The sequence below is a fragment of the Diceros bicornis genome, chromosome 10 (assembly GCF_020826845.1).
Source record: "Diceros bicornis minor isolate mBicDic1 chromosome 10, mDicBic1.mat.cur, whole genome shotgun sequence".
Classification (NCBI taxonomy): domain Eukaryota; kingdom Metazoa; phylum Chordata; class Mammalia; order Perissodactyla; family Rhinocerotidae; genus Diceros; species Diceros bicornis.
Window position 1 is genome coordinate 61,177,907 of NC_080749.1, and position 144,179 is coordinate 61,322,085.

Below are 144,179 nucleotides of genomic sequence, written 5' to 3' on the forward strand. Positions count from 1 at the left end.
GCTTGGTAATAATTACAAATATAGAAATAGCAGAAATTATACAAAAGTTTAGCAACATTTTAATTTTAAATGCAAGTATTTCAGGGGAAGAGTTTAGAATCTGCTTGGAGAGATTTTCTTGCAGTCTTTGATATTAAATAGTTAGAGATTGCCAAACAGCCTACAAATGCTAATTGTCTTATAATTTTAAAACAGAAAATTGCGTCAACTGATCTTTATTTCAAAGCTGCTTATTCTAAGTGTGTCTGAATCTGATAAACCCACGAGCCCCAACTTAACCCGACCTAAATGAAACAACCTTTTCTCTCTTCTCATATCAGCGGACAACGAGGCTCAGCTGCAGGGAGTATTAGAGAAGCTTGCCCAATCTCCAGGCCAGCTGGAAGGCCAGGCTCCCCTGCTCTTCCGCCAAATAGACACTGGCGCTGAGTCACCCCAGGGCAGAGGTTTAACATGGTTTGAATGAAGCTTGGATTTTGAAGTATCCATCCCTCTAGGTTGATGTCACTGGGAGTCAAGACTCCTCTTTCATTAACTGGCCTCTCACATAGATGGCAGTGGTGACAGAAAACAGTCAACCGCTGAAACAGTTGGTTCTTTTTTATTATTTGTAATTTTGTCTATTTGCATGAGTGCCTGGCAGCATATGGCCTGATGAATTAAAAAAAACAAAACCCCATAAACTCTCCTCTACTGGTTAGAGCCTCCAGCTCATGGCATTAGCAGGGCCTAGTGCTGCCCCACCTGCCACTTGTCTGGAGGGTGGGGGCATAAACTGATGACCTACTGGGTTTCCACAGCCAAATAGTGCTCGGCTAATGCCGTGATTTAATTCCTAACAGTACTGTCAGAAATGGCTAGAAGTGGCAACACCCACTGTTTCAATAGTAAATCTGATTGGCAAGCTACCCGCTCTCTGTCCTACCTAATATTCCGTGCTAATGATGCCCTATCGGGCCAATGGGAATAGAGAGGAGCAGAAATGCTTCTAATCCAATGCACACAGGTCTGTTTTGAGTAGAAATGCATTGGGATGTACACTCATGTCATCATTCCCCACTAAAGGAGACTAGCAGCAAACCAGGGAGAGAAACAAACATCTCTGCAATGCATCCATTTACTTTCTTATATACTTGGTCTTTTCAAAGTCAAAAATTTAATGGTTCTTGGATTTTGGTTTCTCTAAATTGGCCATTTTCTTTAACCATAAAGTTGGAGAAAAGGAATTTATTTTATGATTTATTTTGAGAACTGAACCTTTTGCTGCCTGAAACAAAGAAATTACAATTATTTGGATTCATATTTCACAGCTGAACCAAATCACAAACCTTTTTCTCTCCTTAATTTTGTGTTTATTTATGATTATACAATGTCAAACTGTACAACATAGAAACAATGTACAGCCTTTCATTAATTTAATGAATTGGTATGAAAGTCAAAAATAAGTCATTTTGGCATTCAAAGTCAGTCTACTAACCCATTTTGATGTAGTTTAGAAAGGTTTTAGTTTTTCTGTATTTTAAGATTGCTAAATATGTTTGTACTAAAGACATATAGTCAGAACTGCCAGCAATCAAATGAGGAAATAATTTGGGGGTAAAAGCTTCTGCGGTTTTATGAAGTGAGGGATTTTCTTGATGAGCCACAGTGAGCGTTGTGAGATTGAGCATGGACAGGACAGTGTACAACACAGAACACAAATCCCTGCTAAATGCCAGGCATTGCTATATCACTAAATCCTGAGACTATCTGTGTGAGATATTTTATGCTTATTATATTATGGTCAGCAACCAGTAGGGCAAGGGCACTGACCAATCAGAATGGTGATGCTGGAGGAGAATCCCAGACACCTCCCTGCTTGGTTCCTAGATTTGAGGGAGGTCCAGAGGGTCCTGGCGTGGATGGGACATGGGAATTGGTAGGATTTGGTCAGCAGCTATTTACCCATGTATGGAAATCCTTCAACTATTTATTAACCAGTATGGCAATACCTCTGTGTGCTGGCCGAACATTGGTCCCAGAGGTAGGTGCTATTTTACAGATGAAGACATTGTGGCTTACAGAGGTTAATTAACTTGTTCAAAATCACACAGCTAATAGGAGGCAGAGCCAGAATTCATATTCATATCTGTCTCACTCTAACGACTGAGCTCTTTCTTCTATGCCCTGTCCCAACCATAATGCTTCCTGGAAATTTTGCACTCCAGAGTTGAGTCCTATTTTGTTGAGATTCCGTCTGAGTAATGTGGATAAAGACATCAGACATACCCTAGCAAGTGATGAAGTTTGACTCAGAGCAGAGAAAGTCTATTTCAAACTCAACTGACTCTGACATTAGAGTGGTACATGTTCCTACATGTAATTGATGCTTAACACTTTGTTGAATTAAAATAAAACCTTTACTGTATTTTTATAGAGAGAGGTGTGTGGGATATATACCAGCCATCTTTCTAGATAAGATGCAATTCTAGGTAAGAGCAAGATATTAAACTATTTAAAAAATACTGTTATTTGTTTCCAGTTGAAGAAATTTAGTCTAAATCGAACTGAACTGAGTGAGTTTTACTTCAATTCAAAATGAAAATAAATAACTAAAGCTTAAATTATAAAGAACAGTTTAAGGTTTAAAATTTTCATGTATAGAAGTGAAATTTGTCCTGAGCAGTATTGTGTATTATGTGCTACATCGTAGCCTATCTCTTCCTCAGAAAATGAATAGATTTTGCAAAAAAATTGCAAATTTATTAGATGTTAAGCTCTGTCCCTTCTTATGGGAATGAAGGAAAGACTATAGATACATTCAAACATATAACCAAATTCTATTTAGAAAAATAGGAACATTGATTTTACTAGATAAAATGTAGCTACAAATAGTCCTTAATATATGAACAAATTTTGTTCCAAGTGTTTATTGGTAATTCAGTATTCTAGAGTTTTATACGCAAATTTCCACATATAAAACTGAAATGGCAGTATGTCCTCAGTCAGACTAGTGAAATTTATTTTACCTATAATGTATCTCAGCTAGATAGAACTAATTAACGTTTTAGGCTCTACTTTCCATGTATTATATTGTTAATGAAGGAAAAACAATCTGAGTTCCAAATTCATTTCCTAGAACATACTTGCATTTGGACCTCCAGTCTTGACATAAAGCAAACAAACCAAAAAACCTATAGTTTAGATCATATCCTCCCATATTTCTCAGGAATGAGACAGAAGTTCAAGGAAGGGGCTGATGGATGAAGTTGTTTGCTTAGATTTGCAGTGTGATTCTAGGAAAACACTTTGAAGAACATTGTAAACCTAAGTGTTCCAAATTCCTACTATCAGTGTGGATTGTGGCACTTAGAATTTAAGAGTTGGATAGAACTTTAGAGATCAGCAAGTTAGGCATACCCTCCTAATCTGAATAAACTGAATGACAACTCTTTCTCCCTCTCACCATCTAATTCACAAACACAGGTTAGGGCCAAAAGGTATTCAAAGGCCCCATGCCAAGACATGTTTATCTTCCATTACAACCTTCCTTTCATTAAAGCATCCATTCTGTTACCAGGGTCTATTCATTGTGCAAATATTTCTTAAATTTCTATCCCGTGCACAGTACAATCCTAGTTGATGGGTAAATAGAGAAATAAATAGGATGTGCTTTCTGCCCTTGAGAAGATTGTCTTCTAGGAAAGAAAAGATATACACAAATAAGTCAAATAGCAATTCAAGAGCTTAATCAAGAAAGTAAAAACATGCTTGCAAAATAAATAGTTCAGACTAGAGGTGCCATGAGTTCAGAAGAAGGAAAGAGCACTGTGGTGGAATCGAGATAGGTCGATTCATGGAAGGGCTGGACAGCTAAGGCTGGAACTTAAAGTATTTGTTTGAGTGGATGAAAATAGAAGCAAAGCACGGAGCATGAGAAAAAAAGGACTCAATACCAATTGGTGATTTATTAGAAAGGGTTAATGAGAGAGAAGACAGAGTCCTGGTTTTATGCTTGATGCCTATGTTAAGCCATAATCGTCCACTAACAAGCTGTGTAGGAGCAGTGACAACCTGGTGTGGTGGAATGGCCCTGGACTTGGTAGGGGCAGGGGAGGCTGTCAGGAGACAGAGGTTCATCTCTGCTACACATCAGAAATATGGTTTTGGATGAGAAGCTAGACTTTTCCTGTCTAATGTGTCTTCTAATGTGAAATGAGGGGTTTGAGTTTGATGGTCTTTAAAGTCCCATCCAGCTCAGAGCTTCAAAGTGCTTTGACCCATTTTGATGAAAAGGGAGTAGTGGGATAGTTGCAGAACAAAGAGGTGAAAGGAGTATCCGGAAAGGAGTTCTGGAGAGGACCAGAAGGCAGTAGGAGTGATGGGCAGCCTACAGAGATGTGGTGAGCTAAGGAGAGGACGAGTGAGTCAAGAGGGGCATTGCTGTGGTTTGAAATGGCATCTGGGACTGGCCCTGAGACTTTCTATCACTACCTTAGACCCTCTTCTGTTAAGCATCCCTGTTCACTAACTGCTCTTTCTTCTCTCTCCTGCACTTCCTTCCCTGTCATCACCACCCCACCCCCTGAACCCAAACAGTAGAAAGCGGAGCACAGAGGAAATAGTTCTCTGCTTCTTTTGTTGTGGCAGCCCATGAAGCTCATGCTTCGTGGCCTTTTTGATTTGCATGTTTTGAATTGCCACTGATGGTGGCAACTGCAACTCTGCTCCTTTGGTTTGCATGTCCAAGGCCAATGGCCTGAGGACTACATCCTTTGGACCTGCCCAGACACACCTAGAGACAACATTTTCGAGTGTCTCCAGCTCTGTGTGGGATAGAGGAAAGGTTAGTTAGGAGGGGGGACCAAAAAGAGACCCAGTGAATGCAACTCTAGGGGTCCCAAGGGAAAAGGACTGCAGTTATCAAAGGAGCAATAGCAGGTACAAGCTGGAGAGTCATTACCAAAGCATTTCTTTATTTGCCAAATGCAGCCTTATGTGGTGCTTCCAGCAACACCTATTTATCAACTGCCTACGTATGCTAGACTCTCTCATGGATGCTATAATTTTCTATTAGATATGTCATTATAATAAATGAAAATAAAGTGGATATAGTTTCTTCAAAAGTATTAGTATTTTATAATCTATTTATGCTTCATGTGTTAGCACTTAGAACATTCACCATTGTGAAAATCTGTTAACATCTATATATTTTCTGGCTTGGGCTATATTATTGAAAGCACCTTGATACATTTGATTAACATTTTTCTTTAGTCTTTAACTAAAATACTTCCTAAGAAGTATTACATCAAAATGCTTGCCACTTATTTTTGTTCTGTGAGAGAAATGCCTCCTGACATTAAAAATCATTTTGTTAATAACTCAGTCTCATCCCTTGTCAGAGTCCTCTATACACTCCATCAGTATAGAACTAGCTACAGTTTCTAGAACATGCTGGACTATTTTGTACCTCTGGGTCTTGGCATATGCTGGGCCCCCAGCTGGGCATGCATTTCCTTGCATGGAAAATGCCCATGTAATACTCTTTACAACAGTTAAAAAATCTTTGATCAATTCTTCCACCCCAGTCAGAGTGCCCATTTCCCCGTGTGGGACCCAATGTGTTCTGTATAAACTCCTATTATCCTAACTCTCACATGGTATTCACAGTTATTTGCTCAGTTTTCTTTTCCCAACTAGATTTTATGAATCCATTGAGGGCAGGGACTATGTCTTATATGTGGTTATACACTCAGGGCACAAAGAAGAGAAGCTCAATAGATGTCTAATAAATTAGATGAGTGAATAAATGGGAGAATGGATGAATAACAAGCAAATGACATATGCATGCAGACCTTCAACTCCTAGAAGCACATTGTGCCCATATTGTGAGGAAAGCAAAGAAATATAAGATGGATCCTTTCCTGCAGGTACTGATAAGATGCAATAGCAATGCATTCCAAGGGATGCATATAATGGTTTCTGGATACTATATCTTAAAGGAAGAAGGCTTCCCTTTCTCAAAACTACAGTGTGTTGTAAAAATCTTTGTAAGTTAGAAGAAATATTTTTAGAAAGCAGAACTCTGTAGTTAAAATCTAGCAGTCAAAATGCTTCACTGCTCCATGTGTGGATCTACGGAAAGTCTTTAGCTGCCTGATGTGATGCTGTCGACTTCTCAGTTTTAGTATTTGGAGGCTGACCTGAACTTGGCATGCTCTATATTAGATTGCTCAACCTGTCTGCTCCACAGAAACTCAACCCGCTAACCACTGCCTGCTGCTTTCTCTTTTCGTGTTAGCATACACCCAAAGCCACCGTCAGATGTCATGGAGATGAGACTTCACAAGGTAAGCGAAAGAAAAAAACAGGAACAAATGCTTTTCAAAACAGAATTTGGTGAAGGCACTGGCCCAAGAATGGTAGGAAGCACCCGCTTGCAGAGGGCCCTGTTTGGGGTGTGGAAGGGAAGTACAACCCTGGTTGATGTGGAATCATAGATGATGTGAGCGAAATGAGACAGGGCCTGGGTTCCCAAGGGCCCTCTCTGAGAAGGAAGCAGCGTATGCCATGTAGACAAGAGGAAATGCTTTATTTTTTGAGAGAAGGTTATCAGGATTTTAAAAGCTAAATGATGGCCGGAATATATGACTGAATTTTTATGGATTCCTTGGTTTTTAGAAGACTTGTCCTCTTCATGTTTCATTCTTTTTGTTTGTTTGTTTCATTCTAAAAGTCTATCTTTAAGCCCCAAATGCAAATTAAAACTTAATTAAATGAATAATTCCATAAAGATAGAAGACTGTTGCACAGCAGGCATTTTCTTTCCCCCTCCATCAGGAATTTTATACTTGGGGTAGAATTAATATCATGTCTAAGATTTTCCTTAGTCTCCTTTTGGCAAATATAGAGTACGTGGCTATTTTAAATGGGTGCTTCATAATCATCTAAAAATACTGTAAGTTTCAATGTTTGAAATATTTTTTTCCTACGAGGTAAATATTAGATTACTAAGGACTCCTTAAGCCTCTTTTTTTTTTTCCTCCACAGCAGCAAATGTTTCCTTTTTTTTTTATTATTGATGTTTTAATAGTTTACAACGTGAAATTTTGGGTTGTACATTTTTGTTTGTCCATCACCATATATATGTCTCCCTTCACCCCTTGTGCCCACCCCCTACCCCCATTGCCCCTAGTAACCACAATACAGTTTCCTCTGTCCATGTGTTGGTTTATATTCCACATATGAGCGAGATCATACAGTGTTTGTCTTTCTCTTTCTGGCTTATTTCACTTAACATAATACCCTCCAGGCCCATCCATGTTGTTGCAAATGGGATGATTTTGTCGTTTTTATGGCTGAGTAGTATTCCATTGTATATATATACCACATCTTCTTGATCCAATCATCAGTCGAGGGACACTTGGGTTGCTTCCACTTCTTGGCAGTAGTGAATAATGCTGCGAGGAACATAGGGGTGCATAAGCCTCTTTGGATTGTTGATTTCAGGTTTGTTGGATAGATTCCCAGTAGTGAGATAGCTGGATCATAGGTTATTTCTATTTTTAATTCTTTGAGGAATCTCCATACCGTTTTCCATAGAGGCTGCACCAGTTTGCATTCCCAACAGCTGCGTATGAGGGTTCCTGTTTCTCCACATCCTCTCCAACATTTGTTGGTTTTTGTCTTGGTGATTATAGCCATTCTACCAGGCATGAGGTGATATCTTAGTGTTGTTTTGATTTGCATTTCCCTGATGATTAGTGATATTGAACATCTTTTCATGTGCCTATTGGCCAGCTCTATATCTTCTTTGGAGAAGTGTCTGTTCATTTCCTCTGCCCATTTTTTGATCAGGTTGTTTGTTTTTTTGTTGTTCAGTTGTATGAGTTCTTTATATATTATGGAGATTAGCCCCTTGTCAGATATATGTTTTGCAAATATTTTCTCCCAGCTGGTGGGTTGTCTGTTCATCCTGATTCTGGTTTCATTTGTCTTGTGGAAGCTCTTTAATCTCATAAAGTCCCACTTGCTTAAGCCTCTTTTTTAATGAAAATGCAACATAGGCTTGATAGATATTGGTGGTTCCCGTTCTTCAAGGATTTGCCTCCCATTGACCTTCAGGCCTTTTGTGCTTTTTCCAGCCTGCTCAGATTTTTCTCTTCTTCCTCCCTCACAGAATGTAAGACGTTATGAATTAAGATACATCAATTAAGAAATGAAACCAGAGGTTTCGAGAAAAGATTAGACAATGATGATTAAAACAAGTTTCTTTTAACTTTGACTTTTACACATTTTACACATTTTTATTGATATAAATTATTTTATTGTAATTATAGTTGAGGGCCAGCATTTTGGTATATATAAAAGATCATTTCTTTCCGACCTAGAAAATTATATCTCATGTTGATACATGTTGGGCCTTTTAGCAACATACCCTGTCCAATATCATTGTGCTATATTTGTGCCAATTTGAAGTCTCCAGTTCTGGCTCTGGCAACTATTATTCCAGAGGCCTCTGGACCTGAAATTACACCAGAATTTCTTTTTTTTTTCCCTCAACGTGAGATGATTTTTTTTCATTGTGAATCTGTCCTATTTCTCACTGGTGGATCTAGTTTCTTGACTGACATGATAAGCTAACAAGAATATTTTGCATTTGTATACCTTGTATATACAAATATTTTATTCTTCTAATTCATTTTTAGGTTATGGGTAGATTTTATAGAATAGTGCACTCAAATGGCTGACAAGCAGCTATATAGACTCTGGAGTCCGATTGCCTACATTTAAATTCTGAAACCACTGCTAACTAGTTAAGTGACCTTAGGCAAGTTACTTACCAGCTATCTGCCTTAGTTTTCTGATCTGTAAAATAGTGGCTTCTACCACATTGGGTTATTAAATGAGATAATTCATGTAAAGTGTTTAGAACATTGCACATCACGTAGTAAGTACTACTTACGTTTTTGTTAAATAAATGAAAATAAGTAAATGCTCAACCTCTCCCTAGTAGTTAGGAAAACAACTTAAAAATAACAGTTAGAGGGGCCGGCCCGGTGGCGCAAGCGGTTAAGTGCGCGCGCTCCGCTGCGGCGGCCGGGGGTTCGCTGGTTCGGATCCCGGGCGCGCACCGACGCGCTGCTTGGTAAGCCATGCTGTGGCGGCGTCCCATATAAAGTGGAGGAAGATAGGCACCGATGTTAGCCCAGGGCCGTCTTCCTCAGCAAAAAAGGAGGAGGATTGGCGGATGTTAGCTCAGGGCTGATCTCCTCACAAAAAAAAAAAAAAAAAAAAATAACAGTTAGATATCATTTTACATCCATCAAATTATTAAGAATTAGAAACTAATAGGACCTGGTATCGAGGAATAGGACATTCATAGACGCTTGTAGAAATGTGAATTGTGATAGCCTTTTTGGAGGCCAATCTAGTAATATCTGTGGACATTTATTGTGGCATTTTTCTAAAGTGCCTACCGAGCCCTACATCAGCCAGGCCCTGGGCAGGATGTCCGTTGACCCCTTTGCCTGCTTCTCTCCTCCTGCTCTTCTCACATCAGCCACAATGGCATCGCCATTCCTTCTCAATCGCTGAGCATGCTCTGTCTTCAGAACCTTGGCGCTTGTTATTCCTCTGACTAGGCTGCTCCTCTCTTAACACTCCTCATGGCTTCCTCCCTCAAGTCATTCAGGTTTCTGGTTAAATATCTCCCTAGAGTGGTTTTCCCTGACCACCTCATTTAAAGTAATAAGTAATTTCCTCTAACTTTCTGTCTCCTATTTAACTTCATAAAAATATAACATTATGTTACATAATGTTATTGCCTATCCCCTCCGCTAGAATGGATGTTCTGTGAGGGTGGGGACTTTGTTTTGTTCAGTGCTGTATTCCTAGAGTTGAATGGGCACTAGAGGGCATTTAATAAAGACTTGTTGCCTGAATGAATTGTTTGTAGTAGCAAATGAACAAACAAATAAACAAAGGGAATACCCATCAGGAAAAGAATAGTTGGATTGTGATATATCAATAACATGAAATATTATACTGAGAAGAATGAATTAGATCTATATTGTTGAAGGGTTTCTAAAATATCTTATTAAGGGAGAAATGCAGATGCAGAAAAGTGTATATAATAGGGCCCCAAGCAATGATCAAACCTTCTCTTTCTTTCTCTGTTTCTCTCTTTCTCTCCCTTTCTGTCTTTGTTTCATCTGCCTACCTACCTACCTACCTACCTACCTACAAGTGATTTCATGAGAAGGGGTACAGAAAGATATTCACCAGGTTGTAAGGGAAGAGTGTGCACGGTGATTGTTGAGCAGGATGAGGAAAAGGGAGCTAGAGGGCTAAAAGTTTGTTGAAAGGAAAATAAAATGATTGCCGGTGTGGAGATGCAGCTTCACTTGCTTCTGCTAGATACACTTCAAGCAACTTCAGTCAAACCTTTTCCACCCCACCCTCACTCCTGGTGGCTGATTCATCCCAGTTAATTACTTTCCTTTGGAATTCAAAATTGGTGCTCTGGTAGAGGTTCTAGGCAGTTCACTCAAGTTTTGCCTTTGCCAACCACTTGGAATCTCTTTGCATTCCCTGAAAAAATGTTTGTCTTTTATTAGTGCTGTGGCGTCGATTCCAACTCCTAGCAACCTTGTGTACAGCAGAGCAGAACCCTGTCTTTTTGCGCCATCCTCTCACCTTCCGGTGCTATATCAGACAATGCTCTACTGACATTTCATGGCCAATTTTTCACAAGTGGGTGGCCAGGTCATTCCTCCTCGTCTGTCTTAGTCTGGAAGCTCTGCTAAAACCTGTCCACCATGAGCGATCCTGCTGGTTTTTAAAATAGTGGTGGCATAGCTTTCAGTATCACAGCAACACACAGATGCCACAATATAAGAACCGACAGATGGGTGGAGTGGTTCCCTGACCAGTTAACAAACCCAGGTTGCAGGGGTGAGAACACCAAATCTTAACCACTAGACCACCAGGGCTGGCCATTTGTCTTTTACTGTGTACTTTACTCTTGTTTTTCATGCAATGAGTCCTTGACACTCTTATAGCTGTTACCTATTACTTTTGGAGGGGTTCTGAGGAAACGCTATAAAATTGATTCTTGACTGCTTAGACTTTTGTGGTTCACTAGGGCTCATAAAACTCCTGAGCCAGGGAAGTGTACCTGGGAGGATGACAACACTGATTTAACTGTAATGTGCGTCACAAACATAAAGAGAACTCTATGGAGCCCCCGATAGAAATTCTGGGAAACAATATTGAGTTAGAAATGGCAAACATTCTGAAAATAAAGCAGCATTGTCTTAGAAATGCAAAAAGGCAGAGGCAAAATATATGGTTTGAATCATTAACAATACAATGAATGGCCGGAAAACCCATATTTTAGGGTAAGAATATGTCTCCTTTATCATGGCTTTCGGACATCTGAATTTTTATATTCATTAGTCTGGTTGTCTTTTCTAGCAGCTCCAAGGATAGGCTTGTGTACCATTTTCATTGACATTGGAGGGCAATTCTCGGGCACCCTTCTCTCTTCACTTTAAATAGAATAATTTAGGAACACTAGTCCTAAACTTGTGCTCCCTGAAGGCAAGATAAAGATTTCATAGTGATTGATTTTAGGAGATACAAATGGTTTTGCTACAATATAAGTGTATACTACTTCTATTTACAGGATTTCTAGCTTATTACTGTTGTAAAGATGAACATCAATGGTATAACTCAGGGAGAACATTAAAAATTATTCAAGTACAATCAGAAACTGGATCAACAGATACCATAAGCCATTTTGGACATTTTTAAATTAGTTAAAAAATTATTTTTCTGAGAAGCGGAAAAGATGTTTAAACCCTGAAGTTGGGGAAAAAGAAATGCTAAGAGTATTTTTCCAAGATTTAGGTTTTCTTTAAGCAGTTTCCTCCATCAATGTATTTATAAAACCAAACTCTTTCCTTTTCACTAAAAATATGTACATAACATGAAGAGGAGAAGGAGGGGTGGTGATTGGAATTACTAACACAGTGTAAGAAATTGGAATTTCTAACACACACGCTTAATAATCACCAAATAGCAACAAATTGCAGAGGTTGGTAATTGTTTTCTGTCACTATAAATGCTGGGCTTTGCGGATCACTTGTTTAGGACAGGAGTCTTTTGATTATGTAAACTGGCAGCGCTCAAAAGAAATACATAAAGAAAGAAAGAAATGCAAATACCCTTTTAACTATCCTTTTTTTTTAAGTAATGTTGAAGGAAATCACAACATAAAGAGCAGTAGGTCAGACAACTGCTCCTCCTTCCTGTGGTCTCACGATTGACCTTTCACCTTCTGTTCCTTTAGGTTAACTCCTCTGAAAAATGAGTTTTTTTTTGGGGGGGGAGCTTTGCAGTATTCTTTTCAAAATTAATGGGCTAGACTTCTTGAATAATAAAACCACACTGAAAGTCCGTGCTATTTGAATCATGGAGGAAGTTTGCGTCTGGTGCTAAGCTGAGCAGCGTACTTTCGGTGTTAACATGCAACAGTCCAGTCGTGTTCTGGTAAAAGTCAGTACAGATATTAGACATCAGCTCAATAACTCTTGACAAGACAGGTGTCTACAGAGAGAACCCTCCAGTACCCTTGGGTTTTGCTTAACTGTAAAGCCTAACATCTTTACCCTTTTTAACCTCTTGAAAGCTAAAACAATTAAATAATGTACTTCAATCTTATTAGTAGAGAAAATAGTAGAGAAAATTAGTAGGAGAAAATGTATTGACTAACTACAATGGCCTTTCATCCTGGACACCTAGAGTGACCCTAGAGAATCTTCAGAGTAATTGAAATAAAAGCCTTAGCGGGCTCTTCCCTGTATTATAAATGTGTCTGCCAAGCAGTATGCTCAGAAGGTTATTAATGGACAGCTGGTTAAGATAACGTTTTTTATAAATGTCGTTGACCTACCTGCTCCATATTCGCAGTCTCTCTCTAAGATTTATAAGTTTCTGTTCTGATATTAAAAATACATGAATATAATTCATTCCTAGTAAAGCATCATCAAAGAATAAACAGTGTTTTTCTTTTTAACTGTACATATGTACTGATGATATCTGCTACTTTATCAATAAGAGGAAGTACTGAGAGAGAAACAGGTTTAAAAATAACTTCATTTGGAGAGCTTCCTAAATGTTTTCATACGACTCAGATATAAAAATGATCACAAAACTAAAAAAAATAAGAAAAACAGGCGTGTTACTGGAAACATAATGAATATGCAAGTGTTTTTACAAGAGACTATGGCAACCTTTGAAATAAGCATTTCAAAAATTCATAACTAACATCTATTATGTGTAGTAAAACTTTTAATATTTTATTTTGTGACCCACACATTATTTATGTACGAAATTTGAATAAATGTTTAATTTCTGACCATCTCTTAATCCCATTCTCTTTCATATTCTCTCTCTATACCCACACACACATCTTTGTTTTTGTTACCAAAAGCAAACATGGAATATTTCTATGGAAATTAAAAGATTGAGGTCCATATAAAATTTAAGATAACGACAGCTATAAGCACTAAATTTTATTCAGACTATGCAAAAAAGTACTCCTAAGAAATGAAAAAATAATTGATTAGACAGGCTAATGTAACATGATTATAGAACACATGAATACAAATTATATACACTTTATTACTCATAAACTGTGACTTTTTTTGTGTGTGTGAGGAAGATCAGCCCTGAGCTAACATCCATGCCAATCCTCCTCTTTTTGCTGAGGAAGACTGGGCTAACATCTGTGCCTATCTTCCTCCACTTTATATGGGACACCACCACAGCATGGCCTGACAAGAGGTGTGTCAGTGCGTGCCTGGGATCCGAACCCCGGGCCACCAGCAGCAGAGCGTGCTACACTTAACCACTACGCCATGGGGCTGGCCCCTCATAAACTGTGATTTTGATGAAGAATTTCTTCAATGAATAATTTGATTTAGAAATGAAGAGAAATATTTTTCCATTAGTGGCATCTACATGAGTAAAGCCATTCCAAAGCCTCTGGTTCCCTAAGCACTAACACAGACCTCACTGTAGATGTATCTTGGGCCTTGTCCAAGGAACTTCATAACTCGAATATCAGCACTGTAAGTCGGCTTCATCTAGAATAGCAAGGAGTCACAAATACTCGGAACAGAGCTTCTGTAGGTCTCAGCATAATGCTGTATCCTCTGGTTGCAAATTATACCTTAATTTACTTTTGTTTACTTTTGATTAGACAGGATGTTTATGAGATTCATGTAGAATAAGCCCTGGCTCTAGGCCAAGTGGGAAGTTCATAATCTTAAGTTTCACTCTCTAGTGCCTTTTCCCACAACTTTTATGTGCTGCTCAGTAACTGACAACCACAAGTTTATATTTGTTTTTGTTTGTTTTTCTGAAAACTATCTTTCAAGTAAATATGTTAAAAATTGGAACTGATTGTCTGGTTGTTGCTTTAAACAGTATTACAACATAGTTATTTGGTAAGGTTTATTTTTTGCTAACCGACTTGCTTATTGTTGAATGGACACGGCTTCCAAGCTGTTAAGCATTACATATTTTCTTGCCCTGAGTCTTCCAGGTCCTGTATAGTTAGCCAAGAGGTAGGCAAGGGTGTTTTGGCTCCAAAAGGGAGAATAGTCTTTCTTTCATGGAAATGCAAACACTTTAGGAGGCTAGAGGGAAACGCATGGAGATAAGATTGTACAGGAAGAGGGAAGAGAAAGAAAAGGGGAGAACATAGGAGCATGCAAATTCAAAATTTAAGCTGAGAAGGAAAAACTCGGAAACTGAAAAGGAGCAGCCAGCAAAGTGAGAGGAGGAAGAATCTTAGAAGAAAAAAAAAGAGAGTTGTGAAAGAATGGAGCCATCTGTAGTGTCAAATGTTGCAGCAGGTCAAGTAACAAGGGGACAGAAGAGTGCTCGGGGAGGCTGGGGACGGAGATTTCATGGTGGGCTTTGGGAGAGCTATGTTAGAAGGCTGACTGGCTGAGAGGAATGGGAAGTGGAGCCAGAGAGCACAAACAACACTTACAGAAATATTTGATAACGGGCAGGAGGAAGCAGAGTGAATAGTTTGAGCCGCAAAGAAGATTGAAGGAAGAGATGCATTTGATTTTTTGGTTTTTGGAAACAAAACTCCATTTCTGATATAAATATAAGGATATAAATATAAAAAGTTTCTGTAGTATTTGAAAGTTTCAGGACTATAGCTTTAGTATAACAAAATAGAAATAAATAAAGGGACAAAGTTAATTTAAATAGTCACTTGAAATAATTTACATTAGGTTTAAACACAAAATTTACTTATTTTTGAACTCTAAGCTTAATTTAGGATACACTGACGTATGTCTCTTAAATATCAACCAAAATGACAATCTTCACATTTTCCTTTCTGTGAATACTTTATATTCTCTATTCTATTGATGACACATGCCAAATATAATGCTGTTAGTTTAACATTAAGTTGGAATGCATTATATCTTCAGAATATGCTAGCATATTTCTTAGAAATATAAGAAATATTTTCACAATAGTAGAGAGTTTTGAATGGAACTTTAAAAAATAATAACATTGGGAAAAAAACAAAAGGCAACTTTTGTAAATTAAGATCAATAATAATCATGTTAAATGCTATGGACTAATGAATAAGAACAAGTGAAAAAAGACAATAATTAAGTTGCAAACTATCTTAAATGGACCTATATTCTTACTGGTTCAGCCTGTAGTGAATAAAACCATGATGAGATGCTTCAAACTTGATATTAGTTGGATTTAAACAGCTTAAGAAAATCGAAAAGTTTGTCATGATCCTCTTCATCCTGAACTTCTAAATGTTGGTGTTCCTTAAGACAGTATCCTAGGTCCCCTTCTCTTTTCTGACTAATCTCTCCGTGGGTGATTTCACTCATTCCCAGAGTTTAAAGTACCGTCTATACACTGATGACTACCAAATTTATGTCTCTAGAAATACCACTTGTGTAAGCTCGTATCTATTTCCTTCTCCTTCTTTTCCTTCTCCTCCTCATCCTCCTACTTCTTCTGCTCCTTTTTCTTCTAACAGCTTAATCAAGGAATAATTGACATACTATAAACCACTCATATTTAAAATGTACAATTTGGTAGGTTTTGAGATATGTATTCACCCATCACCACAACCAAAATGGTGAACATAGTGATCAGCCCAAAAGTTTCCTCATGCCTTTTCTAATTCTTCCCATTCCCTCTCTCTGTTAGTCCCCAGGCAACCAAAAATCTGTTTTCTGTCACTATGCAGTAGTTTATGTATTCTAGAATTTTATATAAATGGAATGATTTGATATAATGAATGGAATGTTCCTGTAGTAGTTAAAAAGTTTCAGGGCTATAGCTTTAAGATGACAAAATACAAATAAACAAACAAGGTTAATTTAAACAACCATTTGAAATAATTTTTCAATCTCTTTTTGTCTGGCATTTTTTCACTCATCCTAATTAGTCTGTGATCCATCCACGTTGTTGCATTTATCAATAGTTCATTCCTTTGTATTATGGAGCAGTAGTATTCCATTGTAGTGGTATTCCATTGTATGAATATACCACATCCATTTATCCATTCATCTGCTGATGGGCATTTGAGTTGTTTCCAAGTTTTGGCTATTACAAGTAAAACTGCTATAGACGAGGAAAAGAAATCCTCTACTCTCTCTAGGTCCTTCTGGCTGGCCTAAGAATTAAATTGACGTGAGACAGAATAACAGGAGAAAATAAAACAAGGCTTTATAACATGGATACATGGGAGAAACCCAGGAAACTGAGTGACTTGCCAAAATGGCGGAGGCTCTCATCTTAAATAGCATTTCAGCTAAAGACAAAGGAGAGTGTTGGGGGTAGTGGTTTGGAACTTCAAAGAGGAGGAAGGCAATTCACATGGAAGTGGAAAAGCAAATGTTTGGTAAACAGAACTTTGATAAGAATGGGCTTAGCAAGGACCATCCCAGTCTATCAAGACCCAGAGTTATCCATGGTGATGGCCTGTCCTGGGTCCTGGGGACAGGCCTTTTATCTTAAATTTTTTTTAGGCAGTTAGTTAGGGGGGAGGTCAAATTTTCTTTCAGAGTCTTTTGTTCTTCAAAATAATCAAGGTAAAGAGACATATTTTGAGGTGGCCAATTCTGATCCCCCACACCGCTATGAACATTTGCATAAGCCTTTGTTGGAACATATGTTTTAGTTTATCTCAAGTAAATACCTAGGAATGGAATGACTGGATCATATGGTAGGCTGACATTTAAATTTTTAGGAAGCTGCCAAACTGTTTTCCTAATGTGGTTGTACCATTATTATTCCCACCACCAGTGTATGAGAGCTCTAGTTATTCCTCATCTTTGTCAACACTTGGCATGGTCAGTATTTTAATTTTAATTCTAATACTGTGTACTGTTATCTCACTGTAGTTTTAATTTGCACATCCCTAATAACACATGATGTTGAGTGTCTTTTCTGTGCTTATTTGCTATATGTATATCATTTTTGGTGAAGTATCTGTTCAAATCTTTTTCCCATTTTTAAATTGAGTTCTTTGTTTTCTTATTATTGAGTTTTGAGAATATATACATATATATATTTTTTCTAGATACAAGTCCTTTAGCAGATATATGGCTTGCGAATATTTTCTCCCAGTCTATGGCTTATCTTTTCTTTCTCTCAATAGTGTCTTTCAAAGAGCAGATGTCTTCAATTTTGATAAAGTACAGTCGACTGATCTGTTTTCTATATCATGCTTTTGGTGTCATATCTAGAAAATATTTGCCTAAACCAGTCACAACAATTTTCTCCTACATTTTCTTCAGAACCACTGTTTGAAAGACTATCTTTTCTCAATTGAAGTGTCTTTTCACCTTTGTCAAAAAACAAGTTGTCTATATATGTGTAGGTCTCTTTCTGGACTATTCTGTTCTATTGATCTATTTGTGTATTTTCATGACAATACCACATTGCTTTCATTAATGTAGCTTATATCCGTCTTAAAATCAGGTAGCATTACTCTTCCAAATTTGTTTTAAAGTTGTTTTGGCTATTCTAGGTCTTTGCATTTCCATATGAATTTTAGAATGAGCTCAGTGAAGCTCTGTTTATTTTTCGATTACTTTTCAGTTTCTTTCTTCTTCTTCTTCTTCTTCTTTTTTTTTTTTTGTGAGGAAGATTAGCCCTGAGCTAACATCTGATGCCAATCCTCTTTTTTGCTGAGGAAGATTGGCCCTGGGCTAACATCCGTGCTGATCTTCCTCTACTTTATATGGGATGCCGCCACCACATAGCTTGGTGAGTGCTGTGTTGGTTCACACCCAGAATCTGAACCTATGAACCCTAGGCCACTGAAAGGAGTGTGCGAACTTAGCTGCTATGCCACCGGGCCGGCCTCCCGTGTTTGATTTTCATAATTCCTATTGAGACATCTTTAAGTTCACCAAATCTTTTCTTCTGCAATGACTAATCTGTTGTTCATACAATTCAGTGTATTTTCCATCTCAGACATTGTAGTTTTCACCTCCAGAAGATTTATTTTATCTTCTTTATATCCTTTATGTCTCTTTTGAGGTTTTTTTTGAGGAAGATTGGCCCTGTACTAACATTTGTTGCCAATCTTCCTGTTTTTTTTTTTCTCCCCAAACCCCCAGTGCATAGCTGTGTATCATAGTTGTAGAGTTGTAGCTCTTCTATATGGGATGCTGCCTCAGCATGGCTTGATGAGCAGTGAGTAGGTCCACGCCCAGGATCTGCACTGGCAAACCTTGGGCCACCAAGGCAGAATGCATGAACTTAACCACTAGGCCACCAAGCTGGCCCCTCTTTTTGAGCTTTTGAAAATATGGAAAACAATTATATAATAACTGCTTTAATATTCTTGATGGCTAATTCTAACATCTGTGTCATTTCTGGGTAGGTTTCAGTTGATTGATTTTGATTCATTTTTTTCTTTAAAATGGATCATATTTTCTTGCTGCTTTGCATGTCTGGTAATTTTTTATTTGATGCTGGGCATTGTAAATTTTCTCTTGTTCATGCTGGATATTTTTTACTCCTATGAATGTGTTCGATCTTTGCTCTCGGATGCAGTTAAGTTACTTGGAAACAATTTGATCCTTTCAGGTCTTCTTTAAAGATTTATTAGTTGGGATAAGCACAGTGTTTAGTCTAGGACAATTACCATTACTGAAGCAAGACCATTCTGATTATGTAGATAGGGAAATGAAGTTCAAAAAGATTATATTATTCCCTCAAAGTCACAAAACTAACATTTGCCTTCATAGCATGAGCTTTTAACTACTCAGTCCTACTGCCAGACAACCTGGAGTTCATGAAGTCTTTTCCAAATATTCACAAGGAACCTTTAGGAAAATACAGGGACTGTGAAGGACCGGAGATGTTTCCGAAGGATCAGATTGTACTCTGTATGTTCAAAAGTACTGTTCGCATTCTCCCAAGAGGCTCTCACATTAAGAATAGTGTCCTCATATATAAAAATTCTCAAGATTCTCTGATTTGCCAAATCTTAAGTACCTAATATTAGCTGTCTGATGACCTATCTCGCTCTCTTGTGATATTTAGAATTGCTAAAAGCACAGCTTTTCAACTAACATCAGCCATTTCCTTGATTTTTTTGTTTGTTTACGCTATGTGGTTACCTGTCTGTTGGAATGTGGGTTCAGAGATTAACCCTCTAAAACTGTTGAAAAATGCATACACTTTCAATATCTGAAATTCTATGTAGACATTGGTTCATCGAAGTTTATGATCTAAGTTCTTGGCCCTTTCCTCCTTTCAGTAGATACTACATTGCACTGACTAGATCGGAGGTAACTAGAGTTTAATCCTCATTCGCACTGAGATAACTCGTTGCCCAAGGGAGCTTTCAGCCATTTATCATTGGGCAGGTTGATCTCACTGCCACGTTGAGGTTTCTGTCTATGCAATATAAGAATATAGTTTCCACCTTCTCTCCTTCCTTCCCTATCACCTTGTCTGTCAAGTTCTGGCACAACTAGCCAGGCACTAACTTAGTGCTAGAAATATAGTAGTAAACTAAGTGATAAAAATAGGTGCTTGTGGCATTCATATTCTAGAAGGAAGATAAATATTAAACAAAACAAATAAGGAAATTAGAGAGTGTTATACGCTATGGAGAAGAATACAGCAGGAAAGGAGAATTAGAGAGCCAGGAGTGGTTTGGAGTGGGAAGGGCAACAATTGTAAATAGAGTAACCAGGGAAGGTCTTGCTGGAAAGGCGACATGAGCTAAGATGTGAAAGAGGTAAGGGAGGGATCCATGCGGTATCTGGGTCAAGAGCTTTCCGGGTAGAGGGAACAGTAAGTGCTCTGAGGTAGGAGCATGCCAGGAATAGTCTAGATACAGCAAGGATGTCAGAGAGGCTGGAGTGGAGTGAGCAAGGGGAAAGTACTATAAAGTGAAATTTAAGAAAAAGTACAGACTAGCAGATTGTGTAGGGCTTTATACAGTGTTGTTGGTACTTTGGCTTTTATTCTTTGAAATAAGAGGCTGTTGGAAAGGTTTCACCAGTACAGTGATATGATCTGACAAATCTGAAAAGATCATTTTGGCTTCTGTGTTGAAAATAGACTGTAGGGGTAAAGGTTGAAGTAGTGAGAACACTTTAGAGGCTATTTTAGCAATCCTGGCAGGATGAAGGTGGCTTGAACCATGGAAGTGACAGTGAAAGTAGTGGAAAATAGTGAGATTCTGGATGTATTTTGACACTGGAGCTGACAGGATTTGCACCAGACTGGATATGGGTATGAGAGAAAGAGAAAAGTCAAGAATGACTCCAAGATTTTTTGTTCTGATCAACTAGAAAGGTGGATTTGCCATTAACAGAGACGGGAAGACAGAAGAGCAGCTTCTCAAGGGGAGGGTCAGGAGTCTGGGCGTGTTAAAGTGGAGGTATTTCCCTTTGGATGTTTACTAGGTATCAAGCAGGCAGTTTTTAAATCTGAATTTGAGATCAAGGGTGGGATCCTGCCTGAATAGATGGTATTGAGAGCTGTGAGACTGAATGAGATCACTAAAATTAAAAAAAAATATCAGTAGAAAAGAGAAAGTGTCCAAGATCTGAGCTCTGGGGTATCCCAATAATGAGACGTCATAGAAATAGCAGTCAGTGAATGAGAAGAAAATTAGTGTGGACGTGAAAGCAAAGCGAAGAAAAGAGGAAGAGTTGATCACCTTTGTAAAATTCTACTCATAGAATAAATGAGATGAAACTGAACATTCACGTGTGCATATGGCCATGTGGAGGTGTTTGGTGGTCTTAGAAACAGCAGTTTTGGTACAACAGTTGGGGCCAAAGCTTGAGTGGAGTCAGTTTAAGAGAAAATGGCAAGAATATGAATACAGGCCTTTTCATTTTAAACAATAGTGTCATTTAGAAGGTTCTTATTCAGACAATGAAGGATAAAACCCATGCAGATAGCTCTTCTCTGGAGTATTTTGGTCCACCCGTCACTTGAAAGCACATTTGGGGCTCTCTTTCTATCTAGTCAATACGTGTGACATCAGTGCTGATTAGCAATTTTGTTCTTGGAGAAATTCCTACTTTCCCCAAACTGCAGAGCTTACTTTCAGTTTTCAGTAGCCATCCATTCTTGCTCAAACAGAAGAAATGCCTATTTATGCTTTATAGAAAAGTGTATGCCAAATAAAAGAATTAGAATATCCATGTATTTCCACAGTAGTGTTATTTGTCTGTCCTTCTTTTGTGGATAGAACTTCTCTTCAGAACTGAAAATGTCCTTAGTAAATGACAAATTAATACCAAATGTTTTCCACTAAAAAGAGAAAATTTGGTGCATGTGTGTTCCACAAGTTTATGTGTGAGAGAGAAAGTTATTCATTTTTCATGTGAGTGAAAAAGTTTGTGAGAAAGAGAAAAAGATTGGTTGAAAATTAATTCTCAAATATTTCCTTTGTGTGTATATGTTTACATTTGTTTATTTTGAAATAATATCAAACTCATTGAAAAGTTACGAGTCCAATACAAAGAACTTTTCTTTCCTGGGAGTAAGTTGACACCATGTTGCCACATCACCCCCCAGTACTTTAGTGTGTATTTCCTATAAACAAGGACATTCTCCTGCATTACCACAGTACAACCATCAAAGTCAGGAAATTAACATTGATGCATTACTACCATTTAATCCACAAATCCTATTCATGTTTCAGTAATTGTCTCAAAAAAGTCCTTTAAAACAAAAAGATACAATCTAGGATCATGTGATGCATTTAGATGCCACGATTCTTGAAACTTTCCATCTGGAATAGTTCCTTACAGTTTCCTTGATTTTTGTGACCTAGACACTGGTCAGCTATTTTGTAGACTATTCCTCGACTTGAGTATGTTTGATGTTTCCTTGATATTAGATTCAGATTATGCAATTTTGGCATGAATATCACAGAAGGCATGCTATGCTTTTTTTGTACCCTATTAGGATATTGTGCGGCCCACTACTTTATCTCATTACTGGTGATGTAACTTTGATCACGTGGTTAAGTTTGTGCTTGTCAGGTTTCTCCAATGTAAAGTTACTCATTTGCCCTTCGTAATTTAATCACTACTTACGTGGTGATAATTTGAAACTATGCAGATGTCTCATTCCTTATCAAACTCTCTCTCCCCCTAGTTTTAGCATGTTTCTTGACCGAATTATTACAATGATGGTTGACAAATGGTGATTTTCTAATTCCATCATTCATTCTGTATTTGTTAGTTGCAGTCTACTGTTAAAAAAACAACTTCTCCTCATTTATTTATTCATTTTTATCAGTATGGTTTCCGATTTTATTCAATGAGTTATAATTTGCTAACATTATTGCTTATTTTGATGCTCATTTTGTCCCAGATTTGTCCAGTGGGAGCCCATTCATGCTGACTTCTTTTTTTTTTTTTTTTGGTATGTCTCTTTCATTTATTGAGCATTTTCCTACTTTCTGGCACAAGAAGGCTCATCTTGTACTTTCCTGCCCTGGCCCTGGAATTAGCTATTTTTCCAAGCATCCCTGCTTCCTTTTATGAAGGATGGTATTCAGAAACTAAGATCTGGATGTTGGACGTGTTTATTGCTACTGGAGTGTCAATGCTCCTAGGTTCTCCCAGTAGATAGTGCTAGGGAATATATGCATATATTCATTTATACCTATTTGTATTTTTATATCTGTCAATGAGTATTGAACACCATGAGTTTACACTGATACTTCAATCTAATCCAACACCATGAAGTTCATTCTAGTATTCTCCCTTTCCATATGGAAATCTTCTGGATAGTGAGAAACCTGCCTTTCATTATCTTAGGTATACACACCTGTGTGTAAAAACTTGAAACTCCATGGCTGGCTCCTGCTGCCCCCTAAGCAATACCTTCTTAATCTTGCTCAGGCTTCAGCTATGCTCTGAGCTGGCCATCACCACCTCTCCCTCCACACAGTCAACCTCCTAACCCCATTTGGGCTTTAACACCACAATACTGTGCATCACGCTGAGCCAATATAGTCCTGTCACCTTCTTATTGACCCCTACCTCACTAGGAAGGACGGAGGCAAAGAGAGAAAGATGATTTTCTTTATATGTAGAATATATTCCATGAGCTTTTAATGAACTGTTAACTTCAATAATTCTCCATGTTCTCCTTTAATATATGAGGATGGCAAGTTTAGGAAGCATATGTAATCTTGTCAAATCATACGATTACATTCTTCATAGTAAATTCAGTAAATGTAATCTAATACAGATACATTTATTCATTCCCAGCTTCAAAGTCTTTTTTCAATTAACTTTGTGAAATACTTGTGTTTTCGTGTTTATGAGAGAATAAACACTTTGGTCTTTACTCTATCTCATCAGTCTAGGGTTTCATTCATTTTTCTGATGCTTTTGCATAGTTGGGCTGTTGGAAAGCCGTAGGAGTTTCTACATAAAGAGTATTATCTGAGGAGATGGTAACACTTCCCTCAATGTCAGTAATTGTGGAAAAAGTGCAACTGCTCCCCCCAATTCAGTCAAAGAAGGTTAATATCTTTGTCCGTTGATAAGTCAAAGGGAAGATCTGGGGATCAGTGGCATTTTGAATATGAACACTTATTCTTTATAATTCCTTCTTTCTTATTCTTCCCAAGCTATTTGCCTTTAATCTATTTAATCCATTTGCCTTTTTAAAATTCTGGCATATGTTAATTTCACACATAATACAAAAATGAGTCATTTAGCTTACTAGAGAATTTTTTTAAAGATAGGGATATAATTTTAAACATTTTTAACTGAGTTTATAATTTTGTTTAATTTATGTCATTGTATATGGTATATATATAATATACATTCTATGAATCTCTACGCTGCTTGATGAAAAATAAACATAAAAAAATGTGAAGAAATAGTTTAAATTATGACTTTAAAAGAGTGAGAGAGTTTGGGAGAAACTAGAAGAAGCCAGAGAAGGGCGGACCTGAGGACGGTATCTGGGTGAGTGTAAAGAGGAAGAAAGGCAGTAAGGAGAAAGAGAAGTGGCTGCAAGTGGTCAGGGATGGAGGAAGGAAGCCAGATTAGGGTAGAAACAGGGCTATCAACGGAAGAGAGAACCTCAAAAAGCTGCAGTTGGTGACCAGTGTAGACTGCCATATGGTGACTTGCTGCCTTTGGAAGTTAGGCGAGGGTTGGAGGCCAATGAGAATGCAAATTCAGTTGAATAGTATGGAGAAAAGCCACATTCTAGGAGATGAGGTCAAAGTGGGAAAAATAAAGATTAAAGCTAGTCCAGGTACTCTGCAAGTTTCAGGTGACAAAATGCCACTTCCTACAGGCAGCCTCACCTGAGCCCAAGGCTGGCAGTTGATTCCTTAGCACCTTGCACTCTTCCTGCAACATCACTTACTAGACTTTTACTGTATTTATTATTTAATTCTGATTTCCCTGTAAGTATACAGCAAGGACCACATCTTTACTCATAAAGCACCTAGCACAGTTCTTGGCATACAGCAGGTGCTCAGTAAATAAATTTTATCATGAAAGCAATAGGAGATGAGAGAGCAACATTCAACTACAATGGAATAACCCAGAAAAAGACTTGGTTAACTTTCCTGCTAAGATCCTCAAGATAAGATAAAAAGAGAATGAATTGAAAAAAATTTCCAAATCAAGCAATAAAATTAAACAAATAAAAACTGAGACACTAATGCCCAAATGTTCAGGTTATAGTAAAAGTTAAAATGGAGCAGTATAGAGAAATGACTAAGACTGAGCACTGGGAAATCAGATAACATGGGCTTAAATTCAGGCTACACCTACTAGATCTCTGATCTTGTGGTGTAACTTGTGTAAACCTCAGTTTCCTCATCTTTAAATGAAGATTATAATAATCTAATGACAAGGTTGTCATTAGGTTTAGACTTGTCCAAAACCTGCATACATAGTAAATGCTCAACAAACATTAAGTATTATGCCTACCTCAATTCTCTATTCTCTGTTCTTTATTTGGTTTAAAATGATTGAATTAAAAAAATATTCCAGATGATCTTGATAGCTAGTATACAAAAGTTTTCAGGTTTTGGACATCTTAGTAAAAGAGTTGTGAGCTCCTAGAGGAAAAGAAGACTGTCTTGTCCTCCAGTTTATCTCCTGTGTCTGAGATACAACAGCGCACAACGTATGGAATTTTGTCACTAAATAGACAATAAATATATGAAAATATTCATCCTGACTTTACTTCTTGTCTTTCTTTTGTAAGTGTACTTTCATACGTAGAAAAATTAAACCAGAATGCAAAAGAGTGCAGTCCCCAGTGAAAAACTGAGATAACTATGAAATTAAAAGTTTTAAGGACTTAAAACCAAAGTACTGAAATAAGCCAGTTACGAGGCAGTGGGTAAACCTGCACTATCGACACTGCTTGCCAACTCCAGACCTGGTCTATTAGATAATCATAGCGCAATTACCCTATCTACCATCTAACCCTCACGGTCTCTGTTAATTATTATAGATAGCTCAGGTGTCATTTTTAAAAATTGAAAACCAAATTGATTTTGTTTTTCTGCACTGCCACCACCAAAAAGCAGTGTGCATGCCTTTCATTACTAAGAACTGTGTATATGATTTACACATAAAGCTATCATAGACTTATCATTCTAGACAGTGTGCCCGGGGATAATGTGAAAATTATGCTCTTTTGTGTAACTGGGAAGGTCTCCAAGATGAGTGCTATTTCTTGGAGCAGCAGAATTCTTTTCTCACATGAGCTACATGACAGAGGAGTGTTACACAGTTCACCCATGGATGCTGGCAGCCAAGTGACACCCAAACAGAGTTCCGATTCTGCATTATGTAATTGGAAATCCCTGCAGTGCGATAACTTTTCAATGTGCACAATGATCTAAATTAATGTCGCACTTCTACTCGGGGAGACCTAGCCTGCCAATGATTTCACTTTTTTTTTTCCTCTAGGTGACAGATACAATTTATCTTAGAGAATATTGTAATGGATGTTTTTGTGTGCCTGTTTTCTGAAATGAAAATGTGTTTTGTGCCATTGTTTTTGTTTTTCTGCTTAATACTTTGAGATGTGTGAGCTTATACATTTCAGTGCTATTTGTGTGCGTGCATGTGTGTGTTTCTGCATTCATTCAGTTGCTATGAGGTACTGATGCACTGATGTATTGATGTTTACTTAGTGGCCAAAATACGGGAGATTTTATCTATCAGACAGCAGCTAGTCTTCTGGCAGATTCCAAAGGTAACGGCATCAGTTATTTTAGAATTGGGACTACTGGATCTGTTGCCTCTCTCTTCCTTTCCTGGATGTGTTTGACTTTCTGCTTGTGTTCAAAGGTAGTACTGCTCTTTGATCTAGTTTCCCATAAATGATTGTTTACCTATGCCATCTTCATAATAAAAATGTATTTCAATAGAAATTATTTATTTTGGTTCATTTTCAGTCTTGTGTGTTTTGTAGTAATACTAGACAGGAGCTTTCACCTAGGGGGAGATGATACTGATTATTTAGAAATTGGCCTTTGATTGTTCCCTCATTGAATTCAAACCCTTTACTCACCATTAACCTTTACTTCGATTCTCTAGAACATGTCAAAAGGAAAATTTTACATGAAAAATGTGCCTGGGCAATGAAAGAAGAAAATATAGGTTTTATGGAAAACCAAGCTCTTCTATTAGTTGCAAATATCTCCGGCTCAACTGCCCTAATCTAAGCTTCCACATTGTGTTTCTTGAATTCCAGCAACAGCCTCCTAACCAGTTTCTTCACAGCTACTCTGACTCATCTAAACTGTTCTTCACACAGAATTCTCATTGGATCATGTCAACCTCTTCCACTCCTCAAAACCAACCGCATACCCAGGCTTAAAATTCTTCAGTGGTTTTCCTTTGTTCTTAGGATAAGAAAACAAACTCTTATCACAGCTTGCAGGGCTCAGCTCACCCTCCAGCCTCGTCTCATTCATTCCATGCTTCTGAGCTCTGAGCTCCAATCTTACTTACCTTCCTTCAAGCCCTTAAAGGGGCCAAGTTTCTCCCTACCCACACATAGATCCTTGTACTTGGAACACGGTAGCTCACACTTTTTATCCTGTTAACTCCACTCTTTCTTCTGATAGCAACTCAGTTATCACTATCTCAGGGAAGATTTCCCTCACCAACATAATTTGTTCATTTTCTTTTAATATTACACTCCCATAGCACTGGGTCTTCTTTATAGCACCTTTTACAGTTCCAATTTTACATTCATTTTGTATAATGATTTTGATTAATGTTTATCTTCCTTACGACATGAAGGCAGAGACTGTATTTATTTTTTTGCTCAACTATGTGTCCCACAACCATATACAGTGCCTGGGATGTGATAAGGGTTCTATGAATACTTTTTCTTTTTAAAGGAATAAAGGAAACCACATGGCAAGAATTTGGAATAAATCTTTACTAAGTCTCTTGTGATTGTGTAAGACTAGAAAATATGGCCATTAAGCTGTTAAAATGATTTAAAGCTTTTTTTGCTGAGATGATTTTGGTTATCAAGTTCACCAGCTGCTTTTGAAGGCAGGGATCACCCAGATTTCATCTGAACAGACTCTACAGGGCAAGCTCCCTGACTCATGAAGGAAGATGAATCTGGGTTGGATTCTAATCTCCTTGGTGTTTACGAATAGAGTTTGAGAAGTGGCCAGCATGTCTGAAATGTCCACGCGATGAAATATATAATCATATTGTAACAACAAATACTTATTGATTTCTTACTATGTGTCAGACAGTGAGCTAATCTCTGAACTTGTAAGTCATTTATATTCACGAGTCTTTTGAGGCACTGGTAGCTTCATTGTCTGCTTTTCATAAGTGAAGAAACTGAAACATGTTAAGCAACTTACCCGAGATCACAGAGTTAGTAGGTGGATCTGAGAGGTTTGTAGGATTCTAGAACCCAGCTCTTATACTGACTTATTAAAAATAACATTATTAACACCTTTCTGTTTTGTCTAGCAGGTAGGAGATGAACATTTCCTGTTTTGACTAATAAGTAGGAGTAGGAGATGAACATTTATCTTTAAGAATAAGTGAAGAGTTTTTGCTCTCCCGAAATATAAATATCATCTGTACTGTATTTTAAAAACATAATGAAATAAAAATTAAAATGATAACCTATCTTATTCTTTCTACTTTAAAAATTTTTGGGGTTATTTGAATCTGTATACTAGAATCTTAATACTGTCCTTGGTGTTCAGCTATTATTAATAATATGATACCTTATATTTATATATTGTTTTACAGTTTATTAGGTACTTTTTTTTTTTACATATTGAATTTAATACTCCCCAAAACCCCATAAGATAGGAATACCTTCTCCATTTTAAAGATATGAAGGCAAGAATTAGAGCTCTCCAGCATGCAGTGGATGGCTAGGTCAGGGTAGACCCCAGATCTTCTGACCTCGAGACTAGCACATGGGCTTTGCTATCACAGGGCCTCCCAGTTACCCAAAAATTACGGACAATCTGCTTCTGGGGTACATATCTCCATAGACAGGGTCTGAGCGCTATTCAATGTATGCTGAAATCTTTTGTTGCATTGTGTTCTGTTTTGTTTGATCTCTATTGTGAAATTTAAGTAAAATTCATTAAACCTGGTTTGTTGTATGGAAAAGAGAAAAACTAAAGTTTTTTTTTTCTTTTTTTGGATTAAAGAAATTCACCTGTCAAGCTATATACACACATATATATTTACTTTGTATATACTTTATACATAAGCATTAGTAATTATTTTACAAGACTGCAAAAGAAGTATGATTAGCAACATTTTCTTCACAGCTCATTAGTAACAATTTCTAGTAAAAAATGGTCTCAAACCATTTTTGCTATTTTCTTATTGTTAGCTGCTGAGAATAACAATAAATACGAAACATTTAAATAGGTGGTAAAACAATTAAAATGGCGTTTTAACGATGTCATATTATTAAGGCACAAATGATGGCATTTTTAATGCAATAATTATTGTCTTTAATTTTTTGAAAGTCCATTTCAAATTTCAAATTTGGGTCTATTTTCTAAAAGCTTTCTTTTGAATCTTGCTCTGTTTACACCAAACCATTAAAACTTTCTTCAGTGTCACATTAGCACAGGAAATGAGTAACGACAGAGTAGCCTACCTGACCTCAAGACCTCCACAGTTTTTACTTTGAAGGGCGCAGAGCCAGTGTGCATTGAAATTCTGCAGCAGATACCAAAGTGTAGTGGAAATAAAATCAGAAAAGACTTCTACAAGGTTGTATTTTTTTTCTTATTTGAATAGCCCAAAGTATAATATGATTTAGATTTCCCATCAAGTTTTGACTCTTTTCCGTAGTATGTTATATTGATATACTACCACATTGCCTCCGATCGTGGCTAAGAAGATGGGAATTTTATGGGTAGGTAGAAGTAAGATAAAGAAATAATTCAATATTTTTTCATTCAGCATCCCTAGATATAAACTGATAAGGTCAGCCAGGAGTTGAACCAGTAGTTACAATTGGTTATCTAAAATCAAAATCACAGAACACAATCTTCTTAAGTTCTGAGTTGAAAGCTCAAATGTTGCAATCAATATTTTTGCTTCATTTTGCAAAATACAGTAGTTCTTTTTTTAACAGTTTTGACCTTTATAAAGAAATTTCAGTCGAGACCCAGATAACAGCATGTTGTTGGACTCCTCCCTCAGTGTAGCAGTAAACTTTGTTAAGTATTATACGCCTCACTTTTCACAATTGTGGAAAGCCCTTTGCTATTTGGGGAAGGAGAAAACCCAGACGCTGAGAAGACACATGGTATGTAATAGCAGTGAACATGAGCTCAGAAGACCTGGGATAGAGTCTTAGCCCTGCTGCCTACTAGCCTTGAAACAGGTTCTTTACTCCCTAAAGTGACAGGGAAGTACAGCTAATGATCCCTGCCCTACCTAATTCCCAGAGTTAGGATGTAGCCACGAGGTTCTGTAAGTGATAGTTCTGTGAAACTTTATGCCAGTGCCAGACGGTATCTCCATCATTTTTATCCTTTACACAAGGACTGACAAATTAACAATTCTTTGACCTTGTTTCCTAATATCAGAGTGGATGATTCCCCAGTCACAAAGCGCATGGCTCAGGAGGTGTAGATCTGGAAGAACGAGGTAACTGCACGTAAGTTTGGTCAGATCAGCAAGGTTGTTACGGTATTTGTGTACTTCGTTAGTTGCCTTTGTTTTTATTCTCAACTCTTTGTAGTGCTTTAAATGGCAGGGCTTTTGAGAACGAGCATCCCAAATACATCACTGAAGGTCAAGGTTAAGTGTTATACAGGATGGTGGTGATTAGTTGTTGGCCATGGCTGACTTCTTCATCATCTCTCTCAGGAACTGTCAAGACTATTTATGATTATGCTCATCACCAGGCATGGATACCCAAAAGCCCTGTGGTGGTCTGATTCTTTGAGTTAGAAAACATATAAGCCAATATCATTGAGGTGTGGTAGTGGTGGTGGAATAAACCAATAACAAGAGACATCTAACTTTGGTGCGTTTTTGCTCTTAAAGCTTGCTTGGCATCTGTGGGAGATCAAGATTTGGCCACTCTGAAATATATCTCTTTACCTTGATTGTTTTCTCTGAGGGACATTTAACCTCCCCCACTAACTGCCTAAAGAATTTGACACGGTGGCTCCTTCCTGGAACAGATCTATCATGATGGCTGTAAAGATAATGTAGGATAAATGTTACAATAGGAAAGGCACCAACAAGCCCATCTTATCGGAAGATCTGTCTCTCTGGCCACATTTTCTGGATGGCCCTGCGGAGGAGTTGCCAGACAATCATTTACATTTATAAGGGAAATCTCCATTTGTAAAGGTACCTCCCTCTCTGTTTTGGGAAGAGGGGGGGATGGCCTCATTTCTAGAGGCTTATCAATGTAGAAGCCTTAAATCTGCATAATAACCTTACTCTTGTTTACTGTGCTTTAGTGATAATCTCCTGTAAGTGACTCCCCCCACCCCCAACATCCTCCTTTGTTGTTGGCTGAACACGGTATTTAAGACGAGAATTTCTGCTATTGTGTTGAGAAACGCAGTGTCCCTGCTTTCTCCCATGTATACATGTTATTAAACTTGTTATTATTTTCTCCTGCTAACCTGTCTTGTTAATTATTTGGCCAGCCATAAGAACCTTAAGGAAAAGGGCAGAGGGAGATCCTCCCTCTTCCCCCGACACATCATAGCTAAGAATATGCGTGGTCGAGCTCGCACTCTCTACCTACTCCACGCAGGGATCAAGACTCCTTTATTTCTTTTTTTAAGATTGACATAATTTTTGAGTAGATGATATTTTCAAATATCAGAAAGTATACAAATACACACGGAAAGTCCTCCTTGCTTCTCTGCCCACGTGCTTAATTTACACACAATCTTTCCTATCATGGCCACAAACAAGGTAACCCTGCCATAGGTTTCTTGTGTATATTTACACAGATACTTTTGAATAGCTGTAACCCAATATAAATATATATTATTTATCTTTCTTAAAAAAACACATAAGTGTCTTAAAATAACATACATGGTTTGGCACCTTGATCATTTTTACTTAATAACTTAAGTTTTCTTTTTTGACAATACTTCCCCATGTGATTGTATGTATGAGATTATCGCTTTGAAATGTTGGTTCTTAGGATATACTTCTGTAACTTTCTATAGTTTTCCTCAATGAGCTGGGGAAAAGCAAGGTAATGGATTCTTCCAGAAGTTGAGCAAAAAAGTGAAAAGAGATAGATGTTGTTACATTTACGTTTTGAGGATGGGCTCCCAGTGCATGCTGTTTGAACCTCTTGGGCGTCCTTTAAAGGTCTTTCCTGTTTTCTGAAGAAAATGATGTGCATGACTATATTTATCTCTTTTAGCTCATCACAATCTTGGTGTGATAACCTGACATTTAAAGAAAATCACACAGATCTAGTCAAATTTGCTTTTGAGATATATATAAACACAGTCCTGGGCAAAACTGGTGTTCATCATAGAGCTTAAATACACAGGCATTGCCTGCCTTTCTGTTTTCTGTAAGTATGTGTTTTTTGGAAGAAATCATAAGGTTTTTCTGGGTTCATTAGTCCTAAGGTATCCAGCATATTAGCACATGTTTTCAGCAAAGTTTAGCACAGTTTCCTTTCTTTAAGGACAAAAAATAAAAGTTTAATCACAATTTATAAAATTCAGAATTTATAATCCTAACATTAAAAGTATATTATATATAGAATCGTTTAATACATCTTAAATATTTATCCACTAAAAAAAATCACATACTGGTCATGAATACTGTTTCAGATGGTTTTTAGTTATGTAAATTATTTCTTTCCTGACTGTGTAATTACATGATGGACTGGTTTCTAGAGTATCATATACTTAATGTGAGTTTCTAAAAATGCTTTAATCATATAATTGCTAGTTTATCAAGTAGAAAATATAGGTCTGAGAACACTATCATTATGTCATTATTCTCCACAAAAGACTGTGAAACACACTAAAGAGGCCATTATGAGGCAAATAACAGTTTTCTGTGATGTCTAAATTTGCAAGGATTAAAAAAAAAAAAGGATAGCAAAGAAAATACCTAAAGGTAAAGAGTTTAAAATCTAACCAGGCAATTTATCTTGTCTCCGTGAAAAATCAGTCCAGACAAAGGAAGTAAACAGATAAGACTCTTAACAGTGAAACTAGTGGATTATCTAACTCAATGAGTGACAGTAATATTTAATAATTGATTCACTAAATTCCACATAGAAAGCCTAAAAGGAACTGAAATAAACCCAAGACTTACTATTTGCATCAGAATCTAGTTGCACTGATCTCGTGCTTGTTGTTATTGAGTGTCCCATGTCCAAGTCTGGTTTCAATAGATAATGAATCATAGTCCCTTGGTTTGGAGCCAGTGGGATCCAGGGCATATAATCTGGAATGGCTATGAGGTTAAATTCAAATCTAGTTTTACGGAACTCAAAGATTAAAAAAAAAGTTTTTGACTCAGTAGGTATCCTGGGTCAGAAAATCTGTTTTCAGCGAAGTCTAGGAAAGTCCAAGGTAAAACTGCTCCATCTGTGGGTCTAGTGTGAGAAGACAAGACTCCTAAAAACTCTCTCTCAAGATGTTTGTTATACACATACGCACACTATATATATACATATATACACATATATATTTTTCCCTACTCCCCCATTTAAAATGGTTACAGCTATAGTTCTGAGCAGAAGGAGGAAAACCAAAGTCAGAAGTTAGATTTATAGATAAATGGGAAGGATTGAGGTATTTCTATGCTGTAGCCTCAAGAGTAGATAATTATTTATTCTGTTGTTGTTTATTCTGCTATTGAATCTAGTTCATGATTAACATATCCAGATGATTTGTATTTTCATGCAATAAAAGTATTTTTTCTCCCACAAAGTAGTGATTTTTTAAAAAAAATTAGGCTGTTAAATCGCCATTACACTTTGCTATTTAAGCTTTTGATTTCCCTTCACCTGTTAAAAAGGAACTAAAACTAATATTCCAAGAAAATGATGAGTTTTTGAAAGATTTTAGTTTGCTGAAATGATTGAAAATGGATTCATTTCTGATTATACAGTTATCTCAAGAAAACCTGAGACTTGTTGGAGGTCTGTTAGTTCGTGCCTTCTCTGGCTTCCACTGGGAGCAGTGTAGAGTAGTGCTTAAGAGTCTGAGTTAATGGGTCAGAATGTGTGGGTTTGAATCCTGGCTCTGCCACTTACCTCTCTGTGACTTTGACTGACTGACTTAGCCTCTCTGTACTTCAATTTCCCCATTTGTAAAATGGAGATGGTCATACTAAGCACCTCATTGAAGATTAAAGTCCATTATGTGTGCAAAGTGCTTAGAACTCAGTGGGGCATGCGGTCCACACTCATTAAATGTTAGTTCTTGGTTTACTTCCCAATAATCCTTCCTGTTCTCTGGGCTTGTGGCTCTTCCTTCTTCCTCCTATTCCTTCTTCCCAAGTCTATGATTGCCCCTTTCATCCAAATAGTTAGTACTTAAAATATAGCTAGACTTTGTTCAAAAAGTGCCGCTTAATAGTTGGGCAATCTTGACAAAGTTCCTTAATTCCTGAGCCTAATTTTTCTCATTTGTAGGAACCTGTTTTCTTGTAAGAATCAAATGACATACTAAATGTGAAAATACTTTAAAAGCTGCAAATTATTTGAGAGTCTAGTTTGAAGTGCGAGCTATAGAAAGGCAAAAATCATGTCCTTGTTTGTTTCTTTTTTTGAGCAGATTTTTTCCATTTGAATAGATCTTTATTTTAGAAAACTAGAGAGTACAGAAAAGGAGACAGAAGAAAAAATTTATATTTCTTCCACCCAAAGATAAATATTGTCAACTTTTTGATGTAATTCTTTCTATTTATTTTCCATGCATTTTATTATACTGTAGAAATGTAATTTGGTATTTATCGTGTCTTAATTTAATTTTTGCATATTGCTAGCATACTAACATTAAAATGTAATTGGAGCCATTATTCTTTAAGTCACTATTGTCAATCTTTTTTTATATATTATATACACATGCAAATACAGGTACAGTTTTTTTTCCTGCTTGATATGTGTGTTTTGTTTGTCTTGCAGTGTAATATATGCAGAGCCTTTATTTTGCGCTTTTGGATGGTGAAGAGTTTTATTCTTAGGTGCTAAAAACTCTCATAAGAACAGGCATCTTTAGCTTTAATTCTATCACCAAATCAGGTACCTTTTACTCAGCTGCATTATAAATAATTAAAATATTCTGCCGTTAGGTATATTTGTCTTTATGCCTTAATTGTAGTAAAATTGGATCGAAAATAGTTATGAAAATTTGAGTTTGAGGGAGGGAAGTTGACAAAACCCTCAGCTTTAAGAATGCAGAAATCTGAAACTCTCATGGGCTAACATAATCTGAAACCAATAGTCAATAAAGCTAATTTATAGATTGATATTGATTTTGCATCTGCAGATGATCAAAATGGGTGTAAATACACATACGTTGAAATAATTTTGTTAAATCATAGTTTTTTACAGCATTTACAGTTATTTAAGGACAATTTTTTTTTAACCATAAGTTGTGGTGTAATTTTTGCCAAACACTTTGCTCTGTTACTAACTAACCATATAATACTATATGAGAACTTAGAAAGAGCAAAAGAAAAATAGAAGACAGGCAATGTTTGAGTAAAGATGCAAAAGAAAAAAAACTTAGAAAAGCAGAATAATAGACAGTTAAAAAACAAAACAAAACCAAAGCCCACGCACAGTTCAAAAGAGATGCTCAGGTAAAAGCTATAAGATGCTCAGCTATAAGACTAGATTTGAGGCAAACAGCATCCATGGAGATGCACATTGGCAAAGGTGAATCAGACCTTAAATTTGGATAGTTCAGCTGAACTTACTTTCAATATATTTAATTTTTTTATTCGAGAAGTATTTATTGTGTCTACTATGTGCCAGAACATCTGCTAAGGCACTGGGATTTAAAAAGAAGAGAATTGATAAAGTCTCTGCCCTCCAGATCACAGTGTAATGCTGAAGACAGATACACACACAGATAATTAAAATGCAACATGGCAAAAGCAGTGATGGTGTTAGGTACAGGCTTTTACGACATCCAGGAGAAAGAAAGTGAGGTAGGGTGGGGGTGTACAGTTTCAGGGAAGGATTCCTGGGAGGTGACATTGAATTGTATGACTATGAGGAGTTAGGCATAGTGGAGGGTGCAAGACATATAAAGCGAGCTCTGGACATGACAAACTGCCTCGTGTGCTAGTTCTCTAGTGTTGATGCAAAATCTGTGAGGTGGGAAGACTGGATAGGTAGGCAGGGGCTAGACTGTGGAAGAGCATGGAAGCTGTGTGAAGACACTGGGACTTTAATCTGAAGGGGAAGGGGGAATTCATTTGGGAGTTTTAAACCCTCAACTTACATTTTAGATAGGTTATCCTGCTATCTCTGTGGATGATGGAGTTCAGGAAAATGATACAAAAAGCAGAGATATTCTATGACATTCCAGACTTTCCTCACAGAAGATCTTCAGAAAATTAAGGGAAAAGTCTACAAGTAGCTCTGTGGTTTTTGTGTGATAATTTTGCTCTTCTCTGTAGACAGAGAAGCTTATAGGGGGATAATACAATAGATGGATTACTGGGAAAGAAAAACAATGTGACTTTCCTCCCAGTCTCCACTTGCAATCAGGGAAAAATGGAAGCTATGCTCCTTGAAGACCGTACGGGGGAAAACTGCTAACAGTTACCGCTAGAGAATGGCGTTTTTAGAAGTAAAATTTTGATTTGGGGAACTTATTTAGAGGTCACTAATTTAATCAATTTGGCAATCCAGTTTTTACGTTTTATCACAAATCATTTATGTTTCTAATATCCATATTGAAGAACTACAAAGGATAAATGTATGGACTGGTAAAACAAAGACAGAAGAGTCTAAGAAAATAAATAATTTTTTTCACTGATCATAAAGGATTATAAGCTATCTGACAGCCAAAAAAATTAAGTAATTGCATGAAAGCAAGTGTGAATCTTGTTAATAGTATGAATCTTGTTAATAGTGAACAATGTTTTTCATTATGAGCAAACCAATATATAGAGAGCCATAAATCAGATGAGATAAACATCTTCGAAAATTCTGCAACTTTCTCGTTCCCATTTCAATGGCAGTCTTAAAACATTCTCTAACTCTCTCATTCTCTCTCTCTCTCACTCCTCTGGCATGCTGGAACAAAAAGCCTCCACATGTGTTGGAGAAGATATTTTGTCAGTGCTTGGGAACCGGCTTTACAAAAGAGAGGAATGACTAGGGAGAAACAGTTATTTAACCTCATAGATAAAGCTCTACCACTAGTGTCCATTGGGGATTAGTGATGGTGATGAAAATTGTTTTATTGACTATCTTAGTAACTGTTAGAGTAAAGAAGGCTGAGTGAAATATTCAAATTTATATACGAAACAGCCTTTTCTGGCAAGTGAAATCTCAGAAAGAAGAAGAAACTGCAGACTCAGAGTGAGCAGAAAATGGCAGTAACTTTGATATAGACAAAGGTAAGGCAGTCTCTATGGAAAATAGTTAGAACTCTATTTCTGAACTAATGGACATCGTGTAAATGACTTTTTCTTTTTTTTATAATTTTATTTATTTATTTTTTCCCTCAAAGCCCCAGTAGATAGTTGTATGTCATAGCTGCACATCCTTCTAGTTGCTGTATGTGGGACACGGCCTCAGCATGGCCAGAGAAGCGGTGCATCGGTGCGCGCCCAGGATCTAACCCAGGCCGCCAGCAGCGGAGCGCGCGCTTAACCACTAAGCCACGGGGCCAGCCCTGTAGATGACTTTTTTATTTTTGTCAACATCAGCTCGACATTCTTTCATGACCAAGTAGGAAATCATAGAAATTATCAGAAAGCTCTTTGAAACCAACCAAAGTATTGTTATAAAGTTATTTTTTAAATGGAGTTTTGAAACCTGTGTTATTAGCTATTATTTTGGATTTTTATACCAAGAAAGCCAATGAATTGCTGAGAATGGGGGGTCATCTATAGCTCCAAGCAGGAAGCTTGAATCCATATAAGGAAGTTAGCACAAGTTTGGAGCCGAGGTGGTCCAAGTTGAAATTATAAATACATTGCTGAAACTTATAGATAAACTTAAAGTGATAGATTCTGGTTGGCCTCTTTAAGGAATCTAGGACAACAAAACTTTTCTGTACAAGGGACATAGGCACCTTATTAGAGTTTGAGCAAGTTACTTAAACTAAGTTAGAATCTCCATTTTTTGTAAAACCAAAATAATGAATAGTGCCTACCTCATAGGGTGAAGATTTAATAAAATAATACATGTAAAGCTGAGTTTAGTGGCTTGTATTTAACACAGTGTTTAGCACATAGTAAGCACTTTATAGAATGGTAGCTGCCATTATTATTTTTACATTATTCTTATGTAATGTATCCCTGTGCAATTGTCTGAGACAGGAGCCTGAGCTAAATGGGCCACAGGTCTGATTTAATAAACCATTTCTTAGGTACAATCTTGTATGAGTCAGGGTAGACTAACTGCCATAATGAAATTACCCCCAAATCTTGGTGGCTTCATACAGCAAGGGTTTATTGCTCCAATTATAGCCCAATGTGGATTGACAGGGTCTGAATGGTGCAGGAGCTCTATTTCATGTAGTTATTTCAGGACATGATTCCTTTTGTTTAGTGGCTCCACCATGCCCAAGGGCTATGGAGTCTTCTCCTGGATCCTTGGCATTGAACCAGCTGATGCAGGAAGAGAGAAAAATAGGGGGTTTTATGAGCCAACCCTAGATGCCACAGTTCATCATCCACAATACATGGTGCGCTCTAACTGTAACGGAGGCTGGGAAATGTAGTCTAGCTGCGGGCTCAGAGGAAAAGGAAATATCTGCCCCAGATCTCTTCATGAGCTTCTGTCTGCATGTCAACCAGGATAGAAAGTGGCAATAAATTCCTACACCACGCTCAGAATATAAAACAAAGTGTTAATGGACTGTATTAGGTGATCACTGTTTCTAACCACTAATCCTCGCTATCAATAATAATAACATTTAATAAACTTCTCAATTTACAAAATGCAGTCATTGACCTTAGATAGGTAGGGGGGCGCATAGTGAAAACAGCATGGTCTTTGAGAGAAGACAGGCTTGGATTTAACTTGTGGCTCCCACCTTACTACCTATGTCAGCTGAGCCTGGTTAGTTAGCTCTTTATGCCTCAATTTTTCATCTGAAAAGTGAAATAAAGCACCATTTCCTTGAAAATTATGACGGATAAATGAATTATAATAGGTAAAGCATCTAGCTTAGTAGCTACTTTTTTTTTTAATAGTGATTATCATTCCACTGATGTATTTAACACTTTTGAGAGATATTATTAGCCCCAGGAAACATGAACAATGTTGACGTAGTGTAAAAGAACTTCAAAAGCAAGCACCTAAAATATATACAGAAATACATCTAACAGTGGCTTACTTAAAAAAAACTACAAGCCAAATCCAAACTAAAGAAAAGAAAATCCTCAAAAATTTCAAATATTTACCCACCATTTTTAATTCTGTGTTGCATACTCCTTCCAGATTGTAAATTAAGCTGTCTCCCCCCACTTAGACATATTTTCTATCTCTTGGGAGTGGAATGCATAGTGTGATTCTTTGTGGCTCAAGTACAAGTCAAACTGAACAGAGTTCTAAGATATCAAAACTGACTAACTGGAAACTCCAAGCTACCCTTAGCCGGTAACTCAACGCGAATGTGTAGCTCATAGCCTTTCAAGGACTATGACTTGGTACCACTATGGAAATATCCTTATTTCTGGGGAGGCAGTATCTTTAACGCCCCACGACTCTTAGTCTGGTTGGTGAGAGTTCTTTTAGGAATCACAGTTGTAAACACATACTTAATTTATTTTACACCTTGTTTTACACTTTTTTCTGCAAGCATTTTAAGTTATATTCACACCTGTTAGTGAACTAATGCCTGTATATCTTCTCATGCTTACCCTTGTATTTATTTCATATACATTTTTCTCACCCCCTTCTAACTTGGCTTCACACCTTTTTTTATACTAGAGTTCATTAGTTTTACTTCCTTTCTACTCTGCCTGTATCACTGTTTGCTTATGCCCAGTGAAACAGCCTACTCTGCCAAAAAGCAAAGCGGATAATGATAACGTTTTTATTTGAAATCATTGCTGGGTATTCTATACTATTAGAGAATAGTAAAGATAAGAAAAAGCTCATTTCTGGCAAGATCTCAGCTTTAAAAAAAAACAAACCCAGGCGTCAGTTTGCCCAATAAAAGTTTCAAATTGTCAAATTTACGTTTTAAATCTTTTTTGTCTATCACAGACAATGAGGCCTATTTATCAAACCCACAGATATGCGCATCCAACTTGGTGCATGCCTGTCAAAAATCAAATGATCTTTTCAAGCTGATCTTAGTCTTTTGAAATTTTGTTCTTTAATAAAAATTTATTTCCTTCAGTCTCCTTTATTTGAATACTATGTTTCATTAGACTATGTACTTTTATCTGGCAGAAACAAGTTTATCCAGCCAAAATATTAAATTAAACTGATGCACTTTGAAAATGAGTTAAAGGGACCAAAGAAAATATATGCTGTATTTCTAAACCAAATGCCTAAACTTTGAGAGTTAGGGTTATTTATTAAAACTTTATTCTTACTACACAAGCACAGGAAACTTCAACCTGTATATATTTAAGCAACTAGGGCTAACATTAAAAATACTTACCAACCAATATATTACAGGAAACAACTAATCATTACAGATGCATATTATTTTGCTGTATGCTGTTCTGGTGCATATGATTAGATCTCTGTCAACACCAAAAAGCAGCAATATTTTGCCAGCAGGTTATTGTATTTCCATGTTATCAAACTATAGCTTAACATTATTTTCAATAAAATGACTAATTTTATAAATAAAATCTTATTCTAATTTTTCATTGTAAACAATACAAGCTGCTTCAGCAAAAATTATTGCCACATCTACTATTGGCTGAAATAATTAGTGGAAATTATTCTAGAGTGGTATAATTAACAAGACCATTATTGGAGAAGTAATCATAATTTGAGATGCTACATAGATCTGGTGCAGGGATGTTTTCAAAGTATGAGATATGACTAAAATATACTGACTCATAGCATTCATTTATAATTATACCTAGAAAACACTTTGATCCTCAAGACTTTATACTTTCAGATTATTACAAATTGTTTAGAACTCAGATACCACAATTACATAAGTATTGCATGTATAATGTGTGTATTGGATTGAATATTATATTTTATATAATATTCTAATAACTATATATAATTATACTATAGGATTTATATATAAATGTATAACATTATATTACAGATGTTGTATAAATCTATTATACATGTTATGATTATATAATTATAATGTTACATAATTATAATATATAAACAACTATTATATATAGTTATATGGTTTTATAACATATATGTAATTTGATTGAATATTATATATTATCTCACTGTCTTAAAAGAGAGATAAGGAAGCAGTGTAGAATAACTAATGGAATCAACTCCACATGTTTTCAATCTTAGGTCTACCCCTTACTAACTACAACTCAGGGTACTTTACTTACTTTCCATAAATCTTAGTTTTTTCAACTTTAAATGGGGAAAAATAACATCCTCTTAGAATTTATGTGAGAATGAAATAAGGGAGCGTATACAAAGTACTTATTGGGGTAGCTGGCAATTAGAAAGCATAAACTGAATGGTAGATAGAAGAAAAAAGCAAAGGAAGGAAAGTTCACAAAGTAAGAAGAAGCTTTGTAAGTGTTAATATACTCACTTATGTTGTTCCAATTGTAGTGATCACATTGAACTACTTTATAATATATAACTGAGTTTCAAAAACAAAGCATGGATTAAAAAATTCTAAAACAAGAAAAAATAATTTGATGTTCTCAAACAAGCAGTGGGTTGGTTATTTCTTGAATAGCTCATGGTAGTGAAACTTACGAGAATGAAAATGACCAATATGAGGGAAGATTTGCGAACGCATCAATTTTAGTATGTGGTTTGTGATTACAGAATCTTACAGAATACTTTGTGTGGTGGGAAAATGCTTATTTAAAATGACTCTTCAATTTTAAAAAGTTCATATCAGGGTCAAGACTAGTGAATGTAACATGAGAAGGGTGATGTTTAAACCCAAGCCACAAGTCAAAGTTCCCCAAATATTATTTGCTGAGACCCTTTCTCAGAATTCTCCATGTGGCTTGCCTCAATTCTACAGTCAGTACTCCCACCAGAAATGCTCATGGAGATTCTCCAAAATAAGCATTACTATGAAAAAATTTCTGCTTGCTTTGCTTCTCAAACTTGGAAGTCAGTTAGCATTTCTGTTTCACAACCAGATGTTTAAGGAAGGAAAATAGTTTTCAGGAATCTTAGCAAATACTCCAAGCATAAAACAACACTTACTATTTCTGTTTTATTAAGGATTAATAGTTGTGCAAACAGAAAACAAATAAAAAGAATAATTTCTATCATATTTCTCAAAAGAAGATTTTAATTTGGTAGACTTAGGGAAGGGGAAGAAAAAAATGGATATAGCAGTGTTCATATTTATTGATTTAGATATCTGGATTATCTAGAATATCATATTATCTAAATATGCTGTATTTACGTAATTATTTTGTCAAAGGAATTCAAAATACTTTATATAAATTTAAACCTCTATGTTTACATCTGAGTGCCAAACAGTTTGATTTTTTAGCATGGCTGTAAATAACATTCTGATACCGTTTTGCATAAAGTTTTCAAAACATTGGAGTAACCCAAGCTCTTACTTGCCCTGCCCTTTAAGGGAGGTATTGTCAACTCTTGTGTGGTTGGAAAGTTAGAACACAGCTGAGGTTAGTGGCATGTCTCAACATTCGTAAAGGCAGTGGCATAACCATGTCAGAAATAAAAAAGATACAGAAGGTAGATCCCCAATCCCATAAAGTTTAAAATCATGTTGATATAATGAGTCAATCAGCAGGTAAACCTTACAATACTGAGTGGAGAGTGGAGGATCCTTTATATGAACAGCTATAAATCTTGTGTTTTGGAGACAAGGTAGGAAATAAATTTTCTGTGGGAATCAAAGAAGCACGGGTAAAACAGCAAATACTTCTATCCTTACCTGCATTTATTGGCACACGTCCGCCAGCATATATTTTGCCTTCATTCTCAAAAGATATTTTTGCTAGAAATAGAATTCTGGGTTGGAAGGTTTTTTTTCTTTCAATCTATTAAGGATGTCTCTGTGTTCTAGCCCCATTATTTCTGATGTCAGCAGTCATTTGAATTATTGTTGCCCTATGTGAAATATATCATTTTTATTTGACTTCTGTCAGCATTTCTCTCTTTCTATTTTGTTTTTAGCAGCTTATGATGATGGATGTGTGGATTTGGGGGATATTTATTCTGTTTTTGGTTTGCTGAGCTTGAATTTGTATATTTATGTTCTTTTTACCAAATTTGGGGAAATTCTGGCCATTATTTCTTCCAATATTGTTTTCTGTTACATTCTCTCTTCTATTTTTCTGGGACTCCAGTTACACCCATGTTGTAGCTTTTGATAATATCCCGCAAATTTTTGTTATTTCCAATAGTTTTTCTCTCTGTTCTTCAGATTGGATTATTTATATTGATCTATCTTCAAGTTCATTGACTCTTCTGTCCTTTCAGTTCTGCTTTTAACCTCATTCAATAAATTTTTAAATTTCAGGTATTGCATTTTCAAGTCTAGAATTTCCATTTGATTCTGTTATAGTTTCTATTTCTCTGCTGAGATTTTGTATCTTTTTATTTATTGTACACATATTTTCTTACCTGTCCTATAATTGTAATGGCTGCTTTAAAATCCTTGTTTGCTAATTCCAACTTCTGTGTCAGCTCAGGGTTTGCCTCAGTTGAATGCCTTTTTCTCTTGAGAATAGCTCATATTTTCCTGTTTCTTTTCATGTCAAGTAATTTTAGATTGTATCCTCATAATTGTGAATGATATATCGTAGAGTCTCTGGTTTATGTTGTTTATCTGAATAATATTGAATTTTATAAAATTGTTCAGCAGGCAATTAGCTTGGCAGAACTCACATTACAATTCTTTCTCTCCAGAGTGGGCAGCAGCTCAAATTTAACTTCAGTTAGTCTAGCCTTAGCTGAGCTGCTTGTTGTTGCCCTACACAAGTTAGGGGGCCAGACCTAAGATTTGAGCTTCCCCTATCAATCCCTCCCCATTTTTCAGTGGTTGTAGTTGTTCCAAAGTTTGTCCTCTGGTTTTTAAAGTCATAAGACTATGGCTTTCTCTCTAAGTTCTAGCCATCTCATGTATATGCCCCGCATAGCAGCCTGCACTCAGGTTAAAAAAAAAAAAAAACTGTTATAAAAACAATAGAAAACACATCATGCCGTTCCCTTCATCTAAGTATTGAATCCCCTCTAATATCATGCTGCTTTTGTTCATTCTCCAGTGCCTTCAGGTAGTTTTATTTTACATTTTATTCAGATTTTTATAGTTTTACCTATGGAAGGGTTTTTCTGAGAGGAGCTTATGGGCCATGACAGGAAATAGAATGTTCACAGTAATACATATCCTGTATTTCTCAGAGTATACTAGATAAAGGGTTAAAATAGAGTCATAGTTCTAAAGTAAAAATTTCTAGCCACACCCTTACCCACAGTGGGAATTTTAGCCCTCCTCAATTTTCTCCCAAATTATTTGGAAGTCTCCAAGGGATGTTTCATTTATTCTTCATAAATAGCGTCTGCCATTTCTTTTCTCCTTCTCTGGTTTGCTATATCTCTTACCCTTTCTGAGAATTTTGGCCCAATGTAAGTTAGAGGAAACAGTCGCCACAAGAGACTACCCTCACTTCTGACACCATCTGCAAGTTCAGGGGGTTCCCTCAGGTTTGATAAGTCACTAGAAGGACACAGAACTCACTGAAAACTATTGTACTCATTGTTACAGTTCATTATAGGGAACAGATATAGATTAAAATCAGCCAAAGGAAGATGCGCATAGGGCAGAATCTAGGAGAAGCACCAAACGCAGAACTTCTATTGTCCTCTCCCTGTGGAGTCAAGATGCCTTACTCTCCTGCCATCAATGTTTGTCAATATACATAGAGTATTGCCAACAAGAAAAGCCCACCTGAGCCTCGGTATTCAGAGTTTCTGTTGGGGGCTCCATTATGTAGGCATGATTGATTGTCGATGCAGTTGATCTCAATCTCTAGTCTCCAACCCACCTGGGCGTGACCTAAAGTCCCCTCTCTAGACTAAGTTGTTGGTCTTTCTAACATGGTCAGCCCACCTTAAATACTAATGGCTGTGGCTCTTTCCCACCATAAATCACATTATTAGACCATCCAGCATGACCTGAGACCCCAAGGTAAACAAAGACACTCCTATCAGGAGAGACTGCCACCCAGAAGCTAAGATTACCTACCAAAGGCCAGTCCTTCCTTCTCTTTGGGCAAGGCAAAATTCTTTACTTCACATACGTTCTTGTTGTTATTAATGTCAGTTAAATGCATTAGGATAACTGTTGATACCAATCAATTTCTCAAAGACATTAAAGGCACTGAGTTCTTGTCACTGCAGAAACTATTGGTACTGATGGAGTTCAGACTTTATCTTCTTGATATCCCATGGAGATTTCTGAGAAGCAATTCTCTTTATTTTTTTACCTGCTTTCTGATTATTCACCTCTTATGTGAATTCATGTCCCCAGGGCAGAGGGCAATCTCTGTGGCAGAAACTATGGCCCTTCCTCACTGCCACATTTTGTTTCCTCTGTTGGAGATGCTCTTCCTACTTGTTTTTGCCTTGTTAACGCCTATTTCCCTTTCAAGATTCAGATCAGAGGTCATTTCCTGGAGGAAAGCGTCCCTAACTGCCCCAGTGTGGGTGAGATGCCTCTCCTAGTGCTCTCACGGCACACTCAGCTTGCCTCTAACCCCCATGAGAAGTACGATGAGATGATACATTGTAACCTTGCAGACACTCCTCTAGACTAGGAATTTCTTAGGGCAGAAATGGGTCTTATTTATCTTTGTATCTCTGGCACCTTACATGACACATGGCACAACGTGTAAGGGATCAGCAAATGACTACTGAATGAATGCTATACTCAGACACTTCTCCCTTCTGAAACTGACCTGCTGTTCTTGAACAAAACATTTACAGCTCTATCTCTTCTCTCTGTTTACTGAGAGGCTTCTCAGTCCCTCAGGGTAGGAGGGCGGGTTCCTTAAGGTCCCTAGTTATGCCCAGTCAGGCTTGAATCCTGGAATGAGCACAGTTTAATCTCAACCTGGGACGTGTTCATTGACCAGAACTTACACCAACATTGCACATCAGAAGATAAACAACTGCATCTGGGCCTCTGTGGGGACAGTTCATTTTCCTCGCAGAGTAACCTGGCCCCTCTGATTCGAGGATAGTCTCAAAATATAGTGGTGTTATGCATCTCATGGTGGTATGAGGTTCAAAATTATCACGATATGAACATCCATGTATAAATCATAGTTGTTTATTTATAGGTGAATGGAGAAATAATATATAATAATCCTGATATTGTTTAGTTACCTTGGAATTCTGTTGTAATTAAAAATAAAGCAGGATGCATGTTTCTTCATTTAATTTAAAATGAATAAGAGTGGAAGAACTTTTTTGAATAAAATTCTATGTCCTTTCAAACATAATGTAGTATAAATAATAATAAAACAAGTTCTATGGGTCCTGATGATCACTTCACTCCAGAGGTAAAAGAGAACATATGTCTCTATGGTGTGGCAAGCAAGGCGCCAAGGAGTACTTTTAGGTGTCAACCTTGCACTCTCGCTAGCCTGAGTAAGCGTCTCCTTAAATTTTGTGCACAGTGCACCTCGCCTGCCTGACCCTATTCCTGGCCCTGAATATGTCCTGGTTCTATCACTTATGAAGTGTGTGACCTTGGAAGTGTAAGTTACTCTCTCTAAACCTCAGTTTCCTCATAAAGAAGTAATGACAACTTGAGAATTTTAATTTGATGACAGTGTGCAGGGTGGTGGGAATATAAAAATAGCCAATGAACAAGTTTTAAAGAATCATAAAGTTATAGAATAGTAAAGGGTAAACTAACCTGAGAAATTTATTTTAATTCTTTCATTTTACTGAGGAGGAATTTGCTCAGGAAGATACAGTGACGTATCCAAGGCCATTAATCTATTTTGGGCAGAAACAATGCTGGAGATGTCTCCAGGATTTTATTCAGCATTCTTTCCACTCTACCCCACTTAGTAGACAGCATAGTGAACTAGGTTGGAGACTCTGGGAATGCAGAGGAAACAAATGGATTCAGGAAAGTTTGTGGAGGAAGAATTGATTAATGACCAGTCAAGCGATGGCTTGGAAGTCCTAAAAGATGTCTACAATTTAGGTCACTGATAACTAAGAGAATAATGCCATCCACTGAAACAAGCAAAGGACGTTGGTAAGAGAGATGGTGAGTTGGCAACAGAGTGGAGTAGAAAAAACATACTTAAGCTAGGATGTGAAGGATTTAGATAATATGTGAGGCAGAATTTTTCGTGAAGGAAGCCTGCTAGGGGTTTTGTAATAGGATATTTAGGCAAACAGAAAATCTTTCTATGATGGTCTTTGAAAATAGGGTAGTTTTCTGGGATGGCTTAAGTGTAGCACTGCTTGGAAGCAAGAAGTTGTAGTCAATAATTTCTCAAAGTGCATCTGAAGCCTGTGATTCTTTGAAGTTCTTAGATTTAGTGCACTTGGCTTATAAAATGGATGTTGGATATGGGACATAAAAATATGAAGGATTTGAAATGACCTTTTAAATGAGAGGGGAGTCAGCTATGCTGTATCAAAGGGGTTACTGAGGTGTAACCTTTCCAGCTTCTGCAAACTTAGTGCTTTTAAAGCCCCAAGAATCTGAAACTTCATCCAGGCACTAACCATATGCAGCCAGCATGTCTGCCCAAGGCAGTTACAGAGAAGCAAGACAGCTTATCAAGAAGCAGCATCTGCACCAGAGAACTAGGAAGGCTCTTGAGCTGAGTTTTCATCACCAAAAGAGGGAAGAGGAGCCTGACCAAGTTGTTGTCTCAACAGTTTCCTGCTGAGGATGACTCTATAAACTAAAGAAGTCACATTTAACATCTTTTTAGTTTTCTCGCTCAACTGGTAAATAGTCATGCTTTCATCATTGTTGGTTTTCTTCAAGCATAACTGTGGACTCAAAAGAATTTTAAGAAAAAAGGATTTTAAGGAAAATACTGTAATTCAGCCTATATTATTGTGAGAGAAATCAGAGTGACCAAAAACGACCTTTCAAAATCCTGCTTTGAACTCTTCTTAGGCTGGGACCCAGAAAAGCTATTTCTACTGTAGGAATATGTGAGTCTTGGTGATCTAGACCAAATAAATTTGCTATATTTCAGTGGAGTAGTTTATTTACAGCATCTTGATGAGAGAGAATGTGGAGGCTACTAGTCCATTTAACTGTAAGAATGGGTACTACTCATGAAGACAGAATGTGTTCGAAGCTATGGTATTTTCTTTTTGGTGCGTGGATTTTATTTCAATGACTATTATAGAGTAGTCAGAAGGACATGGGATAGAAATTATTAGCATTATTAACTTAGGCAAACTAGAGAAAAATTGGTAGTAATTATTTCTGTAGACATGTGGCAGTGTGATCCTCGTAAAGCCTGCATTGAAATTGGCCATTTGGGGATGGTGACTGCTCTCAATATCCATCTGTTTGGATAGAATGGAAAGAGTCTACAGTGATGAAGTTTTGTACACTGTATTTTGGGGCCATAGAGGAAGGTGGTGCTGAAATGATGAAGACATAGAGTGTATTCATATGCCTAGTGTTTGGATAAGAGGCATCCTCTCCAGCTTTGAAGGGACTGAAGAGGCATGCAGAGTATTTTGGTACCTGGAAGGTTTTGCAGCTTTGTGAGCAGTAGGAAGCAGAAATTTTGGTGTACAGAAGTCTCTAAGCCAAATGGTGGTATGCTGCGAATGAATTAGAACTATTCTTCATTTTCCTTGTAGCATTAATTAGGTAATATTCGTGTTCTATAGTCTACGCCCATTTCTTGGAGAAATGTGGGATCAAACTCTTGATGAAAAGTTATGCAGTTTAATTTTTGTCACAACCATGCTTTTAGCAGTGTTTTTAAAAAGAAATGTATTTATTATTTATTCATTCATCATGTATTTTCAGCTGGATTCTAGAGTATAAATGAGGAACAGTGAGAGATGAAGACAGAGTGATAGGGTAAATTATGATGGACCCTCATGTGAATGTAAATTATGATGGACCTTCATGTGACGACAATGAAGCTGGATTTTTTTTTTTGTAAGACATCAGGGAAAACTTGAAGGATCAAGAAAAGCGTCCAGAGCAAACGTGAAACAGTAGAGGTTGGTTAGCTCATACAGCCTTCTGGTTATATCTGGATAGTGTTTCAACTGTAACATCCAGCAAGAGTGATGCTGGGTTAGAATACAAGCTATTTTGCACCTACTGTGTCATACCTGGTGCACTACACATATTTACATTTATTGCATAGCCCCCTGTAGATATTAGTGTTTGCAACTCTTGATCTGGAAGTTTGTCTTCAAACACCGTAGAGAAACAGTATATCTTTACATTACGTGTACATCACCAGGTCTGACCAACCTGTAAATTCAAACAAAGTCTCATTAATGCTAATTCTAAATAATTATGGTTCTTTTTTTTCTTTTTTGTGAGGAGATCAGCCCTGTGCTAACATCTGCCAATCCTCCTCCTTTTTTTTTTTTTTTTTTTTTGCTGAGGAAGACCGGCCCTGGGCTAACATCCGTGCCCATCTTCCTCCACTTTGTATGGGACGCCACCACACCATGGCTAGCCAAGCGGTGCCTCGGTGCGTGCCCGGGATCCGAACTGGTGAACCCCGGGCCACCGCAGCAGAGTGCGCGCACTTAACTGCTTGCGCCACCGGGTCGGCCCCTATGGTTCTTATACATATATGACTATTGGACTTAAGCACCACTTATTTCTTCAAATCTCCAGGGATGTCTCATATATGCAAGAGAAAAAAAATCCACTTATATTTTCACCACGCTGCCAGCCAGTCGTTTGAGGAAGGTGTCACATCACAACCACTGCTGTTGATGCCTTTCTGGGAAAGTAGCTTCTCTGCCACTCCATTGGCCTCAAAGGTGGCTACTACTGCTTGGCCACTGCTCTGCAGGCCGCACCAAATGTTGCCATTCTCTTTCAGTCCAGGGATGGGGATGTTCCTTTTTCCATATTAGTTTCAAACTTTTATTCAGGTGCCAAAGCCCGTAATTTCAGAGTTTTACTGGAAAATAGCAGCTTTAGCTCTATATCTAATTTTTCTTCCTTATGTGTTGCAAAAGCCATCCTTAGAAGTGTTTGGCAGAATGACACAGGGCATCACATTATTCATCATTTTTTCTCTTATTTCCCTGCGTTCTTCAATCCCCATCTCCCACATACCTCATATTTCCTCCTCTCAGTAAAAAGTACAAAAGCTCTAATGCATTTCAACTGGTCCAAATAGGCTCTCCATTTGGAAGATGACCTTCAGTCCCTCAAACAGATAAGGGAACCCAATTTGGGATTAGCAGGACACAGTACTAGATTAATATTACCTAGTGTAGGTAACCAACTGCATTTATTTTCATGTTTTTATAGTTCGAATGTATACGCATAATCACATCAATATAAACATACTCACAAGCAGGGTCTTTGTGAAACCTCTGTTTTTAAAAGTTGGGACTGTTCTTTATCTACTCTAGCAAATTCTACCTAAATGCTCCTCTCTTGCCGGCTATGGTTTACTGAATCCACTATAGTTAAGCCAATCTATGTTTATTTCTTTGCATCTCTTCTATATGAGAGTTAAAGAACATATATTAGTCTTGCCTTCTGATGCCTTTTCACATCTTCTCCAAACATGTCACCGTCCTTCAAAACTCAATTCAGGACTCCTGTCTATGAATCTTTTCCTGCTGAATCATGTCTTGTTTTAGCCACTGCCATCACATTAGTTCATCACTTTTTGAAAGATTTTTTATGGAGCACTGCTTTCTTGAAAGATATTAATAAGTGTTCTTTTGGAAAGATAGGAAAAGAAATTTGTGGTCAACTAAATTTGGGTAATTCTGCTCACTATATCTACCTTTCTCAGTGCATCTGAATATATTAAAGGCTCTAAAAAGTTTTTCAATAAAGAAACTAATTTAATTTTGTATCAAATCTTACTTTTGTTTTGTTTTGTTTTGTGAGGAAGATCAGCCCTGAGCTAACATCCATGCCAATCCTCCTCTTTTTGCTGAGGAAGACTGGCCCTGAGCTAACATCTATTGCCAATCCTCCTCTTTTTTTTTTATCCCCTTTTCTCCCCAAAGCCCCAGTAGATAGTTGTACGTTGTAGTTCCACATCCCTCTAGTTGCTGTATGTGGGACGCCGCCTCAGCATGGCCAGACAATTGGTGCTTTGGTGCGCACCCAGGATCCAAACCCTGGGCCACCAGTAGCAGAGCGTGCACACTTAACTGCTAAGCCAGGGGGCCGGCCCTGTATCCAATCTTATTAATGTGTATGCTCTAATATTTATGTTACATTTGTTACATATTGCAGCTTAGTTAAACTGTAAATTTCTTAGGAATAAATATGTAACCTCTATTTCTGTCATAACTCTCCTTGGTACCTGATTCAATACTGTGTATAGTTTAGCTAAACTTGCTTATTATTTACTAGACACCATTATTTATTAGGTCCTGGAAGTTCAAAAACGAATAACTTTAGTAAAGATTTGTAGAATAACAAGTACCTTTCAATGAACAGTGTGTTGCTGATATTTAGCATTTATTGAATTACGAGCACCTTGGAATTCGATTTCCAATTCTAAGTGCAACAGTTTACTCTCTATTTCTCTGTCTCCTTTTAGGAATCTGTTAATCTTTTTTTTCCTGTTGTTATTATGCAACTATAAAAAGACTTTTAATGGTATTTGAAAACCAAAGTAAAATTACCAAAATATTACACAGGGACTTATAATTTTGTTTTCAGTTTTACTCTGATTATGAAAAAGCAAAAACATAAACATAGGGCATAAATATACTTCATTTATTCTTTGGAATCTAATTTATTCTTAAATTAGAAATGGTACATTTCTAACAGGAAGGATCAAGGATTATGAAATAGTCAAATAAGGTTTTAAAACAGTGTTCCTAGAAATCTGATATCCCAGAAGCAAGAAGCAATAGGAGATACAGATAATGGCAGGAAGAGGTGAATGAAATATTTTATTACATTGCTGGTAAGAATGCAGGGGTGCTATTGTGGTAATTGAAGGAGTTTGGGCTCGTTGGATGGTGCACATTAGTGCAAATTAGTGCTAATTTCTAATACTCAGAAGATTAGTAGCTTTTTGACCCAGGAGGTAGACATTCAGAGTTCAAAGGGCCCCCCTCTTACTCCAGAATTTGCAGTAGTGTTCTGCTACACAGGATTGTAATCCATTTGGAGCCAAAGGAATTATGGCCAGAAAAGGAATAGCTCTCGGTTAATTTTGTAAGTCAGCGAACATTTGTTGGATCCCTATTTGATGTCATGAATGTGTTGGGCTCAGCGGTCGTCATGGTTGTTGTGGTGGTAGTTAAAAATAGACAGCATCTTCTGAAGAGAATATAATCTTTTGGGAGAGATGGAAAGCTTAATGATATATGGAAAGCTTACAAGTATAACATGATAAAAATATGTAAAAAATGTTACTATTACATGGTGGAGGAAAACACAACAAAACTTTGAAAAAGATCTTGAGAAGTAACTAGTTTTGTTTCAATTTATTTAGGAGGATAAAGAGCTCTTAGACAAAATGTTAAGATACACAAAACAGAAACAAAATAAATAAAATAGTTCAAGGAGGTGTAAGAAAACAAATATTAGGGTTAAAATCTTGGCAAGTGAATGCACGTGTTATGCCACTGAGAAAAAGTTGAAGACACTGCTTCTGTAGTTAGATAAGGTTCTTCTCATAAAATATGAACTTTGACCTTTTGATGAAGCAGAACCTTTCCACATTCTATGGAATAATACTGATCTTTGGCATCAGCCTTGGAGGAAAAAATCATGGTGGTGTTGAGAGACCACTTGCTATGGTGTGGTTTCCATGGCAAATCACGAGGTGTATCAAGATTCTTACAACCCACCAACTTCTACACACTTCTGCTAATACACCAAGAAGAAAATGATACCACTAAGAAAAATATCTAAAATATATTTCTTATAAATTTTAATTCTAAGGTGGAAACTGAACAGTTTGGGTTTACAGATAGAATTAAAGCAAAAATCTCTTCTTGCATTTGAAAGTCAAAGAGTTTGGAACAGAAAGGAGAATAAGAGAAGTGAAACATTGACTTCACAAATAACATTGAAGAACATAATTTTTTTTGATACCATTGCCCATGATGAAAAACACATGGGTCTGTCAAAAGGCGGAAACATCTTATTACGGCATGCGGGTCTGTCAAGATAACCTCAGATTGGAGAAGAGAATTTAAACTAAAATTTGAGTTTTGGCATAAGAAAAGCAAAAGGAGGAAAGGTGCCAAGTGTTTCTTAGGAGAAATGATCAGAAACTATTATCAGAGCCTCAGATATCTATGTTCCAATTCCCAGACTATAATTGTTTTACCAAAATAAGAAAAAGATTTCAGAAGAATGTTACTACCTGACTGTCCTCAAGGACTGTTCCTGCTTGCAACTCCTGCTGCTGCCAGGTGTGGATCCCATTGTTTACGGATACTAAAATGGGCCTGACACGAATGGGCCTCTCTATGCCCTTTTTGCGGGGTCTAACTTAGACTTCTGCCCATGTCTTCTGGAAACATGATGAAGTTAGTTTCATTTCTTAGCCCCATGTCTACCTTATCCCAGCATCTTCCCTTTCTCAAGTAGCTTAGGTTTTGGCAAGTGGGATGCTGAATTGCTCTTATGTTTATGATTCTAACATATTAGGTAGATATGTCTTCTAATAAAACTTTAAGCAGGTCCTTAACTACTAAGATTATACCTGTGTTTTTCTGTCTTGTGTTAAAAACATGAATATGATTAATTTAAAACTGAGACTAATAGATGTTTCTGTCTTTAGAGATAGTCCCCAGTAAGCTGCTGGTGACGAATCATTGGGAACAATGTAAAGATGTTTCTTGGCCTTCCCTAGCAGGTGAGGAAAGAAGTCCTTTGATCTGTGAAGAAAAGAGTGTAGGAGCTGGTGGTGAGGGTGGAGGAGGAGGAGAGAAGAGGAGGGAGAATTGTCTCCCTTCATTAACCTCCGTCCCGCCCCCCCCGCCCCCGACCACCACCACCTTAGAGCTGACCACATGTCCAGTGTCTGGATCTGTTCTTGCACCCGCTACCAAAGCCGAAAGCTCCTTTGGTCTGCCAGTTCATCTCGTTTCCATCCCATAGAATTGTAGTTTTCCAAAGGAACTGCTGGTTTGTTGAGATCAGATGTGTCTTTTTAATTAAAAGTGGTAAATTGGGGAAGATCTGTTGAATGTTCTGTGGATTCATAAAGACATTTGTGATACATATACTGTAACCCAGAAACAAGAGACAACACTAATTTGTATATTTGTGTATTCATCATCGCTAATGTCAAAATGTATGTAGAAACAAATAGTTAACTAAAATAAATTATTTTATTAACATTTTAAATAATTTTAAAATTCAGAGTTTACTAGAGGGGCCAATGTAATAAAATGGAAAGCACTTTAGCCTTTTCATATTTCTCTAATTAAAAGTATTTTGCAGATACTCAGAACACAAAATGTTTTAAAGATTAAATCCATATTTTCTCTATAAGAAATGGCTATGGAAGATGCTTTGAAATTGTGTGTGTATGTGTTTTTATAATGGCTTGGGTTAGAGTATGCTAATGGCAATATTTCCATTTATTCTATCTGATATTTGGTTTTAATATTTACTCTTTATTCACTTTCTCTTGCCGAGACAGAGAGACATAGATGAATCTACCGATTATTATGGAAATGTGAAAAGACTTTCTTTTCTAGCTGAGACTTCCGATTTCTAGAAATCAAAGGTGTTAATTCCATATATTAACTTTGAAGGAGAGCAGCTAAAAAGGTTAGTCTTTAAACCCAAGATTTATGTGCAAAAGATTACTAAATCGAATGTATCAGTGAGCATATATGTCACTCAAAAAAAGCAAGTGAAACCTGATTGTCTAATCAAGAGAGACAATGTTATCAGAGATGTGGCAAAATAATACAATTGTTGGTTTTGTTGTGGAGTCATAGTCGCTGTATAGAGACAGAAGAAAATTTGAAGCAATGCTTCTCAAACTTGAATGGGCATACCAAGCAGCAGGGAATCTTATTAAAATGCAAATTCTGCTTCACTAGAGCTGGGTGGGCCTTAGATTCTACATTTCTAACAAGCTCCTTGCTCCTTGGACCACACTTCATAACGCAGATGAGGAATTAGAGTAAGGTTCATGATTCCACTTCAGTTTTCTTTACCTCCCTTCTCTCCAGCAGTTGGCCTACCTTCTAATCTAGGCAGGCCAGAGTTAATTGTGATATTAAAAGGGTAAGCCGCAAGATGGTATCTATAAAACTTTGCTGAAGGTAAGTCAACTAAAAAGAAGTTGCATGCTCTTCACATATTAGTTTGCCAAGATTGCTCATGGGCTGCAGCAGAAATAATAAGATCATTGGTAATACATGTACTACATGAGTGTTTTTTTAGCTTTATGTGGTTTTGTTGATAGTTTTGTTGATAGGTAGGAAAATTGGGGTTTTCCACCAAACTATATGTTTATTATCATTAATATGTCTCAGTAATTTGGAAACAAGGAAAATTATTACTTGGACTGAAAAAAAAAATAAAGTACATAGGATATAAATAAATGATTCAACACCACTGTATGATTTCTTTCTGGCCTATCAAATTCTTCTGGTAGTTAGGTAGCTTATTTTGTCCCACAAATGTGTCAGTTCCTTGATAGCAAGGATTGTGACTCGTACCCTCTCTGTGGGCTCTGGAGTGTCCAGTGCAGTTCTGGGCACACAGTGCCCAGTGCAGCTCTCTGGACACCTTGACCATGTTTAGCCTTTTCTGCTCTTAACTCTGTTTTCCTCTGCTTTATTTTGCAGACAGGATGCCTGAGTATGAGGCCTGCCTTGCCCTGCTCCGAGAGCTGCAGTTCAGGGTACACGTGTGGCTTTGGCTTTCGCTTCCTGAGGCTCATTTGTTTTGAGGTGATTCTGTCCTCTTTACCTTTGCAGAGAGCCTTGTCTATCATTTGAAAAGGAGCCTGATAAGAACTGTTGTAGAATTCTCTGGGAACAAATTATGTCACTTTTAGCATAGTAACATTTGCCAAATAATTTGTTGAAGTTCAAGAATGAGTTTATTATACTATTCTCTTTTTCGTGCACCTTTGAAAATTTCATAACCCAAATCTAAAAGAAATAGGGAATCAAACGGGAAAATACTATTTACAAGGTCAAGCATATGTAAGAATAGAGAAACTAAAATGGATACAAAGACATACATGTATCTATTAATCAGTTAAGGCATATGTGTGTAATTTGATAGAATTATGAGTTCAAAATCTGACAAAAGGATTTATTTGAATAATTATTTATTCGTAGAAACTAAAAAGGGTCAAGTTTTTAGAAACTTATCACTATGCTGATCCATTTAAGTAGGTTAAAAATGGTCAAATGTGAGGGGATATTTTTAAAGGCTACAGTGCCTAATGAAATTTCTCTGCTAATTATCAGGATAGAGAACAAGGCTTCAAGGTAAGTCATTATATGGGCCTGTTGTTTTGGCAGCATTGACGTACTGACTTGATCTGTCATCTCAAATCTTGGTCACAAAGAAGGACGTGAGAGTCTGGTTTGATTAATGTGAATCTAATACTACTGTTAGCAAAAAACTCAATGTAAGTTGGGTTGGTCAGTCATGCACTTGCTTGAGCAACAAATACTAACTATGGGCATATTTTGTACAAGACACTATTCTAAGGACTACAGGAGAATCAAGATATGTTAGGTTTGTTCTTTTTTCCTATATCTTATAGTTTAGTTGAGAAGATTTGACTCGTGTGTTTAATGATTACACAAAGAGACTGGAATCAGTTCCACCAGCGAGGTATAAATGAAGGTCTAATGAAGTTAGGAGGTCGTCAAAAGTACTTTTGCCTGGAAGGATGCCCCATCGATGATAAGTCAATAGATGTACCTTAGTATTAAAAAGACTTCCTAGTATGTCAGTGTGAAAAATATTATTTTCTGACTTGAAAATATCTTACCCTTTAGGCTTTACTTATCTAGCTAGATATTAATAAACATAAGTAGGTCAAAACTGTGATTTAACATTTTAGTACCAGTTGTAGGTTATAAACTGTTGAATATACAAGTAAAGTTACAGACCAGGATGTACAGTATGATTCAGATTTTAGAATAATTCATGCGTATATTCACGTATATCTATATATGTCTATCTAGATTGGGAAATTTTGACCAAGACACACACCACACTTTGAGTCATTAAATCTAGGGGATGGTATTGGATGGGTGGAATGGGAAGAAAATTTTACTTCTTAGGTGAGCTTTGGGAGATTTTTACTTATTTTTCTTTTTTATTATTTTCCAAATTAAAAAGTTATAATTTCAGTTCCAATGTAGAAAAGATCTTTGAAAAGGATCTAGTCCACGTCTCTGTCTTTTGGCAAGCTAATAAAATCATGTGTGGGGCCTTTTCTTATCTTTGGTTTTAAATTTTCCTTTCATTTAAACAAAGCACTACAGTATGATTGCAAATTGTTGCTTATATAACAAAACTGGAAGGAAAATACACCAAAATTAGAAGTGTGATTGTATAAGACTGAAGAGATTATAGGTGATCTGTTTTCTTTCCCTTGCATTCCAAATTTTCCATAATGTGATTTTTTAAAAAATGTTTTGATTATTATTAATTAAAGAATAAAATAAAAAGTTATCTAAAATACATTGGCTTACGTAATAACATGCATGTGCATTTCAAGACTATTACAGGATTAAGTTTACAATACATTTCAAGACCATTGTAAGAATAAGCTTACAATTAGGTATGTCTTATTTCTAGAGTACAAATCAATGAAACGTGATTTATACATTATATCATATACAAGTAATTAACAAGTTAATGATGGCCAGCTTCAAGGACACTAATTCTTCTGAGTAAACATTGCATTCACATTAAAACCATAACACATGAAAGGAGGACATTTCATAAACATCTGCTAAAAGTGTCAAGATGTTTGGTTATTTTTTCCCTAAAAGTCAGTGGTAGAAGTAGGGTTGTAACATTGTCAGATCTCAGCATATTTATTAAGAATCATTCATCATGCGTTTTTCACGTCTAGCTACCTGACAGTTGCACATCATGGAAAAGTCAAGGGCCCTGGTTTTAGACCCAGGTCCACCACATACGTACTAGATGGATCATCGTTTTTAGCACATCACTTAAGCTCTGTCTGCATCAGTTTGCTCAAGTATTAAAAAAAAAGATTCTTTCCCTGGTAGAAATATATCTGCTATATTTTTGTCTAAGAAACTTCATGTTTCTCACTGAGTGAGTGGGTAGGGACAGCTGGGGTTCTTAGAATGAGGAAATGGTTGAAGGGGAGAAACTAATATTAATCAGATGTCTTCTCTACGTCAATAGAGCTGGCTTCCGGAGCATGTAACCAGTGCTGTCACACAGGGCTGCACATTTAGTAGGGTCCTGTGCTTGGTTTAAGGTACTAACGTTACTATTCTAAAATTCTTAGTAATTTTATCTTTGATTTTGTGATTTTTAAGTGAAGTCAGATAACCCCGAGGTAGTTCTTGGCTGCCAGCTCCCATGCCCCCTGGCTCCCTGGGTCCTGACTGGCCTCCTGACCTGCTAGTGACAGTGGCGGCCCTTCTCCCTTGGCAGGGGCCTGGGCGCAGGCGCAAGGAGGGTCTCACCTGCCCCGCAGTGTCTAGGAGCCTTGCCAGGGTACGTCGCACTGGGTATGAGGAGGATGAGCATTTTCCATATTCCCCATCCAGGTACCTAGTGTGCCCCATCTGCCTTGGGTTGGGGTGTTAGGCTTGTAGGAGGGGAAGATGCCTAGCTTAACACCCCCACCCCCAACTGGGGCTGGCCTGTGGGTTGGGTGGCTGACAAGAGGGGACACCTGGCATCTGACGAGCTGTCCGTGTGAAGGTGCTAACACGCTCATGGACCGGCAAGGCCTGGGGCGCTGTGAGCAGCTGAGCAAGTATTCCAGAGAGCAAGGGAATGCAACACTAAATAGCAGATTAAAAAAAACGAAACACCAGTTAGCAAATAGCAAATAATAAATCCAAAGAAAATTTTGAGTGAGAGACTGTGAAAGCAAGGTAAAGGCTTTATATGCATTTTAGGGTCTGTATTGACACTGTTTACCTGCTTCTTGAACCATGGACCCCACATTTTCATTTTGCACTGGGCCCTGCAAATTATTTAGCCGGTTCTGTGTGTCAAGATGTGCATTAGGTTGCTGGAAAGATTGGATGAAGTGAGGTGTAGTAAGCACGTAGCAAAGGATCTGTTGTGTGGTAGGTCTTCAATACGTAGAGAGATTAGGAAGTAAATTGTTGGCCCTCAAAATATAAAAAGATTAGGAAGGAAATTCTGGAAGAGATAAATAATCCTACCAGAATCATGAGTGAAGAATCCTTCCATCTTGCTTTCCCTATCTTCAGAATGGGTGGCTATTTCTAGGGTGTGGTTTGTTCCTTTAATATTAGGGATTTTTTTTCTTAAGGACTCATTCACCCAGGTTTTTTTTTTTTTTTTTTTTTTTTTGAGGAAGATCAGCCCGGAGCTAACATCCATGCCAGTCCTCCTCTTTTTGCTGAGGAAGACTGGCCCTGGGCTAACATCTGTGCCTATCTTCCTCCACTCTATATGGGACACCACCACAGCATGGCCTGACAAGCGGTGCCTTGGTGCGCACCGGGGATCCGAACCCGAGCCGCCAGCAGCGGAGCGTGGACGCTTAACCGCTACGCCACGGGTCTGGCCCCTCATTCACCAAGTTTTTGATATTATTTAGAAAGTGTTTTAGCAATACAAGAGGCCATTTCTAAGAGCAGTCTGAGAGAGGATGAGAGGTTGAACAAATCATTTGCAGTGCCCCATCCATCTAGTCCCCTGGGCAGTATTTTGATACAGGTTAAAAGGTAGCCCAAGGAATGTTAGAGCTGGAAGGTCCCACAGAGAGCCTTTACCTCAGCTCCTCCTCTCCCAGGTTGATTTCTTCTTGTTCTCTGTGTGTGTGTTTGAACTTCATAATAGAGAATGGCAAGAGCAGTATGAACTTGTGAAAGGTTATAGGCTTTCAGCAGGAGAAAAAAAAATCTTAGCCTTTGGGAGGGGAAAATGCCCTGTCTGTTTTTGTGTCTTAAGAATATTAGCTTAACTAAAAGGGGTTTACATAGCTTCTTTTTTTTTTTTTTTTTATAATTTTATTTATTTATTTTTCCCCCAAAGCCCCAGTAGATAGTTGTATGTCATAGCTGCACATCCTTCTAGTTGTTGTATGTGGGACGCGGCCTCAGCATGGCGGGAGAAGTGGTGCGTTGGTGCGCACCCGGGATCCGAACCTGGGCCGCCAGTAGCGGAGCGTGCACACTTAACCGCTAAGCCATGGGGCCGGCCCACATAGCTTCTTGAGAAACATTTTTCAGAAAATTAAGCCTCTGTTTTCTCTTATCTCGTTTTTACCCACTAACCCATGAGCAGTAAAACTCAGAAATCTTCTAAAGACTATGGCCAATAAAATAATTCATCAATATAATATGTTTGGTCTGGGGAAATCTATTTTTATCCATTACGTGGTACATGGAGTGCACTGTACTTTCTTCCAAGTAACTTTTGGAAGATATCTGGCAAAATAATTCAATATGACTAGCAGTTATTTTCTGGAGACTGGTATTGTTTTGACATGGAGAGTATTGAAAACATATGGTCTTTCATGTGTCTTGCCTTGTGCTTTTCTTGAAAATGTTTATATTTGCTTGTGGTAAAATGCATTAAGTTTCATAATCCTGAACAACCTTCTGGTACACAGATTCACTTTCAAGCAGTGCAACTGGGGAAACAGAAGTTTTTACCAAAAGATGAGATTTTCTTGTGTAGCTATGCATTTTGTACAACACAGGTGCCAATTTTTACTTTTTTTCCTAATGTTTAAATTCCAAAGCAACTGCTAGGATAAATTATCTTTATGCTGCCTCCCCAATAGCTCATATCCTTCAAGAATCAATATAAGTTTGGCCAGAATTTGTCAGCCCGAAAGTAATGGCAAAGTCTGTGCTCATTTAACCTCACAATGTGGTTTCTATAGTGTTCATTGACTCTTGTCATCATGACGAGGAACATTTCTTGTGCATATGATGGAATGAGATGGATCAATTGAAAGATTTTCCTTGATACAAGATGACTATAAAAAGTACATTTTGTATACATACACCATGATAAACCTATTAGGCATTATTGCTAACACTTAATTCCTTTATGTACAGAATCAGCAATCTATCTTTCTCCTTAACATTTGCCATATTTAAACCAAGGAAGTAAGAGGTAGTTTTGGCTGTGCTCATCAACAATGGAAAGCCAAAACAAATTTTGAAGACATCTAAATGTACATATTTAAAAAAGATCATTTTAGGTATATTGAAATCTAATCTCAATTAGAGATTGCATGCTAGTTGGTTAAGCTTTATATTTTGATTTATTTTATTTTATGCGTTATAATTTAATAGACTATACATCATCTTTTTAAGCCATATGCATGCTTCTACTTTCTTGATTTTTGTTTCAGCTGATGACAAGTTCAGCCAAAAATGTTGGTTGGTGCTAAACTGATGACAAACTTTATACCAAACTAGATTTTTGAGGCCCAATTACGAGATTGGAAAATACCTTACTGTATTCAGTGTTGAAAGTCTGCAACTTTTCTTTTCAAAGCCCATTATAGTATTTATACAACAAAATATCCCAGTTATGTTTTAACTTCTCAATTTATTAGAATGTGTCTCTTTTAAGAGAACTTCAGCAGATGAAAGAAAGATTTGGAGAGACAGTCCCTGCCCCCAAATTTATGGCAACACCAATTAAAATATCAGTGTAATTATAATGCCCAAATGTTCATTTTATAATGAATGTGGTTTTCCAAAGCACACAAATTTCCAGTACTTTGGGCCAACTTTCAAAGAAAAATTATTTAATCTTTATTTGAGGTATTAGTTAAAGAAAAGCAAAACAGCTTGACTCTAAGCACTTTGGAATTCATTCAAGATTTAAACTGTTGAAAGTGATTCAATCTGTTCACTGTCTTGGGTTTTTCAGAGATTATCCACCTGTAGTAAATGGAAAAACCAGGAAAGACTGTATTGTTAGAACATTTTCCAGTTGGGCCATTAAGTGCTTTCTGAAGATATCTTCTCTGAAAATGATGGGCATAACATGCACTGTTCGTTCTGTTTGTTTTGAGAAGATAATAATAGCAACAAAGAAGCAATCATCTTAAAGATCTACAAACATGCCCATACGGAGAGCACATGGGTTCTCAAGGTTAAGGCACTTTGAAAGGGATTTAGACTTTATGGAAGTTACATGGGCATCGGGATGGCAGACTCAGGCCCATACTTATTAGTGTGATTAAACCATTCTTACACGGGCTCTCACTAGAATAGAAACAAGTCATCCAGAACCTGACTGAAGTGAGGTAATGAATATGATAAGCCTTAGAGACAACAGAAATCAGGGTGCCTCCAAATGGTTTAGTTTGATTAGTGAATTAAAATTAGGGGCTCTGATCTTGAAGGGAGTATTTTCAGATGCTACTCCAAAAACTCTGGCAAGTACTGTCTAACCCTGGACAAAGAGGCTGAGAGTAATTCTGATTATCCAGTTTCAGTGTGAACATTTTATTCAAGGAAGAGCTATTAAAACTCATCAAAAGTACATGCTATAAAGTTGTCAGAAATAATATGCCTCTGTCTTGTAAATTCTTGATATTCTGGATGTACTTTTTATTATGATCTTAATTGCCTGAAATCTAGTTGGCATGCTTTGTAATCTCTCCAAGGGGTCCTTGCCCATCTCGAGTCAATAAAATGTTTTATGTTTTGAACATATTTCTTTTTTAGCAGTCAGATTCAGCCAGTGGAGCAGGTTTCTGAGTCTGGTATTGAATGGGTTTAGCTCGGAGCTTTGGAGATTGGGAATATTTTTGAAGTGACAGCCACAAAGAACGGAATACATTCTAAAGTCAGTCAAAATTTAACTAATTTAGGTCAAATATTTCAAAATATATTTTCAATCCCTCAAGTTTAAAATTATAATAATTATTATAAAAAATATGGTTGAAAAATATCTTTTTTTCCTTACTACAAACCACTTTTCGGGATATCAAGATAATCAGAATTCACTCGAAAAACAATCAATGTATCTTTTGAGGAAAAGCATTTCTGATGGTTTTATTTTGTTTTATTTAGAGCTGTTCCAGCTGAATCTAGATATGTGCGTGGAAGCTGGAGACTGGGCCCCATAGCCTGTGCTCCCCTCCCTCTAAAAAGGTTTGGTCAAGAACTATAACTGAGCCACAAAGACAGATTATATACCCTAATTTGAGGCACTTTTGAGTTTTGTTTTGGAGAAACTTTGTACCATTGCCTCTTGCTTCAATGAGGGAATTTGACAAACACAGCAAAATCCAAGTAGATGCTGGTGTCTTTTGAAGATCTAGTAGGACTGAGCATAAGAATCAGCTAAAAAATGTCCTCTGTGATTTTCTCGGTTGGTTAGAAATTCTTCAAAATCATATCCTGTTCTTAGGAAGCAATCTCTAGGCTTACCCTAATGAAAAGCCTTGGAAAATTGCCTTAACCTGATGGCTCCATTTCATCAGTCTTTCTGGAACCTGGTACTGGGGGAAATTAACAAAAATCAAGGTCTGTGAAGGCAGATGAGACTCTTTTATTCACCCCAAACATATAATTTAGAGGAGTGTAAAAAAAGAGTGGAATATTAACACAATACATATTGCAGAATCCGTTTCTACAGACTGTTATAAATTGTCAGACCTGGAAAGTTCTCAGAGCTAAAGGTCATTTAGTCCAGTCCATTCACCTTCTTTTCTTCTGTGTTAAGTAAACTGAGGATTGGGCTGATTCAATGACACAGTTGCCAAGACTTATTTATGTGACAAGATGCAGAGGTAAGTGGGTACATGGCAACCTGAGACTTAAATTCCTCTTTCTCTGCCTAATGGTCATTTGTCTTCTAAAGGGTGTTTCTTTCTAGAGGGCATTTCCCTATAAAAAGGCATGCCCATCACCAACCAATATTGCATACACTTGACACATGACATCTCATGAATCCCTAAATCAACAAGCAAAATATTTATGCAACTTATTACATTTTAACCTTCTTTTCAACTTGCAATAAAGTTTTCTTTCTCACTTAGAGAACAATTTTTATTTTGATTGCAGTATAGATGAAAACTATTCATCAAGTGATTTTACTTCCATATGAGATGTTCATCTCATTCTAAGGCACTAAGTCACTGCTGAATTGAACGTTCCAATCTTAACAACGAATCAGTGCTCTCATTGGCTTCTTTTATTTCCAGCTCTCAGGTTAAATATTTGGGGAAGAGAGTTGGAAATGGATAATTTTTTTTTTACAAGAGAGACACGTTGAGATATAAATGCTGATACTTAGCTAGGCTTACTCACTAGCCAATTTTCTCTTTTGTCTGCATATCATCGACTTTTGCAAGAAGTTGAAAGTACAAATGTTAAATTTATTATGCTGGGAGTCTGCTGCATCTCTAAATTAATGAACCTAGTATAAGATCTTTTGACAGAATCCTTTTAATTTCAGGCAGTACTACACAATACATCATCTCTCTTTATCTACCTATCTATCTATCTATCTATCCATCCATCCATCCATCCATCCATCCATCCATCCATCCAACCATCCATCCATCCATCCATCCATCCATCCATCCATCCATCCATCCATCCATCCATCCAACCATCCATCCATCCATCCATCCATCCATCCATCCATCCATCCATCCATCCAACCATCCATCCATCCATCCATCCATCCATCCATCCATCCATCCATCCATCCATCCAACCATCCATCCATCCATCCACTCATCCATCCATCCATCCATCCATCCATCCATCCATTCATCCAGGCATCAAGACTTACCTGACTCACCAGTCTTCTCTATCAAGTGATAGATCCTGAGATCAGTAGACATTACTGGAGATAAGTGTACCAGTCATCTACCTAGAAACAGAGCTAAACAATCAACATGCCAAAAGGGAGAGGCCACCTGGGTGTTTAAGAGCGGACATATTGTGTCCCTGGGCCTTTTGGTCCATAACTCTGCATTCAGTGACTGTGTTGAATCCAGAATCACCAAAAGATTGGCTTAGTTATCACTGTATTTCTCATTGTTTTTGAGCAGCATTCATATCGCTTGTTTTCTTTCCACACTCTTTAGTTATTTTTCCCATTCTCATGGCTTCCATGAGCATTTACATGTAGCCAATTCTCAACTCAAATACAAAATAGCTTTTATTAAGCAGTCACTGTGCATTACACATTTCCTCAGTTAGACTTCTCCAGGAAAGTAGGATCCGATATTATCTTCATATTGTAGATGAGGAATCTGAGCTCTATTTGATTCCAAAGCCCATGCTTTTAATGGCGGTGGTCAATTGACTTTTAGGAATGGCTCCCCCTCTAGATGTATTTCTCCACCAGCATGTTTAGCCGGCAGCGCAAACTCAGCATGCCCCAAAGCAGGTGATAATCTTTTGTGGGAAAATCAGCAACAACTCCAGGCTTCACTCACTTCTATTTCTACTAGTGGAACCACCTTTCTACCCTGGTCTGAGATCTCAGTGTCATTTTCAATTGCTTGTCTCTTTCTCCATCTCTTCTTCCAATTAAATAACTTGCCTGATTCTATCTCTGTAGTACCTCTGACATGTGTCTTTTTCTTTCCATTGCCACTTATGCCAACGAACTCCAACCCTGTTTATCTCTTACTTGAATGATGAATTGGCTATCTAATTGTTTTTTCCACCTCTATATTCCCCGTGCAATTAATTTTATTTTTCTTTTCTAGATTAAGCTTCTTATAGCACACTTCCAATCAGCCACATTTCAAAGCTTTGTCATTTGCTGCCAAATGAAGAACAAAGGCTTAGGGCTGATGGTCACTGTCTTCTGATCTTCCTTTATGGTGGAGGTCAAAAAACTCAAATATCTACAGGCATCCGATACCTAAGAAATATCTAAAGCAAGGTTTAAGAAAACCTTTTATCTTTACTACAAAACCACAACAAGAGCAACAATAATAATAAAAAGCCAGCCTAGTCATAACAATAAATGGCAACTGACATTTGCAGAGGCATTAGGAAGTGCTAGGAACTGTGGCCGTCAACAGAGTTTGTGCCCTGTGCAGAGGTCCACTTCTGCTCATCTCCACTGGTTACTGATATGCGGGAATGCAGGCCCAGAACTTTAGACTTAAGATTTTTCAGGAGAAGCCAAACTTTTTTTTTTTTTTTGCTGAGGAAGTTTGGCTCTGACCTAACATCTGTTGCCAATCTTCCTCTTTTTGCTTGAGGACGATTTGCCTTGAGCTAACATCTGTGCCAATCTTCCTCTATTTTGTATGTGGGTCACCGCCACAGCATGGCCACCCATGAGTGGTGTAGGTCTATGCCTGGGAACAGAACCCAGGCTGCCGAAGTGGATTGCACCGAACTTAACCACTAGGCCCCAAACAGTTAGATTTCTATGTGTAGTCTCCCAATATTTGACTACAGGTAGCTAGTATTTGAATTTTATTGAATAAAATTCAAATAAAACTAACTTTCTCTCTCTCTCTCTCTCCGTAGTTAGAAAAGAAAACAAAATACTGACCAGGACAAACAAATCATAAGGTGGTTAAATTTAGCTTACGGTCTGAAACTGTACTCCCTCTGTATTGCAGTACGTTTCTCTCACTCTGTTACATAGACTTTATGTTCCATGCCCCACCTTTCTCCTGTCATGACCTCCATGGTCTTGCCTCTCTGCCTTTGTTCTTATAGTTCTTACCCCCAGGAAAGCCTTCTTTACAGCCAGTCTATTGAAATCTTACTTATCGTTGCAGTCTAGGTCAAATTCTATGTCCTCCGTAAAGCTCCTCCTGATCTTCTCAGTCAGGTGTATTACTTTCTCACAAACTTCGAGTCATCTCTTTTGTGGTCCATTCCTTATCTCTGCCTTGCACTTGAGCTATTTATACTTACATGCTCCGACTTGACTATAACATACATGAGGTAAGACCATCTCTGGAAGCCCACAGTCTTTGCAAATAGCACCTAAGTATAGCTGAAGCTCAATAAATCTGATTTTGAATTTGCCAAGAGATGAGAAGAAGAGTCTCTGTATTTGGGTATTTTTGTTTCAATTTAGAAATGGCAGCCCATCTGCTTCTTAGCTAAAGAAAGCAGGTCCAGGGCCGGCCCCGTGGCTTAGCGGTTAAGTGCGTGCGCTCCCCTACTGGCGGCCTGGTTTCGGATCCCAGGTACACACCGACGCACCGCTTCTCCGGCCATGCTGAGGCCGCGTCCTCACATACAGCAACTAGAAGGATGTGCAGTTATGACATACAACTATTCACTGGGGCTTTGGGGGGAAAAATAAATAAGTAAAATTATAAAAAAAAAAAAAAAGAAAGTAGGTCCATCCAATCCTCTTCGTCCTCCCATAGTCTGGATACCATTTCTACCCTGCCTGTAAGAACTCACTTTTGTGGCATGGAGTGTGACATGGAGTCTGCTTACTTTAAGGAGGAAGAGCATCATTAAGGAGGAAGATCATCTGGTATATGGAAAGTTGATCCTAGCCAGGATGATGCTCCTATTCCTTTCTCAATAAAAAGACAGATTTGCTCATTCTTGGTCTCATTTAGAGCTCTTTTAATTCCTCTTTCAGTCACCATGTAGTTTCACTCAATCTTCTTAGTCAGTGTTCTGAAGCTGAACTTTCTCTGCTACACCACATGGAGTTCTGAACTACTTCTACTGATCAGATAACAGGTCATCAGGCAGGCTGCCACATAGCAAATAAATGACCACAGAGCACACTGTGAACTTAGCCGTGCATATTTAAGAGCACTCAACCTGAGCACATTCTGATTGATGAATGATAAATGCTTTGACATACCTTTACCACCAAATTGCAATTTGAAAATAAACCTGCCACAATAGTTAGACTCTCAACTTTCAGATGTAGAAAAACCTTTGTAGAAAGCAGTACTCCATTATAATACTGATGCTTAGAAGTATCCTAAATCTTGTGCTACCAACTAACCAGGTTGGGTGTTTTAATTAATAGTTGAAGAAACTTTACCCAAGACAGGAAATGCCTTAAACTATATTTTAGTTTAAGCAGAGTTGTAGTTCTGTTTATGTCACGCATAATCAACATCAAGGGACTATGAAAAATATTCAGTGTTATAATAATCATTGACAGATTCAAGGAAATCTAAAAGAAAAATACCCGTTTCCTAACCACCTAACACATAATCATTAATTTGATTTCTTGTTTCCTTCCAATATTTCTCCAAATTTGCAAATACTGTTTACTTAGTGTTAAACATACTTTATGAAAACTTTTGCAGAACTGCTATTTTGTTTAGTTAAATGTTTCCTAACCTAACAAAAATGGTTCCCAAATATTCCAGTAAATTGTTGCATCTTTCAATGGAAAGTGATCTAGAGATATAATAGGACCTAAATATGTATATTCTGAGGTATTTAGTTTTTCAAGGAATCAAGAAAAAAATCAAAATCATAAAGCAACAATGATGTCACCAATCATAAATATAGGCTCTCAACTCAATAGTTGACTATTTGCCAATGCCAGAAACATTCTGAGATAAGTATGCAAGATAGAGATTCAAATAGGAACTGAAGAAATATTGCAAGACGGATCCTGGCCAGTATTCACCTTTAAATAGGTTTAACTTGTATTTATGAAAAATTTGACAGTGGCGCCTATCTGTCAGTCCTGAGTCACGTGTGGTCCAGGGGGTTTCCTGAGTGAATACTAGGAAGTCTCTGAAGTGGAGAGGCTGACAGGGCCATCTTCCTAGCTTGTTAGCTTTTAATATATTGCCCAGTATTACAGTTTTATGTATTCAGTTAAGTAGGTGTATGGATTATATTTTTAATAAAAAAAATTAAGCCTCACAAAATGGACAAGTGGCTTGAAAAGATTTCAGGAAAGAAGCAGAGGGTTGAAGATGATATAAGCCAAGCAAATTTTAACAAATATAAAAATTCCTTTGCATAATTAGTGAATGATAAGGAGAAATAAGTCTCATGATTTATTTTGATATATTATTAAAATGTTTTTCATTCTCAATAATTCCTTTCTCCACTGTTTTTAAAGGCTACCCCTTCCCCTTGAACTTCAGTGTGATGTGAGGCGGAGCAGAGTGTCTGCCCTTGCGGCCGGGAGCAGTGAGGCTGTGAGCAGTGAGCCTGGGGACCTGAGAGCCCCTGTGGATGGGATGCGGCAGCTTGTGCTAGGAACTCCAGAAACTGAGGGGACTAGTGGAGCCAACGTGGATGGATTTTAGCTGGGGATTCAATGGATGCTCCTCTTTGCTAACCCTTCTCTCTTCCTTTGGTACTTTATAACTCCCCACCCCCAGCTCCAATGAAGAAAGAACAGAGGGAGGAAGTGAGAGAAACCATGGATTGACTGACAGAAATGTCAGCCACTTTGTGGAACTGGGGGCTTAAAAGAGAAATTACAGTAATTTTTGGAAAAATAAAGACTTTATTTTTTTTTGCACATCTGAGTTGGTAGCCTGAAAATGACACCAGGTTCGTTATACAGAAAGCAGTTTCAACTCCCCTTTGTTTATCTTCCTGTTTCTAGACCAGTGGTCCCCAAACTTGTCTACACATTGGTATCACCTGAGGAGTTTAAAAAACTACCAGTGCCTGTGTCCCAACCCCAGAGATTGTCATTTAAGTTGATCTGGAGTGTGGCCTGTGCTTTGCAATTTTAAAAAGATCCTAGGTGATCGTCACGTGCAGACATTGGCTTACTCTTCTGCAAGAACACTTTGATTTAGGAAGGTGTTCATGGGTTCTTAAAGTTCAGATTGCTGAAAGTGTTATAGTACTCGGTGCCTCTCCTCTTACAGCACACACCACTCTACAGTCTAGTTCTCCATTCACTTGGCTGCGTCCCCCACAGGACTGGAAGCTGCATGAGGGCAGGGGGCTTGCCTTTTCGCTCAGCATGACCTTCTAGCGTCTAGCACAGTACAGGGCATGTAGAAGATACAGATTAATTATTTATTGCATGAGTGAAGGAATGACATATAGGTCTTTACCCCCTTTCCTACTCATTCTACCCCACTCCCAGCTCCTCTTGAATTAGAAAGCACTCTGGCTGAGAACAGATGAGTGTTGAAACATGGGTCCAGGAGCAGCCATGTGAGGAAGCATGCACATGTGCTCCTCAGCTGAACTTCTTCACATCAACAATTGTGAGATTATGGCCCAGTGCCTAGTCTGTTGTCCTAGTCTTCTTAAAGTTCTGGGAAGAGAACATGTCTGCCTTTTCATTTCTGGAATTAGTCAAGACCATGCTATGTAGAGTGAATAATTAGCTACATATTTATGAATGGTTTTTGTTAGGTTGGCTCAAAATTATGGGTTTTTGTTTTTGTATTCTATGTATTGATCACCCATTATATTTTATTGACATTTTCTACACCTTTAAAGTATATATTCTTTGTTCAGTTGCCAAGAATTTGGTTGATCACAATAGCGAATTTTAATTTTAAGCTAAAATCACTAAGTTCAAAGCATAATATACCTAAAGCTGTGCTTTTCTATAACATTTAAATCTAAATGTAGGTAGTAATAATTAGAAGATTAATGAATTTCAAAGTCTTTCTTCTTGAGTCTTTTTTAAAACCATTTTGTGCCATACATTTTCTTTCCAATTGTACCTACAAATGGAAACACACATCATATTTTAAAATTTGATGTTGGACTTTATTCTACTCTCCCTGATTAATACTCATCATTGGGAACACGGAGCACATGGAGTGTGCAGCACCTCATGATCTGCAAAATAAAGGTGATTGGCAAAAAGAAAAAGAAAGCATGTAGGCTTCTCTAGTTTTTTTTTGTTTTTTAGATAAATCTGTTTGCTATTTCTGCTATCTCATTGAGTTCCCCAAACACTTGGTGAGTCTTTGAAGGCGTCAGCAAGGGCGTCCGTTGGCTACTAAGCCGCAGTTACCATAGCAGATTTTGTAAAATGTGAAACTCTTCTATTCTGTAAAATTTTATCTTTTGACGTTTACTGACAAAGACAAAGTGATGACATGCAGAGTGACTCTCATAAGATACCAAGTACAACAAGGAAAGTCTGCAAAAGCAAATAATCCACCCACCACTAATCTTTTAAAAGGAGCTACCATCTTTTCTGGACCCCAGATGCCTGGAACTGGACTGATAATAATTCTTGGTTCGGGACCCACTATCATCATTTGAATAAGCATGGCCCTCTTTTATTTATTTGTTTTAATAATATAAAGATGCCCATGAGCCTACAACCTAACCCAAGAACTAGAATATTACATTTGTCTTAAATTTATCTATACACTCTTTTCCAACCTTCTCCTCTCCCTTCAGAGGTAAACAATATCCCATATTTTGTATTTATTATTCCTTTTAAAAATAGTTTTATCACATATATGCAAACAAAAGATATGCATATATCTACAGAATACATTGTTTGGTTTTGTTTAGTTTTGCTTCTTTTCATTCAACATTGTTACCAAGATTCATCCATGTCATTGTATCTGTAATTCATTTTTTACTGTTTTATAATACATGGTGAACATATGCCATGATTTATCCATTTTCCTGTGAGTGGGCATTTGGAATTTTCAAAGCCCTTGCTATTTTGGACTGTGGTCTAGGAGCTCTCTTATGTCAGTCCCTGGTGCACACGTACAAATATTTACCTTGCATATGTACCTTGGAAGGCCACTGCTGGCCATAGAATATATGAATGTTCAAACCTACAAGATTTTACAACTTTACAGATTATTTTCATAAAACCGGTGAGACAGTTGAGCTCTCTAACACTTGGTATTGTCAGGCTTCTTCATTTTTCCCATAAATTTTGAAAAATGATATTGCATTGTGATCTAATATGCATTGTCAAGATTTTCCATGAGATCGATCAACTTCATCTATTTATTGACCAAATGTATTTCTTTTTTTTTCTGTTCTTGCTGCAGAAGATTTACCCTGAGCTAACATCTTCCTCTTTTTGCTTGAGGAAGATTCGCCCTGAGCTAACATCTGTGCCAGTCTTCCTCTGTTTTTATGTGGATCACTGCCACAGCATGGCTGCCCACGAGTGGTGTAGGTCTGTGCCTGGAAACCAAACCCAGCCCCAGAAGCAAAGCATGCTGAACTTAACCACTAGGCCATGGGGCTGGCCCCCCAAAGTGTTTCTTTTGTATGAAATACTTATTCCTGTCTTTTCTACATTTTTCTATTGTTTTTTTCTTATTGATCTATATGACTTTTTCTATATTCTTGATACTATCACCTTCAGTTATATGTGTTGCAAGTATCTTCTCCCGTTTTGTGCCTGGTCTTGTCATTTTCTTTTAAATGTCTTTTAATATGATCAAATGTATGAATATCTTTATGAATTAAGCCACTTTATACACAAACATACACACATGTGAAAAGGTGGTATTTGACTATATATATATATATATATATAGCTAGCCCTGGTGGTCTAGTGGTTAAGATTCAGTGCTCTCACCACAGCACCCCAGGTTCATTTCCCAGTCAGGGAACCACCCTACCCACCTGTCAGTTGTCATACTGTGGTGGCTGTGTTACTGTGATGCTGAAAGCTCTGCCACCAGTATTTCAAATACCAGCAGGGTCACCCATGGTGGACAGGTTTCAGTGGAGCTTCCAGACTAAGACAGACTAGGAAGAACGACCTGACCACTCACTTCCAAAAACACTGGCCATGAAAACCCCATGAATAGCATCAGAGCATTGTCTGATGTATGTAGAAGGTGAGGGGATGGTGCAAAGAAGCCAGGCAGAGTTCTGTTCTGCTGTGCACAGGGTTGCTAGGAGTCAGAATCTATTCCACAACACTAACAACAGCAAAATATATATATATGTGTGTGTGTATGTGTATATATAGTTCCACATATTATTTTCATGATTCCAAAAACAAATTATTTGTGGAACAGGAGACCAATTTTTTTTTTTTTTGGTGAGGAAGATTGGCCCTGAGCTAACACCTGTTGTCAATCTTCCTCTAGGAAGATTAGCTCTGAGCTAACATCCGTGCCCATCTTCCTCTATTTTGTATGTGGGACACCACCACAGTATGGCTTGACGAGCAGTGCATTGGTCTGCACCCAGGATTCAAACCTGTGAACCCCGGGCCACTGAAGCAGAGTGCACGAACTTAACCACTACACCACCGGGCCAGCCCCCAAATTTTTATACATTTTGATTACAAGTTATTTTCTGAATTGAGAATTGCTAGAAGAAAAATTGCATCTAAGTGTTGAATAAATAGTGTGTTCTGCATTTATTATGTGCAAAACTCCAATTTAAAGAATCAACTGATACTTTTCAATTTACCCCAGGCCAAAAAGTTATACATTATACCTAATGAGACTGTGTATTCTCTCTAGAGAAGGTATGTCTTGATATCTATTTCATATATTTATTTATAGGCAGATAACTAATGGTGACTCTAAATTGTAAGAGACCACTACATAATACCTTCTGAGTCATGAAATAAATGTCATGACATAAAATCATGGCTAAGTCTTATTGAATATTTGCTACTAACTGGGCAGTATTCTAAGCACCTCATAGGCATTAATACATATAGTTCTCACAACCACCCTACGAGGTAGGCACTGCTACTACCATTTACACATGATAAAACTGTGACAGAGGTCAAGGCACTTGCCCTAACTCTCCTGGAAACCAGTTGAGCTAGAATCTGAGCTCAAACTGTTAGGACACTTGTGAAAACAAAAGGGAGTGCTTCTTCAGAATACCCTGGGACAGGTGTAAACCTGCAGGGAATCAGGCCAATGGATATGTGGCCACCTAGCCATGCAACATAGAGAACGCAACATCTCCCAAGGCTTTTTACCACTTCGGAAATAGTGGATGTAGTCTGTTTCTTATGGGTCTTCACATCCTTTGATATGTGGAAATTTATAGCTAGTCACTTTCCATTTAGCCTTGAGCAGTCATTCACACATTTAGGCATCAACACAGAGCAAGACCAAGTGCGTGGAGCCTCGCCAAAGTGGGCCTCAAAATTTCCTTGCTCTGAGTTCTCCACGATGGCCTGGATCTCAGCCAGAGAAGACTCTGTGCTAAACATGTATGTGTCAAAAGAATTGCTTGTCACATTGTGCTTTCCTTTAGATAGAGACAAATATTACATATTCAAGCCTTTGCTCAGTATAAGCAGAAGGAAAGAAAAATGGGGTTTTTGAAACAGCTCAAAAGTGAGAGAGCAGTGAAGCTGAGATTATGAAACTTCCAAGTTCTTATTTGGCTTTTCTGCTGATTTATGATCACACAAATTGCTGCTTAAAAAAAAAAGTCTGTGATGGGGTACAAATCAACATCAGTCTTCTTAAAGCACCCTGAAAAGCATAATGTGTTGTATAAATGGCCATCATTTACTACTACTTTTGTATAAAGATAAATTAATATGTTTCCTCCTTTTGTCTAACTTATTTAGTTGGGTTCATTTTAAGGCCAAGTGTTGTATTTATATTTTTATTTTTTGTATATTTTATTTTTTGTATCCTAAAGTCTTTCTGGCTGGGGAGAAACTGCCCCTTCTAGGGTTAGCCAATTTTTAGAGATAGCAAAGGGCCCAGCCAGAGCATGCCTTTGATACGCAAACCCACCAATCTAGAGCCACACCTGCTCTACCTGGCTCATCCACCCAGGGAGCAATAGTCCTCTGCCTTAATCATCCCACGGCCAGGTACCAGGCAACTGGAGAACTATCCCCACGGCCCAGAGCCTGCTGAGATTATTCAAAATAGCCAGTCCTAAACTCTTTACCTGCCTGGCTTGTTTCCCACAGAAACCCCAATAAAGATGGATGCCTAAGCTGTGCCCTGGCTCTTCTGAGCCAGGCCCATCATGAGATGGGTCTCATGACCACCCTGGTGGTTTTCCACTTGGCCCTGCATGGTGTGCCCTGCCGTACCTCCTGTCTCTAGGACCCGTGAGTATAATAAACTTTGTTCTCCTGAGTCTCTCCTCTGTCTCCTCTTGTGGCCGCCCCTGACTGACCATCTCATAAAACAATACAAAACAGGCCAGAAATTTGAAAACGGAAAAACTTAAAAATCAAGTGAAAGAGGGGAATCAATGGAATATTCTGTGGGTGGGGAGTCACTCTCCAACAATCAGCAGCAGAATGTCCTTCTCAGACATTTGCTCATCAGATTGTCAACAGCTAAACCTGCCCCGAACTCCCAACTCCTCGTCTGGGTGAACACCTCACTCTATTGTCAGTGGATGAAGAATGACAACAGTGTGCAGGAGAGAGAGAGAAGAGTATTGCATCAAAGTAACTTTTCTACTAGGATTAGTCCTGATTCAAGTGCCATTCATTTACAGAGAAGCACTACAATTGAAAAGGAAAACTTGAAAATTTTCTTCTATTTAATAGGTTTCTTATTGTGCTTTTTGATTAAGTGCTTTTTTTGATTGAACAGTATTAACCTCATTAAATAAAGCATCTACACATATGAGAAAAATCTGATCATTATCTTCTAATGAGCTATGAGTGATTCTTTAGCATTCCCTTATTGGCTTGATGCAGAAGCCAGTACATTTGGCTTAACACTGGACTTCATTTCTTTTAGCCATGTCCAGAAACAGAAGCTCTTAAATGAGCCGCAGTTATTAATCACGGAGATCTCAGGCTCCTACACATAACAGGTGCTTACTAAGTGTTTGTTGAAGGAACAATAGAGGGAGTCATAGATTATTTTTAGACTATGATACGTGATCCTTATTTTATCATAACATTTTTCTGAATATTGACATACTTGAAATTCAAATGGGAAAAGAATCTGGCTTCTCCATTGTAGAATGACAGTTATGGGTCGAGTTTATCTTAAAGCTACTTTTTACTTAATGGTTGAGTTTTATTAATAAGTAATGTATTTTTAACCTGTTATCAATAACATTAAAGAAATAATTTGCAGAGAAATACACCTACCCCTATATTTTCAGTTCAAATGGAGCTTTGGCAACTCAGGATGGTATTCCAAAACTTTCGTGTTGGTTGTAAGTTACAAATTTATTTGATTCTTCACTTGAGGTATTCAAGAAATTTTTTAGAGACTCTCCTGGTTGTTTTTTTGTTTGTTTTTTGACTATTTTTTTTGTATATAATTCAAATGAAATTCTGTTTAATAAAGGCATGTTTTGGAATTTTAAGAGCTATGCAAGTCAAGTAAAAAGCCACATTTTTTAGCCCCAGGAGATCACTATAAAACTCAGACTTAAAATTAATTTCTAAAAACACACAAAAGAAAAGATAGAACTCCCTATGGCTTATGTCAGCTGTCAAAAAACAGTGATATATTGCTCTTCTCCACTAAGTTGCTTCACCACCAGCAGGTTTTAGTTAACATTATTATGATAGTGAATGACCCTAAAGAGGGCTCCCTTGTTCATTTAAGGCTCCTTCCTAATAACCTACAGCTGTGTGAACACCATCAGCTGTGGGAGTTTCTGATGGGCACATTAAAAGTGTTGGTATGTCATTCCATATGGTTCTTATGGGCTTCCTTTGAAGACTCATAATATTCCATCAGTCCAGCTGGCAATGGCCAATTCCTCAGCTGGGCTAATGACTTGAAAACCTACTCACCAGTCTTTAATTGTTTCTCATTGTTGCTACAAAAAAAGCCAGGAGCTCTTTGTTTGCAGTGGGTGAAAAATGAAAAGGCACTCAGTTCAAATTGAAGCAGCTGAGGTTCTGAACTGGACAATCTCCTCAAACCTCAGTAAACTTTTGTTTTTATGCACTGAAGTCCACTTGGTTGTGGGGATACAGAGTAACTTGGAGGAGAAATTGTTATAGCTTTGATTGCATGAAAATGTAATCACATATTTGCAAAAGAGGCCCCAAATGCAGCATTAGGCACAAGTTTACGAAGGGATCTTATTTTGTTGGCTTGTAATGGAGGTATTTAACTTTCAAACTTGTTTTCTGAAGAAAAGCAATGAACATAAAGAGGTAATGGCAGTTTTACTGTAAAACTTTAATTTAGAAAGAATTAGTGGGATCATTATGTCTTTTATTAGGGAAAACAAAGGCATTACTGAAAAATAGCAGAAAAATCTACAAACTACATATAAAATTAAACAGAACTTAAAGTGAAAAGGAAGTAAATATATAAAGCCTAATTCTGTAACGAGGTTCAAGTTTTATTTTTTTAGTCTTTTATTTTGGTATAAATCTTAATTTAGAGCCTGTCTTATAGAGCCTTAGCAATTTATTGCTTACATAGTTAGAGGAAAATAATGTGTTGTCATCGTCATTGAATTTTAGACAGTTGTCTTTTTTTTTTAATTGGAAAATCGTTTTGTTTTAAGAAGCTTGGTAGAAAGGAGACAGTTTTTAGGGAAGATAGTTTAGAATGATTGCCTTTGTATTTTCAGGCTTTTCTTAGCTATAAAAATTTATTTAATTTCTCTGTTTCTGTTTACCTGCTTTCATAGAAGGCAGAAAAACTCCAAATTAACCCTAGGATATGAGGAATGTCTTTATAAATAGGTATAAATACTTACCTGATATTTCTAAGGCCTGTACAAGTGATGCTGAAACAAAAATGCATAATAATGATTATTCCTATTTCATTAGATGTTAGTGTCTGTGAAATATTCCTAAATCTTCAAAATCAATTAAGGCATATTTTTTATAGAAGCTCAAAGCTAAAGACTATAAAGAACATTAGTGGAACTTCATTTACCCAAAATTAATGGGCCTTGATGCAGTTGGAATGCCAAGAAAAAGGGTATCATTGTATAATCCTCAACTCTTTAATGATACAGCCACTTTTTTTAAATGCTCTCTTTGCATTTCTGAGGGTTCCCTTATATTGTGGTAGCCATTTAGTATTATTATCTCTTAACTGCTTTATCTGTTTTTGTGAGGAAGATCAGCCCTGTGCTAACATCTGCCAATCCTTCTCTTTTTTTGCTGAGGAAGACTGGCCCTGGGTTAACATCCATGCCCATCTTTCTCTACTTTATATGGGACGCCGCCACAGCATGGCTTGCCAAGCAGTGCATCTGTGCGCACCCAGGATCCGAACCGGCAAACCCCAGTGTGCACCCAGGATCCGAACCAGCAAACCCCGGGCCGCCGCAGTGGAGCGCGTGCACTTAACCGCTTGCGCCACCAGGCCGGCCCCTCTTACTGCTTTATCTTTCCTCATATATTTCATGTCTTCATCAAGGATAGGAAGGATACATACTTTCTTAAGAAACTTTCCTATTATACCTTGCCAATAAATCTCAATAATTGGCCCCTCAAATCTTTTCTTACTTGGTATAAGAAACGTAGTAATTGTTCTTTAAAATCCTCCCTTCAAGTTGGAAAGCAGGTGAGAAGAAGGTCCTTTATTCACTTATTAAACTGTTTTCTACAATGTGTGGACTTAGTTAAGATACATCTTAGACTGGGGCTGGCCTGGCGGCATAGTGGTTAAGTTCACGTGCTGGCTTCAGCGGCCGGGGGTTTGTGTGTTCGGATCCCTGGTGTGAACATACACACGGCTCATCAAGCCATGCTGTGGAGGCATCCCATATATAAAATAGAGGAAGATGGGCATGGATGTTAGCTCAGGGCCCATCTTCCTCAGGCAAAAAGAGGAAGATTGGCAACAGATGTTAGCTCAGGGCCAATCTTCCTCACCAAAAAAATAAATAAAATAAAATACATCTTAGAAAGCAGGATGAAACAAAGTGCCAGACTCAGGATAGAAGAGTAAACATTTGAAATTTGATAATTAAGAGGGTTTATTAAATATTGGCAAACAAGTACTTAAGTGTAAAACGTAGAGATCATAACACAGTAAGTCATCTCGTCTCTTAAATTCTTCAACCAGGATTTAGTTATCAAGGCTTTTTGTGGTTTTCTTTCACACAACATTGAAAAAGAATAGAAAGATAAGAAAAAGCACAAGATGAAAATTAGAAAGATGTCCAGCACAATAATTTTACGTTTTTTAATATGATGGTATTGGGTCTGCTTTATCTACAGTTGGAATAAAGTTATGGTAAAGTCAATGACCACTCCCTCCCACCCAGATGCTCCCTAACACCTTCTAATGGAGGACATTCATTAGATGTAAGGGAGCATCTTGCTTACTTAGATACACATTAATCAGTGAGTTTGGTTATTAAAATGAGGCCCTCTGGGAAAACTGGGGAGATGAAGAATTGGAAAACTATTTCACAATAAAAAATAAACAGAAGTGGCCCGGCCGGTGGCATAGTGGTTAAGTTTAGCACACTCCGCTTTGGCGGCCCAGGTTTGGATCTCAGGCCCCAACCTACGCCATTCATCAAGCCATGCTGTGGTGGCGTCCCACATACAAAATGGAGGAAAATGGGCACAGATGTTAGCTCAGAGCCACTCTTCCTCAACCAAAAAGAGGAAGATTGGTAACAGGTGTTAGTTCAGGGCCAATCTTCCTCACTAAAAAAAAAAAAAAAAAAAATAAGCGGGAATTTTGGGAGTGCAAGGAAGCTGGAAATTCTGTCATTAAAAAAATGATGGAAAGTGCTAGAACAACTGGACATCCATGTGCAAAAAAATGAATCTAGACACAGCCCTTACGCCCCTCACAACAATTATTTCAAAATGGATCCTAGATCTAAATGTAAAATGCAAAACTATAAAATTCCTAGAAGATAACATTGGAGAAAATCTAAATGACCTTGGGTGTGGCAATGACTTTTTAGATACAACACCAAAGGCACCATCCATGAAATAAATAATTGATAAATTGGGCTTCATTAAAATTAAAAACATCTCTTCTGCGAAAGATAATGTCAAGAGAATGAGAAGACAAACCACAGACTGGAAGAAAATATTTGCAAAAGATATAGCTAATAAAGGACTATTAGCCAAAATATACAAAGAACTCTTAAAACTTAACAAGAAGAAAACAAACAACCCAATTGAAAAATGGGCCAAAGATCTGAACAGACATCTCACCAAAGAAGATATACAGATGGCAAATAAGCAAATGAAAAAATGCTCCACATCATATGTCATCAGAGAATTGCTAATTAAAACAACGAGATACCGCTATATACCTATCAGAATGGCCAAAGCCCAAAACACTGATGACACAAAATCCTGGGGAGGATATGAAGCAACAGGAACTCCCATTTGTTGCTGGTGGGATGCAAAATGGTACAGCCACTTTGGAGGACAGTTTGACAGATTTTTATAAAACTAAACACTCTTGCCATATGATCTAGCAATTGTGCTTCTCGGTATTTACCTTAATGAACTAAAACATGTCCACACAAAAGCCTGTACGGGGATGTTTATAAGAGCTTTATTCATAATGGCCTGGAAGCAACCAAGATGCCCTGCAGAGGGGGAATGGATAAATAAACTGTGGTGAATCCAGACAATGGCATATTCCTCAGCACTAAAAAGAACTGAGCCATTAAGCCAGGAAGAGACATGGAGGAACCTTAAATGCATATTACTAAGTGAAGGAAGCCAATCTGAAAAGACTACATATTGTATGATTCCAACGATATAACATTCTGGAGAAGATAAAACTATGGAGAACATAGAAAGATCAGTGATTGCCAAGGGTTAGGGGGAGGGAGGCATGAATAACAGGCAGAGTACAGAGGATTTTTAGGGAAGTGAAACTATTCTGTGTGATACTACAATGGTGGATACACGTCATTACACATTTGCCAAAACCCATAGAATGCACAACACCAAGAGTGAGCCCTCACGTAAACTACGGGTTTTGGGTAAATAATGGCATGTCAGTGTAGGTTCACGGATTTTAACAAACACACCTCTGTGGTGCTGGATGTTTATAGAGAGAGAGGTTGTGCGTGTGTGGGAGCAGGAGGTATACGAGGACTCTGTATACTTTCTGCTCAAGTTTTGCTGTGAAACTAAAACTGTGCTGAAGACTAAGTGCATTTACACGGCTGAGGACATTTAAAGACCAGAACTGATATTTTATCTCAGGACACCTGTTACACTGTGAGCTGCTGCACATCTCCGTCTAGTGCCACAGACTTCTCTGAAGGCTGCTCTGTGTGTCCTCGGGTTGGTGGTAATTTGGGGGAGTAAAGAGCTCGGGATGGTGGCAGCAGTGAAGCATGGAAAGGGCTGGCAAGAAGAATCAGGGCATGGCGAGAGAACCTGTCAGAGAAGCAGCTGCCAGGTGGATGGTTCAGGAGTGAATTCCCAGAAAGATACTAAGGAAGGTAATGGCTGGAGATTGCACTGGGGGTGGGATGATAGTTGGTAGAAAAGCTGACATCTGCTTCCATACCTGCACAAAGGAGCTATTTTATTTTTTTATTTCTTTCTTTATTTTTTTTAGACATCAAAGATCTTAGTTTATTCATTCTCTAAATGTAAAAGACCATTATTACCCACATTAAGAAGTCAATACACTATTACAACAATATTACTACATGATTAAGTATTACAAAGGAGCTATTTTACTTTGAATTTTGTAATGCTTCTTTTTGGGTAGGTAGGGGATAACATACTGAAGGAACCAGTGTTAGACATGTAATAAAGTTGTAAGTGAATGGAGAGAAAATGAGGCAAATGACACAAGGTGGATAAGGATAAAGGTGTTAAATATAAATATTTCATCAATTTTCCATTGTTTTGAAAGCACCATAGCAATTTTATAAGGACATAAAAATGAGCAGATTTTAAGTTAATGCTTATGATATGTAAAGAAATAAAGAATATTGAAGGAAATAGAAAGTTGTTTTTTTTTTTTTTAATGCTAAACTACAACATAAGGAAATCTCATAGTTCAGTCAACTAGAAGGGAGATACAATAGTGTCCAGGCATTTCTTAATTGGAAATTTCTTTTTCTCAGCCCAAAAAGAAACTTTCCATCCATTCTAGCATCTGCTTACTGTGGTATAAGAATTTCTCCAATTTAACAAGTAGGTATGACAATTGTGACATCTGGGAATTTTTATAAGGACACACAAAAAAGAGTTGAGCTGGCTGGTAACCAATTTCATAAGTTTTTCACAGATTCCTTATATACACACAGGATTAAATTAGCTGATCACATGGCCCTTTCAAACCTCTTTTTTAAAAAGAAGATTTGAATTGATGTAATATTGCAATTGTACTTTTTTTTTTTTTTTCAACCCATTTAGCATGAGAAGAGCAGAAAGAGGTTTGTCCAATTGCAGGGTTTAAGGAGATGTGACTTCTAGGTCTGTTTATCGGGCTAATCCCCTGTGACATTTGCAAAGTGGCCTTATTTCTCTCTGATTCAATTTGTCCCCTCGTAAAAATGCAAATTTAAATAGCTGCCTATTCCGAATACACTGGAAGGCTGAGGAAGAATATATACAGGAAATATAGTTGCTATGGTCTGAATGTTTGTGTGCCCCCATATTCCTTTGTTGAAATCCTAATGCCCAATATTATTGTATTAGTAGGTGGGGCCTTTGAGAGTTGCTTAAACCGTGAGGGTGGAGCCCTCATGAATGGGATTAGTGCCTTATGAAAGTGGCTCCAGAGAGACCCCTAGGCCTTCCTCCGCGAGGGGACAGCATGGGAAGGCACAGGCTATGAATCAGGAGGCAGGCTTTTACCAGAACACAACCATGCTACACCTTGATCTTGGACTTCCCAGGTTCCAGAACTGTGAGAAATAAATTTCTGTGGTTTATAAGTTACCCAGTCTGTGGTATTTTGTTATAGCAGCCTGAACAGACTAAGACAACAGTCTATGAATGCAAAAGAAGACCATTGCAGTTGAGACTTCCCCATCTCTCCTGCTTACTTTGGAAACTCTGGATTCCGAAGCTTTGTCATTTCCTTCTTTCATGATCTTAAATAGTTTAGAGATTCTGAATACAGCTTGAATATGTAAATATTTCTTTCCATCTTTTAAAAACTTTTTTTCATATTTATGTTAATTTATTAAATTATTTTTGGTTTGTCTTTATGCCTATTCAATGACTCCGGTATTTCATCATGCTTTTCAATAAGTGTGAGACATCCAGTGAAGCAAAACTTTTTGTGCAATTATCTCTCTATTGTTCACATTTGGAAATCGAAAAAGTGAAAGTGTGCAACAACAATTGGTATTCTTCCCTGAACCCAAACAGATATTCCTTGCCCCTCTGACTCTAATGTATACTCCAATTCTACTTTTCTTTGAAATGATTTTCTGTGGTCTCACAGTACAGGTCATCCCAATGTGGTCATCAGGGGCAGCTGGCTCCAGGGTGAGCTGAGGGTTCTGTGTTCCTGGCCTGTCAACAAATCTTCAGATCATGACAAGAACTCATGAGCCTTCCGGTGTGTAATGTTTTCTTGGTCTCATGTAGATCACTCAGAGTCATTCTGTGTAAAAGGGGCCTTTTCTGTCCACATTTTCTTCTTTTGATTCAATTGGAATTCTGTGAGCTATGGGAATGAGGTGACATATGGGAGAGGCAGAGAAATTGAGGCATTCTCATGCAAACTTGCTTAATGTAATATAGGGTGAATAATAGTTGGGAATTAATATTTCTTTTAATTACTAGGCCAAAGTACAAGTTTTCTTTCACATATCCACCAAGAAGCAAAGAATATGAGAGACTTTTAGCTCTTAAGTGATCCTCCATATTTTGTGGACTTGCTAGAATCTTGTATTTGCTATTCTATTACCTATATCTACATCTGTACCTATAGTGTTAAGGATATTAACAGAGTCAAAAATGGAGAAAGAAAAAACACATATGTTTACCACAAAATATATGAAGAGATGCTCAACCTAAATTTAAGAAAACAAAGACCACAATGAGAAACCATTTTACACACAGTAGACTGGAAAAAATTAAGCAGTCTAATAACACCAGGTATTGATGTGGATGTGAATCAACTGGTTTCCCCTTTCATTGTCGGTAGGAATATCAATGGGTTCAACTACTTTAGAAAATAATTTGGCAGTATCTTATATATGAATTAGAGCATTTGTATACCATTTGACTCAGCAATTCCACTCCCTTATGTATATGCAGTCATGTGTACAAGAGACATGAATGTGTGTTTACAATAGTCTCACACTGGAAACAACCCAATTACGGCCCCTGAATGAATCAATGATAGTGTCGTAAACCAAGGATAATGATTCTGCACAACTGATTGCATCCAAAATAAAAGACTAAGTAAACGAAGAAGGACCAAGAGCATCTAATACAGGACCTAACACACACAATGTATATAATCATTTATTGAATAGATGAATGATACAAATCATGCATTTGGGGGTATTATGTGACTCGTTAGGTATTGATGAATGTTTAAGTAGCTTTTCCTTACTTGAGACAACAAATATTGACTAAGAGCACCTTTACCAAATATTTTCTCATCACTTAATGATTTTGTATTATATTCATCTGTATTTTGCTTTGTAAATGGTACTAAAAAAATTTTCACATTGCCGATTTTGTAACTAGAAGCAGCTTTGAAACTTCTGGAGAGCAAGGACCACATTTGCAGTTTCCTTTTTCCCTTCTTGCAGAACTATAGGAGTGGACAATTGGTAACTGCTTATGACTTAATGGTGAAACAAAAACCCACTTAAATTTTCCTCTTTTAAAAAAAATCGATTTTTAAAAGAACAAATCATGGTCAAAAGCCGAATCTTTTAACCAAGCTAAGTGCTCTGCGACTTCAGGTAGATACTTTTAAAGAAAAGTTTAAAAAATATATATATAGTGAAGTTGTGGCAATTAACTTTGTATGTAGGAATATGTTTGGGATAAATACAAGGAAATTTTTACGTGGTAATTCTAAGACAATGAAATTCTTAGCACACAAGACATCAACGATAGAAAAACATTGTATATCCGATAATCATCCAATTAAAAACATGCTGAACAATGTGCTATGCTCATTATTTTGCTAAGAAAAATGGAATCCAGAAAGCTGTTGATATTTCAGTTCTAAGAGGTTATTTTTGTTGTTGTTTAATCAAATACTAATCAGGAGAGATGCACTTTATAACAGGAGAACCAACTTATCTGACATCAAAACTATTCAGGCAGTTAGATGGTGATTATTAGTACTATGTTAGCCTATTTCCAATTAAACTGAACGTCCTGTTGTTATAGGGGTTACAAGAGGCACAAATTTAAAGAGAAAAAGAAAATGTGGTTTCTACCCTTTTCCTTCCACCCACTACATCACCAATTTAAACCTTCTAATATGCTAATTGGTTCATATGTATCAGATGAGAATTTTTTGATAGAAAGCAACAGAAATCCCATACCAGAATAACTCCACCAAAAAGGAAGTTTCTTGTTTCATTAATCGAGCGCTCTATATCTGATACGACCAGGATTTATTGCTGGTTCTGCTTCCTCTGGGTTGCCTCCATTTTAAGGAAGGCTTTTTAGCAGTGCTTACACATCTCCACAACAGGAGAGAGAGATTTTCTCCTTCAAGAGTAGAGCAAAACTTGGTTCTCATAGGCTAATATTGAGCCACGCACCCATCCCTGAATCGATCACTGTGTCCAGGGAAACAGAATTAGTTTAGACGTGAGATACACGCCTACCTCTACAGACATGAGAGTGATGAGTCACTTGTCTCTGAACACGTAGGTTGCATCTAGGAAGGACTGATACCTGGACAAAATTTAGAGTACTGTTACTAAGAGTAATTCTATGCTAAATGGTCCAAATATCTACTATATTATACCTTTCAAGGCAGTTCCACGTTTTCTTATAATGTCTTCAATAATTATGGGCTATATATTTTCTTTGCATAGAGGTGTGAGGGATACCTGGCAAGATAGAACAATTTTTTGTTTCTTGGTTGGTGAAAGAAGCTGCAAGCCACTTTTCTGCTAGGTAACTACAAGGGGTCAATTTGGAGCAGATTTCCTTAATTCTGAGAGGAGTTTTTTTGAAGGTCTCTTCGTCTTATGCAAATGGAAGAAGTAGGAACCCACTGACTTGGGAAAAGTAAGTATCAGGATATTTTGTGGCTTGATAAAGTTTTCTCCATGTATCTTTTGCTATGCAGGCTTGGAGAAAAGTGGCGTAAATAAACATTGTCAAAGACTTCTAAAAGGAAATAGAATCTCCCTATTCCATTTGAAACCACCTTATCAGAACATCAGATAGATTGAGATGATTTCAAATAAGTTCACCCGGGTCCCCAAAGGAGCATTCACCCTAAGGGAAGGCAAATATTTGACTAGTGCATTGTAGGATATCATGCAGGAAGAGTCATTCTATAACAGTCTGTGGCTAGAAGACCTCCCTGTTAAAACAGGCACACTGTGGGAATAGTGGCCTAGACTGAAAGGGTAAAAGGAGGTCAGTATCTTTGGAAGCCTATGTGTGGTACACCTCTACAGCTTGTGCTGCACCATCGGGAAGGCTGAAAAGGCTCAAATGAATGCACTGAACTAGATCAGCTAAGTGCGTGAATGTGTACGGCAGTCCAGCAGATATGACGGGTGAATGTTGGGGCTAGTATGAAACCGCTCAGACAGCCTGAGTGCCTTCCTTCTCTTCCTCCTTCTTTAGTCTTATTCTTTCCCTCTTTCCCTGCCTCCTTCCCTTCCTGTGTTAATTCTCCTGCTGAAGATAATAACTGAGAAACAGAGATGACCCTTTTGGACTGTGTAAGTGTCCAAGGTTCTTGACAACTTGGTTAAAGGAAGAGCTTTCAAGAGGTAGCCATTGGATGTCTTTTTAAGTTAGTCCTGTGGGGAATTGAATGATTAATTTGAATATTAAAAAGATTTATGATCTTAATTATACCTCAAGCTGGTGATGCAGGCCACATTGATTTTAATTAAAAAAAAATAGCCCAAAACTTAAAGAGTCGTTCCTAAGAATTCTGCTTCTCCTTCTCCTGCTTTCTAGCCTCCAAACCTGATCAGGCACAAAATTATCTTTAAAATAAATTGTTCCCACACCATCAAATATGGGCTTGGATGGTAATAATATCTCTAAAGAAAGAATGAAACAATTGGAAGAGGGGAGGGGTTGTGGGTCAGCAGAGAAACATGAGGGCAAGAGAGTCAAGCATTGGCACTTCCCCTCCTGTAGAGGGAATCCTGGCTCAGGGGCCTGTCAGACATCTTGGCAGGAATATCTCAGTTCTCAGTCAAGTTGCCTTAGCCAGATGCCATTGAATAATCAAATCGAATAATTAACTTCCTTCGTTTTCAAATTCCATGTTCCTGAAGCAAACTTCTAATTATATTTTGGCCTCCTCACAGGGAAAGAATTCACTGAATAAAGTATATATTCAACTGGAATCATTGGTTGCAGAAGATGGCAACAATAGACTGATCTTTGAAAACATCAATTTCAAAATTGATAGAAAAAAATACATTGGAAAATGTAAAAATAAATGAAGACAATATCATTGTCAATTCAAACTAAAATGGATGATTGAAGGATGTCAGCTTTCTCATAAAGACAGCAAAGACAGCAGAAAGTTTGTGTTTGACTTCTATTCTTTTCTGAGAGACCTACTATGTGAGATGCTGGGAATACAACAATGAACAAGATAGTCATGTTTTCTGCCTTTGTCGGGCAAAGTTCTACTGGAGGAAAATTGATTATGTAATGGTAGTTAAATAATTAATTATAATTTTTAGTAACAGAGGTGAGAATGAGAAATAAAAAGTGCTCTTAAAACATGGAGTGAGGTGCCTGCCTTAGTCTGAGGGGTCAGGGAAGGCTTCCTCAGGGAAATAACATGTGACCTGGGATATGAGGTCTGAGGGAAGAGGAGGATTAATAGTGGCAGAGGACTGAGGAGAAGATTTCTGGATTCTATCAGTCAAAGTTCTTGGTTACAAATAATAGAAGCCAACTGACTACCAGATTAAAAAACAAATTATTGAAAAAATCCTGGGCATATCACAGGATCAATTGGGAGACTGGGAAATAGGATTAGAGAATGAGAAAGAAACAAAAAAATCTAAGACAATGGCATGGAAAGTACAGTCTAGAACACACCAGAGTAATTGTTTTCTTGGGATGTTGTAATTGGTGCTGTGCCCACTTGTTATCTGTGTTGAGCTGTAAGTAATCTTTTACTGTCACTGTGTCCTTCTTTCACCTCCGTATGTCTCCAAGTCCTAGCGGGAACATCTGATTGATCAAGGGTGGTAACCGTTCTCTAAGATGACTGCTACTGATGATTGCCGCTTGGTGTTCACGCCCTTGTGTAATCCCCTCTCAATATAGCAGAAGTGATGGTATGTAACTTCTGAAGCCAGATTATAAAAGACATTGTCACTCTGCCTTGCTCTCTCTTGGATTGCTTGCTTTAGGGGAAACCAGCTGCCATGTTGTGAGGACACTGCAGCCTTTTGGAGAAGTCTATCTGATGAGAAACTGAGGCCTTCTGCCAACAACCACCACCAATTTGTCAGCCATGTGAGTGAACCATTTTGGAAGTGGATTCTCCAGCCACAGTCAAGCCATCAGATGATGTCTTAATGGCTCATGAGAGGCTGAACCAGAATGGCTCGGCTAAGCTGCTCTTGAATTCCCATCCCACAGAAACTGTGTGAGATAATAAATGTTTATTTTTGTTTTAAGTTGCTAAGTTTTAGGGTGATGTGTTATGCAGAAATAGATAACTAATATACATGCCTAATTTCTATCTACCAGGAAAAGAGGTCCCCTCATTTTACAGGCGAGGAAATTAACTCAGAGAGATTAAAAACTGGTCTTTAAATTTTTTCAAAATCACTTAGGAAGCACTTGTATGGCTCTAAGATGTACCAGCCACTGTTCTAAATAATTTACAAATATTAACTCATCTAATCCTCCTAGCAGCTCCCTGAGGTAGGAACTATTAGCACTTATTATGGACTGAATTGTGTCCCTCCTCCAAATCAATATGTTCACGCCCTAACCCCCAATGTGACTGTATTTGGAAGTGGGGCCTTTATAAAGGTCATTAAGGTTAAATGAGGTCATAAGTGTGGCGGCCCTAATCCAATATGATTGATAGCCTTATAAGAAGAGGAAGAGACACCAGGGATGTACATGCACAGAGAAAAAGCCATCTGCAAGCCAAGGAGAGAGGCCTCAGGAGAAACCAAACCTGCTGATCTTGGACTTCCAATCTACAGAATGTGAGAAAATAGCTTTCTGTTGCATAAGCCAGCCAGTCTGTGGTGTTTTGTTATGGCAGTCCTAGCTGACTAATACTAGCCAACACCATAGGTCTGTGAGCATCAGACTATTCTGATTGCTGCTTTGACTCTGCTGTCCATTACGGTAATCACCCCTCACTTTGCCTTTGGTGGTTGAGGTTGTAGATAAAGAAACTAAAGAACAGAAAAGTTAAGTAACTTATCCAGTGTTACACAGCTGGTAAGTGGTAAATTGGGATTTGATTCTCAAAAAGAATCCACTATGCTGCATCTAAATAAATCTAGATAAGAAGATTTTAACGGTTATACTTTCCTCATGAACTTCGTATCCTATACATATCTTTTAATTGAAATTATTGACATAGCTTCTAAATGGGCTCAATAAGTAATTTTAAAAATTATTTCAGTCTCCACTAGAACAGATTAACTGAAGGATCTATTCTGAATTTCCTCAACTATTAAAAAAATTTCCCTTTAGACTAAACATTTGCCTGGCATGCATTGAATTTTAGGTAATCTCTAGCACTGTGTCCTTCTCTTTCACTCTCTCAAGTTTCCAAATGCCAGAAAGAGCATCTGATTGGCTGAGCCTTGGTCATGGACCCAACTCCTATCAGCCAGCTAAATGCAGTTAACTTCCTTGGCTGTATGGCGGAAAACTCTCATGTAGTAACTTGGGTGGAGAAAGAATCCCCCGTGCAAGGATTTACCCTTTTGTGTTAATGTAACCCAAGTGTGGCCCAAGAGCCTCAGCCCTTGTCTTGTACTGAGACCCTCAGCATTCACTTCTTCCTCAAAACACATTCAATTTTATAATACATTCATGAGAAATTAACATTTTACTAAAACTATTCTGCACAGAGTAGGATTCCCGTTGTACACAGCCCAGCAGAACCTTAATACAATTCTCCATTAGATAGTTTGGATTTTATTCTCAAAATTCCACTAGCCTCAACTGTCATTTTTTCCCTTCCCTCACACAGACCCTAATAATCCCCTATGCTGTCTTGATCATTTCGGTTCTACTCAAACTCCACTTGGTAAAACAAATGGCGTATTTTCAGCGGAGCAGCAACTGTCACAAACCCTACTGCCTATAGGTAACTCTGGTGTGGGATGGGGCTTTGCGTAAGGCAAGAGGGAGGAAGGAAACTGTTGATGAACTTGAAGCTGCCTGCCTCGCTTTAAAGACACTCAAATTCAAAGAAAAACAAACATCCAAACAAACAAAACCAAGAACACCTGTGCTACCTAAACAAACGATTTCTGTGGGCTTGTTCAGTTGGTTTGCTGCTCTCTTTTCAGTGTCCCTCACTTTACCCTAAGTGACTTTGCAAAATATTCATCCAAATAATACAAAGCTCTTTCCCAGCAGGAATTCTAGGCTAAGAAAATGGTGGTGTATAATGACTTGTAGACATGGTCAAAGAGAGAGTTGGATAAATCTTTCCCCAGTGATCTCAGGGCTGGTAGGTAGGAAAACTGGCTAATTTATACCGAAATCACAACAGTTAAATTTTCAGCCCAAATCTGAAAACCAACTGTCTATTTTATAATTACAGTAACAGCCGGCATCCTTATTCTGTGCTTATTTTGCCATGCGGTATTAGGGAGACAATTTGGTTTTCTACTCTAGGACAATGTCTGAGGTTCTGACCCAGTCCCAGCTGATGGAGAGGCTTAAATTAAAAGTAGAGCTATAGATGCTGATTGGTAGGGACTTGGCATTTTGGCAATTTTCTTCTTTTGCTAATTATTACATTGCCCTTGTTTGAGTCACTTCTGGGCCAAAATATATCTATTTCACATATATGTGAAACAGAGCAATCAAATCTTAGTGGGAAAGGGTCCAAATTAGCTTGTTCTATTTTTTTCTGAAGTCTTAGATTTTCAGTCAGGGATTTAGCAGCATCTCTGTGTGGTATTTTCAGAGCTGTAACTGAACAGAGTAGTAATGCACTTAAAGGTAAACATTGATGATGTGTAATGAACAATCTGCTAAATGTTAATACAATTTATCCTTTTTAAAATTTATAAACATGACATATTGCATGCACTTAGTGCTAATCTATTTTAGACATTCATTTGGTTTGACCTATGACCATAATATATTATGTTCCTTGAGATATTTATCTTGTCATTTGGAAACAAGATTACAATTAATGCGACACACATGACTTTAAATTACTACCTCAACTAGAGATGTGTGAGTAATGAATTAGCCACAGCTTTGAACCCTCTGCTTATAATTTAAATTACCAGACTTGAGCTGATGCTTCATTGTAATCCATTAAAGAAGTCACAGAATCAAAGAACCACATATTGTTTTTGATGATGACCTATTGATGATATTTTTCCATTTAATTTACCCTCTAGGCTAACGCATCCAAATTCAGGTAATATAAACAATCACAAGAGAGAGCATTTATATGTGTAGGTTAATACTGGAATAAAATCATAGCCAGACTTCATCTAAACTAGATGTACAAAAACATTATCCTTTTTTGCTGCATTCCACTTTTCAGGAGAAAAATAAATATGATATTGGAAAAAGTGAGCTCATACCATGGACTTAGTCCACAAGGCATTTTTTCAGGAGAGAGCCCCATAAGAAAAAGTCTAATTCGTTATATTTTCCACATCTCCTTCTCGGCATTGACTTTGCCAGACTATAAGTTCTGGAAAGGCACAGAATACAAACATACTAAATATTTGTTGAATGATGTCTGTAGTAATAAATGAGAACCATTTATCATGAATAATGGCAGATTAAATTTTTCTCACTATCCTCCGTTTGCTATGACTAGATGAATACATTGTTCATTTATTAAGCTGTTACTGTATGCTAGGCAGTATACTAAAGTATATTTTAGGTACAAACTCATATTTTGTATATTAACATATACATTTATAATATATATTGTATTTACTTACATTTAACATATACTTAGTATATATTATATATATATATGTATATAATTTAATACAGATAAAAGCTCTCTCTAACAAAATAATAAGGTTCTTAGGAGCAGAGATGGTTTTAAACCTCTTTAGTGCTTTCCCCCATGTGCCTGGCAAAATGCTATCATATAATTGTCACTCAATAAAGACTTCTTGGATGAAAATTAAGATGTTCTTTTGTGACTTCACATTTTATAGTGCTCTAGAAAGCAAATGGTCCCAAAGGGCTGATAGAACTACAAATCACCCAAACCAAGGCAAAAACAGCAGTAATCTGAGAAGCAGAGCTTTCTCTCTAATGTATTAAAATGCCATAGATTTACTAGATTCAACCCATCAACAAGTTAAATGCATACTGTTAGGCTGCAGTGGGGGATAAATATACTTCTACACATTTATAGTCTAATTGAAGAGCCCAGAGTGGTATATATGAACACAAGAACTATTAAATGCTGACTCATATGACACCATCTAGAACATAAATTAAGAGAAAAAGGCATTAGAAAGGGAATAAAATGGTGGAGTAGTTCCCTAACTATGTAGGCCTTTGAGTCAGACAGATGGGCACGAATCTTGACTCTGTTACTTTTTTGCTGTCTCTTGAGGCAAGTTACTTAATGGCTCTGAGCTTTTTGTGTCTCTAAAATGGAGTGCTACCTCCCTATAGAGTTGTGACAATTAAATAAGGTCATATATGTTAAACCCTTAGAACATTGCCTTATACAAGATAAACAAGCATTTGGAGTAGTCAAAAAAAAGGCTTCAAGATGAAGTGATACTTTAGCTAGACCTTGAAAGGTTAGGCTTTGGGTAAGAGAGGGAAGGATCAAGGAGAGTACAGGCAGAAGAAAAGTATAAGCAGGAGAAGGCAGGAATGAGAACTGAGAGTATGAGCAAGAGTGAGAGATCCCTTTAGAACAGAGTGGAAGAAACTGGCAGCAGGGGAAAATTAAATTCGTTCAGTAAAATGGGTTCAGAGAGTGGGTATCCTTGCTAGCATGCGAGAGGTATTTAGAATGGAAATGACATACGGATGGAAAGTTGTCAATTGCTCCATTCTCTGTCTGTAGCACCCTGAACATAAGTTGTAGATGGCATATTCTTGTAGCTGAAAACCGCTTTATATTTGCTTTTTCTCCCAGCACTTGGCATATTGTCTTATATATTATGGGCAATAAATATGTTGTTTTTATATCAATTAATGAGTTTGCATGCTGATAATCCTTTACTTTGCTTTTTGTTGCACAGGTCTGATGTAAGTATATGTATAGCTATCCTTCTATAAAAGAAGAAAAGTATATTTGTATTAAAGATGACCAATGAGTGCTTAGGAATCTTAGAGTTAAAGTTCTATGGAATTATAATATGAATGGGATTCTATATAAATTATATATTTATAAACGTTGTCCTCCATTGTGGTGCTTAATTCTTTGGTATCACTTAGAGTGTGTTGTCTTAAGGAAGTGCTCCAAAATGTCAGGTCTTATTAATAAAATTAATTATAATGCATATTGATTAAGAATATCTACATTAAAACTTTTTTCCAAGTTTTAAAATAAGAAAATTTACATTTTTTGGCAATTTAAATTTCAGTTTATTGAACTTATTGTAAAGTTTAATAAATTAAGGCCATCAGTCAGTAACTTGACCTATAGAATGACTCAATAGGACACATTGTGAAAAAAGAAAATAGCACATTTTCCAAAATACAGACAATTTTAAGTAAAATTAATTTATTAGCTATTTGCGAGGTAGCTTGGTTCTCCCATGCGCAAAGAGCTGGGACTAATCCATTTTTATTGAACTTGACTATTGTACTCTAAGGAAAATGGCTTTGAAAAAATAAATTGTTATTCTCTGTCCTTTAGAAATAGCTATTTGAGGAATTTATAGGATTTTCCTAGATGTCTGATTGAAGCTGTCTGATTCTTATGTAGATTTTCTCCAACATACAACATTTGGTTTGCAGAATGGTGGCTCACAGGAAAATGGCTGCCTAAAAGAGGCAGAAGTATAATTATGATATCATTAGAAATATTTAAATATAAATAACATTCTATATTTGTCCTTGTCACTTGTCTGGGTTTTGACAGGGGGAGCCAGCTTTGATGGGATTCCTGTGGCCCCATAGATTTTTATCCTGTTATCCAATTTTCCGCTGCACTGCTCTCCTTCTGTCAAACTGACTGCCAGCCAGCCTTACATTTTCCCGAGAGGAGGAGCAAAGCTTTGTATTATAGAGGACAGAAGAAGAAGAAAAAACTGATTTTTTCCCTCCAAGTGCTATACTCTCTCTTGCTAATGGAAAATTCCATTGTCTGACGGGTTGAGGGGATGGGGAGTAAGGAACAGGGAAGACCTCACGTTTTCATTCAATGGTGCACGATAATGTTGCAAAGGAGGCTCAAATGGCACGCTGAGCGGCATACAGATCAGCAGACAGTTTTCCAGGATGCACGGAGTCACAAGAGTGGCTGAAATGCTGCCAAAACTGGTTTGTGCTGAGCATTCCCTAGCATTTTAAATATTGGCTTGCTGTCATGTAAAATGAAAGGATACTTACCAACCATGGCGTAAGGGAAAAGAAAAGGAGCATTTTCTTTCCATGTGAAGATGTCGCAGTGGATGCTGTTTTATTTGGGGGTTTTCCGTTGACGTTGGCTCATGGTTCAGAGCTTAGAGCAGAGATCAGACAGGTAACAAAAATAAGTGAATTTGACAGAGGGTTAAACAGTAGGGAAGAGCGAGAAGTGGGGTGAAGTGGCAAGCTCAGGCCCCATCTAAAGGACTTCAAAATGCCAGATGGCAAAAACTAAACCAAACTGAAACTTACTCTTCAGGCCACACATATTTTTAAGCTGAATGTGGCCCGTGGTCTTTTGGATGCAATCTCTGCATTAGAGAAAGAGTGGTCCTGTGGGCCTGCAGAGGAACCAGTGATATAGGAAGGAACCAAAAGGGCAGGTTTTTATAACTATGGTCACTTATTGGTAAGATAAAGACCTTATTGTGTCTCAGGAACTGTAATATGTCCTTATTTATATCATTTAAGGCTTTTAATAATCTTTAAAAAATTGATTCATTGCATGTATAAAAAGCCATAAAGTTCAGCAAGTATTTTTCTTCTTATTTACGTTATAAGTAAACCCCGAGAGTTTCTCTTAGAATCTCAGGATTATATTGAGCATTGTATGAGTCAATTTCTATACCTGTAAGTAAAAATGCATTATAAGAAATTGAAAATGTTGAGCTGTATAAGAAAGTCTGCTGTCAGCTATTAAAATTTAAAGTTCCATTCTGAATTTGGTAAAATGTCTTACTGAACAGAATATGATTTTCTCATAAGGGCAAGAGTACTTTAGATACTGAGAACAAATGTGAAAGAAATTTATCCCTCTTACTTTTGCGGGGAGTCTGTGCTTTAAAATAGAGGTTGTACAACCTTATGGATTAGGGATTTTTCTTTTTACCCTTGGTTACATAGCAAATGAAAAAGATTAATCTACCTTCTGACATCAAAAGGGGGTTGTGATGGCTATCAAAGTTCTGGGCTTTGGGGATTTGCTTAATAAAGCTTGACTGAATGGATTTGCCACTTTAATATAGAAGTCAGATCATTTCAAGTCATTGTATCCTGTTCGTGGATACACATACAGTATTTTCAAATATATTTTGAAACACTTTTGAGTCCATTCAATCAAATTAAATTCTTAATTTATAATAATTTGGAGTCTTTGATGGGTTCAATGTGTATGAACTGATGTTTTGAAAAGAGTTAAACACCCGAAACCCCACCTGATTTGCCTTTTGACTCACATTGACGTGTCTAGCCAATCATGTACCACTTTTTCCCTTTGTCTCAAGAGGCCTGAGTATGAGACAAATAAGAAAAAGGCGGTAGTGGTTAATAACAGTATTTTAGTGTCCACATTAGCTTTTAACAAAGCTAAAATCAGGTAAGTTAGTACATCTGTAGTGGAAGAAGCTGTACATCCAACTATTGAAAAAAATTGTACTTTTGTTGCTATCAAATCTATATGATAATTTTAGCTCCTGAAACTCTTAGTATGAAATTAAATAAATACACAAATGTTCTACTCTCTTTCCTTATAAAGTATTTTCCTCATTGACTATCTATGGTTCATTAAAAACTATAACACATTAACCAGGTGAAAAAGACTAATTAAATAGTATAATTTTGAGTAGTTAGCCAGATTGAATTACCTGGTTACCTACTCAAGATTGTACCAAAAGCTTGTGGACAAATAGAGACCAAAAAAAAAAAAAAAAAAAAAGCTGTAAGTTTCAACTTACATTTTTATGTCTCTTTTAAGGAGCAGAAGAACCATATACCAGTATTTTCTGACTTCATTCTCGGGGGCAAACTAACCCTGGGTTTTACCATTTATTAGCGAATCAAGGCTGTAATACATGAACTCAACTGTGCAGTGTCAGGGTCTCTTGAGGTGGATTTTCCTGCTCTTCACTAGAATGAATTTCAAACTGGAAATAAAAAATCATGAGAAACTACTTCCATGTATATATGTGTATTTTCTTAAATAGAGTCGAGGCCATGGAAGATCTCCCTTAAGATTCCTGGCTTCCTGTTCGTGTCCTGCTTGTATCATTACACTCTTCGTCTGCACCATTTTTCAACTCATGGCTTCCACTAGCATTTTCATGGTATCTTTTTTGCTGGCCCATATCGAGGACATTGCTTCTGTTGTTCCAATAACAGTAGTATGAAATATAGTTTGTGGTTGCTTTTTGGGCTAAAAGAAACTCATTACAGCTTCCTGTTTCTCCACGTGTTGCCAAAAATGTTATTGTTGGTCAGGTCTGGAGATATCTTCTGAATCTGTGACTATTTTTTAGATTTTCATGTCAGCACATTTTGTAAATGCAGCACAATTTGTTGCAAGAGTTGGACTTAATCAAGGCTTTCTATCTCTACGAGAGACAGACAGAAAAACAAACAAATCAACCCTTTGGAGTGAGCAATTCTTACAGATTTCTAAGAAAATTCCATGTGTGCCGTTCTTTTTATGTACTAAGGAATATAAGACGATGGAACATTTAGCCTTTCTAAATGTTAAAATCCTAAATGAATCAATCACAAATTGTAAACAAAAAAAATAGAAAATATTTAGCGAAAGAGTCTAGTTCTCTAAAGCCTTGCTGCTCAAAATGTGACCAAGCAGCTACAGCATCATCTGGATGTCTGAAATGCCGAACCTTAGGCCTTACTCCAGACCGTCTACATCAGAATCTGCACATTAACACGAAGGTTTGTGTACACATTCGAGTCCCAGGAGCACACAGTTGACTTCTATGCAGTCAACACAATAATTTCAAACTCGTCACCAGATGATGTTTTTATAAAGCATTGAGGTTTACAGAGGCAAACTGCTTTGTAAATACAGCCTGAATTATTTCTGTTTCAATCTGCAACACAAGTAAATTAACCTTTCCAATATGGCCAATTTAATTTTTAATTGCTATTGTAAGCTTAAAGATAGATAAGCTTAGAACAGAAAATACAAAACTAAATTGAACCCCAAAGGTCACATTTGAAAAACCAAAATACCTAAAAACATGCTGTAAAATGTACATGTGTGTTTAAATGTAGGAATCTTCAAAATCATGTACTTTTTTTATTATTTGAGGGATTGACAGGATAGTTGCTTTTGACTTATTTGAGTGTAAAAATGCCACTGGGGAAGGAAAGACACGTTTCTCTCCTCTCAAAATTTAAAACTGGCTGAATGAATTAAACTCAAACTTAGGAAAATAATTCACCTTCAGGCTGGGCCTTTCTCATCACAGTGGCAACCAGAGTTCAAGAGTGACTTGAGTGGCGTTTATGAACACCTGTAATCATAGGTTTTAATAAGGGACATTTTCCCCTTTAGCATTCAAAATTGATCAGTATGTCTGGGAATTGATGGTAAAAGTGATCACTGATATTTGCTCTATTATTTGGATGCTTACTGATCTGATGGTAGAGAAACGTTTTCTTGGATGTTCTCATTTTTTTGCCTCTTTCCTCTGAACTTTCTTCCTTCTCTCTCTTTCTCTCTCTCAGTTAAGTATTTCAGTGCCTATTATGTGCGCGGTTTTGTTTCAGACAATAAAAAGATCTAAAAGAAATAGGAGACATGACTCTCATCTTCCAGAATCTTCCAAGTTCCTGATATTTTCCTGAGATAAAACACCATCTTGACATATCCAACCTTAGGGTTTTTCTTGCTGTCATTATACATTCAGGACCAGTTACTTCTATTTTTTACGCTAGTTTCTTTGTTTTCCTTCCACATCACTCCTGTTTCTTTGTGAGTAGATCAGTTACTATGGAAACATCACTCTTTTGGGTGTGGTGACCACCGCAATTTATAGATGATTCTTAAAGTTTAGGTACACGAAACCAAGATCACACAACACCCTTTTCTTTCCAGACATACTTTACTTTGAGATATTATCATATTATAAAACAGCTTTTACTTGGTGCAATGCGTTGGAAATTTTAATTTAGACATAATTACCAAAAAAATTATTTTAACCACAAACATATTTGTATTAAGCAAAAATTCTATTATTTTTTAACATTTTGCAAAAATTAGCAAAATATAGTGGAAAGGCATGCCGATTTGGTCCTAAAATAGAGGAGTAGCTTCCAACTCTATAGCAAAATGTACTGAACTTCATCAGCTTTGAAAAAGAAATCAAGACAAATGAATATAAATCATTTAAAAACTACTTTTTGAAGTCTTATTTTCAGATCTGTGGTAGGTTGCCTATAGAGTGAAGGGGGAGAATCTTTTTTCTTTTACCTCATGTCACAGAGTGAATGGTTCCAATTTAGTTTCCAAAGGTGGGGCCCAAGAGTTAATTGACAATAGACAGATTAACAGGAGAAAAGTTTACTATGTGGGAGTATTTAGTAGTGAGTAACCAGCAGAATAGCCAGAGGTAGGGGTTTATATATCAGCTTAACAAAAGGGAAGGGGGGTTGGGGTTTCAATGTGAAAGTATTGAAGGTTCTGTTGGACAGTCTCCTTCCTGGAAGGAGGCTGGAGTTTGCCCAGCAGAGAGTTAATGGCAGCGATATTTTTGGGAGGCTCTACTTTCATCAGATAAGGAAAGCTCAGATAAGATTTCTTTCTGCTGATCCCTTCAATGGCTTTTCCAAACTTTCTCATGGCACTGGTGTTTAAAAAGCTGTGTTTTGCATTTGTAATATGTATTAATCCTGATTCTATTCAAATAAACGTAGGAAATGTGTGTTAGTGTATGCTTAGAAATTATGTCTCAGTCTTAAAAAAAGGAATTTGAGATGTAGCCTCTATGCTCTACTAAGAAACATGAGAACTGATTAGCCTCTTTGTTAAAATTATGGCATAGTTATATGTCATATAACCATTGACTCAATGTGCCACATTCTTCACTTCATAAAAGATGCTTTAAAAAAGGAAGTTTAAGGAATAACGAGGGAATCATATGAACACAAATGATAAAACAGGCAATGGTGGAAGAATTTGTGTTTGGCTTCCATTTACCGGCTCCAAGGTCCCCTGGATTTTCTGATTGCTCCTCTGGCTCAGTGTTATCCTCTTGGGACTTTGATTTCTGGCTTCTTTCCCTGGTCCCTTACTGTTTGCCAGTCCATCTTTCTTCCATTAGACTGTAGCTCCTCAAGGGAAAGGAGTGGGCACTACTCATCTTTTCTCCCCATAGCTAGTGCCAGGTACATTCTAAGTGGACCACATCTTGAACCAAATATTTGAGGAACCAAATTTTTATTTGTCCTGCCAGAAATCACAAGTGATGGAAAAGTTTAGAGATTGTGGATACTTTGGATCCTGAAATCACTCCTCTTGGATGATTAATTCTCTGCTTATGCCTGTAACCTAGAGGGTGGGCAGAGGATATTCCTCTCTCTTATTTGTTCTTTTCATGTACACGGATGTATTACACCAGGAGGAGAAGCTACACCATGAAGCTACCTGCCATATTGGCAGGGATCCAGGGACACTGGGGAAGCTGTGGCTATTGTAGCATTTTTTTCTCCAGCTAGCTTCCCCGTGGAATAACTACTGTTAATATATATATATAAAAAATACTATTACAACTGGAATTACTAACTACTGCAAGCATTCACCATTTATAGAATGCCAAGCCCTGTGTGTGACGTCTTGCATATATTTCTTTATTTCTTCCAAGAGCCCTGAAAAGGGACGATATTATTTCCACTTTACAGTTGAGAAAACTGAAGCTCAGAAAAGCTAAATCATTTGACCAACTTGACACAGCTCAGTAGAAAAGCATTCCAAAGCCGGTTGCCTCAACACACAGTTGAGGAGCATGACCTCTCTTGCTAGCAGCACAGTGGTTAGATTATTCTACTGTCAATAGAGAATCGTACAGTGGAGGACACAGAGTCAGAACTCATAAAATGTTTTGATTGGTTGTTTTATGTCAGCCTCTGGAGTACACGTGGTTGGGGACCCATAAAACGAAGGAGAACGGGCCCCATGTATAAGCTTCATCATTATTATTTTTTAATTTTTTACCATACTTAATTGCTTTATAAGGTCACATCTTTGGGAGAGTGAGTTGAGTTAGCTATAATTTTACCTTTTGCATTGAGATTAGCTCTCTAAAAATGTTCAATGATTAGAGAGTAGTGTAACTTGGGGGACTTCAAATAATCTAGGTAAAATCAAAGTAATACATAGACATAGCTATAAGTATATCTATTTACAGTTCTCCTGATGAAGAACGTATTCAACCACCCCGAAAAATAAAAGTGTTAAATAATTAAAATAAGGCATATAAAAAGAGTTATTCCAATGACTATTTTCCTTTGAAGGTATATGTCTTTGTCAGCATGGCTTTCCTACTTTTTTTTTTACAATATATATTTGCGTTTGGAAAATTTGAGACCGTTATCTGCAAGGAGGAGATAGTGAAAACCTTCAGAATGCGTTCCACTGTTATTTGTGCCCCAGGCTGGTCAGTGCCCTGTGGTGACAGGAACAGCTGAGGGGACTCGCAACCTCCCTCGTGGCTCAACCTCGTGGCTCAACCTCAGCATGGAAGCAGCCTGAATGGAGGGCTAGGGACTCTGGGGCTGGGCTCAGGCACAGATGTCGTGCGCTGCAGAAAGCCCCTAAACAACTTCTGTCCTTTAATAGAAACACCTAGATCCAAAACAGGATTTTGTTGACATTTTCTTTGAATAAAAATATCACCTTCAGTCAGGCAACATACAATATTTCCATTAAGATATGTACCTTTAAAGTAACCCATTTTATCTAGGAGTTGCTTAAATTGTATATTTCTAGATTAGTTTTAATGTAAATAAGTTGACAGTAGAGTGAAGAGAATCCTAAAACCAGTCCAATATTTGAAAAGTGAAAGAAAATTGGACCAATTTGGAAGTAGTTTGTGAAATTTTTATGTTTAAGAAAAACAGATCGTGTCAGTTCCAAATACGTATTTCTTTTTATTTGCTCAAGTTTTTATGACTTAGTCAATAACCATTTCCATGATTTGTGACTAGTTTTTCAAAAAGAATACATGTATTTTTAAAACTGAGTGATATGTTGTAAGATTACAAAGAAACATTTTTATTCTCTTCTCCTTTTTTGATATCCATCCCTGGTTCTTTACCATATTTTCTAATAGTAGCTACTACCCATGTAACTGGCATGTTTATAATATGCATCAATTTAATTCTCCAGGATCCTGTATCTACAAATTTTCTGAGTTAAAATTAAACCCTTCCTTCCTACTTTCTTTTAAAGTAAAGGTACTTTTCTTACAGGATTAAAATCCTGCAAAAAACTCAAGTGGTTTCCCTTGATGGGAAATGAAGACCACAGTTTTCATCTCAAACTGTTATCAGGCTCATGGAGGCACACCAACTTATCCTTGTTCTCTGATCAGCGGGTCACTAGAAAGAGGGAGGGGGCGTGTGCTCGGCTTCCTCTCAGCTCCTCCTCTAACACACGCTCGCTCTACAAGCCTGGCCACAGGGCCGGGAGCTGGCCTCTCAACTGAGAGTGACAGAAAGTCCTTTGTCCCCAAATATGAGCCATATGCTTTTAATTTCACTATGACTGCTTCATTCTCTGGGGTCTAGAGAGTTTTCTTAGGTTCCAAGAGTCCCTTTTTAAAAAAATGCAAATTGTCTTGAGATGGCTTAATTATTATTACCTCTTTAATAGGATAGAGTTGACAGTAACAGAGAGTAAAATGGTCCTTAGAACAGACATAGTGGGTGGGGAGGAACCTGAAGGGTGGGAAGGTGGCAAAGAGTGGAGACTGATTCTAATAATTCTACGTTGTATGTCAGTCAGCACTTTCTATGCAGAATATTGATTCCATTTATAACATAGGGTTTAACTGTTGGGGCATATGGAGGAGAGTCCCTTTATAATTGAAAATATCTTGGAAATAATTTTATAAAAATCTTCTGACATGGAACTGATGTTATAGGTACATAGGTTATACCGCTTACAATAATAATATGGGGCCACCAACTAGGAACACTGTAGACTTAAGAGGATATTGTAGTTTATACATGCCTCAATTTGGGGGTTTCATGGGCCTGTTGACTGTTGTCCTGCCCTTGTGTCAGAACCAGACATGGTTCTGAATTACCTGCTTAATTCAGTCTGAAGAAGGATTAAGCGGGTACCTTTCTTTTACCACCTTCACATCCCCCACCCCACTTTAGGGAACTCTATATGTCTTGAGACTACTATCAAAAATATATTATTCATTACATCTACATGTATGGATTCTTGAGACTCAAAAAATTCCTAGCAATAAAAGGTATATATTTTTTTCTTTTTGAAAGCCCTTGATGTATTGTCACAGCTTAGGTTCCTCAGAGTTTGAAGGCACAAGGTTTATTAGGAATTAACACCTGTGGGAGAGAGGGGGCGAAGGCAAGATTGGGTAGAGGAAGAAGTCAAACTTCGAAGCAGACTTGGTAAAGACTTGGCCAACCCAGGGGGCACCTCTGGAGAGAGCATTGCCTCTCAAGGCCTTGGGCCAAAATGGCTGGGCTTTTGTGCCCCTGCCTGGCTCAGTCACAGGGAGCAGGCTGGCCCAGATAGGGTGAGGCCGTGAGCAAGATGCCGCCCTGCAACTAAGCAGATGCTGAAGGAGCTGCCTGCTGGAGGCTGCCTGCTGACTGCAATCCATGCGGCTGCACAGGGGGATGAGGGCAGTGCATCTCTGCGTCTTCCATAAATCTTCGTTTTCGTAATGCCATATTCACTACTCGATATTTCCCCAAGTGGTTGAACATTAACATTGTGCGTTTCTTTATCATTTTACTGTTTTGGATTATTTCCCCAAAGTGTTATAGCTTATAACTGCTACCACATGAGTGTTGCATTAAGATTAAGAGTAAGGATTTGGTTCAAATTCTCTGCCTCCGCCACTTACTAGCAGTTTAACCCAAGGTGGATTTCTTAACCTCTCTAAATTTCAGCCTCCCCATTTGTGAGTTGTTGGGTGATTAAATGAGGAATGCATGCAAATTCATTGGCTTAGGATCTGACATATTGTTTGTGCCCAGTGTTAGTTACCATTAATAATAATTTTTTTGTCCTTATTATTCTCTACTCTCCACTTGGTCCAGGATGTAGAGCCTGAGAAATTTTCCAAATGCACTGGTAGATATTAGAAGAAACCAACTACCCAATATATCTGCTTATTAGGCATTATGGTAGCAGAACAAAAACTAAGTTAAAATAATTAAATAAGTGCAAGGCAAGGGGTAAGAGAAAACACCATCTGCCAGCTCTCCGTGTGTCATTTAGGAGCGAGTTGGAAGATAATGAAGGCCATTGCATTCTGGTCATGGATGGGTCCTTCTGCTTGGCTGGTGTTATCGCCTTTCTCTGAATAAAAATAGCCCATGCATCCTTTACCACAGCTCAGTAAACACAGATTATGTGAATAAAAATAAAAGGATGCACAACAAAATCTTTGGGGAGATTTGCTGCAATTTATTTGTTTCCTAGTGTACCCATGAATTTCAGTACAATCAACAGTTTAATCTGAACAGCAAGTCATTTGTTTTTTGGCTGTTTATAGTCAGTTTTACACTATTTTCCTAACAGGACTGGTCATATGAAACACTCATCAGAGCCACGAAACAATCTTCAAATTTAAAGTAGTGTGGTGGATTGAGGGCAGCACTGCCCATGTCACCAACAAAGGATCAAATTTGGATTTGGCCACCTACGACCTGTGAGGATATTGGGTATACCTGAAGCCTTGACTTCTCTTCAACCAAATGGTGATGCTAATCAACCTTGCAATGTCTAAATGAGATCATGTGAAAGATGAGTAAAAAGTTCTTTTAAAAATTCTTTGTAAATCTTAGTTTATCATGATTAAAAATAGCAAGTTACTTTTGAAGGATAGTTTCACATTGTTATTTTGAGAGTAAACTGACTACCAGGTCCCAGCTGTGTGAAATGACTTAAATTTGGGGAGTTTACTTGGGGAAATTACTTAAATTTTGGTGCCTCAGTTTTCTTATCTGTAACATGGGGATAATAATATACTGACCTCATAAAGTTCTTGTGAGGATGCAATGAGATAGTCTAGGTGAAACACTCCGAGTACAGAGCCTGGCACAGAGTGATTATTCGGCTGCTATTGTTGTGATTTTAATATGAAAGCAAATAGGAGTCATTTCTTTGTGTTTTGCTTTGAGCAATTCTGGAATGGTTTACTAAAATTTTCATTTTAATTCTGGAGTTATATAGTGACACCTACTAATGTTTAGCTAGTATTCTGGAGAGATTGCAATAACAAAAAAAGAACAGAAGATAGGAAAGTGTCCCTTGAAAAGAGGAGAGTAGGAGAATAGTTCTAGGTTTTGTTTTTACAGAAATCTCTATCATCAAACTGGTTTTAATTTTTAAAAAAGCACAGACTGAAGAGGCATATAGTCTAATGCAGAGAAAAACGCACGGGTGTGGAGGTCTAGAGCACGAAGTTAGAGTCCCCCCTTTGTCACAAACAACTGCCTATGGACATGGAATAAAAAATGTAGCATTGCTGGCCCCAAAAGAGACGAGCGGACAAAATCAGTGCTCCTCAAACTTGACCGCACATTAGAATCACCAGGAGTGCTTTTGAAAGATAATATATCTGGCTCCATCAGGTCCAGCTCAGATCGATTGAATTATCATCTCTCTGGGGAAGAATCAGTCTCCAAGATCACCAGGTGTTGGGGATACACAGTGAGGCCCCCGGACCACCCGATTGGGTGATGACCAGGTTCTCTTCCAACCCTGAAATCTCTGTACCTCTCCCTTCACTGCGGTTCACGTGTGTAACGAGTGCTTCCGAAAATGAAAGCGGATATAGAGCCGTGGCTAGAGAAGGTTAAGAAATTTGATTTAAGCTATTCGCTTCTGAAAAAAAGCAAGTTATTTTCTGACCTTCACTGTAAACCATAAACCTCTCTCCTTACGAGAGAGGTGATAACTCTACTTCAACTGTATAGGCTATATGTTGGACTCAGCCAACCCATTTTCAATCTACCTCCCTTCTTATGAGAAAAGTTCTACCCTCATAGAAGCTTGCTTCTGATACAGGCAAAATACTTAGCGCATCATTTAAAAGTCACACATAAGGCCTCACCTCTGCATATGGGCAATAAGAAGAGAAAAAAAGTGGGAAACTGCTTCCAGAGAGGGATTTTCTCACCCATTGATCTCAGCACAGAGCATCTGCCTGGAAAGAATGTTTTTGTAATAGAAATATTCAGTGAAAAAACACCAATGGTTTCCATTTATATCGTTACAGCAGTGGAAGAACATATGGCTTAGCTTAGGAAAGTGAATGTTAGCTGTGAATGAATGAGGGTGCATTTGCAGGAGACATTAATTAGGACTGAGAGTATCTTGAGTACTTGGGAAACAAATTTGTTTAATAAGCTTCATGGTTTGCAGATGCCTTTCCCTCGTCCTTTGCCATGATTCCAAATAAAGTGGTTTTATCTGTGCAGAGCTAAGCACACTTGAGAAGTCACATGGTTTCTGTGCCTCATTCCCTTCATATTTGAAAGCAAGTTGACAGGACCTTCACATGAGTAAGATATCTCCTACAGTAATACACACCCAAGTGAGGCATTGTCCTGCTAAATCAGGATCTGATTTTAAGCTTGGTCTATTCAGGACTTTGCGTTTAGCGAGGCCTCCATTCATTGGACTACTGCAACCAGATGCTGATGTCCTGTCTCTATTCCTGGAGACTCTCCGCCCTGGGGTGTGCCTGAGTGGAGGACACTGCACACGTCCTGTCTTGTGTTTGTATCAGCTCCAGCTGCTTCCTTTGATCAGCGGCTGATAAAATATCTCTTGAGCTTTGTGGAGCTGATGAAAGCCATGTGTCTGGGCTAAGAATTTGGAACTTGATTTTTGGCATTATCATAACCTTAATATCCATCAGTACATTTTAAAACATGAGCATGAGGCTCATTCTCTGGTGAATACTGGCTGGGGCGGCTGAACATGTGGGTTGTGTTGAACCCTCAAAAGCATATACTGTATTACTTTCTTAAGCTAGGAGGGCTGTAATGACACTCTTGGGACAGATAAACATTTCCTGTGAAGTCCCAATTTGCTTAATTGCTAGCCTTGAGTTTTAGAGTCCTTGCTTCCCTAAGTGAACTCATTTTAATAAAAATAAAAATTTCCAGCTGTTTTATTGGTTCTTCGTGAAGAAGGCAAAGAGTAAATGGAAATCGAAGGTGAACTTTCTCACTGATTAAGGCAACATTTGTGGGGTGAAATGGAAAGGTGGGGTAGGTGGACACATAGACTGGGGGAGCGATTAAGAGTGGGGATTCTGGAGCCAGACTCCAAACTTAATCTGGAGCCAGATCCTGGCTTTCAGTCCTAGCTCTACTTCTTGCTTGCTGTGAATCTCAGGCAAGCTACTAAACTCTGTGTGCCTCAGTTTCCTCATCTATAAAATGGGGATAATGACAGATTGAATGAGTTAATGTTTGTAAAGTGATTAGTTTCTACACATCAAAAGCGTGCAATAAACGCCACTGTCCACTGGGCAGAGCCCCATGCTGGTAGTTCAGTTGATATCAAGTGAATATATCTTCAGAACCAGGTTGATTCTATAAGCCTAATCTAAGATTCTCCTTCTGTTCCCGAGGCTGGTGCTAGATGGTTTTGTGAAGCTAGATAAGGATTATGAACCCTAACTAAAACACCTAACTGTCTTTTAGACTGTTTTTAATGTGTAGATTAATTCAATGCTGCTTAAAGGTATACTGGGAGAAGAAAATAAGACTATTCTTATAAATACTTTTAGCTCTACTGGGACAGTGTACAGCAAGACAAGAAAGTAATATGTATATTCAACTTATCAAACTTTTCCAAAAAATAATATTAACACTATGATCTAAGACATTTTCTAACAGGTAATTTTTTTAGCATCTAGATCCCTGAATTACAATAATAAGAAGTGTTACTGAAATGTAACTGATTCCCAGAGTGTGCCCTCTCAAGTATTTGATTTTGGCCAGCCTTTTATTAGAAACAAAACACAGACTCATTTGTGTTTTTATTTCTGTTACCCCACCTAGTTCCAAAAAGGATTTAAGGCCACTGAAAAGCACTTGTTGAATATGTTCAGAAAATAGGAGTTACTGACTTTTATCATCTTGTGGCTTTCAGTATCACTACTTGATGGAAAGAAGTCAATGATATTTTTCTTCCCAGTTTCATTTAACCACCTATCTTTGGCTGCCACATGTATTACTCATTAAAATCCAATAGAAATCAAGTAAGAAATTCTACGTTAAGGAAAAGCCACTTGTTTGAGAGCTCAGAATTAAATATCCATATTATTTGTTATTAGATTATGAACTAACTATAAATTGACAGCAAGTGATCATGTTATCGTAGTAGTGACACCTCCTAGGAGGCCCTTCTTTTTGACCCCACCCCAACTGAAATCTTCAGTTCCGCTACTGTGTTTGTGGTTACTGTTCTTCATAGTTATCTAAAGGGGTCCTAAGGTAAGAGATGAATGTGGTGTGGTGATGGAATTGTTTTCCTTGACACGTATAGACTTTAGTAAATGTCAGTGATGTTCAATGTTTCTTTCATACAAAACAATAAATTTGAAGACAATTTAGAGAAGTAGGAGACTTGGGTTATAGTGCTACCATTTAATCAACTGCGGCAACTTAGGCAAGTTAGTTTATTTCCTTCAAACTCAGTTTTTCATTTAGGAAGAGAATGAGCTAGTTCTAAACTCTCCTTTCTCAGTAATGTGCAGTGATCTTAAGATACCAGGAATCAGCATAATTGTAGAGGCTTTAGCAGTTACATCACAGTTTTAATAGATAATTCCCTAAAATTGTATTAACTTTGTCCATATAACACAAAACCAAAATATGGAGGTTTTAATATATTCAGATATTTGACACAGATATAAACAAAGCTTTTCACTCTGTTTTGTATAATTTTAGTGTTGTACTTTTATTAATATATGGCCCTAGACTTCTACTATTTTATTTCCTCTTGAAGGTAGGTGTATCTACTTGTTTACGGCACAAAATGGGGACATATAAGTTGATTGAGAAGGAATACATTCTTGCCAGGCAAGTTGCTAAAAATTAATATGTATTTATTCAGTAATCTAGTAAGTAGGACTAAAATAATGAATAACACATGGGGCTTGCCCCAAGAAGCTTATGGTCTAGTGGGAGTACAGAAAAGTAAATGGATAATTATAAAACTGTGCAATGCAGATGATGATTGGGGAAAGTGCAGAGTGCAAAATGAGCACAAGTGGGCCCCAATCCAACCCAGGGAAATCATTGCAGACTTCCCAGAAGACATGGTGTGAATGGATGACAGAGTTAGTCAGAATATGGGATTATTTCAGGCAGAGTAAAGCAGCATGTGCAAGAGCCTGGGGGTGAGAGAGAACCACGAATGTCCATAAACTGAAGGTAACTTACAGTATGTTTTTAGAGGTGAGGGGAGAGGAAGAGGGCAGCAGGGGGAGATGCGGTTACAGAGGAACACAGGAGTTTGAATTTGATTCTGAGGACGATGAAGAACCATTGGTGGATTTTCCATAGAGGAAAAACATATAATATTAATATTAAAAAACAAGAAACACTGAAGTGTGGCAAATGGTTTGGAGTGAGACACAACTGGAGGAAATCAGTTGGAGCCCTCTAAAGGTAAACTAGGCTAGAGCTGATGGTGGCCTAAACTAAGGTGGGGAAAAAAGAAGATGGATTCAAGGACTCTTAAGAAGACAGAACCAACAGCATTTGATGATTGATTCTTTCAAAAAGTATTTGTTGGATTTCTGTCTCTGGCCATTATGGAGTAGCTGGTATTAGATACCCTCCCACTGTAAATAGCTGTGAAACTTGGACAAAATATATAAAACAATATTTGCAGGCATTGGATAGCAGCTCAGTGCTGGGCTATAATCTTCGGAAAAAGGGAAACATGACGTCAGCTCCAGATTCACACAGGCTTTCTCTCAAAGAACATTTTCCAGGCTATCAAGTAGGGAGAAAGAGTCCAAGAAGAGAGCATAAGTTTTGCCAAATGAAGGATGAGTTATTGCCTGCTAAGTTGGCTAATATTTGGGGCTTTGATACCAAAAATAGGGGACCTGCAGAGAAGAAACCCAGTAAATCTGAGGGGAAATTCCTTTCAGGTCCTTGGTCAACTCCTGGACAATACAAGTGTAGGACAAAATTCCAGGAGGTTTGGAAGAAAGCCTCTTCAGGGAGGCTGGGAGCTAAGCAGACATTCCAGTGCAAGGGAGATGCTGGAGTGCAAGTCCAGCCAGAGTGAAGAGATCTTGATGAAACCTCCAGGCATCTCATTGGATCCCAAAAAGGCCATACTGTAGGAGTAAGCACCATGTCTTGTGAGTAAAAACAAAACTGGAATAGCCCGTCCTCACAAAGCCTAAAACCAAGCCTCAGCAGGATAAGGTAAATCCACAGTAACTTAACTGCCTGCCATAACAAAACTCCACCATTTTCGGAAGAAGATAACATCATGCAGAGCCTCTACAGGGTATTATCCATGATGTTCAGCATTCAATAAAAATGACTACACGCTCAAAAAAGTAGGAAAAGCATCTGATAATCAAGTGGTAAAACAGTCAATAAAAGCAAACCTAGAAGTAGTGCTGATAAGAACTTCATATTGATAGAGAGTTGACTATGTGCAGATACCACTTCAGCTGTGAATAAGACAGAAAAAAAATCTCTGAACTCATGGAACTTACACTTTAGGGAGATAAAACAGATAATATACAAGATGAATAAGTAAAATATTTGGTTTGTTAGATGGTGAAAAATACTATGGAGAAATAGAAAGAATGGAAACAAGATAGGGAATATTAAGAGGGTGGAATTTTAAGTAGGAGGCCAGAAAAGGGTTAAGTGTGTGGGGCTAGTGGGGAAGGAAATTAAAAGATGGCACATATATTTTGAGCTTCTGCTTTTATATTGCCTTCAAATAGGCAATATAAGAAGAGGAGCAGAATTATCTGTAGAGAGATGATATTTTGGGAACATTTAGTTTGAGGTGTCTGTGAGACTTTAATTGAAATTTCATAGGAGGCAATTGGACACGTGAATTTGGAGGGCAGAAGATATCTATTCTAAAGATGCTAATTTGGGAGTGATCAGCATATGATAAAAACTATGACTAACAGAGTATAAACTGAGAAGGGAAAAATAATGAACTATTTCAGTATTTAAAATACAGACATGAGGGGCTGGCCCGGTGGTGTAGTGGTTAAGTTCGTGTACTCTGCTTTGGTGGCCTGGGGTTCACAGGTTCGGATCCTGGGCGTGGACCTACACACTGCTTATGAAACCATGCTGTGGCAGGCATCCTACATATAAAGTAGAGGAAGATGGGCATGGACGTTAGCCCAGGGCCAATCTTCCTCAGCAAAAAGAGGAGGATTGGCAACAGATGTTAGCTCAGGGCGAATCTTCCTCACCAAAAAAAAAAAAAAAAACAGACATGAGACATAGAAGTGTATCAGTGAGACTGATAAATAACTGCATAGATGGGATAAGCCAACAGAATATATGGTCATGGAAGTCAAGTGTTTTAGCAGGAGGAGTTGGTCAGCGGTGCCAAATACTGATAAATCAAATCAAATAAGCGCTAAAATGTTTTCTTTGATTTAGAAACAAAGAACTTGGTAAAAATTGGTGAGAATTATGATTAAAATGTGGGAGAGATTTCAGACTGCATTGGGCTGAAGAGAAAATAAGAGGCAAATCTGTTAAGATAGGGACAACTCTAATTCTGGCTATAAAGGGCAGTAATTGAAGAGGATTGTCAGGTTAGGAGACTGTGAGTGGGGGTGTATGTGTTTGCGTTTTAAGAATGAAAGACTTAAACACATTTAAGTCTACTTAAAAATACTTTTTTGAAGGCCTACTTAACTCTCCAATCTAGATTGGAAAGAGATGAGCGCATGATAATGTCTAGATTAGGCTCATGGAGCTGGAATTTTTGGGATGATTCTTCAGTGCCACTCTGGAGGCACAGAGGAAAATTTTAACTCCTATTACACAGTTACTCAGGTGATATTAATGCCAAATTCTAGCTTTATCTCAGATTCTTCCTCTTTTAACTTATTCCAAGTAGTTTTTTTTCTTTTCCTGAGGAAGATTCGCCCTGAACTAACATCCATTGCCAATCTTCCTCTCTTTTTGCTTGAGGAAGATTCGCCCTGAGCTAACATCTGTGCCAATCTTCCTCTATTTTGTATGTGGGACGCCACAACAGCATGGCCGCTGATGAGTGGTGTAGGTCTGCACCCAGGAACTGAACCTGGTCTGCTGAAGTGGAATGCACCGAACTTAACCACTAGGCCATGGGGCGGGCCCCTGCAAGTAATTTTTTTATTCAAAATATTAAAAGAAGAAAAGCTTTATGGCAATTTTTCTTTTTCATTTTATTTAACACTGGCTCAAGTGAAGTTTTCGCCTAGCTCAACTTATATACATCTCAAATTAAAAGTAAATGAAAAAATTACTACGATCGTTATTTTTGAGATTGGAACCCCAAAACTAGTTTTAAATGGATGCATCTTTTGTTATCTACATAGTCAAACTTTTTTGTGTGTTTACACACATTATTCCTTAAACAGAGAGAATGCTTTATAATGCTTATTATAGTCTAGCTTACCCACTGAGCCCAAATAATATTGATTGATATTTTTGTCAGTAATTGAACACTTCCAAAATTTTTAATAGGCTTTCTTCTATTAATGGATGTATATGAACAAACTATAAATGCTCTTAGAAGTTTATTGTCTTCTTCACTCAAGTTTAAAATAAGAAATATTACTTCAAGTTGGTCCTGATTAAATTTCCAAGAATAAAGTGATAAAAAATTAGAATATTTCTGAGAACTTGTGCCATTCCAAGAAAAAATAAAGGAAATTTTGCAATGCATGTTTATGCCTTTGACAAAAATATTATGCCCATTGAATGTATTAGAATTGAGTCTACGAGCTTGCTTCTGATAAGAAAGGAAGACATCAAAATTAAAATATTTTATCAACTGTCTTTTATTTTGGATAGGAAAAAAAAGGATTTACCTACTATAAATACATCTTTTTCCAAGAATCACCAAGTGATGTTTGAGATAATCAAATTTTTGGACTAATTTAGGAATTTTTCCTGAGTTTTAATGCTTTCTACAGACTCAGTTGGTTATTCATCTTGACATCTTTTGCACTGAAAGCATCTAGTTATCCTAAAGTATCTCTTTATTCATGAATGAGTAGAGATCACCAAGAAAGATAAGCTATTTCAACAAGTCATTTTGAAGGACTAATTATTGTTTTATTATATCGCTAATGCTCAAAGTGATCATATGACACTTAAGCTCTCTTGGTTCTGATAAACTTGAAAACAGCCAAAAGAATTTAATGGGAATAATGACACTCTTTTATGTTGCTTGAAGGAGTATATTGAACAGGATGGCCTGCTGTGCTCTTCAAACCCAGGGGGAAAGATTATTCTTAACAGAGTATGAAACCAGATACTGATCTGTCTTCAATTAGCATTTCCAAAAGTCTAGAAACATCGTGAAATAGAATATCATTTAGTATATGGTGCATATTTAGTAAAGTTCATAAAGATGAATATGATTTATTACTTGGGAATTAAAGTCAAATTTTCACTTCCATAGGCTAAAAGTAGTTTATAGAGATGAGCAAGTCATGTTTTGCGCATAGAGACCCCTTCTGAAGGGACCGACATAATTGACCTGGTGTAATGTAGTATTAGGGTTTAAGGTTAGAAAGACTCTCAGTCTTTTCTATGTGGATGGGGGCAGAAGGAAAGAAACATTCTTTTTCACCCTGTTCTCAAGTAATTGTTTATTATCTGAAGTGTGGCTGCTTTCCAGCCTCAGATGATCTGGAATAATGGCCACACCTCCCTATTGGTCAAACAAACCAAGACTACTGAAAAGAGAGCTTCATCCCTGGCCTTCCCTCCCTCCCTATACTTTCTTATCAAGTTCCTGAATACTACTGGGTACTTGGTCTCAAAGTTTCAGACCTTTTGCAGGGCGCTCAACAGCCATGCTCTCAGGCATTGTGGATGTCTAATTTCCATACAAGGATTAGCTCTGGTTGGGGAGCAAGGAGTCACTAAGTGACTTTACCTGCCGTTGGGAAGGTGCTTTATACAAGATCTGCTGGATTATCATTTCCTCCCGCTGCTTAGGATGGGGTACCTGAGTGCTGTCACTTCACATACCAATTTCAATGGATCTCTAGATTTTCCTGAAGTTTGCGGCAAGACACATTAAAGAAAATTTACAGCTCTTTACAACTTTTTTGTGTACATGAAAGTGACTAATTAATCTTCATAGGTGTTGGTGGGCCCAAGTGAATGAGCCTACCAACTAGTAGTCATCCAGTCAGGCATCATCAGAAACTTATTCTTAAGATTTAAAGCTAAACCTGACTTCAGTTTAAAGACAGTTCCTGACCTAATTGGTGTCAGTATTCTGAATGCTTTTGTGAAAGTGTTTTTTTGGATGAGATTAACATTTAAATCTGGATTATTCTCTATAATGTAGGTGGGCCTCATCCAATTAGTTGAAGACCTTAATAGAACAAAGATTGACCTCCCGGAGCTAGAAGGAATTCTGCCAGCAGACTGCCTATGGATTCAAACTGCAATTCTTCCCTGGGTCTCCAGTCTGCTGGCCTACTCCATCATATTTTGGACTTGCCAAACTCGTCCACAATCACATGAACCGATTCCTTAAAATAAATCTCTCTCTCTGTATATACACACATCTTGTTGGTTCTGTTTCTCTGGCAAACCCTGACCCATTGCTTAAATCTACAATTAAAATAACGCCAGGCACATGAGAAGAACCCAAAATTATTGAATGAACCAATGAATAAAAATATATACCAGGAATTCTGTTTGGAAAAAATAGTTCAATAGTAAAATCTTGAGATGAAGAATGGGTTCTTAATACCTTTGAATCCATAATAAATTGAAACCAGGTTAAGGTCCAATCTTCCTGGTACCTTTTTAAACTTGAAGGTTTAAAAAAGATGTATTAGTTCTGGAAAGAAAATGTTTGTGTTCTATTCTTGGCAGTGTTTGTCATCAGTTTTGTGCCCCTTGATCTCTCTAGGTCTCCAGTTGTTTCTTCAACTGTAAAATGACACATGTGGCTTAGTTGATCTTTAAGTCTCTGGTTGTAAAATGTCTTAATTCCATAATACCCTCTGAGGACCCTTCCATAGTGGTTATTCTGAGTGTTTCCCTATCTGCATGGATCCCATTAACCAGTTCCCAATGCAGTGATATCAGGATACATCATGTCCTGATAGTTATGTGGTTCACGGAGAAATAAAAAAGTGCAGACACAGAAAGCAGGAAGGTGTCTCCTTTCTCCAGTAGGCCCTGCAGAGAAAACTTAGAGACAGCAGAAGTTCACTATGTTTACAGCCGATAAATGAATGTTAAAATCCCCTTCACATTTTCCCTTGAGAATAAAGGAAAGAAGACCTTATCACTAAATTATATCATGAGTAAAAGTTCTCTCATTTACATTCATTGCTTTGTCTGCATAAGAAGTTCATTGTCTGCCAACAGCTTAAGGTCTTGAGAAAGCCATAGGTCATTTTGCAGCCCAGCATTTATAACATTGTCTCACAAATCTGATTTAATCTTTCTATTTTGCCATCAGTTTGGGGGTACTATGCAATCTCCAAATAATAAAACTTTAATGACCTGAACAATATTTTATGTTTTTACTCCAAACATATTTCTTTTATAGAAAATTCTGTGAATATTTTCTGCCATATTCACTGAATGAAGATATTCATCTGAGCTGAAAAATAAAAGATCATTGCAATTGTGAATCTTGTCAAAGGACAAATAAAAATGTGTTCATTTTGAAAAGGCATGAGTTACAAAGTGCCCACTTTTATTAAATATCATGGGAAAAATTAAAAGTCAGTAAGATTAACCTTAACTGGAATTTCAATTAAGATGATTTTTCCTAAAATAAAGTTGCTTTTTTGTTGTTGTTGTTGAAAACTCAATACTTGATATCATAAAATATAAACAAAAGAAGAACATTTTAAATAATAAGAATCTTACCCACTCAACAATGCATTGGTATTTATTCTTTCATATGGATTTTTATACATGCCAATATACACATGTACTTAACCTTTGAACTTAATCTTTTCTCTCAAGAACTATCTGCAGTATGTAACTTGACAATGAAGACTGAATTTTGTGATTATTGGAGGGACTTTGGGGTCTTGGATTTTGCAGTCTCCTCTAGTGACCTTCTGTACCATGAAGAGTCAAAGTCATTGCATTGGCTACTTTGCCATTCTCATCCTTCATGCCCTCCAAATACACAGGGGTTGAATGAATTCAGAGAGACAGTGGAGGGGCCAAGGATTTGGGTGGTGTGTTGTCAAGTCATCTGTAAGAACCCCCACAGGGGCCGGCCCCGTGGCTTAGCGGTTAAGTGCGCGCGCTCTGTTGCTGGTGCCCGGGTTCGGATCCCGGGCACGCACCGACGCACCACTTCTCCGGCCATGCTGAGGCTGTGTCCCACATACAGCAACTAGAAGGATGTACAACTATGACACACAACTATCTACTGAGGCTTTGGGGGAAAAAAAAGAAGGAGGATTGGCAATAGATCTTAGCTCAGAACCAGTCTTCCTCAGCAAAAAGAGGAGGATTAGCACGGATGTTAGCTCAGGGCTGATCTTCCTCACAAAAAAAAACAAAAAAGAACCCCCACAGAGAAGTTTATAATCATTCAGCTTTGAGCTCATAAGCCAAGTAAAGGATCCAGCTGCTTGAGACTTATACCCCTTCACTGCTCTAGATGTTTCTCCTGGCTTAGTATTGGGAAATAAAGGAGCAGGCCAGCCCAAGCTGGACGGGAGAAAAAATGATGAATGCCGCAGAGTAACTTCATCTGAAGAGAACCAAAAGTAGCTGTACCATCTTTAGGTGCCACCAGCTGCAGGCAAATGATTACAGGTTTTCACTCATTTATAAGGATTTCTATGATTTTTTTCATCCAAAATATTTTTACACTAATTCTTAGACTATTGAATTTTATTTAAAAAAAAGATATAATAAAGAAAACATATTTCTTTGTATAAAGTTATGTTCTATGCTTTTAGCACCTTAAGTTATTTATTTATTTTTTTTTTTTTGTGAGGAGGACCAGCCCTGAGCTAACATCCGATGCCAATCCTCCTCTTTTTTGCTGAGGAAGACTGGCCCTGGGCTAACATCCCTGCCCATCTTCCTCTACTCTATATGGGACGCCACCACAGCATGGCCTAACAAGCGGCGCGTCGGTGCGCACCCGGGATCCGAACCGGCGAACCCCGGGCCGCCGCAGCGGAACGTGCGCACTTAACCGCCTGCGCCACCGGGCCGGCCCCGCACCTTAAGTTATTTTTAATAAAAGAATTGTGTTATAAATTTTAACTCATGGCAATAAATTAGCAAAAACTGAGTTTATTTTGTATTATCATAACCACCCACATTTAGCACAGATGTTCAGCAAGAGATTTAGGAACTGTTTTGGAAGCTCTCATTAGCTGAGATGAATTAGCAGAATATTTATGGATAATGTTAAACTAAGTACATATTTTCTTTCTTGAATATTTGTAGAGGTCTCATAAATATCAACAGCTGCTTATCCTTTGGACAGTTCTTATACGCATCAGTAGCACCAAAGCCTACTATTTTAATGGTTCTAAATGTCAGAGCTGTTGCCTGGCCATAGGGCACTCTGAGCAAACACAACCCCATGAGCCTCACCTCATCTCCAAGACCCTCTTGTTTCTGAAGTAGCTCATGGGATCTGTATAGACCAGAGTGATTTGTCCCAAGGGATCTAATTTTTTATGGGATATCTGTCTCCGGGTCCAAACAGCCTCTAGAAGCCTAATTCATATACAGAATTCAGGGGATCTAGAGAGAGTGAATACTTGAGAGGGGAATTAGAAGGTACTATTATGTTTACCATGGATTCTTCTAATGCAAATTCAATCCTCTGTATACATGCCTTCTTCTTCATTAGACCTGACTCATTCTTTCAGGAACTCAGAAGATTCAAAACAGGCCAAGACTAGATTTTAAATCTGCAGAGAGCTACGGAACACTGCTATGAACTTTAGGACTTGTAAACATTCTGTGGGGGGGTGGGTATGAGGACTCAAAAATCAAGTGTATTGCTGGCTATCACGTCTGCCTTGGGGATCATCCTCCAAAAAAGCAAATCATGAACAGTCTAACTTGGGATATTCAGAATGACCAGAGGAGAGGTTTTACATGTTGGGAAGGGTAAGAACTACTGTTGGGAATGTACATTTTGACTGATCATGGGGGTCTTGAATGCCAGGATAAAATTCGACTGTCTTACAAGCAATATAAGGAGAACAACTGGAGCTCTTGATCAAGAACTAACTACAAAAATGGTGTCAAGGCTGATTAAACTTTATATAGGCTTGATGAGAGCTGGCCGAACTTAGAGGCAGACAAGTCCAAGGGAGCCTCATAAAACCATCCAGGTGGAAGTGATGTGGGCCTGAGGGTGGCAGCGATATTAAAAGGAGAGATATAGGGGCCAGCATCCTGGTGTAGTGGTTAAGTTTGTGCACTCCACTTCAGTGGCCTGGTGTTTGCAGGTTTGGATCCCGGGCATGGACTGACACACTGCTCATCAAGCCCTGCTGTGGCAGAAGTCCCACATAAAACAGAGGAAGATGGGCACAGATGTTAGCTCAGGACAAATCTTCCTCACCAAAAAAAAAAAAAAAAAAAAGGAGAGAGAGAAGTGCAGGAACCATTATGAAGAGGGCATCTCATTGCTTATAAGAACAATGATGAAGGTAGATTGGAACTCTAGTATGACATTTTGAATAACAGGAATTAAGATAGCAAAAATGCTGCTGAAAAATATAGACTATGCCGGAAGGATTCTGGTTTTGGGGGAAAATGGTGATTTTAAGCAAATGAACCTGGGAAGGGTTCCACATAAAGATGTCAGATATTAAGATAGTGGGTTAGCTTTCTGATTACTTGACAATGTGTCACTCTGAGAAGGCACAGGCTAGGTAAGAAAGGAGAAGGACGAGTCAGCAGGTGATGACATTCTGAAGCCAATGGGACCCTGTACGGAAGCACTAAGTTGAGATGTGGATGCAGAATGAGAGGGAGGAAATATTGGGAAGCTAAGTGCCTGTTTCACGATTGTGGCAGGGGAAATCCTGACCAACAGCATTTGGATTAAAGGGCTATGCAGTGTTATCAGCCAGAGTCAGGAAGCACAGAAGCCAATGCGAGTATTTCAAACAGAGAGAATTTAATACTGGAAACTTTACTCAGGTGATATAAGGGCCGAGGAGCCAAACAGGAGATGGTGAGCATACCCCGAGATTAACCACAGCAGGAAACCACCAGACCCCTAGGGCTGGAAGGACACAGAGGTGGTGGTGTTACCAGCACCCAGAAGCTGGGACTGTGCAGTGGAAACTGTAACCACAGAGTGAGGGGCTATCTCCTGGGAACTGGAATCAGGGAGGAGGCTAGTCAATGCTAACCATGTCACTGGAGGCAGAGAGAGGGGGAGGAAACACCCTGGCTTCACTCTTTAGCCTGCCCTTCAATCTTCCCTCATTGCCTCTCATTGGCCAAGCCTACCTATATGCTAGTGGGCAAGGGAGCCTGGGAAATGTGATTTCCTGCGACAGAATGGAGGAAGGGCAGGCCTGGAGCAGATCTGAGCAAAAAGAGGCACACACAGCCAACCCATCTCGCCTCACCTAACATATATAAAGTTTTGAGGACTGCCTTCTGAGAAAGTTTTAGAACACAAATATAGATTAAAATGTTGATATTTCTTTCTCCTCTGTGACTGCAATCCAAACAGAAAGAAGAGAATTTAATGGTCATCTAAAATAGGAGCGCATGAGTGTTCAGCTGCCTGGCCAGCCTTCAGCCCACCCTTCCCCCCCCATTTCTTTACCTAGTCGACATCACCGTGTGCTTCTTGTCTAGTTATCACAAAGCTGAGCATCTGCAAAAAGGAATAGTTCTGCCATTTCAAAAAGAGCAGATAAAAGTTTTCTATGACGCAAGAGTGGTTTTCAAAAGATAATTTTGTTCGTCCTCTTCTGTAATTACAACTGAACTCTATTTTGTCTTCTGTAAATGATTTATGATCCTCTGGCTAGGGGACTGAAAAAGACTCATATTTGTAGATGCTTTGCCTTTGACTTGCTCCCATCCTCTTGGAAAGTCACTTATTCTATCAGGGACTGTGTTTACTTACATAGAAATAAGGAACAGAGTCCAAAGACAGAGAAAGGGAGAGACAAACAGGAGCACCATGGTGCCCCCAAATAAAGTAATCAATGTTGCTTGTGTTATTTGCTCCAATTCCCCTTTTGTAGCACTATGGGACTGAGTCTAGTGTTTGGTTGAAAATAATAACAATTAACATTTGTTAAGTACTTGCTATTTGCTAGATAAAATTTTATTTATTTATTTTAATTAATTAAAAATTTTTTTTTGTGAGGAGATCAGCTCCGTGCTAACATCTGCCAATCCTCCCTTTTTTTTTTTTTTTTTTTTTTGTTTCATTGAGGAAGACTGGCCGTGGGCTAACATCCGTGCCTGTCTTCCTCAACTTTAAATGGGACACCACCACAGCATGGCTTGACAAGCGGTGCGTTGGTGCGCGCCCGGGATCTGAACTGGCGAACCCTGGGCTGCCGCAGCGGAGTGCGTGCACTTAACTGCTTGCGCCAGTGGGCTGGCCCCTAGATAAAATTTTAAATACTTCCGTGTATTACCTCATTTAATCCTTAAAACAAACCTACGAAGAGTGGTACCTTTATCCCCTGTTTTATAGGTGAAATAAACCAAGGAGTAGAGGAGAATTTGCCCCCACTCACATACCTGGTATGTGGCAGGGACAGCATTTGAACCTTGTAGCTCGTCCTCAGAGCCCAGGCTGTACCCATCATGGCATGCAGCCCACTCTCTCCGGTAGTCTCAGACATGGAGATCTGGAAGACTAGGGACTCACCCACAGACATCGCAAAGAGCAGAGGTGCTGGAAGGGAGGAGGTGGGTTAGTGAGACCCTTTTAAGGCTCTGTTTGGACAAATGTGCTTGAACAGCTATTGACAGTGGGGGAAGAAGAGTTTTTTGATGTCCAAATGGGAGGTAGGAGAGAGTTGTGGTCAAGCATAAGGAGTCTGGTCAGTTTGACTTGGCTTCTTGGGTGTTTTACGTAGATTTGGAGTGTTAATTACTCTATCTATAAAATAATAGTGAGTATCTACCTCATGGGGCAGTTGTAAGAATTAAATGAAATAAGTAAAGTGCTTGTAAGCACAAGTAAGCACGGTACTCAATGCATAGTTGTTATAATTATTGCTATTATTGTTATTGTCAAATGGAGGAGGGGATCAAGTTGCAACCCAGATTATCCCCCTTCCTATATTACTACATAAATCTTAATTAACTGCTCATTCATCCCCCAAATCTATCTACTCATGTAGATGCCTAATATTTACGAGCTTTTCCAAAGACTATAGCTTAAAACTGTGATTTAATTCTAAATTCTCTGCTCTTATTTAACAGCAAAATAAATAAGAATCAACACCCCACTGAAGACCTCTTTGAGGCCTACAGAAACCGTAAAAAAATCCTTTAGAGCTTTCAAGGCTGTCTCCAATATAACCCCAAAAATATGTTCTAATAGTAGCTCCCCTTTGTCTCCTCTTTGTATGCTAAGGTCCCAGAGCATTCAAACTGTGTAATGTTCCCCAGACTGGTCCCATGCCTCTGTCCTCCTGGTCCTGTGTTGTTCTTGTTGCCTCTCTACTTACACAATCACCACCTCCCTCAACCTATCCAAATCTTCCTCTATCTTAAGTCCATCTTCATGAATGTAACCCACAAAGCCTTTTCTTATCTACTCAAATAAATGCGATCTCTCCTTGATCTCTGAACTCCACTCACTCGTTTGCACCTCACCTATCAGGTATCACTTACCACCTTGTATTTTGTTTGTGAACTCGTCTGCGCCTTTCTTTGTTAAGATAGAGACACAGGAACTGATTTTACATCCGAACATTCCCTGAAGCAACTTTCATTGTGCCTTGCACACAGCAGTCATTCAAAAAGTATTTGTAAAATTAAATTTAGTGTAGAGGAATTTTTGAGGAATACAGTTTCCACTTCAGTCCTCTCAGTCTTGGCCCTGCTCCTCTGCTCAGCTGTACTCTGGCTGGAGACTTTCTCCCTTGGTTTCAGATTAAACATTTTTCAAGTAAACTATGCATTGCAGAGGCCTTCACTGAAAAGAGATCTTCAATGAGAAACATACTGCCTTTTGTTTTGCTTTTAAATAAGGGCAGGAGAGTTTTGACTTTAAAGCCAACATACTATAGCCTTAGGAATGGCTCTGTAATTGACAATTAAGCATGTGCATGCAAGTATGAACTCTCTTCAGTGAGTTGAGAGAGATGCCTCCCATCAATGCTTGTTTTTCCCAACCACCAATGGGATAAGCATGTTTTGAACGAGTTAAAATTTTCCTCAATATCTCCTTCCCGCTGCAGGAGATTCTGTTACTTCAAAGGAGGTAGAACACCCAAAACTCAGCACAGAACACACATACACACACAAACCTGTTTTCACTTTATTTTTCTTTTCCAACTCCTAACTACTATGGAAATTGGCAAGATGATTCCAAGCAGAAAAATTTTGATTTCTTGAATTTTATGTGCATAGCATGATAAAGATGAATGTGGTAGAGAAATGAACACATTTTGAATCAATGGGCCATAAATACTCTCTTGTCGCCATCATTTGGCAGTAGGATTTGCTGGGAGTATGTGAGTATGTATTAAATAGTGTGGTTAGAACCATCTCAAGGGGGGAAACACAATGACATGCAAAGCCTCAACCTTTTAGATATGTGTCTACTGAGGGTCTCTGTGACAGTGTGGCAAGGCTCCAGGCTTTAAGCACTTGGCCATTGCATTTGGATTTTAAAAGATCCCAAGCCATAAATTCTAGTTGCAATTAGAACTGGTGAAAAGAGAAATACCCTAGGAGTTATTAATATGTAAATCTAGTAATTTTGGAAATTGAATGATCTCAGGTTAGGGTTTCTGAATTTATGCAATCTAATTTTGACTAAAATGACAACACACTTCAACAATTCTGCATACGTTGACAGAAAATTGCATGATGTTTCCTTAATATTAGTACAGAAAAAGAGTGCTGAAGGAGAGCAGAAGGCAAGAACACACATGTGGCTACACTGCATCACACCAAAGATCCACATAGTCTGAACTCTCATTCCCAAAGCAGCCAATGTCATATGTTTCGGTAGAAAATAAAATCCAGTAACAAAGGAGATCACGTTTTTACAAATGCGGCAGAATGGTTCCTTTAGAAATGTTTTCTTCTATCTTTGTCAAACTTAGAATGTTTTATCTCAGTACTGGTACAAGCAGAATAACCAATTTTTCTTATCTTTGCCAATGGTCCTGCCATTAAGAAGGATAGTGTTGATAGGTGGAAATGTATCCGGAATTGCTCAATGGCCAAGCCTGTAGATACAGCTGGAATCCATTGTGAAATGGGCCACGTGGATAATCAGTTTACAATATGGACAAGAAATTTGACTGCTATTACCGTTTACAAGCACTTCAGACAATCGCAGGTAACCTGAAATAATTGATTTCTTTTGAAATGCAGTCACATTGTTCTTTTGCTTGACTGAAATAATAAATTAATATAGTTAGCAGGCTACATTAATCAGTTCATATCCTCTTAATACCACAAACACCAAGGGGCACTCCGTATTTTTTTATTATGCTGAAATCTGTTTGAATCAAATATTGGTCCAGACCCAGATCCATCAAGTCCAATTATCTGTCTTTGAAAGTCACATGAAGGGCAGATTTGTGAAGAAGAGCATGGCTTTCTCAAGGTTAAGAATTGTTAATGTACCTTGCTTTACCTTAATAATCTTTTGTGAATGTCTATGCACCTAAATGTAATTGTTTTTATGTAGCTATTTGTATTTAAGGCCTATTACAGTTCAGCATCTGTGTAAAGAAGTATGCTTTTTGCTCTTTAAAAATCTAGCTAGTTAAAGCTCCAAGAGTGTCATCTGGTTTGAATATTCAAAGTTTGGTAAATAAGTTCATATGAGTCAGTCTATTTGGGAAATGAGCATTGGCCTTGGAATAAGAAAATATGAGTTTGAACCTTAGCAGTCCTACTCATCAGTTAGCTAAATAGGAGCAAGTAATTTAAATTCTGAGCCTCATTTTCTTTTGACACTTGAGGTTAGTAGTCCCTACCACATCTTCATTCATTCATTCTTTCATTTCTCCAGTATTTATTGAACACCTACTTTATGTTAGGCACTTTACTAGATTCTAGTGATACAAACAGTGAATAACAACTCAGTCCCTATAGTCCAGGGACTTATCCATAAGTAGAAGTATGTTGTAAAAAAGTAATTAGGGCACTATTGTGAGGGGTATCATAATTGTGATAGGAGTAAAATGCCAGGAGATTGAAGATGAAAGTGAATTTATTTCTCTGCTTTGGGGGAAGGTTTAAAAAAAGAGGTAATGGTTAATATAGCCCAAAGAATTAAGAAGAGGATGAACAGGCATGCAGATGAAAGGGCATGGCTTATTCAGAGAATTATAAAGAACACTGTGTGATTGTTATAGAGTATGGGTGATGGAGTGAGAGGAAACAGACGTTCCTTTGCTACGGAAGTCTAACAGTCATATCCATTGGGTCCCACGTCACTTTGATGCTTATCTATCCTTTCAAAGACATCCAGAGGATTATTCAACCAATTTTTTCCTTTAAAAATATATTCCCCCTTTTCATATGTTTTTTGTCCTTAAATGTTCCACAGTGCTTCTTTTTGTTATGGATTCAACCAAACTTCCACACTGGGGAGAAGGCTCACCAATCTTTATTTTCCAGAGTCTTCCTGGGAAAGTATCTTAGGGTAGGGAGTTGTACTGGCCATCTATCATTCTTCTTCTTCTTTTTTTTTTTTTGTGAGGAAGATCAGCCCTGAGCTAACATCCGTTGTCAATCCTCCTCTTTTTGTTGAGGAAGATTGGCCCTGGGCTAACATCCGTGCCCATCTTCCTCTACTTTATATGGGACACCGGCACAGCATGGCTTGACAAGCGGTGTGTTGGTCCGCGCCTGGGATCTGAAACTGCGAACCCTGGGCTGCCAAAGCCGAGTGCGTGAACTTAACTGCTATACCACCAGGTGGGCCGCCCCCCATAATTCTTTTTTAACATGGTGCTCTAAACTGCAATGATGCATATGTTGGCAAATGATTCTATGATTTCATAATATTCCTAGGTGGGTATCTTTCAGCCCTGTTCTGTGAACATTCAGATGGCAAAAAATTGTTCATAGCTGTGTGACCCGAGAAAGTTCTGTGTAGGACTCAAAATTTTATCTAGGTCTTAAAGGATAAATAGGAAGTGAGTGCCCATTCCAGGCAGAGGAATCCTCATAAATAAGGTATAGAGGCAAAGAAACTCAGGGTAAGGAGCATGAGGGAGGATAGAGGAAGTATCGAGTCATTGAATGTGAAATGGTGATTGCCTACTTGCATTTGGGGTTTATTCAATAGATAGTTTGGGGTAACCAAAGATTTTACATCATAGAAATATGACTGGAGTTGTTCTCTAGGAAATGAATCATAAATGAGACTGTAGAGGGAAGATTGAGGATAGGGAGTTTCGCTAGTGAATATTTAGAGAGCAAACACATGGTAAGAAAGGAAGGCTTGAATTGTGACTACAATATTGAAAACAAAGAGAAAGGGAAAAATTAGAAATACATTCCAGAAGTAGAATCAATTACCAAGCAACTGATGGGGGAGAGGGCTAAAATGACTCCAAGGTTTGGAACTGAAGTGAGGCTAGTTCTGTTAATAGAAAGTGAGAACATAGAAGGAGGAGAAAGAGAATGTTTCAGGGAGAATATGATGAGTTAATTGGCTACACATATGTGATACAAGTGGAGATAATAGACAACTTATAAAATTAGACATGTGGGTCAGAGGAAATAAAACCTTTGCAATTACCTGACATTTATGTCTGCTTCTCTTCTGGTTTTTGACTAAAATAGACTAAAATGAAAGGTGAGTTATGATTACAAACCTATCCTCCCAAGTTTATTGGGAATTAAGTACAATATTGTACTAATCTAATCATATAATTTCCTCATCAATGTAGCCTCTTTTCACTAATATGTGTTCCCTCACCTAGGTCTGTAACTCATCAGTCTCAATTAGATCCTCTGCAAACACAGCATCTCTGTCTCTCCCCTTTACTCCCATATGACAGTTGGAAAAGGTTATTGGTGCTGAACCCAGATAGCTTCTGTGTAAGTCTTTCTCTTTCTAAACTCCCATAATTAATCTTTTGCAGACTGACAATAGTTCTACTGTCTTCATTTCACAGACACAAATTCATATGGCTTTGCAGCACCTCAGATAACTTATTACTAGGTTAAAAAGGAATGGAGATACTCCTTGAGGCTTCTCCAGTTTCACCGTGTGCTGTCAGGTCAACATTCTCAACACAACTAACCAGGGACAGATGGTGCCCATTCCCTCAGTGACAGAATCATCCAACAATGTCAAAGGCATTTACATCCTTGAGAGAGATGCTTTGTGACTACAAGTTTCCCACCATGTGTACTCCAGAATACTGGAATGAAACTTGAATAACAATTTATGTTCAATTATGTTAAACTTTAATTACATGAATCATTTAGAAATAAACACAGTTACTTTGTTTTATTATCAATTCTCCAAGGACTTTTCTAGAATGACATTACTGTGCTTGACTTGAAGATGTCTACACTAATGATTATGTAAAATTCAAAATTGGAGACGATATTCTATAATGAATCCTATATATTTTAAACCACTGTAGTAAAACTGAAAAAGGAAAAATGAAATGTTGGTTAGGAAAATGGCCACGAATTTGGATAACATAAACTATATCTTGTGTTTCCTTAATCACTCTTCTTATCCTTTATTCTCTATACTACTGCATTGAATTTACCTTTATTAGTTCTATGAACATGGCCTTAAATTATCTGCTTAAACAACTTATACGTTTGATAATAAAGACATTTTAAACTTTTCCCATCCTATCCATTTTCTTCTCTACTTTAAGGATAGCTAGTATTAGTTTTTTAGACTATAATTTAAAACTCTTGAAGAATCTGGCAACCTGAATTTTAGTTCCAGTTCTGGTATTAACTATTTGCATAATCTTTGCCGGCTGTCTTATTTTCTCTGAATCTAGATTCCACATATATAAAAGGCCCTGTGGCTTAGCGGTTAAGTGCGCGCGCTCTGCTGCTGGCGGCCCGGGTTCGGATCCCAGGCGTGCACCGAGGAACCGCTTCTCTGGCCATGCTGAGGCCGCGTCCCACATACAGCAACTAGAAGGATGTGCAGCTATGACATACAACTATCTGCTGGGGCTTTGGGGGAAAAAAAAAATAAATAAATATAAATGAAATGTGAAAAAAAAAAAAAAGGGCTCTTTACCTAAAATCTCTTCTATTATTGAAATTCTATTGTATGATTTGCTCAGATGAAAATAGTAACTAAATAATGATACAAATGTTTAGTTCAGTGAGATATGAAAATTTATTTTTCCTCATTAAAATTGTATTATTTTTGGTCTAAGTAGATAAAGTAAAAAACCTGTAAAGTTAAAATAACAATATTTTTATCTTGACAATACCAGACCTAAGAGCATGTCTTCATATATTCTGTATTATTTCTACCTCTGGACATTCCTACTCAGAGAGATTGTATCCTGTGAAAGTACCTACTTCACTAGTTAACTATAATTATGTTGAAGGAAACACACATGCATTGTGTGTAATCATTCAGTTACTCTTCATTGATTTCACCATCATGAGTGTGTTTAAAATGTTAGGGGGTGAAGAGGAACAAAGCAGCACCTCGTTAAACCAACAGACACCAAGGGAAGTTAGTGGAAAGTGAGCTGCTTGTTCAATAGCAGATTTATGTTCCACTGTGTTGGAATAGGTCACCACTTTGCTCCATTCTCTCCAAGCCCCTCTGCCATTAAGTCTGTCTTCTGATTGGACATCTTGAAAACTCACGCAGCTCATTGAAATGGTACTGGATCGTGGTAACATCATAAAATCTGTCAAAGCCAAAACTTAGAACACAAATCTGAGTTATGTCATAATGTTTTTATTATACAAAATCAGGGGTCATGAATTGCAAAAACACTGAAAATAAATTTTTTTGAAAAAATTTTGTAGCTCATAAATGTCTAATTGTTTGATATTCTTTATTCCATTTTTTTAAATTGATGTCTTAATAGTTTATAACATTGTGAAATTTTGGTTGTACATTTTTGTTTGTCAATCACCATATACATGTCTCCTTTCACCCCTTGTGCCCACCCTCCACCCCCTTTGCCCCTGGTAACCACAATACAGTTCTCTCTGACCGTGTGTCCGTTTATATTTCACATATGAGTGAAATCATGCAGTGTTTTTCTTTCTCTTTCCAGGCCCATCCATGTTGTTGCAAATGGGACAATTTTGTCTTTTTTTATGGCTGAGTAGTATTCCATTGTATATATATATACCACATCCTCTTGATCCAATCATCAATCGAGGGACACTTGGGTTGCTTCCATGTCTTGGCTGTAGTGAATAATGTTGCAATGAACATAGGAGTGCATAAGCCTCTTTGGATTGTTAATTTCAGGTTCATTGGATAGATTCCCAGTAGTGGGATAGCTGGATCATAGGGTATTTCTATTTTTAATTTTTTGAGGAATCTCCATACCTTTTTCCATAGAGGCTGCACCGGTTTGCATTCCCACCAGCTGTGTATGGGGGTTCCTGTTTCTCTTTATTCCATTTTAAGGTATAATTTGCATATAGTAAAATCTACAATTTTTAGTGTATAATTCTGTGAGTTTTGATTAACTTATACAGTTGTATAATTACCACCAAAATCAAGATAGAGAATAATTCCATCACCCCCTCCCCAGTTTCCCCATTCTCCTTTGTAGTCAATCTTTCCACCTTCCTCTGCCCCTGACAATCACTGATGTGTTTTCTGTCCCTATGGTTTTGCCTTTGTGAGACCATCATATATGTGAAATCATACAGTATGTGGCCTTTTGTATCTAGATTCTTTCACTTAGCATAGTGCATTTAGCAACATCCACGTCATCGCATGTATCAGTAGTACCCTCCTTTTTACTGCGAAATAGTATTCTATCATGTGGATGTGACCTACTTTGTCTACTCATTTCTTAGTTGAAAGGTATTTTGATTGTTTCTAGTTTTGGTGATGACTAATAAAGCCAATATAAACACTGGCATCCACGTTTTTGTGTGATCATATGCTTTCATTTCCATTGTTAAATACCTAAGAATGAGATTTCTGAGTGATATGATAGGATAGGTATATAGGTATTTCTGAGTGATATGACAGGTTTACATGGCTACACCATTTTGAATTTCCACCACCAATTTATGAGAGTTCCAGTTGTTCTGCTTCCTTGCCAGCAATTGGTATTACTATTTTTAAAAAGCCATTTTAATAGGTATATAGCTGCATATCAATGCAGTTTTAATTTGCATTTCCCTAATGTCTAATGGTGTTGAGTATCTTATGTCTTCATTTGCCGCTTGTTTATCTCTTTGATGAAATATCTGTTCATATCTTTTGTATGTGGTGTGAGATACAGATCAAAGTTTGTTTTTTTATTGGACAGGAATATCTGATTTTTATAGCACTATTTGTTGAAAAGACTATCTTTTCTCCATTAATGTGTTTTGCACGTTTGCCAAAATCAATTGACTGTATAAATAAGAGTTTATTTCTGGATACTTTATTCAGTTCCACAGATCTATATGTCTGTCCTTGCCACAATACCACTGTCTTAATTTTTGTATACTAGGTCTGAAAATCAGGTAGTGTGAATACATTACTTTTGTTCTTCTTCAAAATAGTTTTGACTATTCTAATTCCTTTGTCTTTTCATATAAACTTTAGAATCAGTTGTTGATTTCTAAAATAAAATTACTTGCTGTGATGTTGATTGGAATAGCTGTGGATCTATAGATTTGAAAAATAGCTTTATTGAGATGTATTGTATATACCATACCATTCTCCCTTTTGAAGTGTACAATTCAGTATATTCAGAGTTAGACTATCACCGTAATAAATTTTAGAACTTTTTAATACCCCAGAAAGAAACTTGGCATCCCTTAGCCAACAACACCAACCTCCCATTCCCCAACTCTAGGCAACCAGTAATCTACCTTTGATAGATTTGCCTATTCTAGACATCTCATATAAATGGAATAATACAATATGTGATCCTTTGTTATTGGTTTCTTTCACTTAGCACGTTTTCAAAGTTCATCCGTGTTGTAGAATGTATCAATACTTCATGTTTTTATTACCAAAATATTTGACTTTAAGGATATATAACATTTTATTTATTATTTCATCAGTTGCTAGGCTTTTGGGCTATTTCCAGTTTTTAATTATTACAGATAATGCTGCTGTGAACATCATATACAAGTTTTGCCTGGACATATAATTTCATTTCTCTTGGATATGCACCTAGGAGGGGAAATGCTGGGTCGCTTGATAACTCTATGTTTAAACTTTTGAGGAACCACTAGATTCTTTTCCAACGCAACTGCCTCATTTTACAATCCCATCAGTGTCTGAGGATTTCAATTTCTCCACATCCTCACCAACACTTGTTATTTTCCATTTTTTGATTATAGATGTCTTAGTGGTTGTAAAGTGGTATCTCATTGTGGTTTTGATTTGCATTTCCCTCACGGATAGTGATGTTGAACATCTTTTCATGTGCTTCTTGACCATTTGTATTTTATGCGGAGAAGTGTCTATTCAGATCCTTTTCCCATTTTCTGATTGGGTTATTTTTATTTTTATTGTTGAGTTGTAATAGTTCTTTACATGTTCCAGATACAAGCCTCTTATCAGATACATGATTTGTAAAATTATTCTGCCAATCTTTGACTGTCTTTTCACTTTACTGATGGTGTCTTTTAAACACAACAGTTTTTAATTTTGAAGATCTTCAATTTATCTATTTTTTTCTTTTTTTGCTTGTGCCTTTGGTGTCATATCTAAGAAAGCATTGCATAATACAGGGTCACAAACATGCACACCTATGTAATCTTATAAGAGTTTCATAGTTTTAGCTCTTAAATTTAGGTCTTTGACACATTTTGAGTAAATATTCGTATATAGTGTGAGGTAGAGGTCAAACTTCATGTTTTGGCACAATATCCAGTTGTCCTAGCACCATTTGTTGAAAAGATTCTTCTTTCCCCATTAAGTCGTTTTGGGACTCTTGTCAAAATCGATTGATCAAAAGTATAAGATTTCATTTCTGGACTCTCATGTTTATTCCAGTTATTCACAGGTCTGTCCTTATGCCAGTACCACATAGTCTTGATTAGTTTTGTAGTGTTTTGAAATTAGGAAGTGTGCATGCTCCAACTTTGATCTGTTTTCAAAATTGTTTCAAAATTTTGGATCCGTTTGATTATCATGTGAACTTTAGAATTAGCTTGTCAATTTCTGCAAAGAAGTCAACTGGGATTTTTATATGGATTGCATTGAATCTGTAGAATATTTGGGGGAGTATTGCCATCTTAACAATATTAAGTCTCCTGATCCATAAACATGGAATATCTTTCCAGTTATTTAAGTCTTCTTTAACTTTTTCAACATTTTGTAGTTTTCACAGTGTAATTTTCACTTTTGGTTAAATTTATTCCTAAATATTTTATTATTTTTGATATTCTTGTAAATGGAATTGTTTTCTTAACTTCATTTTCAGAATGTTCCTTGACAATGTATAGAAATACAATTGATTTTTGTATATAGGTCTTATATCCTGCAACTTTGTTGAACTTGTTTATTAGCTCTAATAGGGTGTGTGTGTGTGTGTGTATGTGTGTTCCATAGGATTCTCTATCTACAAGACAGTTTTACTTCTTCCTTTTCAATCTGGATAGCTTTTATTTCTTTCTTTTGCCTGGTTGCGCTGGTTAGAATCTCAAGTGTTAAACAGAATTTGTGAAATCAGACATTCTTGTCTTGTTCCTGATCTTAGTGGAGAAGCATTCAGTCTTTCACCTTTAAAATATGATGTTAGCTATGGGCATTTTTGGGTTATTTTGTAGGTGTCCTTTATGAGATTGAAGAAGTTTCCTTCTATTCCTATGTTGTTTAGTGTTTTTATCATGACAAGGTGTTGCATTTTGCCAGGTGCAATTTTGCATCTATTGCGATAATGAAGTGATTTTTTTGTCCTTTATTCTGTTGATATGGCATATTATATTAATTGACTTTTGGATATTGAAATGACCCTGCATTCCTTGGATAAATTCCACTGTATATATTGTTTTATTTTGTTTGCTAGAATTTTGTTGAGGGCTTTTATGTCTAAAGTTTTCTTTTCTTGAGATGTCATTGTCTGGTTTTGTTATCAAGATAATATCGACCTCATTGAATGAGTTAGGAAGTGTTGTCTTCTCTTTTGGTTTTTGCGGGAGTTTGTGAAGAATTGGTATAAGTGTTTGGTAGAATTCACTAATGAGGCCATTTGGGTCTGGAGTTTTCTTTGTATGTAGTTTTAAAATTAGTAATTCATTTTCTTTACTTGTTATAAGTGTATTCAGATTTTCTATTTCATCTTGAGTCAGTTTTTGTAGTTTGTATCTTTTAAAGAATTTTTCCCATTTCATCTAAATTATTTAATTTGTTGCCATACAGTTGCCTTTGGTATTCCCTTATAAAACATTTTATTTCTGTAAGGTCAGTAGTAATGCCCCCTTTTTCATTCTTGATTTTAGTAATTTGAGCCTTCTCTCTTTTTTTTCTGATTAGTCTAGCCAAAGTTTTCTCAATTTTATTGATCGTTTCAAAAAACTAGGTTTAGGTTTCATTGAATTTCTCCATTGTTTGTATATTCTCTACTTCATTACTTTCCACTTTAATCCTTATCGTTTCCTTTCTTCTGCTTGCTCTGGGGCTTAACGTTCTTCTTTTTCAGTGTCTTAACATGGAAGAATATATTGTTGATTTGAGATCTTCCTTCTGTTTTGATGTAGGTGATTGCACTATAAATTTCCCTCTAAGCACTTCTTTAGTTCCATCCCATAAGTTTTTGTGTTATGTCTTCATTTATATTAATCTCAAAGTATCTTCTAATTTTCCTTGTAATTTATTCTTTGACCCATTTGTACCATGTTGTTTATTTTGCATATGTTTCTGAATATGTATAGATGAGTTTTGAGAGGATCGACATCTTAACAATTTTGAGCTTTTCACTCCATTAGGATGGTATATTTCTCCATTTATTTATGTCTCTTTTGATTTCTTCCATCAGTGTTTTATAGTTTTCAGTGGACAGGTCTTGCACATATTTTGTAAGATTTATATCAAAGTATATCATAGTTAGGAGCTATTGTAAATTGTATTTTTTATGTCAATTTTCAATTGCTAGTATATAAACTTATGATTAATTTTTGGATATTTAGTCTGCATCCTGCAATTTTGCCAAACATACGTAGTTATCTTAACAGCTTTTTTATAGAGTTCTTTGGGATTTTCTATGCAGACAATCATGTCATATGAAAAAAGAGAGAGTTTTATTTCTTCCTTCCAATTCCAGGTGTGTTTTCTTACTTTTCTTTACTTATTGCACTGGCTAAGACTTCCAGTACAATTTTGAATAGAAGTTGTGAAAGTAGATAGATATCTTTTCTTTGTTCTATATCTTAGTGGGAAAACATTTAGTCTTTCACTATTAAGTATAATATTGGCTATACATTTTTTATAGATATCCTTTATCAGGTTGATGAAGTTTCTTTCCATTCTTAATTTGTAGAGAGTTTTTAACATGAACAGATGGTGAATTTTGTCAAAGACTTTTCTGCATCTATTGCGATGATCATATGGTTTTCTCTGTAGTCTGTGGATATGGTAAGTTTCATGGATTGATTTTTGGATGTTGAACCAGTCTTGCGTTTTTGAGATAATGCTTCACTTGGTCATGATATATTACCCCTTTTGCATATCATTGGATTATATTTGCTGTTATTTTTGCATCTACATTTTTGAAAGACATTGATTTGTAGTTTTCTTTTCTTACAATGTCTTTTCCAGTTTTGATATCAGACTAATGTTAACTTCATAGAATGAGTTTCAATTTTCTGAGAGAATTTGTGTAGAATTGGTATAATCTTTTCTTAAATTTTTGGTATAATTCATCAGTGAAGCCATCTAAGCCGAGTTTTCTTTGTGGGGAGATTTTTAAAATACAAGTTCAATTTCTTTAATATATATGGGGTTATTCAGGTTAGCATTGCTTCTTCAGTAATTTTTGGTTATTTGTGTCTTCAAAGGGATTTATCCATTTTATTTAGGTTCTCAAACTTATTGACATAAACTTTCATTATCCATTTAACTCTATTAATAACCTAGCATCTGTAGAGATGTTCTTTCTCTTACACTTGGTATTGGTAATTTGTGTCTTCTCTATTTTTTTGCTGGCAGTCTGGCTAGAGGTTTATCAATCTGATAGACCTTGTCAAAGGACTATCTTTTGGAGTCATTGAAAAGTACACTTGAGGTGTTGGAGAGAGAAGAGAATGGCCTTGCTGCAAATTTGCATAATTCATACTTAGGATATTAATGATATGTGAGGGGAAAGCCCCAAAAGAGAAGCTTCTGTTCACATTTTATCTATCTGGAGTCAATGATTTTAGTTTTCAAATTTAATGTGGAGGAAAAATACACCACCTTATAATCAAAAGGCAAAGAGGGATCTATCTTCTTAAAAAAAACAGCATCATAATATTATGTCTTTGAGAAGATGATTACTGAAAACAACAATAACGAAACAAACCATTTAAGGCCTTCTGTAAATCTAACCGCAAATAATAACTCCAAGAGGGAAAGATTGATTGTGTTATTTTAGAACTCCTCAAAATCAAACGAATTCCTAGTATTTAGGGAACTATAATCTCTTGATAGTTTCTATTCTCTAAAAATATTATCATGCAAAGTACTTGCCAGACTGTAGATTAGGGAAGATAACCATAATTTAATATAGGAGAATTTGCAATTGAGCTATAACAATAGGAGAAATATTGCAATAATACTTGTAAAACACATGCAAATTAATTATATTAAAAGGGGGATGAATAGAATCCCTTTTCTCTCAGGGCAGTATGGAATCTGCAGCATCTTCTTTGCTCGATCCCAAATTGAAGGAGATATCTTTTCTGACTCTTCGCCAAAAGGTTGGGAAAGATACCATGTAGATGAGGGGTTGGGGTAGAGAGTAGCACCCAGAGTCATCTATACTTTCCATGTGCAATAATGTAGCTATTTCTCCCCAAAATAAACTCATATCACATTGAAAATAAGTAGCCCCTTTGCTGCATGGTCCTGAGCTCCGTACTGGAAGAGGACTGCAAGCTAAGTTTGGAGAGTAACACAGTTAGTAGAGCAGACAACTTAATTTTCTAATGGGATAATCATAGTTCTAGAATTTGGGCCAGCTGACTATGGCATAGGTTCTAAAGGAGATGAAGATTATAACTTTGAGGCCAGGGAGGCCCATAGAAGAAATTGTCAAATAGATGAATATTTTCACAGGCAGCTTCCTATCCAACTCTATCGGTGCCACTGTCCCTGTCCTATTTTTGGTCTAGGGTTCTTTCCCTTGAGTCTGGATGAGCCTGAGACTAAGACAGAAGTGATGTTTCCTGACCTCCAAGGCTTGGTCATAAAAAATAAAAAACAATACATGAGCTCTGAGATTATATGGAGTCTAGCTACCCCGAAGCCACCATCCTAGAGAGACCACGTGGAGGGATTATGTAGACAGAGAGATGTCCAAGGAGACCTAGCTGTTCCTGTCCCCAACTTTTTGAGTCCTCCCAGCACCAATCACCAGATATGTGAGTGAATGAGCCTTCAGATGGTTACAGCCTCTAAACTTCAAGTCTGCCAGAAGAGGCCCACACATAGTAAAGCAGAGGCAAGTGGTCCCTACTCTGCCTTGTCCTAATTCCTAACCCACAAAATTTATAAAGAATAATAAGTGACTATTTTAAGTTTTGGGTAACTTGTTACACAGCAATAGATAACTAACACAGACAGGCATCTGGCTCTAGGGCAGCCAAATTATAGCAAGAGGAGGTGGCTTACTATAAGAACTTTGATAGGGACAATTTGATTTTCTCTTTCTAAAACTTTGACTTGAGATACAGAGAGATAAAGTAAGTTGTCAGTGGGAACAAGAACATCAAGACACACAGAGAAAAGCCAATGACAGGGGCTGTGAGACATAACCTCCTAACAAGCAAGACTGTGTATAACATCTTGTGCAGAGGATGAAGCAGTCAGTTGGTAGTGACAAAAGACAGAGAAAGGTTAAATCACTATAATAGGAGAAGTAAATGGCTAAAAGTGAGGGTTCTGGAGCTAGACTCCCATGTTCAAAACATGCCTCTGTGAACTTGGGAAGTCACTTAAATTTTCTGTGCTTTGGTTTCCTCCTCTATGTACAAATAACATTAAAGCATTTGGAATAATGTCTACTCCATAGTAGATGTTCAATATTATTATTGGTGTTGATGCAGCCCTTTTGCTAGGGTTGCAGAGTTAACTGAGTAGAAAAAGCTACCCTGGAAAATGCAGGTACTTCCAGTTCCCCATAGTTTTAGGGAGTCTGTAAGTCCAGCTTCTGTGACGCCAGGTTCCCATGAGGCTTGGCTGGATGTCTGAGATTCTTGCCTTCCTTATTTTAACATCTAGTTTTACTCTAAGCGTCATTATTTCACAACAAAGAAGTTTTTGAGAGCAAAGCTCTCAGGGTCTTTGTAGTAAAATGCGTGTGTGTATTTATCCATTAGCTGGCTAGAAGAATAGACAGATTGACAGATCTCCATATTTACATGACAAAGACTCCCTTTTCTCTTTTGCAAAGCTCTGTGAATTTGAAATTACTTACAATTTCTCTTTAATGTGGTGTTTAATGTCTTTCTGATCACTGAGCTCTAAGCCCCATGAGGGCAGTGGCTGTCTTGTTCACTGCTGCATTACCAGAAGCTAGCTACAGGAAGAATTCTCTGGCAGCCTGAAGTCTACCCTGAACAGTTGGAGTGCCTGGGCCCTTTGAGTCAATGAGTCTCACAGGAAATGCTCAGGAATATGGAGGAGGGTTTGGTATTGGTTATTTGAACTGGTGAGCAAGTAGGCATAGAGCCGGCCTCTCTAGAGCAGTCCAGGGGGCAGGGAGTTTATATAAAAAGTTGAGAATAGAAAAAGTGATCATTTCTAAGGATCTAACAGGCTCCTCACCCCAATCGGGTGGTATGTGTCTTCTATGGAGCTCTGGAGCGTGTTGCTCCCCTGGGAGTCCCCTACTCTGTCCCCAGCTCTGGGAGCTGTTCATTCATGGATGAATTCTTTGTTCTTTGCCTGTGCCTTTTTGCTCTTGGCATCTTTTCTTCAGTCACTGTCCGCCTGTGACAGCCTTGCACTAGATCGATATGGACACGGAAAACAAACTCAATACATATTTGGGAACTGACCAACTGCCAAGGAATTTTCTTTAAAATGAAATCACAGAGTGCTGTAGAGATTGCAGCTGAGGCTGGATAAACTCATCTTTCCTTTTTCCTTTGTCCGTTTTCTTATGGTTGCAAAAGTTCCTCATATAGGAGGAAGTGTCCTCTGGATTTCCCCAAGTGATCTGCTTTCATTGGGAGAACAATATCGCTTGCACCCATTAAAGAAAATTGCTAAACGCCTACAAACAAAACACTAGAATTAGCATGGAACTAAGAAATTCACTCTTGGAGATCAGCTAAAGTGCTCCGTGTAGCACCCAGGCTTGTCAGTGGGTGGCAGAGTCATAGCTGGGCTACCTCTATTGCCTAGACCTTATCATGAATGGAAGATGGGAACAAGCATATTCTTTAGCATTTTGTTATCACAATCCCTGTGCATTTCTTTTGTGTTGAAAAGGAGATATTGCAGAATGAGAAGTCAGATGCAAACCTGACCTTTACCATGGGACAATCCCCTAAGTGAGAAGCCTGGCTCCTCTCCTTACGAGGAGCAGCCACAGAGAATGGGGAGCAGCTTCCTGTGAACGTGGGCAGGTCCTTTGGCTCCTCTGGGTCTCAGTTTCCTCTTCTGTTGCGTAAGTGAGTTTCATTCAGTGCCTTATTTTTAGACTCTTATTACGAACATTTTCGAATACACAGAACAGTGGAAAAAATGTTGCAATGGACATCCACCATCTGGGTTCAACATTTGCTAACATTTTGCCATATTTGCTTCATCGATGTATGTATATCTATCTATAATTTTTGCTGAGTCCTTTTAAAGTGAATTATACATGTGAGGATATTTCATCCTTAAATACTTGAGATTGTATATTCAGAAATTAAGAACATTTTCCTCCATAACCATAAGCCCATTCAAAGGATGATTTTAGAGTCCTAGCTCTGGGAGTCTTGGACTTGGTTTTCACCAGAGATATGAGAGGACAGACAGGAACAGAGACAGATATACCATAATGCTCGTGAAACTACAACTTTGGCTCTCACTTACTCAAGCTCCTTTTAAAGCCATTTACATTAAATTTACCAAGGAAAGCTATCTTAGCCATAATTGCTTCAGACCATTATTTCTTTTCAGTCTGGCTTCTCCTGCCCTACCACCTCCCCCCAAACACATATGCACACACTTATATCAAGTAGGATTGGAATGGCTGTGAATACTTTTGGGATTCCACTTAAAACATATTGGATAATTAATTTTGTTTGCAATCACTGCTATGCAAAGTGAAGTTATTGCTAGCTCTCCAGGGGTACTAATGACTTCTAGGAACACTCTTACTATCCATGGCTAGAAATCTTAAAACAACATGAACTATGGTGTCTGGTGCAGGAAGTATGTGAGGAATGGGGGAAACACATGGGTGGAAATGAATGGAGCCCCAGTTCATCTGGGAAAGTCATCCAGTCAGAATGTGTGTAAATTGGGAAGCTGAGGAATTGATTCTCACGCCTGCCTGATCCAAAAGCAAATTCTCTCCTGTCAGGAATATGCTGGCTAATGTAGCACACGTATTTATGCACTATATATGGGAATTGCACACAATAATATGTATCAGAAAACCTGTTGCTCTACTACACTGTGAACACCTCTGGATGAGAATTTGCATGTTATATGCATCTAAACATATCATATCATGTTTTAGAGAATCTAACTCATCTCTACCTAAGGAAATCCAGTGGGTTCAGATGAAGTAGCATGCATAATTGTCACTGGAACCGTGAAATGACAAACATAATATATAGATGAAATGAATATGGCAAAATGTTAACAACTGTTGAATCTAGGCAGTGAGTGTTTGGATGATTATTGTTATATACTTGAAAGTTTTCATAGTGAAAAGAAAAAAAAAATCGACCTATAAAATCTGCTTAGTTTATAGAGAGGAAATTGACAGACGTATATCCGGAAGTTGACATATATGATAGAAGGGGAATTTGATTACACAATTATACTGTTCAATATCGTGGAGTGGCAGTTTAAAAATGCATTTTGGTTTGACTTATGGTGTATGACTTAATTTCAGTTTAATTTTGTATTTTTTTCATAATTGTTAATCAGATCAACATTCAAATATAACTGGAATGAAGTGTGTTGGTAGAAGCCCCTTGCAAAGTGAAAAGACAGGAGACTGGCACAAGCTTCAAAATGTCAAAAACTCCCTTAGCATATCACAATGGTGTTTAAAAGCTCTGACGACAAATCAATAAAAAATTTTCTAAGCTATCAATAAAAAAATAACTTTTCAGTCATAAAAAAGTAAGACTAAATTATCTTTCTATTCTCTCTGACATTGCAAAATTATTATCATATGGAGAAGCAATCAAAAAGTATGCAGCCAGGGCCGGCTTTGTGGCATAGTGGTTAAGACCAGCACGCTCTGCTTCGGGGGCTCGGGTTCATGGGTTCGGATCCCAGATGCAGACCTACACCACTCCTCAGCTGCGCTAAGGCAGCAACCCATATATAAAATAGAGGAAGACTGGCACAGATGTTAGCTCGGGGCTGATCTTCCTCAAGCAAAAAAAAAAAAGAGGAAGATTGGCAACAGATGTTAGCTCTTCCTTGCCAAAAAAAAAAAGTATGCAACCAGAAAACTTAGGAAAATAGAATTTTGTCAGGTGGTTAATTAAAAATACATCTCATATTTTTTGTATTTGTGCTAACTTTTGAATTTTGTAATTTGTTGTGACTTTTTTCTCATTTAAAATAATGTACACTTTTATACTTAGTTTTGAGTTTATAATTTTGTAGTCTTAAAGAGGGCTGCAAAATTCTATGTGCCTCAGGTCCCAGGATTGGTTGTTAGCCATCACTCTGGATTTTATACAATGTTCGAATAGAAAATTTGTGTTTTCTATTCTTCTCAACCTGATTTTTTCTAGTAGCAAACTACAATGTTAATGCTGATGAAATAATCAAAATTCAAACATTTTAATATGTTAGTGAAGAAATTGAAGCTTGAAAAGTTGGCAACTTGTCCCGAGTCAGATAAGAATGTAGTGATAAACACAACAGTCAGGATTCAGGGCTCTGGACTGCCGGCCCCTGTTCTTCTCATTGTGCTATGTAGCCTCTCTTAGTTAAGGGAACATGTTATAAAATATGATGCTCAGAACACGGCATTGATGAGGTGATTCTGTGAAGTCTATGCTCTTGATTTACTCAGCCGCTAACTTATGCATCAAATATTCAGTGAGCACTGGAGATTCACAAGTGGCCCCTTACTTTAAGCCGCTGACCTTAAGCAAGCTTGTAGGAGCAGGATTCCAGACTAATACAGAGAAATGTTGCAAAATGGGCAGTATTGCACACGTTGGAAATCCAACAGAGAAGGAATGTCTTCTGATCCATATTTTTTTCGTGCCCCCACATATTCCTTAGGGAGAGAGAGAGGAGGGCTGGTCCTGGCTCCACCAGCCACCACAGAAATACTCTCTCTATTCATGTTTACTGCCTCCTACTCCCCACTCTGACTCTAATTTAAGGGAAGTGAAGAACGTTAGGAACTTATGTACTTCTGAATCCTCCTCTGTAATAGTCAGGGTTCTCCAGAGAAACAGAACCACTAGGATATATACTTCCTATATATTATAGTTTTCATTTATTATAAAGAATTTATATATATAATTTTATTTATTGTAAAGAATTGACTCACATAATTATGGAGGTTGAGAAGTCTCCAAATCTGCAGTCTGAAGGCCTGAGCATCAGGATAGTTGATGGTGTAAGTCCCAGTCCAAGTCTGAAAGGAGGAGAAGGCTGATGTCCCAGCTTGAAGACCATCAGGCAGAGAGAGTGAATTCTCTCTTGCTCAGCCTTTTGTTCTATTCGGGCCTCAACAGACTGGATGAGGCCCGCCCACACTGGGGACGGCAATCTGCTTTACTCAGTCTACCTATTCAAATGTTAATCTCATCCAGAAAGGCTCTCACAGACACATGCAGATATAATGTTTAACCAAATACCTGGGCACCCTGTGGCCCGGTCAAGTTGACACATGAAATTAACCATCACACCCACATACCTCCTCTCTTCCTCTTCTCCCACCTTCTTCATCACAACCTTAAATTGGGGTTCCCCAGACGCGGACGCTCAGATGAGGATTTGTGGAAAAGTAATTTACTAAGAAATGCCCCTAAGACAAAAACAGAAGAGGAGGAGACAGTGGACTGGGAAGGAGAGGAGGCCAAGCAAGGGTGCCTTATTGAGCAAAGTTCCAGGGAGGCTGACTTAATCTCAATCTCGTGAAGAAGCTCTGGATGCATGGGGGCAGTCCCTCAGATTGTCCTGCCATGGGTTTTGGGAACTGGGGTGTTTATTCCTAAACAAGTTCAGGCCGTGGCCACAGGCTGTACCTGGAGGATACAGTCCCTCTGGGTACTCTCCGCTCTCTGTCCAGGCAGGAAAAGTAGGCTCTGGCAGTCTAGGGTAGCCCTCTGATGAGGTGTCAGCTTTGGAAATGAAAGCATCTTATCCAGGAAAATCAAAAGTGATCTGAGGGAGTTTGGCAGAGCACAGACAACATATGCTGCAATCGGCCTCTTGGCAATGATCACAGGAGTCTCAACGTCATTAAGGACTCATGTCTATGGGGACATGGGACACTGGACTATGTGCTTTCCAGACATACTGTTATTCAATCTTTGTGTCAAATGTGTGGTAATCAGTATAATCTCCATTGTACAGGTAAGAAGACTGAGGCTCAGCGTAAGTGGCCTGCAGGAACAACAAGGGCTGGGTACCATCCTCCCATCCTTCAGATGCTATCTGTCCTTTGCCTCTTCTCCTTGCCCACCATCTTGAAGAATCTGGTGAAAATATCATGCCGTGCAAGATAATGGATAAAATGCAAACATTTCCATTTGTGGTAGAGAAAATCTGTCTCATTATATATACTCTCTTATATCTTATATCTTAATTCTGCAGTAATTCAAAGTAAAACTTCCTGATACTGATGAAGACTAATGTAGGTTTATTGACAAACAAAAATATCTGCCATTTTTCTGAAAGTGTATTTTTTTAAGATACTTAAAAGATGCAATACTTGGCTAATGGAATTTTTTTACACCCCTGTTTACACTTCTGGGTTTCAGAAACTTGCTGAATATAAAAGAAGTCTTTAGACTACAGAGTGTAGTGTTATTTTTCAGTAACAAGACATAACAATTCCAAATTTAGCCATTCACTACTAAATGTAAAGAACAAGTGGTGAAAAAAATTATGGGTGCAAGCCATAAATCCTGGGAACTTCCTGCATTGGTGAGCCATATAACTTTACCTCCTGACGGCTCTCAAAGGGACAGCTGTGTATTTTTTAAACAAAAATAAATAGGTTTGTATACTCCGCTACTCCAGAGTTAGCAATTACTTTGGGTTCTTCATTAAAAATGCATATAAATGAAGATATAATCAGGGAGATTTAGGAAACTTTGTGTTTTTCTGTAGTTACTTACTGTTTTGCAAAAGGAATACTATCAAAACAATTTACTTCTCCTCAATGTTAATTTTGAAAGTGGTTTAGCAAGGATTATAGGTCAACTAAATTACAGCATTGCTTCAGAATGGATTTCAGGTTGTTTTTCTTCGTGAGTGATTTCCTCACCCATCATGTAGTTAATATTTTCAGTTACTGGAATTTCTTAAAGAACTGAACAATTGAAAAATTGTTTAAACTGACATCTCCCAAATTAGAGCTGTCCAATTATATATGTAGAGAGAAAGCAGAAGTTTGATAAATTTGCACAGTTGCACAATATTGAATATGTTAAACAGTTACTCTGAGAATTCTTTCTTATTAATTTTCACCTTGTATTCTAACACATGTTTGGCTTCTTTTATTGTGGTGTCTAGCATTATTTTACATAGAGGATTACACTTCAAGGAATGCTTTAGCATGTGTGGGTATATTTCAAGTTACCATACAGTGGTGTTGAGATGAATTCTTGCAGTAATTAGGAG

At 37.6% G+C, this 144,179-nt stretch overlaps 1 long non-coding RNA gene across 1 annotated transcript; it reads left to right on the forward strand.

The window, feature by feature from the left end:
• Nucleotides 1–6,159: 6,159 nt before the first annotated feature.
• Nucleotides 6,160–75,577, forward strand: LOC131410871 (uncharacterized). Its single transcript, XR_009221429.1, has 4 exons — nucleotides 6,160–6,329; nucleotides 54,351–54,425; nucleotides 56,380–56,484; nucleotides 75,533–75,577. It is a non-coding gene; the product is annotated as an uncharacterized LOC131410871 (long non-coding RNA).
• Nucleotides 75,578–144,179: the final 68,602 nt, after the last annotated feature.